At 45.1% G+C, this 144,179-nt stretch overlaps 2 protein-coding genes and 1 pseudogene across 3 annotated transcripts; 1 reads left to right on the top strand and 2 right to left on the bottom strand.

Annotated features, from left to right (window-relative positions):
- Positions 1 to 37,792: 37,792 nt before the first annotated feature.
- Positions 37,793 to 59,990, bottom strand: LOC122927548 (ras-related and estrogen-regulated growth inhibitor-like protein). The gene is made up of 4 exons (XM_044279483.1): positions 59,783 to 59,990; positions 54,184 to 54,237; positions 43,401 to 43,477; positions 37,793 to 40,777 (listed from the first exon to the last, which is right to left on the bottom strand). The coding sequence occupies exons 1-4, from the start codon at positions 59,928 to 59,930 to the stop codon at positions 40,349 to 40,351; spliced, it is 708 nt and encodes a 235-aa protein (XP_044135418.1). The 5' UTR covers positions 59,931 to 59,990; the 3' UTR covers positions 37,793 to 40,348.
- Positions 59,991 to 76,172: 16,182 nt separating this feature from the next.
- Positions 76,173 to 76,930, bottom strand: LOC122925696 (annotated as a pseudogene).
- Positions 76,931 to 93,078: 16,148 nt separating this feature from the next.
- Positions 93,079 to 142,887, top strand: KIF7 (kinesin family member 7). Of its 2 annotated transcripts, none has more exons than XM_044279482.1 (19): positions 93,079 to 93,179; positions 97,331 to 97,666; positions 98,546 to 98,746; positions 108,400 to 108,817; positions 111,594 to 112,134; positions 115,930 to 116,067; positions 117,226 to 117,444; positions 120,287 to 120,465; positions 122,811 to 122,923; positions 125,102 to 125,254; positions 133,651 to 133,853; positions 134,288 to 134,485; positions 134,793 to 134,918; positions 135,187 to 135,363; positions 136,894 to 137,109; positions 137,957 to 138,163; positions 140,095 to 140,293; positions 141,565 to 141,720; positions 141,806 to 142,887. In XM_044279482.1, the coding sequence occupies exons 1-19, from the start codon at positions 93,128 to 93,130 to the stop codon at positions 142,195 to 142,197; spliced, it is 4,224 nt and encodes a 1,407-aa protein (XP_044135417.1). In that variant the 5' UTR covers positions 93,079 to 93,127; the 3' UTR covers positions 142,198 to 142,887. The 2 variants fall into 2 exon arrangements, with proteins under 2 accessions (XP_044135417.1, XP_044135416.1); XM_044279481.1 differs by having other exon boundaries at positions 120,257 to 120,465.
- The last annotated feature ends 1,292 nt before the right edge of the window (positions 142,888 to 144,179 follow it).

The following is a 144,179-nucleotide window of genomic DNA, read 5'->3' as shown; positions in this document are numbered from 1 at the left end:
TATATACATAACAAAAAAGTGTGAAACAACTGAAAATATGTCATATTCTAGGTTCTTCAAAGTAGCCACCTTTTGCTTTGATTACTGCTTTGCACACTCTTGGCATTCTCTTGATGAGCTTCAAGAGGTAGTCACCTGAAATGGTCTTCCAACAGTCTTGAAGGAGTTCCCAGAGATGCTTAGCACTTGTTGGCCCTTTTGCCTTCACTCTGCGGTCCAGCTCACCCCAAACCATCTTGATTGGGTTCAGGTCCGGTAACTGTGGAGGCCAGGAGCAGCACCCCATCACTCTCCTTCATGGTCAAATAGCCCTTACACAGCCTGGAGGTGTGTTTGGGGTCATTGTCCTGTTGAAAAATAAATGATGGTCCAACTAAACGCAAACCGGATGGAATAGCATGCCGCTGCAAGATGCTGTGGTAGCCATGCTGGTTCAGTATGCCTTCAATTTTGGATAAATCCCCAACAGTGTCACCAGCAAAGCACCCCCACACCATCACACCTCCTCCTCCATGCTTCACGGTGGGAACCAGGCATGTAGAGTCCATCCGGTTGGAACCAAAGATCTCAAATTTGGACTCATCAGACCAAAGCACAGATTTCCACTGGTCTAATGTCCATTCCTTGTGTTCTTTAGCCCAAACAAGTCTCTTCTGCTTGTTGCCTGTCCTTAGCAGTGGTTTCCTAGCAGATATTCTACAATGCAGGCCTGATTCACACAGTCTCCTCTTAACAGTTGTTCTAGAGATGTAAAAAGAAAAAAGGGATCCGCTCACCTATGTTTCCCTCAGGGCAGGTGCTCCAAACCGTAAATTTGAGTCACCCCTCAAAAGGTTTCAGATAGATATGTATAAAAGATGGATTGGTCACTCTTATATGGAAGTATAGGATGTTTTATTCAATAAACATGTTAAAATAGATAAAGGGATATTAAAAATACACATAAAAAATACACATAAAACAAATGTTCTGAGTATGTCTATTCTCTATTCCACTATCATATATAGATTTAATGGAAAGAACTGCAGTTTTGAAGTAAAATGGTTTGGTAGAAAAGTACTGCAGCTTTAAGATGGGTGTTATTGGTGTCAGATGTCTCCAACTGTCTCCACCCAGACTGGTGCAGTCTTGGATGTGAAGGGTAGATTGGTTAGAATGACAAACAGGCACCAGCAACATCCATCTGAGTCTCAAATTAAAAATAATATAACATCCAATATAATATAAAAGTGCAATTCAACCATATAATAAATCAGTCTCTGGATGATAAGTCTTTTTTCATATTTGATAAAAAATATATCCGAGATCTGTATTTAAGAAGAATTCCAACTTTTTTTTAAAATAAATGGTGGATTGAGTCAGCTTTCTTCCACTGTACCTCCCAGTGTTTCGGTGTATGGCTGTCACAACCAGACAGCTGAGAAGCTCTGACAGAAGCCTTTCAGAACCTCCTCCTTGAGTTTTCTTTGTTTTGAATTTCAGTACCTCATCTCGTTAGCCTCTCTCAGCTGTCATGTAGTTGGACTGATTGCATCCCTTTAAATTCCTCCCCATAATGCATTACTGTGCGGCTTATACAACTTCCTGGAGTGTGTGTGCATGCTGATCCTATTTTCCAGCCTTCTACAAGATAAGTGCTGTACATTTATTTGTGATTTTCTGTTTGCTGGATCCCAGGTGACCCTGACTCCCTCCGTGTCTAGTGTAGGGAGCCGGTGGTCGTGTCCCCTCACTATTGTAGGGTGTTCAGGTGGTATATAGTCGAGGTACGTTTATATGCGATCATCCACCATTGGGATTTTCGCATAGGCTGAGCAGACAGGGAGAGTGCCAGGTCTTATGCAGGGGTCTCCCTTTTGTTCCTTAGTTTTGGATTCAGTGAGTCATATATTCATTTTGCATTGTCTTGTTTCCTGTACACCTTCCGTGACAATGGCTTAATTGCAACAAAATAAACTTTCACTAAAGTAGCCAGTACAGTTTGTTTCTGTCACAGCGTCTGTATCAAGACAAAAGCACTTCCACTGCCAAAAGCTAATATTATGTTGCATCCGACTACTATGGTATGGTGCTATATAGCCGTGATGCAGGATAGTGCTTTAGAGCTCAGCAATAGTCCATTTAATTGGCATTTAAGAGTTTCTTTCTGATCGTTGAACCCACTATGTGAACCCACTATGTTGAACCCACTTTACTTGCGCCGTCGGGTGAATCAGGACTTGGTTTCGAGCCCTTTGCTCCGTTGAGTCAGCCGGCGTCCCGGCTATGGAGCCGCTCGCGTCCCACGTGTCTCCCGCAGATGGTTTGAATTCAATATGAGGATCGCGGACCTCTCTCTGTCAGCGCAGGTAGATGACGTATTATGGCGCTTTCAATGCTAAGTTCCAAAGGTTCCTTTTTCTTGTAGTGCACTTGGTAAAAGAAGTGGGGTATTCGTCCAAGGGTATGACGCCAGACGCGTGTCGCGGAAAACACTTCCCCTTCCTCAGTGGCATACCCCCATTTTGTGAATCGATGAAATTTATACTGGTACTGGTCATTGTCAAAATCTGGACTGGATCCTGAGTTTATCTCTTTCCAGATCAATATATTTGCGCCCCTAATTTTGATGCGTTTTCACTCGGGATACAATTTCTTTCAGTTTATAATTTTCAATTCAATGATATTGGATGTTATATTTACTATTCTCATTTCTTTATATATTTAAAATATGCACTTTAAAATCATAAATAAATATTCTTATAGGTACTCAAGGCTGTTTTCCCAGGCTTTTTATGGAAGGATTATTTGCCCTTTATTTAGGCTTTTATTACATACTCTTTTTACTTAAAAAACGCACTTTACCCAAAAAAAAACGCATATGCGGTTTTGGTGCGTTTTTTCAAATTCAATGCGTTTTTTCTCCCATTTTCTATATATTAGAGATGAGATTAATCAGGGGTCTTATATATGTGGAATCTTCTTTTATGCGGTATATATATCTTTTGTCTTGATACACCGATTCATACACCAAAACACTGGGAGGTACAGTGGAAGAAAGTTGACTCAATCCACCATTTATTTTAAAATAAGTTGGAATTCTTCTTAAATACAGATCTCGGATATATTTTTATCAAATATGAAAAAAGACTTATCATCCAGAGACTGATTTATTATATGGTTGAAATGCACTTTTATATTATATTGGATGTTATATTATTTTTAATTTGAGACTCAGATGGATGTTGCTGGTGCCTGTTTGTCATTCTAACCAATCTACCCTTCACATTCAAGACTGCACCAGTCTGGGTGGAGACAGTTGGAAACATCTGACGCCAATAACACCCATCTTAAAGCTGCAGTACTTTTCTACCAAACCATTTTACTTCAAAACTGCAGTTCTTTCCATTAAATCTATATATGATAGTGGAATAGAGAATAGACATACTCAGAACATTTGTTTTATGTGTATTTTTTATGTGTATTTTTAATATCCCTTTATCTATTTTAACATGTTCTAGAGATGTGTCTGCTGCTAGAACTCTGGGTGGCATTGACCTGGTCTCGAATCAGCTGTGTATCCACCTGACTTCTCCACAACGCAACTGATGGCCCCAACCCCATTTATAAGGCAAGAAATCCCACTTATTAAACCTGACAGGGCACACCTGTGAAGTGAAAACCATTTCAGGTGACTTCCTCTTGAAGCTCATCAAGAGAATGCCAAGAGTGTGCAAAGCAGTAATCAAAGCAAAAGGTGGCTACTTTGAAGAACCTTGAATATGACATATTTTCAGTTGTTTCACACTTTTTTGTTATGTATATAATTCCATATGTGTTAATTCATAGTTTTGATGCCTTCAGTGTGAATCTACAATTTTCATAGTCATGAAATTAAAGAAAACTCTTTGAATGAGAAGGTGTGTCCAAACTTTTGGTCTGTACTGTATATATACACAGTGGATATAAAAAGTCTACACACCCCTGTTAAAATGTCAGGTTTCTGTGATGTAAATAATGAGACAAAGATAAATAATTTCAGAACTTTTTCCACCTTTAATGTGACCTATAAACTGTACAACTCAATTGCGTCTTGCCACTCAACCCCATAGCCCAGACATATGAAGAATACAGGAGATTGTTGTCACATGTACCATACAGCCAGTACTTGCCAGATATTCCTGCAGCTCCTTTAATGTTGCTGTAGGCCTCTTGGTAGCCTCCCAGACCGTTTTTCTTCTCGTCTTTTCATCAATTTTGAAGGGGGCGTCAATGACAAAGGGGTGATCACGCATATAGACTTCCTGATCACTTCCCTGTCATTGATCACCCCCCTGTCATTGATCACCCCCCTGTAAGGCTCCATTCAGACGTCCGTATGATTTTTATGGATACATGGATCGGATCCGCAAAACACATACGGACGTCTGAATGGAGCCTTACAGGGGGGTGATCAGTTCAGCAATATTCTTGGGATGTCTGGTGTGAATCGCTTTCTTGAGGTCATGCCACAGCATCTCAATCGGTTTGAGGTCAGGACTCTGACTGGGCCACTTCAGAAGGCGTATTTCTTTCTGTTTAAGCCATTCTGTTGTTGATTTACTTCTATACTTCTATGCTTTGGGTCGTTGTCCTGTTGCAACACCCATCTTTTGTTGAGCTTCAGGGGGTGGACAGATGGTTTTAAGTTCTCCTGCAAAATGTCATTTTTCCTTTGATTATAGCAATCCGTCCAGGCCCTGACACAGCAAAGCAGCCCCAAACCATGATGCCCCCACCACCATACTTCACAGTTGGGATGAGGTTTTGATGTTGGTGTGCTGTGCCTCTTTTTCTCCACACATAGTGTTGTGTGTTTCTTCCAAACAAGTCAACTATGGTTTCATCTGTCCACAGAATATTTTGCCAGTACTGCTGTGGAACATCCAGGTGCTCTTGTGCAAACTGTAAATGTGCAGCAATGTTTTTTGGGGACAGCAGTGGCTTCCTCTGTGGTATCCTCCCATGAAATCCATCCTTGTTTAGTGTTTTACGTATCGCAGATTCGCTTACAGGGATGTTAGCATATGCCAGAGACTTTTGTAAGTCTTTAGCTGACACTCTAGGATTCTTCTTCCTCATTGAGCAGTCTGCGCTGTGCTCTTGCAGTCATCTTTACAGAACCGCCACTCCTAGGGAGAGTAACAGCAGTGCTGAACTTTCTCCATTTATAGACAATTTGTCTTACCATGGACTGATGAACAGCAAGGCTTTTGGAGATACTTTTATAACCCTTTCCAGTTTTATGCAAGTCAAAAATTCTTAATCGTAGGTCTTCTAGAGAGCTCTTTTGTGCGAGGCATCATTCACATCAGGCAATGCTTCTTGTGAAAAGCAAACCAAGAACTGGTGTGTGTTTTTTATAGGGAAGGGCAGCTACAACCAACACCTCCAATCTCATCTCATTGATGGCTGACACCTCACTCCAATTAGCTCTTAGAGATGTCATTAGTCTAGGGGTTCACATACTTTTTCCACCTGCACTGTGAATGTTTACAAGGTGTGTTCAATAAAAAACATGGTAACATTTAATTATTTGTGTGTTATTAGTTTAAGCAGACTGTTGATTGTCTATTGTTGTGATTTAGATGAAGATCAGATCACATTTTATGACCAATTTGTGCAGAAATCCATATCATTCCAAAGGGTTCACATACTTTTTCTGTATCTTGCTCTCAGTTTTTTGCATCACAGAAACCTGATATTTTAACAGGGGTGTGTAGACTTTTTATATCCACTGTATATTACCCTCATGATAAATCCCCCCAGGTCTCTAACCGAGCACTTTAAAATCCAATTTATCAATGCATTTACACCAGTTCAGACTGAACCCCACACTTATGGAGCCCTGGCAGCACTACAGAGGCTTTGGGAGTAATGTATTATAAGGATAATATTTGAAGTCACCTTTTTTTGAGTGTCTGTTCTTTTTTTTAAGTAATTTATTTTGTGACAAATTTACCAACTGTTAGACGCCGTTTGTTAAAGGTGCCATCAGTTTCTACTTCACCAGTGGACTGGAGTACATTTGCAACTTCTTTTGTGTCGCTAGTGATAAATCTGGCTAAAATATAACTCCACCCTCAAAACATCTGTGCGCCCCCATATAGATACAACATTCCGAATATGGCACAAACCACAAATAATGTTGAAAACACAAAAAAAAATTGGTTGCAAATTTGTCTGTACTCCATCTACAAAACAGCCCAAAACTCTCAACTCTCTATATTGCAATGGTGAAATTACTGTGAAGGTGACTAACACAGTGGGCAGTGGAGTAGCTATATGGGTCACAGTGGTCATAATTGCGACCATGCTCCTAAGCGAGGGAATCCCATAGGACCCCCCTTGCCAGTGGCACGCTGACAATTATCGCTCTCCTCAGGGCGGTGATACAGTTAGATGCTCCGGCGAGGCATTGGAGCAATGTCTCCCTACCCCGCCTTTCCCTCTCATGGGTTTCAGGCCTAGTGCCTGTAGCCTATTATAGGTCAGCACCGGTGGCACGGTGACGTAATCATTATTGTCCCGTCTGACCCGGGAAGGGTAGCGCTCAGGAAACAGGCTGAAAGAGGCCTGCATTGCATCTCTGACAGCTGCTTGGAGGTAAGTATTTGAGTTTATTGTTTTTTATTTGGCAGCATGCTGTTAGGCCACCATGGAGGATAGAGCACTATGGAGGCATCTACGGGGGCATGAAATAGGGGCATTTTGTACTGGAACACATAATGGGGCATGTTCTTGTACTGGCAAGCATTATGGAGGGCACTATGCGGACATTGGCTCTACTGGGGGCACTAAGAGGGGGCATTTTTTGTACTGGCACCAGGGGCATTGCTAGGGTCTCAAAAGGTCTGGGGCCCCCCTCCCCACACAGTCGTGCCTCGTCTCTGCAGAGTGTGACACACAGACATATTAGCTTCCTCACTTTTCTATCATCATCCCCCAACCTGGAGCCCCACGGTGTTATCCTGCTGCTCACTGTGATCCCCAATACCCCTAAGTACTATCCTTAAGAAATATGAGTGCCCCCCATAGTAATAGTGCTCCTCCAAGTCCCACCAATAGTAATTCCTTTCCAGAATGCCTCCATTAGTAATTCTGCCCCCTACAGTGCCCCCAACAGTGATAATGCTCCCCAAGAGTGCCCCTATTAGCAGAAGAGCTCTCCAGTATTAATAATGCCCTCACAGGGCCCCCAGTAGAAATAAGCCCCCCCCCCCCCCCCCCTATTGTTCCCCAGTGGTACTAAAGCTATCTACTGAACCCTCAGTAGTAATAAGGCCTCAATAGTGCTTTTAGTAAAAATAAGGAGGATCTATAAGTCTCTCCTATAGAGCCCCTAGTAGTAATAGGAACACCTATAATGTCCTCTGGATTTGCAGTGCCCCCTGTAGTTATATTCCTCCCTCCACCATACAGTCCCATGTAAATAACATCACACCTTCTCTCCTGCCCTCTCCAAAATACAGTCCCATGTAAATAACATCACACCATCTCCCCAGCTCCCTCCAATTTACAGTCCCATGTAAATAACATCCCTCTCTGGCACTGGTAGTATTTCTGAAAACACTACCTTGGAGGTCCTGGACTTGAGCTTCTCTCCTAGTTCCCTAAAATCATATTTAAGGACCTTCTATCTCCCTCTGACTTTGTCATTGGTGCCAATGTGTACCATGACCCGAGCCCCACTCAGCAATCTGTCAATTCGATCTGCAATATGACGAACCCAATCACCCGGAAGACAACACACTGTTCGGAATTCACGGTCTCTGCGACAGATGACCCTGTCTGTCCGACTAATAATAGAGTCCCCTACCACCAGCATCTGTCCTTTTCCCATCCTTTCTGCAGCGGTCATTTTTCTGGTTCCTAGGAGAAACGCCCTGCTGCAGTATTGCTGGCCCTGGGCTTTCAGGCATATTTACTAGGGCATTCCAGCTCAGGACTAGCCTCCCTGGAACTTTTCCCTCTAGCCCTTCTTCCTACATTGACCCAACTGCTGACCTGATAGTCCTGATCTTGCCCTCCTCCTCCCACCTCCATTTCACTGACCCCAGTCAGTGCCTGCACAGTGAGGTCTAAGCCTCTCTCTAGGTTTGAAATGCCCCTAAGTGTTTCAAGTTGCTTATTTAGATCCAAGATCTGGGCTTCCAAATATGCAACATGCTTGCATCTAGTGCAAATGTATTCACCCTCGAATGGCTCTTCAAGGCACGCATACATTGTACAGGACACACACTTGGTAGTATTATCCATGGAGCACATGTTTAAATGTGAATAAACAGTAAAGAAGGAAGGAAAACAGTAAATACGAGTTAAGATTTAGACCCTGTCTGCTGCAGTTGGAGAACTTGCTAGAATCAAGCCAACAATATACAAGGAAAATGTATCAAACCTTAGTTTCTTGCTCCTGGGAGACGTCTCTTCCCAGGCGAGTGATTTATGTCCCAATCTACAACTCTTATCAATTTGGCTTTATGCATATGCTGTAAATATATTTGCCATTGGAATTAATTCCCACCACTGACATGTTCCATACATGTACTATAGTATGTGCATGCTGCTTAATTACAGTACTCAGAACTGCCAATACTTGGCCTGTTTGTCCAGTTTCACAAAATACAAGGTTGTCGAAATAGGCTCCAATATAGCAGCTGCATTATTGAGTATTTGCCTCTCTAACTGGATTTCGGCCTTTCTTGAATATACAGGATATTGGAACATATCCAATATCCTGTATCTGATATCTTCTTGTTGTATTACAGATGAATTTGAAAAAATCCTATTAGTTAAAGGCTTGTTGTAATCAGGACAGGTTCACACCAGGCAGTTTGGTGCAGTTTTTGATTTATAGTCAAAACACACAGTGGATATATTTATCCGGAGAAGGTGACTATGTCATTGCGCCATCGGCAACGAGACACAGGCAATTTGGGCCTGCAAAATAGGTGGTATGGAGCACAAGTGAGTACTTTGTTTTTGTTTTTTAATTTTCCAATTATAAATACAGGGGGTGCTGCTGCGGGACATTATAATACAGGGGACACTACTAGGGGTAGTACAGAAGGAGGAATTATAAATACAGGGAGCATTGCTGCGGGACATTATAATACAGGGGGCACTACTGGGGATAGTACAGAGGGGGGCATTATAAATACATGGAGCGTTGCTGAGAGACATTATAATAATATAGGGGGCACTACTGGGGGTAGTTCAAAAGGGGGCATTATAAACACAGGGAGCATTGCTGGGGGACATTATAATAATACAGAGGGCACTACTGGGGGGCATAGTACAGAGGAAGGCATTATAAACACAGAGTGCACTGCTGGGGGACATTAAACATATTAGGGGCACTTCAGGGGGCAATTATAAATATTGGGGGCACTACATGGGGCATTTAACATACTAGGGACACTACTGGGGGCATTATAAATACTGGGTGCACTAGAGGGCATTATTTTTGGGCGAGAATTATTATAATTGGTGGGACTTTTGGGAGAACTTTGGGGATCTGTATGGCACTGTTATTTATATTTTAGTATAGCATTTGGGGGTATTGGAGAACACATCAGGCTAAGTATTGTAGGTGGCAGCAGGATAACACTGTTGGGGTAGCAAGAGAGAAAGGACGATGGAAAAGTGAAGAAACTAAGATGTCTGTGTGGCAAACTCTGCAGAGATGAGACATGGCTGAAATAACTCGTCGTGTTGTCTGGTCCGAATGGAGATGTGAAAAGGGAATGGAGATGTGAAAAGGGAGGAGACTTCACTTGATGTAACAGGTATGTAGTGCTGTATGTAATGACCCATTCAAATATGCCTTTAACAGTGGGGCTGAGGGATTGGATTGAAAATTTGGCACTCGGGTGGGGGTGTCTTTTCAGTTATCACCTTAGGCAGCAGAAAAGCTAGAATTGGCCCCGGCAACAACTTTCAACTGTATCTGTGCCCTAAGGATGCAGAGACAGTTGTGGACAAATGGCAGGGAATAGCGATTCCTGGCTTGCTGTCCTGATTAAGGCCCTCAGACATAACTTTGCTTGGGGCCCCAGAAACGCAAAGTCCGCCCTGTATACATCCACTCCACTATTCATTGGTTTGAAAAGAAAACAAACAAGCCTTAGGAGGTTGGGTCGTTCAGATCTGCACAGTGCCCTCACTGCATTTAAGTGGGGATTTTCTAGGCCCTTAACCACCTCCCGTCCGCACGTTGACTATAAACGTCCAGGAGGTGGTTCTCTATTTCTGAATGGCCGTTCCAGAACGTCTGTTCAGAAACTGCAGCTGCACGCTAATCGTGCAGCTGCTGATCGGGTTGCCCACTGTCAGTGACAGCAGGGCAACCCTTAGAGAAGTCAGGGACAGTGCCCAGGTGTCCCTGCCTTCTAGATCGCTGCATACATGCGCTTCCTGTTCTGACCCGGCGGTCATGTGATCGCTGGGACCGGAGAGTGCAGGAGCTGTGTGAGGTCTTTCAGAGACCTCGATCAGCCCTGCACTGAGGCTGTACAGCGCTGTATTGCGCTGTACAGCCTCTCTGGAGGGTGTATTTCTCCTGTAACTGGGGCTACTATGTCAGCCCCAGTCACAGGAGAAATCAACAGTGAAAAAAAAAAAAGAAAAAGTGAAGTAAATGTCCCCCAGAGGTCTTGTATGACCTTATGGGGGACGAAAAGTGTAAAAAAATAATTAAAAAAAAAGGGTTAAAAAAATAAAAAGGTTTCACATGTAAATATAAAAAAAAATCCCCAAGTAAGGAATAAAATAAATAATTTTAAAAATAGAAAAAATAAAATAAAAGACATATTTGGTATTGCCGCGTCCGTGCCAGTCGGCTCTATAAATATATCACATAATCGACCCAGTCTGATAAACTCCATTAAAAAAAGAAAAAAATAACTGTCAAAAAAAGCCATTTTTGTCACCTTACATCACAAAAAGTGCAACATCAAGTGATCAAAAAGGCGTATGTCCCACAAAATGCTACCAATAAAACCGTCACCTCATCCCGCAAAAAATGAGCCCCTACATAAGAAAATCTCTCAAAAAATAAAAAAAACTATAGCTCTTAGAACATGGAGACACTAAAACATCATTTTTTTGGTTTAAAAAAAGTATACATATTAGGTATCGCCACGTCCGTAACAATCTGCTCTATAAAAATGTCACTTGACCGAACCCCTCAGGTGAACGCTGTAAAAATAAATAAATAAAAACTGTGCTAAAACAACCAATTTTTTTGGTCACCTTGCCCCATAAAGTGTTATAATGAATGATCAAAAAATCATATGTACCCAAAAATAGTACCAATAAAACTGGCACCTTATCCCCTAGTTTCCAAAATGAGATCACTTCTTGGGAGTTTCTACTGTAAGGGTGCATCAGGGTGGCTTCAAATGGGACATGGCATCTAAAAACCATGTGGAGTTCCTTTCCTTCTGCGCCCTGCCGTGTGCTAATACAGCAGTTTATGACCACATGTGGGGTGTTTCTGTAAACCGCAGAATCTGGGTAATAAATATTGAGTTTTGTTTGGTTGTTAACCATCGATGTGTTAAAGAAAAAATTGGATTAAAATGGAAATCTGCCAAAAAAGTGAAATTTCAAAATTTGATCTCCATTTTCCTTTAATTCTTCTGAACGCCTAAAGGGTTAACAAAGTTTGTAAAATATGTTTTAAGTAACTTGAGGGGTGTAGTTTCTACAATGGGGTCATTTATGGGGGCATCCACTATGTAAGCCCCACAAAGTGACTTCAGACCTGAACTGGTCCTTAAAAAGTGGGTTTTGGCAATTTTCTTAAAAATTTGAAGAATTACTTCTAAACTTCTAAGCCTTCTAACGTCCTAAAAAAATAAAGTTACATTTCCAAAATGATGCCAACATAAAGTAGACATATGGAGAATGTTAAGTAATAAATATTTTATGAGGTATCACTTTCTGTTTTAAAAGCAGAGAAATTGAAATTTAGAAAATTGCAAATTTTTCTAGATTTTTGGTAAATTTGGGATTTTTTCATAAATAAAGGTGAAATATATTGACTCAAATTTATGACTATCATGAAGTACAATGTGTCACGAGAAAAAAATCTCTGAATGACTTGGATAAGTAAAGGCGTTCCAAAGTTATTACCACATAAAGTGAGATATGTCAGTTTTGCTAAATTAGGCCTGGTCGGGAAGGGGGCAAATGGCCCAGATGGCAAGTGGTTAAATGTTACTGTATCAAATATGGTATAAATGAAAGAGAGAAAGGTTTATACTGAAAATGCGTATGATTTGTATCACTGTAGCATGTCAGTTTCTCTCCAATGGCAGTAGCTCTGCGAACTTTCTAAACATGGCATCATGGCTACTCTGCGCAGAAATGACGTGCCTACAGGAAAATACAGGCTTAATTGCATGTCATCTTTTCAGAATTTGTCACAGATGCTGCCATTTTATGTAATTCCAAGAAAAAACTAATAAGGTCATTTATCAAACTGGTGTAAAGTAGAATAGGCTGAGTTGCCCATAGCAACCAATCAGATTCCACCTTGCATTTTTGACAGCTCCTTTGGAAAATGAAAGGAGGAATCTGATTGGTTGCTACGGGCAACTAAGCCAGTTCAAATTTGATAATGGACCCCAAAAGTTAGGGTGGCCACTGGCTTCATCCAAGAAAACCGGACCTCACCGGCCACAACGCCCCCAAACCAATAAACCAATAAACCACGCCCACCGCCGTGAAGCCACGTCCCCATTGCCAACTGGGGAAAAAATGGGGGAGGAGAGGGAAAAAGGTTCTGAATGGAAGGTGAGCTGGGGGCAGCCGGGGTTCTTCTCTCTCCCTCAGTCAGCCACTGGGAGCCATGTCTGCGGCTCTAGTGACTGACTGGGGGTGAGAGAAGCCTCCCAGTGTCCGTTCAGGCCCTGCGCAGGAAGGAGGACAGGGAACCAGAAAACCGGATGTCTGGCCAGTGCTATGCCAGATGCACAAGCAGAAAAAAAAAGAAAACTCATAAAGCCGGACGTCGACGGTGATGGCTGCTTGAAGGAGCTGCTCCCGCCTGCACCGCAACTTTCTGGCCAGCAACACATCTCTCTGGGATCATATGGGGAAGAAAGTGGCTCCGAAAAAGACCCCTAACCCTCCCCGATCCCCCTCACCTACTAGGACCCTTGAGCAGTGCTGGGATTGCACTCCGGGTCCGGCGCTTCCACCTCGCAGCACCAAGGCACAGAGGGCCTCCCGCCATTCCTCCGCCCCCTCCGCTGGATTCCCGCGCCCTGACCAGGGAAAAGGACTCAGCGCTATTTACCCCTGCTGGATTTCTTCCAGGAACCGGGCCGTCGTCCAGAGTGTCTGCACGCGGATCCTCTGACCTTTCGGCCTGCTGCTGCTGGAAGAAGGGATCCCGCCATGATGGCTCCTGGATCCACTTCTCAGGGAGCGACTGCAATTAAAGGTACTGTGGCCACTAGGGCACGGGATATTATCCCAGGGGACCCTGCATTCAGCCTTTCTGGAACCCCCTCCCCACATGACCCCTGGCAAAATAAGCAGCCCCCAGCCCCTCCATTGCTGGACCAGGGGGACAGCAGCTCTCCTCTCCCTTTTGACATCTGGGCCAGATCCCCAAGCCCTCCATCACTTGCCGTTATGGACCCCCCCCCACCCCTGCCTGAACCTCCACAGCCCTGGGTGAGCTATTTTAGCCGCTTTCCTACAAAAGAGGACTTTCGGGTTCTTATTTCTGAAGTTACAGAAGCCTGCAGAGCTGAAATTGCGGCAGTTCGCACAGATATTAAACATGTGGTGGACCGGGTTGACTCCCTAGAAAATGCCCATGACGATACCAGGCAATATATTTCCATACTTCATGAATCCATTTCTGCCCAAACGGCTGTGCTCAGGGGCATGGGGCGGCATTTAGAGGACTTGGATAACCGAGGGCGCCGGAATAATATCCGAGTACGGGGTCTTCCAGAGGCTACCGGTGACGAAGATCTCTTTGCTACGCTGGAAGCCATCTTTAACATGATCCTGGGGCAACCATCTTCGCACAAGATCAAGCTGGACAGAGCTCATAGAGCACTGAAGCCTAAGGGATCTGCTGCGCATCCTAGGGACGTAATTTGTTGTGTCCACGATTTTGCCTTTAAAGAATCCATCATGGCTAAGGCGAGTTCTCTACGCAACTTTGACTTTGATGGCGCAGCAGTTCAATTATTTCCTGACCTATCCTGGTTCACACTCCAGAAAAGGAGACATCTCCAGCCTCTCCTCACATTACTCAGGGACCGCCAGATCGCCTATCGCTGGGGATTCCCTTTTGCCCTGACGGTCCGTCATCAACAGAGACTCTCCGTTCCTTTTCGGATCTTTGCCCTTTCTGCGAATCACTTGGAATTCCTATCCCTGACATGTCGGATTGGGAGTTTGAGTCTCCAGCGCTTCCACCGCCTCGCATTTGGTCTCCTGTAACCAGGAAAAGAAGACCTGGTCCAAGTGCGTTCTCTTCCCCACCGTCTCCTCCGTTATCATGACATTGCCCATCTGCTTGATCGCCAAGTGCTGAGGGGATTTGGTTGTCCAGAACTTGCCCTTAACCCGTTTCGCCCTCAGGATTGATGGTTCCTGAAGGGTCCCCATATTGATCACTTATTACCTCTGTTTAGCCAGCCATTGTTTTCTTGTTGCTACATCACGGTGCAGGCTCTCTGAAGGCTCCACCTAGTTGTAACCTGTTTTCATTTCTCTCAAATAATTGTAGTTGGCACCCCGGTCAGCCTTAACCTGTTGGTCTCCGACACTTACACCCCCCGAAGGGGCTTCTTATTAGCCTCTAGCAGGGATTACATCCCTGGGAAAAGCTGTTTATTGCTATCTGTCTGTCTGTCTTTGTGTTGTCCCGTCCTGTCTTTTTCCCCTCCCCCTTGTGTTCTCTCTCCTGCTGTAGGTTCCTGAACTTCTTTGCCTGTGGAGATCATGTACCTCGGCTCTGCCTTTGACCCGTTGTCCGATTAGTGCGAACCTGCTGACATATACGGTCCTCCTCGGTGAGCTGTACCCTACATACATTGTGTATCATCTCATACTCACACGATGCGGTGCATAACCTTTAATGTCAAGGGGCTTAACTCCAACGCCAAGAGGAAACTCTTGCTTTTGGAATTGAAATCCCTTAAAGCGGACATTGTGTTCTTACAGGGAACACACTTTGATGGCAGCTCCTCCTTCCGTTTTGCTTCTCACCTTTATCCTACCGCTTACTCGGCTACTCATAGCCGTCAGAGGGTGGGTGTTGCCATCTTGGTGTCTGCATAGTGTCCCCTCAGGATTGAATCTTCAATATTAGATCCACAGGGCCGTTACATTATTCTCCGTGGCCGTTTGGCGGATAGACCTATCACCTTATGTAACATTTATGCACCAAACACGTCCCAGATTCGCTTTCTCGGCAGAATCTTTCGCAAGGTGTTTGGTGAGGGTGCGGACTCTTCAGAGCCCCTGGTCCTCCTGGGTGGAGATTTTAATGCATTGTTCTCTGAATCGATGGATCATCTGGCCCTTCCAGGTAGACCAATACACTCGACACAGCAGTGCTTAGCCAGAGATTTTCGTAAACTTGTGCGGAAATACTCCCTGTATGACCTCTGGCGCCTCACTTATCCCACTGATAGGTCCTTCTACTTTTACTCTGCCCGACATGGTTCACACACCCGTATTGATTACATCTTTGGTACCATTTCGACCCTCAGATTATTGGAAGGAGCGGACATTGGCCAAATCACCTGGTCAGACCATGCTCCTGTACTAGTTGACATTAGTAGTGGGTCGGGCCATGTACGCCATTGCCACTGGAGACTTAATGACTCCCTCCTGAAACAACCTACCATTAGGGAGGAACTCTGCGAACATCTAAAAACTTATTTTGACCCAAATGAGGGATCAGTAGGCGATGTCCGTCCTTTGTGGGAAGCGCATAAAGCGGTCATGAGGGGTCATTGTATTGGCTCAAAATTAAAAAAAGACTCGACTGCCTTAGTCAAGACCCTTACGTCCCGCCTTCAAACACTAGAAGATAAGATGGCTGCTCATCCCTCACGCTGCACACTGAGATGAATTGTAGATACTAGGACCCAATTGAAGAGTCTAGCCTTAGGTTGTGTCAGCAAGTTATTACTTTACACACAACAGCGCTTTTATGCTTGGGGGAACAAACCCCACACTTTGCTGGCCAGACAACTTAGGAACCACAGCTCCCAAACGGGGCCGAGTGCTATTAGGGGATCTGACAGAACAATCCACTGTGACCCCCGGGTGATAGCGGAGCGATTCTCAGCCTATTACTCTATCCTGTATAACTTAACATTCGACCTTCCCGCAGATGAAGGTCTGAGAGATAGTACACTCCGATCTTATTTGGCATCCTGTCGCCTTCCTACCCTATCGACTTCCGCCCTTGCCGCCCTTAATAGTCTGATCACGCTGGAGGAGATTGGGGAGGTGGTGGAACATCTACCTGAGGGTAAATCCCCAGGGCCTGATGGCTTTTCGTACAAATATTATAAGACCTTTAAGACTGAACTAACCCCTCACTTAGTTACCCTATTCAATCATTTCCTAGCTGGCAATGCAGTGCCTGCCCCAATGTCTCACTCGTATCTCACGATGATTCCCAAGCCTGGGAAGGATCCGCACGAATGCCCTAACTATAGGCCCATTGCCCTACTTAACTCAGACCTTAAGATTTTCACCAAAACCCTAGCTACCCGACTAAACGTCTTTCTCCCCTCCCTGTTTTATAAAGACCAGGTGGGATTTCTCCCGGGCTATCAGGGGGCCGACAATACACAAAGAAACATTGACCTGATAGATGTCATATCTCGCTCGGACGAGGAGGCATTACTTCTTAGTTTAGATGCAGAAAAGGCGTTCGACCGTTTAGGTTGGCCTTTCCTCTTTGCTACCCTCCAGGCTTACGGCCTTTCTGGCCCATGCTCAATCTCGACCCATAAACATTGCTAATGGAACGAGGCAGGGTTGCTCTCCCCTACTTTTTGCCATGTGTATCGAACCCCTGGCAGCCAAGATCAGGGCTTGCCCGGATAATAGAGGTGTTATGGTCAAGGATAGGGAGTTTAAGTTATCGCTATATGCTGATGATATCCTCCTTACCAAGCTTCACATTTCCCTACCAAACCTCCACTCCATCCTACGGGAGTTTGCTCATCTCTCGGGGTATAAGGTCAACACTCATAAACTGAGGCCCTCCCTCTTAATCTTTCTCAGATGGCCCTGGTGAACTTACCTTTCCATTAGAAGACGCATTCACTGTGATATTTGGGGGTTGACCTCACTCCCCGATATGGAGAGCTTTACAAAGCTAATTTCCCACGTATATATGCAGAGATTAGGGGTCTTCTAGATAGGTGGCACCCTCTCCCACTCTCTCTCATGGGGCGTATTGCTGCGACTAAAATGACGATCTTGCCCAAGCTTCTGTACCTTTTTGAGACCTTACTGATTAAAGTCCCCCTTAAAGACCTGAGATCCACTCAATCCCACCTCCTTAGAGTCCTATGAGCGTGAAGGCGGCACAGAATCCCGAGGTCAGTACTCTTATCTAGTAGGCACCAAGGCGGTCTAGGGGTTCTGGATCTGTCTAAATATTACTGGGCGGCCCGGCTACGCTCGGTCACAGCCTGGGCTTCCTTGCACCCTTATTCTGTCTGGATGCAGGTAGAAAGACTCTGGCTGGCTCCTGTACACCCTAACTCCATGCTATGGTCCGGACCTGACAGGACTCAGCCAGCCAAGGATCTCCTAGGGCCCATGGCGTGTACCAGACGCATCTGGCAGCAGTGCAGTAGCAAATTCCCTCTGGAGTCCACTCACTCCGCCATGACCTCCTTCTTATATCATCCCACGCTCCCTGCTAGCCTTATCACGTCCACAACGAGACCATGGGGGGGGCGTTTCGGTTCTCTGATATTGTGGACCCCTGAACTAGGGTCCTTATGCCATTTACTACCCTGCAGGCCAAATATGATCTCCCTCCCTCCTCCAACTTCTTTTATATCCAGATTAGGCACTTTACCCAGTCCATCTTTTCAGGGGTCACAGCTTCCCTCCCGACTCCCTTTGAACGCCTTTGCAGGGAAGGGGTACATGCGAAAGGAGATTAAGGCCTCATGCACACGACCATTGTTGTGTCCCGTGTCCATTGTTCTGTTTTCCGTGATTTTCTGCGGACCCATTGACTTTCAATAGGTCCGTGTAAAACTCGGCTAATTCACCGTTTGTCATCCGCGTCCGTGATCCGTGTTTCCAGTCCATGAAAAAAAATAAGACCTGTCCTATTTTTTTCACGGACAACAGTTCACAGACCCATTCAAGTCAATGGGTCAGTGAAAAAACACGGAGGCACACAAGATTGTCATCCGCGTCTGCACGTCCGCATCAATTTTTTTTCCTATCATTTGCATGGCAAACTTGACTTAGATTTTTTTTACTTTCCTTCATGTCTGGAGATCCTCTAAAAATAAAGGAAGACACACGGAAACAAAAACGGACACGGAACAACGGAACCCCTTTCGTGTGCATGAGGCCTTACTCCATATTGCTGACTCCCTTCCCTGATCGGGTCCAAAGGCATTCCTACATGGTGCGGTGGGAGGAATTTCTCGGGAGGGCCTTGCCGGACTCTCTGGCACCTTATATGGAGGAGGGCAGCGAAATCATCTATGTCGGTACTTCATCAGGAGAACCAATATAAAATCTTAATGCACTGGTATCCCACTCCTGACCTCCTCCATAGAATGAATCCAGTAGTCCCGGGGTACATTGCCTCACATTTTTTGGGACTGTCCCAAGATATGCCCCTACTGGACTGAAGTAGGCGCCCTCCTGAGTGATGTCTTTGGAATTGAAATCCAACCGGAACCTGTGTCCTTCCTGCTCAATGTGGTCCCCATACAAGTAAAAAAAACATGCACTCAAGCTGCTGCTACTGATACTTACAGCAGCTCGTTGTCTAGTCTCCCGAGCCAGGGTGATGGAGGTCCGAACAATGGAGTACTCCACTGCTATGTTTCAGGACAAAATGGCACTCTTCAATGACATATTGGATAATTATTGGGCCACTAGGCAACCTTGATGATCTCTCGTGAAAGGAATTTCTCCCCCCCACCCCATGACTTTGTCCATGTCATTTGTCATGTCTGTTGGGTATCTGTTGGGTTGGGTATTATTGGTTGAGAAGCTCTGGGCCTTCGGATCCTTAAGTCTCTCCCGCTTCTACCTGATGTCTCTGTTTAGCATACATTGCACAGCAGTCCTTCCTCAGGCTGGTTACAGATAGACGCAGTCTCAGTCAATTTAATGCTTTATTTTTGTTAGGTTTTCTATTCTTCATCACTGACTATTATCAAGTGGTACATATGCCCATCCAATATGTATGTGATATATTTTGTGTACTATCCTTACTTTGTACTTCTGTGCATTATTCTACTGTAAAAGTGTATTCACGTCTGTTTTACACCATAATAAACATACAATTATAAAAAAAAATAATGAAAACTCAAATTCATCAGAAATCTGGAGCATTGTGCTTTACGTTACCTGGGAGTGATTGTCACCCTTGTACTGGGAAGCTAGGTGGGGCAGGGTGCCCTCTGAGATATGTGTACACCCCTGAGCAAAACTAAGTGTATGAGGATTGAGAAGAATAGCTGAAAGAGCATTTGTGCAGCAGTTATTGAAGGTGTATGGCCACCTTTAGTCATAAGAAGCTTGCTGACTGTTTCCAGTGGCATCAACAGATCAGAGAAAGTTACTCAACTTTTTGTGTTGATTATTTCTGTATGTAAAGTATAATATTCAGGGCCGGATTGGCCATACACCCTACAGCGAAATTTCACAGTGGGCCGCCTGAGTCCTCCTCACAGCCAGCGAGCGGAAGATTTTGGGGATGTATTTTGTGATGGACTCTGTCGGGGTGCTTTAATATACCACAATATGGTAGTGCTAGCTCTGCCTACTTGTGTTGGCCCTGCCTTCCATCAATTATGACCGCGCTACAAAACGGGGCCACTTTTAGTATTTTTTTCCAGGGCCACTTAAGTTTTCTGGCCCTGCCAATATTCTACAGTTTTCAAACCAGCACCTGGATCTGAATACATTTGCATGTAATTCAACATTTAGTATAGCCACTGCGTTATTTAATAAGATGCATCTGTGTAGCCGTTTGTTATTTTCCTTATTTTTCCATCCACCTCACTGAGGTGGTCGCGCCCGCTCAGTTTAAATCTTCACATCTATCCATCAACTATAGCATAACCCCTTTAAGTACATTTTTGTGACCCACATGAGCTCAGTCAGTGTCGGCTGGTGACTGTAATGTCATAACTCCATAATAAATGTGCTGCCTGTACTTTCTGAAAACTCTCAGGCTTAGTCCTTATATTTTGAATGTGGGGGGGAAAAAAAAAAAACATTTTTGAATCACAGTGTGTGAAGGGAGAAATCCTTGATAAAATCTGGTAAAAACAGATCCTGAAGCAACACTGGAAACAGTATGTCCTTCCAAGACGTGTTCCTGCTCTTGGGCTGATTCCTAGGAGATGTTTCTTAACCTTTACTGACTGCTCATCCATCACGGAGCTGCAGATTAAAAACAGTCCTGTCTACTGTACTTAACCTGCGGTCTCCCACTGCAAATAAATACACTGGAAATCAGGCGCTGAGCCATAGCAATCCACAGGGCTCATTCACACCTTGTCTGGTCACAAGTGGTTTTTATTGCAGAGGCCAGTGGTACATGAGAGAAGCACACAAGGGTCAAATATTAAGTAATATTCAATGTCACTTTTTAATGTTACAGTTCACTATGAAATCAGTTCCAGGAATATTTTATTTTTTTCATCTGCTCTCTGACTGCTAAATATACATTGCCAATGATGATGGTGTTACCTTTAGCATCTCATCAGAATCCAGCTGCCAAGTTAAAGAGGACCTTTCCCCTCTTCCTGACAGGCCTTTTTATTAACTACTTTCATCCCCCATGTAATAACAATGAGGAAAAAAAGCATCTATTCTTACGGCTTTATTATTCCTGCTAGAAATGTACAAATAAATTGCCAGCAGTCTGCAGCAAAGATACTGCTGGGTGTTACCAGTAGAAGGTTTGTCTGACTCTGTCCAATCAGTGCTGCTGGTGTCAGACTGTGCAGGGACACACCCCAACTGGTAATAGCCATCTGTAGCTTTACTGCAAGCTGCTGACAAGTCGTTCATAAACTTCTAGAAGAATTAATGAAGGAATGGCACAACATAGAGCCATAAGAATAGATGTTCCAGAACTGTTATTACATTGGGAATGCTAGTAGTTACTACAGCAGATGTCAGGAGAGGGGACAGGTCCTCTTTAAGAATATGGCTACAAAGTGGTTGCAAGCTATGGTAAAATCAATGCAACCTGCAACTTAGGACCTTGTTTCCCATAGGGCACTATTGAGGTTGTGTCGCAGTGAAGCTGTGTGTTTTACCACAATGTGGCTGTGGTTAGTTATGTTAATTTTAAATCTTTTTGAAAAGCCGCAAAAAATGAACAAAAAAATGTGCAATCTTACTCAAGGGATGGGGTGGCATAAACATAGTGTCACTAACTTACCTGTCCGGGCTCCAGTGGCGAGATCTCCAGCTTTGGTGCGACCGCTTCAGGAGAGACGCACTGCTAAGCCACGCACCCTGGTAACGTGACAGCATCCCTAGCAATAGGATGCAATGCTCTTTTTCTCTCCACAGTGGGCGTGTGCTGGAGGATAACTAGTAGTGCTGGATTATTCAGCGGTTCTGTTCCTGTGTGCTGTGTCTGACTAATAGAGTGCCGAGTCGCGGCGTTGTATTTAAATCCCTTGCTCGCAATTCACCCCCGCCAATTGTAGGTTTACTCCCTTGCTGTGCTCCTGGTTCTGTCTGTGAGTGTTTTGGATTGTTCAGTACACTGACCTCGGCTTGCCTCTGACCTTTCTTTGCCTTGTGATTTTGTACCATGATACCCGTCTGGTTCTGACTTTGGCTTGGCTATTTTGACTACCGTCTGTCCTCTGATTTTGTATTGTATTGTATTGTCCTCGCGTTTTTTACCTATTTCCATATGACCCTTTTCTGTGTGGTTGCGTCTCTGTGTCCGTCTGTCTTGCACTTAGCACAACAGGTAACGTCGACTAGTTGCGGACTTGTCGCTTAGGGCTTGCACTGAAACTAGGCAAGGAAAGCAGGTTGGGTTCCAGTCAGGGCTCACTGTGTTCATGTTTTCTGCCTACTGTGCGGACACTTACTGAGATTAAAAAGGGAAAATGTATCCGGTCAGTGTTTCTTGAGTCTGCATTGGGGTAATTTGCAACACATTTATGAAATGTTGCATGGTGTTTGATTAATTTGGTGCATATTTTTGTGACTTTTTAATAAGTCTCAGTTAATAAATCTGGAGTGAAACTAATTAACTTGGCCAACCATGCCCAGTTTCCCACCCACATTTCAAAACTGGAGTGAATGGTGTTGAAATGCCAAGCGGCATATCGATATACCTGCATTATCCCCTGAAGACGCTGGTTACCCAGCAAAACATGTCGGGATGCAGAGTGTATGAGTGTTAGTTTTCAGACAGTGGTAGTGAGGGAGCTCCTTACCAGTAGCGAATGCATAGCTATATAGGTAATAAGGAACTATAGCCATTAGTAAAAAATAAGCTAGAAATAACAGTGGCAATAAATAGCAGCTGTGTAACAGCAGTGATAATAATGAACAATGTGAATGTATAGCTATGCAGGCGAGAATAGATTTACTGTCACAAGCAAACACAGGCCATAAATAACTGTGGCTAAAAACAGTAGTCAGGTACTATAAAGTGACAGGTGTGAATAATAAGACAGAGCAGCCCGCACCACATTTTAAATCGTCTATGTAGTGTCTATGTATAGATAGTGGTAGGTGACAAAAACCTTTTAAAAGTAAATAAAAGTAAAGTTTAGTTAATAAAAACAGTACATGATCCAAAGACGTACTTAGGTCCAGTTGGACCATCAATTAGCTTGCTAAAATAGTAAACGTTGACATGTACTGTGAGGTCAGTTGATACATAGTTGGTAATGTAGCTCTATGTGTCTCCATGGTAACAGACAGCAAACAGTGTAGTCAGATCCTGCAGCCCTAGTCTCTACTGATTATTGCCTACTTCTTCTTTTTTTAACTCGTTTTATTAAAGGATATCAAAACAAGTATGGCACACACATGACATCACAGAGGCCCACGCAGGGGCTAATCAGAAATGCAGAAACAATGCAGTATAAAGGCTAAAATAACATGACATGTACCTGGAATGACATATATGGGTTATACATGACTGTTGCTCAGTTGATGCAATTGTACGACAGATCGATACAGCCTCAGTACATACTCAAACAGACTGTTAATATTGAATGCTGCGCTATTCACCAGGCAACACCTTTACGTGACAAAAGAACCCCTAAGGATCTCCAGCCGCCAGGCGCGAAGTGTGCAGAGTAAGTGGAGATGAACACCAGTCCCCCCAAACCTTATCAAATTTTTGCGGGCATCCCCTATGTTTGTAAACTATCTTCTCCATGGAGACCGCATTATTTACTAGCGAGAGCCATTGTCCCTTTGAGGGGGGTGAAAAACAACGATTATTACAACAATCATTAAGAAGAACCGCCACAGACAAACAAGATTTACAAATACCTCTACGGATAATGTCTCACGTTGAGATAAAAAATGGTTTGATCTTACCACATCTAGTGGATGCCTCGGCCTGTGGGGGGTGGTTCAGGTATTCGATGGTTACCCAAATCTGTGTGACCTGGGTGCTGATGTCTGAGGCAGTGAGAGTACTCCTGTATTACCCTATATTGTGTCTTTCCTACCTCAAAGTGGGCTGGGAGCTAGATACACACCTGCCTAGCACACATGGAGCACCCGCCCCGACAGGGGCGACCCCATACCGAACCTTACCCTCAGTAGGGGCCTAATCCTATTAATACCCTAATTGCGCAGCCCTACACGCGGTCTAAACGAGCAAGAAAATTATAGTTGCTTCATATGACTGCAGTGCTGCTATAATATAATATAATATAATATACCACCTGCACTGTAGGGTTTATCCATGCGCACACCTAGCGAAGGGCAGGTATAGGTTATCTTTAATAGAAATATTAGCATAGCACTTTTAGTGAAAACATAAAAACAATTCATTTTGGCTTTTGTCAGCGCGATTATACCGGGATTGAGGCTTGAGCTTGATCATTCTGTCAGATTAATATCCTATTTTCATTTATACTTGCGATTGAGCATTACTAAAATAGTAGGCAAGCTATCAAATGCAGCATATGGGCTTTGCAGAAGCGAGCTGGGCAGTTGCCCAGCAACTGGTGACGCTCAGACGCAGGCCCTGACCTCACTTCCGGTGAGCCCGCACCATGTGATGCCAGCTTCCGGTCCGGTGGAACGCACGCGAGCGGCGTGCGTTCCACACACTATTCCAGATACTATGGCTGTTGCGGACAGGTGAGACAGGTAATCGGGGGGCGTACTTGTACCGGGAGGTGGGGTATTTAAGTGGTGGATAGCAACCAACAATTGCTCACCCAGATGACCATTTTGGGTGAGACAGACAGCTTTCATGGGACACTTCCCATGTTATGGCGTGGATATGACCCATTGAATATCCAGAGTGGAAGTACGAGGCTAAACAATACCTTCTTCTTTCAGTAAGTAATCTGAGTTTTTAATATACTTATTTAGAGTTACCACTCAGAGTATTTAGTGATCTATAATTAGTATATATTTGTAATTTGTTTCCAGTTACCCTTGAAAACATCGTTGAAGTCCCCTGATGAGGTCTGGACATTGAGACCGAAACATTGCGTGTAGGGCTGTGCAATTAGGGTATTAATAGGATTAGGCCCCTACTGAGGGTAAGGTTCGGTATGGGGTCGCCCCTGTCGGGGCGGGTGCTCCATGTGTGCTAGGCAGGTGTGTATCTAGCTCCCAGCCCACTTTGAGGTAGGAAAGACACAATATAGGGTAATACAGGAGTACTCTCACTGCCTCAGACATCAGCACCCAGGTCACACAGATTTGGGTAACCATCGAATACCTGAACCACCCCCCACAGGCCGAGGCATCCACTAGATGTGGTAATATCAAACCATTTTTTATCTCAACGTGAGACATTATCCGTAGAGGTATTTGTAAATCTTGTTTGTCTGTGGTTCTTCTTAATGATTGTTGTAATAATCGTTGTTTTTCACCCATTCGTAATTTTAAAGGACTTAGTAAACGTTATATTTTAATAATTCTCATTCACATAAATAATTCCGTAATATTTGGGTGTGATTATATACCGCCACACACTATGTTGTGCGCTGGTATAACCAATCTTTATCCCTTTGAGGGGAAATAACCTCCCATCCATTGCAGGGCAATGGCCTTCCTAGCCAGAAACAGTGTTTTTTCTAAGATGATTCTGTGGTAATGCGACCAAGACTCCTCATCCACTATACCTAAGATGCACATCTTGGGACACAGTAACAACGTCGGAGGGACCAGGGCCCTGAGAACTTCCAGTACCGATACCCAATTGGACAATCCCAGATCATGTGCCAAAAATTAGCACCCTCCGTACTGATTATTGCCTACTTCTGACATGCATTTGGTAGGTTAAGACGCAGGGGAATTTTAGGAGAAATTGGTTACTATATGAGATGCGGCAGACCATGCTCAGACAGGACAAGCCTCCAACTCTTATGTGAATAAACTATCTGCTGCTGCGCTTTTTGTTGTTTTTTTGCTACATCTTTAGAAGCTGTTAACTATCCACGGTCACGACAATTCTGCGCTTTCAACTAACGTGAGTCTTACTTTCAAAACATCCCAGTCAACTAGGATTGTATTTACAAAACTTGTGGGGCAATAATGAATTCTAAGAACATGTCAGATGGCTGTAGAATGCAGTCATACAAAAGCATTCTTTTCACAGTTTGGTTCTGCAGTAATGAAGCTGAAAGTAAACAAGGCCCTTTGCCTGCACTTGTACGTGGGCTCATTTATTTTGCACGTGATGCTCGCCTTTTTACAGCTGTAAGTAATTCAAGCAGAAAGCAGTCCATGTTATGTTGTATGATATACAAACCTGGTACTGGTGCTTACTATCCTACGTTCATGCATATGTATAGTAACAGTTCTTTATTCCATCATCTATTAGTCTTGAAATTTAAGGAATTTTTTCCAGCAAAGAAAAGTAAGATAATCTGGGAAGATAATATACTGTAAGCAGAAGACTGAGCAGAAATAATGAGATTCATAAAGTCAAATATTGTTTATGTACACTATTATAGTTCAAGAATCCAGAATATTTGGTAAATTGAGAGTTAATGCCATGTTATGGAGGTATTCTTGCCTTGAAGTATTGCAACCAAGTTAAAATATGGTGACGGAAGCACCTGCAGTGACCGGGTTGCGGTGGCCCTAATGCTACACTGGGTCCCTCGGACACCCCCAAGGTATCACCATGTGCTTCTGCTCTCTGAAAGGGATGGTAAGGCATGGTGCACCCAAATGGGAAATAAGTCCAGAGAGTCGGGGTCTGCAGTAAACCAGTGCGCTTCTTTACTGGAAGAATTCAGGTGCAAAACAGTACAGGCAAAGCAAAGGACTGGCTTCTCGAGTCTCCTACCAGGCAGAAGAAGGGTTTGGTGCTGAGGAAATACCCAAGATAGCTGTCCTTTTCTCTCTCAGAAGACTAGCACCCTGTCCAAAGGCTGGAGGCCCGGGGTCTATGGCAGAGTATCCCCATCTCAGAGTCTTCTTTCTGGTCACTCAAGTAGTCGGTCAGAGTCTCCTCTTCTAAGCACTGTTCCCTAATGGCATAATACTAGGGTCTCTGACTGCTCTCTGGCTAAACTAGAACCTTCTCACCTACACTTTCCATCTCTCATAGATTTGCATTAGCGCTTCAATGATAATCAATGGCAATGACAGCAGTTTTTCCAGACAAAAACATGTTTGCAGACTAGGGCTGCAGCTAGTGACTATATTTGTAATCAAGTATTCTATCGATTAATTCAATGATTAGTCGAGTACTCTAATAACAAAAACTAATTAAAATAATGTTTTTCTTTATAAAAACTCATCAGCTCCTCCCATGCCCCCTCAGTGCCAGCTTCCCCCCCCCCCCCCGTGCCATCAGCTGACCCCCAATGCTACCAGATTCCCCCAAGTGCCATCAACTTGCCTCCTGGTGCCACCATCTCCCCCTCCTAGCCATGTCCCCAGCGCCAGTGAAATAAAATACCTGCCTCTCCTGTAGGGGTGCCGCTCCACAGCTCCTCCTCTTCTCCGTGCGCTGCACTGTCGTCCTTACGTCACACAGTATCAGGAGGAAAGTGCAGCGCGGTACGGGCCGGCGGGTGACCACAGAACAGTGAGTAATAGCAAGCGCTTCACTTCGGCTCTGTGGTCACATGACACAAACAGATCCTCGATGCAAAAAATTTGGATCCAATATAAAAAAATATTTCTTTATTGATCACTTAAAATCTATAAAGTGTATGTAAATAGCTACGCATGTCGGACAAATACGTGTCGCCCTTCATCATGGCATATCATAATCTGCACACAATATAAATCAAAGGAAAAAGCATAGGTGGATTCAATAAATTGGAAAAGGAGAAAAATTTAACCCTATGTTATATGAAACAATGAATTGGAGATCAGATATTGCCTATTTTTACTAGGTATTATCTGAGTTAAATTTATATCCATTGTCATATTGTTTGTGGCTTTGCAAACATATATGTTATCTTTGCTGAATAGTTAAATATGTTTTTCTTTCTTTTTCATATAAGGGTTAAATTGGGTTCTTTTGAATATGCTTATGAAATTAGATTTGGGGGAAGTGTGTCCTCTTTTCCAATTTATTGAATCCACCTTTTTCCTTTAAATATGTTGTGGGCATATTATGTAAAATGCCATGATGACGGACGCCATGCGTTTGTCCAAAACACGTAGGATTTTCTTCAATGAAGAAGTATTTTTTATATTGGATTCCACTTTCAAATGCTATCTCTGCAGCCGGAACAGTTTTTCTTCCGAGCACCGCCCGAATTCCCTGTTTGTGACGACTAAGGTGTTGGTGTGGTGAGCTGACGAGCATTTCATTTTTCCTTTTTGTACCTACAACATAGTACAGACATGTTGTGACATATAGGTCATTCACATGCTTTTATTTTGGGAATTTTATATATAAAGCTTGTCATGGAGAAAAATGACTTCGCCATCTTTTCACCATCCCACTCAGTCCTCCCACCAGACCTATCAATCACAGCTAATGGCTCCACATTTTCCCAATTGTCACAAGTCCGCTGCCTTGGGATAACATTCGATTTTGCGCTGTCCTTCATACTATCCAGACAGTTACAACCTCCTGCCTCCTATTTAACACTCTTGTGCCCCTCTAAGGCCTCTTTCACACGGGCAAGAATTCCACGCGGGTGCAATGCGTGACGTGAACGCATTGCACCCGCACTGAATCCTGACCCATTCACTTCAATGGGGCTGTGCAGATGAGCGGTGATTTTAACGCATCACTTGTGCGTTGCGTGAAAATCGCAGCATGTTCTATATTCTGCGTTTTTCCCGCAAAGCAGGCCCCATAGAAATGAATGGGGCTGCGTGAAAATCGCATAGCATCCGCAAGCAAGTGCGGATGCAATGCGATTTTCAAACATAGTTATAAAGGAAAATAATAGAATTCTTAATACAGGATGCTTAGTAAAATGTTGGTTGAGGGGTTAAAAAATAAAAACAATTAATTATCCACTTGATAGCGCAGCCGGCATAGTCTTCTTTCTTCTTCTTTAAGGACCTTTGACGATGTAATCTATCTTCATTCAGCAGGACCTGCGCTGACGTCACAGCGCTTACCACATGGTGAGCGCAATTACGTCATCAAAGGTCCTTTTGCAGGTCCTGAAAGAAGACTATGCCGGCTGTGCAACAAGTGGATGACATTTTTGTAAGCATTCTGTATTAAGAATGCTATAATTTTACCATATAACCATGTTATAAGGGAAAGTAATAAAATCTACAGAACACCTAACCCAGACCCGAACTTCAGTAAAGAAGTCCGGGTTCGGGTCTGGGTCCCATATTCAGTTTTTATCACGCGCGTGCAAAGCGCATTGCACCCGCACAATAAAAACTGAACGCAACGCAATCGCAGTCAAAACTTACTGAAATTGTGTGCGCACTTATACGGGTTTCCCGCAATGCACACACGAAGCATCCAGAGCAAATCCGGGACGCCAGTGTGAAAGAGGCCTAATCCATCCTCAGCTCTGCTACCCAGTTAGTCCAACTCTTCAGTCTTCCAGTCCCTCCCCATTGCCCAGCAAATTCTGTTCAAGATACTAGCAACAACATACAAAGGCCGTCCACAAACTTTCCCCATCATACATGGCTGACCTAATCTCCCAATACATCCCTTCCTTTCCTTATGTCTGCTCCTCCCAAAATAGTCTTTCAGATTTTTTATGTGCATCTTCCATTTTCTGGAAGTCACTACCCCACCACATCAGACTCTCCCCCAACGTCCAAACCTAAAACCCACCCCTTTAGGAAAACCTACCACCTACAATGAGCATACTTCCACCCCACAGCTACATGAGCAGATTTTATCCTCACCTACTATGTCCTACAAGGGAATTGCAGATTGTAAGCCCTTGCTGACAGGGTCCTTACCCCCAGGGGCGGATTGGCCATAGACCTCACAGGGAACTTTCCTGGTGGGCCGATGCCCAAGGGGCCGTTCAAGCAGTCCTCTGTCGCTGGCCTGTTACACATAAGCCTTCTGTCAATTCGGTCCCCTACAACATGGGGCCACTTCTGAGGTTTTTTTTTGTTTTGTTTTTTCAGGGTGACTAAGTTCCTAGTCCTGTCACCCCCTCTGTACCAGTCTGTTAAGTTCATGCTCATTGTACTGGTTTTGTTTTATATTATGTATGGAACCTCCCTATGCATATGTACAGCGTTTTGGAATAAATGGTATATCTATAATCATACATCAACATAAAATAAATAGATAATTACTAACATATATGACACCCAGATTTATTTTATAACTAAACTTCTTTAAAGCAGTTCCCCAATATTCCATACTTACCTAAATGTTCCCCTAAAAAAAAAAAAAAACTCATATTAAGGCTAAAAACACATCTAGCAGATTTGTTATGAAATTTCTTCAACTAAAAATCCTATCCATACATCTGCTCTTTGACATTTCTCCAAACTCTGTTTGGATGAATGGGATAGTCATGGAAATTTCCACAACAGAACTACCACATGTGAATATACTCTGTAGAAACATGATGGTTTCCCTTCAGCGTCGGGCTAAGCCAATTCCTGACAATTTGTTCATTTCAGCAATATATCTAGCTGGAGGGGGACAGGCACCTGCCAGATTTCTCTAATTTGTCAAGCAGATCCTCAAAGACTTTTAAACTTCTCCCATGGCCAAGGGCGACATTTCCAGTAAATAAACTATATGACATGTGATATACACGTTCAGCCAAAGTTATGCCTCGTGGACACAGTTCTGTGCAGGACTACGTGTCCCATTGTAGAATGCAACATCAGGTGCTGCACAGACTTCTTAGGATCCATTCACATGGTGGGTTTTACCACAGAATTTTGGTGTGGACAGCTGTGCCAAAATTCCACCAAAAACCCACCGGTGGCCGTGTCCTTTCTGCCTTCCATACATCTCAATGGGAGGAAGTGTTTTGCGAATCGCAGAGTGGTGGTTTATAGCCATGACCGCGCCAAGAACAAACATGTCACTTCTTGCCGCGGCTTTAGGCCGCTGCTCCACAATCCTCAGTGATGCTTCCCATTGAGATGTATTGGAGCATAATAGACATGGCGGCCAGCGGATTTCTGGTACAGCTGTTTACACCAAAATTCCGTATTAAAAATTGCCATGTCAAAGGGGCTCTTATGGTGCCTGAATACAATGTGGATTATGCATGTTTTTTTCCTTACGGATTTGGTACCTCCTCCCAGCTTACTGAGCACAATGCCATCCACTGGATAACGGCTGTGCTTGGTAGTGCAGCTCAGCCCCATTTACTTGAATAGAACGGAGCCGTGTCTGGGCCATGTGACTGATGGGTGTAAATGCCACTGGCGTTTCAATTGAGCTGCATTTTTGTGTTTATTGAGTTTTATTATTTTTTTTTAATCCCAGCATTGTAGCAAATGGGTCTGAAACAAATGCATTTCACACATGTATAAAGAAAATAGGCAATTACACTTAGGCCGAATGCACAAGGCCGTGGAACACAGACGTGAGCGGTCCGTGGTATCCCAGCCTGGCATCCTGCTGAGAGCTGGAGCGCACTGAGTCATTGGTTTCTATGACGCCGTGCGCTTCATGCCGCCGCTGCACTACAGTAATACACTCGTATGATCTATATGAGTGTATTACTGTAGTGCAGCGGCATCAAGCGCACGACGTCATAGCAACCAATGACTCAGTGCGCTCCTGCTCTCAGCAGGATGCCAGGCAGGGATACCACAGACCGCTCACGTCCGTGTTCCACGGTCGTGAGCATTCGGCCTTTCCGGTAACTGGGTTTCCTGTTAGTCTCCACAACAGCACAGCTGAGATTACCCCCACCCTACTTGAACATGAAAAACACACACACACCCATCATCCACCTTCAGTAAATTTCCAAGAACCTCCAAGAAAGATGACATGCAAACTATAATATTTAAATCCAAGCAACATAGGGTGGGAATTATGGGTGCTGTCGTGGAGACTTCCAGGAAATCCAAATACTAGGGAGTGTAATTGCCTATTTCCCCAGCTGTCTCTATGACTGCACACCTGAGAACTACCAACAAATTAACTATAGGGAGGGACCTAAACGCTAATTCAGCGTCTACCTTTTACAACAAAAGATCCCTTCTACCAGGAGATGGACATCACCAAGCGAGTGCTTTTCACTTAGCAGAAAAGACTTACCTAAGGAAAAAAATTAACGTGAGGACTATTTTTATTTTATATTTTGAAAATGTGAAAGGGTAACTCACTTCTTCTACCCAGTAAACTCAGGGGTGGAAAGGCCAAAAGGTCTGAGGCAGAAAAGCCAAAGCTCAAAAGGCAACAAGTCAAAGTGCAGAGGTCAAAGCTCAGAGGCTGTAAGCCAAAACTCAGACAGCTCAAGCTAAATGCTATTTGGCAGCCAAATATTTTCTGCAAAGTCTACCTGCATGTAGAACATGGGAGACAACCATGGGGTGTGATCCCATATTAGATCAAATTGGACTCCTAGACATAGGGAAAACCATTAGCCAGAGAGGAATGACAATTATAGTAGAATTAAATGCTAATCTCAAGCATAGTACAACAAGCCTGGATTAGATGCAGTACATGGTCCATTCATATCAAACCAGCTAAGGCGATTCAAAGCTGTGTTTTGCAGCACTTACCCCACACTCACTTTAAAACCAATGCTCAAACAAAGTACGTCTTGAGCCTGACTGCATTAACAACCCCTTGAGCACCATTCCATCTGCCCTCCTCACCGGGGAACCAGAGGGAATGCATCATAGCATCTCTTCAGTCCCATTCTACTTCCCTGCATTAAATCTATGTGGGACGTCGATGGAGGGAACTCTTCTTGGGGCGACAGCTCCTTAATCAGGGTGAGGAGACTTATAGGCCATACATGCTCCTCTGGAATTCTGGCAAGAAAGGGATGTAAATGAGCTCCTAACAAGCTCTGCCTCTAATGCCACCAGATGTAAGGCAGCTATCCTATAAGTCAATGTTCGACCCTCTAAATAAGCCTTGAAACACGACTGATATTAAATAAGCCAGCACCTCATCTGCAGACAGCCGTTTCAAGGTGATTGCCCCTCATCAGTGCAGAGCAGAGAGTACTGACTTAACTGGCATTAGAGGCAGAGCTTAAGAGCTCATTTGCAGATTGATATGTAGTTTTATGGAAAAAGATTCAATTTGTATTTTATACATTTAAACCTCTGTTCCATCTGAACTTAAAGGGATATTCCCATCTGATACCTCGATGGCATATCACTAGGACAGGGATGGTGAACCTTTTAGAGACCGAGTGCCCAAATTGCAACCCAAAACCTACATATTTATAGCAGCCACCCGGCAATTTAACCTGAATACTACAGCCCAGTATAGTATATCTTCCATGTACTTTATCGTTTAGCTATAACGGCCTGCCTACATTCAGTGCGCTGCCTGTGCTGTTCATAGTGCGCCCTGCGCTGATTAATGACAGGAAAAATCTAAAGGCATATTGGTACACCATAGACTTTCTCCAGGGGTGCGGGTGCCCACAGAGAGGGCTCTGAGTGCTGCCTCTGGCACCTGTGCCATAGGCTCGCCACCACTGCACTAGGATGTGTTAATGTCAGATAGATGTGGGTTCCATCTCTGGGACCCGCTCCTATCTCCAGAAAGAAGCCCCTAAACTGAAGGCAGAGCAGACGCACATGCGTGGCCACTTTCTATTCGCCACTATGTCCTGAAGATAGCGGAGCGCCAGCTCAGCCATTTCCATCCCTAACCGACCGATTTCGACTGGACATCCATCTACACATGTTGAATTTCATTATTGTGTGGGGGGGGGGGGGGGGCGAGATAGCTGGCAGCCACATGAGCATACTGCATACAGGTCTCTCACATATGGTTGACCTTAAATAACCCCATATAGACCTACATTTCAGCTCTGGATGACATTTCCAACTCTTGTCTACTTGCAATGGCAGAGAGTTCAGTAAGCAAAGTTATCAATCTGTAGGAATGCCCTGAGGAATAAGACAGAAGACTGCAGATAAGGTATCCTTTCTGAAGTGGGAGATTACCAAGCACTCAACCAAGGTGGAATTGTTAGATTAAAATAAGTTGATCCTGTAGAAGTATATTTGACACATCTAATGGACCCAGTGATCTGACCCCCACAAATCCAAGAACGGTTGTGTTTGTTTGAAATGGACATCTGCCAGATGAGAAATATTACCAGAGTTAAAGCTAATCAGAAAGAGATACCAATTGGCATATGACCATAATTATCCAGATGAGACCACCCATTTAATATTTTAGTAAATACAATTTGTAGTGGCTCTCCTCTCCCTCCTTTTCAAACTTGATATGGGTGCTCTGTAATATGTGACTCACCCAGTCACAAAAATTATTGTAGATAAAGAGAAGGAATAAAACAGGCACTCACCACCTGGGACCAATAAATATATAAAAGACGACTATTTTATTAGATAAGAAAAGTAAAAACTGATAAAATACCTATAATCAATCATTGATGAATACCTAGAACAAATCAGGTGGTGTTAGAGGCGTATCTCTCACAATTAGTGCATACTTATAATAAATATGAATAAATAGCGCATAAATAAATTGATATATTAATTAAAGTAAATATTGTTTTAAGATGGTAAAAATGTAGATGTAAAAAAGGAAAAAATGTGAAAAGTAAAATTGGTGTAAAAAGGGTCTCTGAATTTCATTGATGATTGTAGCAGTTGTATAATGAATAGGTATATTTGGAACCAATATCGCAAATATAGGCTTCCAGTGCAAGTTGCGTAGTCACTCAAGGTGGATAAAACAAATGAAAAGTTAGTATGGGTCTGGAACACAAGACAATTGTAGATGTTGTATCCCATATTTTCTTTCAGGGTTGATGATAGGAATTAGGGTACTTTCACACTAGCGCTTTTCTTTTCCGGCATAGAGTTCCGTCACAGGGGCTCTATACCAGAAAATAACTGATCAGTTTTATCCCCATGCATTCTGAATGGAGAGTAATCCGTTCAGTTTGCATCAGGATGTCTTCAGTTCAGTCGTTTTGACTGATCAGGCAAAAGGGAAAACCGCAGCATGCTACGGTTTTCTCTCCGGCGAAAAAAACTGAAGACTTGCCTGAACGCCGGATCCGGCATTTAGAATACCGGATCAGTCGTTCCGGCATGCGCAGATCGGTAAAAATGAGAAAAAATGTACAAGACGGATCCGTCGGTCCGCATGACAAGCAGAGAGACGGATCCATCCTTGCAATGCATTTGTGAGACGGATCCGGATCAGTCTCACAAATGCTTTCAGTCAGCGGCAGATCGGCGGATCCGGCGGCCAGTTCCGACGACGGAACTGCCCGCCGGATCACACTGCCGCAAGTGTGAAAGTAGCCTTAGTAAAACGTTATAACTTATTTCAACCTGATGGAAGTTACACTTTGAGGGTAAAAAATAGTAGGTATCGAACGTCTCTACTCACAGGAGACTTATGGTTACGGCTGGAGTCGGGGGGCGTCCCACCTGCTACACAGCCACTCACCCGTCCTGATGTATCTACGTCGGCTCTGTGTCCCTCCATCTGATGGTTTCGTGTAGCTGGCCTCGTTACACTGACTGCGTCTCACATGATTTCGGGTCGCTCACGTGATAACACTGCGTGTCACGTGTTACTCCTTATTCAGGAGATTCCGATTTTGTTATATTTGCAATGGAGTATTCTAATTGGTTTACTGTTTCAGAGTCTCCGACTGAGAATAGATGAGCTCATATTAATCGCGGGATGTCGATTTTAGTTGCAACAGAGTGACGATTCGAGTTATATACGGATTCCACAATCTTTGACTTTAAAGATAAATATAATGGGCACGTAGTATTATCCAAAAGATGGTCCCATCCAATACCATTGCCAGACGAGTTTTGAGGTGTACTACCTCTTTCTCAGTGGCCTTGAATAGGACTCGAATCTTTCCTGCTTTTATATGCCCATGTTCTGGATATGCCATAAAATGTGGGATGGATGAATAAGATAATTGTTTACAGAGTAGTGGTTAATATCTTATATTCCCATTGATAATATTCCTTTACCTTATATTAAGAAGTAAAAAGCTGTTAAAAATAGAAAACCATAAAAAGACACTATAAATAATGATAAAATATCGCATGGGTTTGTGTTCCGTTTTTGATGAGTTTTTTTAAGTAATGCTTTATTTTGTATTGTTTGCTACACACAGAAAAAAAAAAAGTTCTGGATAGAAAAGTAATTGAGGTCCTAATCTTTGTTTAATCTCATTTTCCTTATTTCTTTACTCTTTTACAATAGAAGGCATTACTAAGTTGATAACTATATTCGTAATTTTCTTGAGATTTCTAATTGTCAGTTATGGTGGAATTTTCATATATACATTTCTTATGTAATATTCGTATGTAGTAAAACGGTCGTGGGTCTTACTCTGAGGGGAAATCGTGGTGCCAAGGGAAAAAAAATAAAAAATATCGGCCAGACACACGATGTCCCATCAGTGAAAGGCCCACAACCCATAGTCACAGAAAACCAAAGATCTCAAAATCTGAATTGAGGCCTCCAGGTATTAAAGTCTCAAAGTCATAGATTAGTCTAGATTCCCGTCTAGAAATTTTGGAAATCTGATTTCCACCTCTCCATTGTACTTCCACTTTCTCAAAAGCTGCAAATATCAATCCACTTGGGTCTTTATTATGGTGTTTGAAATAGTAGTCATATATTTATTGGTCCCTGGTGGTCAGTGCCTGTTTTATTCCTTCCATTTAATATTTTGTAGATCTACTTATGAGCATTCACCATTACTCATTTCCTGCTATGAAGTCCATATGTCCAGGGCACATGAACAGGGGTTCACGAGACAACCTCTTTGCAACCTTAGACCAGGCATACGACCTTTCTACATTTCATCTTTTTCTATCCAAGCACAGAAGATGTTGAAGTATCTGACTAGTTACGTAGTAATTACTTACATTATAAGCTGCTACATGCGGAGTCCTGTTGATTCATTGTCACGGGTTTATGTATTTTTTAATATTCACTGCCGATTGTAAAGAATTGTACAGGGTGGGCCATTTATATGGATACACCTTAATAAAAATGGGAATGGTTGGTGATATACTAATGTGCCAAACAGGAAGTTAATATGTGAGGGGGGAAACTTTAAGATGGGTGGTGACCATGGTGGCCATTTTAATGTCAGCCATTTTGAATCCAACTTTTGTTTTTTCAATAGGAAGAGGGTCATGTGACACCAAACTTATTGGGAATTTCACAAGAAAAACAATGTGCTTGGTTTTAACGTAACTTTATTTATTCATCAGTCATTTACAAGTTTGACCACTTCTAAAATATGCTGTGAAGATACGAGATGTGCAGCACCTGAAACTACGGATACTGGAAGCCTGTGCTAGCATTTCTCCTGCGGTGTTGCTATCAGTGTGTGAAGAGTGGGAGAAGAGGGTTGCATTGACAATCCAACTCAATGGGCAGCACATTGAACACATTTTATAAGTGGTCAGAAACTTGTAAATAACTCCTCAAAGAATAAAGTTACGATAAAACCAAGTACACCATTGTTTCTTGTGAAATTCCCAATAAGTTTGATGTGTCACATGACCCTCTTCCTATTGAAAAAACAAAAGTTGGTTTCAAAATGGCCGCCATGGTCACCACCCATCTTGAAAAGTTTCCCCCCCCTCACATATACTAATGTGCCACAAACAGGAAGTTAATATCACCAACCATTCCCATTTTATTAAGGTGTATCCATATAAATGGCCCACCCTGTAGATTATAAATCAATAAAGATATTACAAGAAACAGATACGACATGCATACATGTCTTAATATTTTATTTGTATATAGACTATTATACACAGCATTTTATATATTTGACTTTGCAATGTACATATACATTTCGTGACCTGCCCACACATACAATAAAAGGACACAGCTCTATACAAATATACAGATTACATATGTACATACAATATATTACACTTCTAGAAACTAGTGGGTATATTACAGGACGGATTGTCAGATATCGCAACACAAGACAAAGTCACTTGTTCCAGAGAGGTTATTAATGGATCTCTATGGACATTACACTTAAAGCTGCAGTACATTGGTTTGATTATAGCAATTTACGATTTGTGATCTTTGTGCTTGTTTAATTTGCACCAGGTACATTTTTTGCTTCTCTTCACACCACACAATATTACCATAACGGGCATCAGTGCACATTAATGGACGGGGGCAGACACCATTAGACAGAAAACCATATAGGTAAAGCTGCACTTATATTATACAACACTGCACAGACTTTTAGGCATAGTTATGACAGCACCTACTACAGGGGATGAAATATAACTATTATAACAGTACAAATGCAGACATAAGTTACTCACTTTGGCTACTGCTCCTGGATTAATATGGTCACAGGAATAAAATACGTCTTGCTCACCTCCTACTCAAATCCCCAAAGCTATTGGGCTATTAATGCAAACAAGGTTCCTTTTAGAATACTTCAATACAATCCAATAGCAAAATTATATCCCTTAAAGCCCTCTGTCAGCAGATTTGTACCCATGAAACTGGCTGATCTGTTACATGTGCACTTGGCAGCTGAAGACATCTGTGTTTGTTAATGCCAATGAGCCTCTAGCAGCAATTGGGGCATTGCCATTACTCCTAGAGGCTCTGCTCTCTCTGCACTTGTCGCACCCTCTACACTTCGACAGGGCCAAGCATGATGATGTTTTCATTGCCAGGCCCTGTCAAAGTGCAGAGGGCATAGCAGTATGAGAGAAAGAAGAGCTTCTAGGAGTAACGGCAACGCCCCTGTTGCTCCTAGAGGCTCGTTTGCATATATTAAAATATAATTTTTCTCTGCAATGCTGGCACATATGAACATGGGATCAACAGGTCTGCCAGTTTCATAGGTACAAATGCCCTTTAATCAAATTTAATCCTATCCTTACTACACCCTAAAGGCCTCTTTATTAGCAAGTTTTGTATTAGCAAGTTTACCCAAAATGCCAATGTGCCCTACTCTCCCCAACAGATTATGTGAGGTTGGATGAGGTTCTCAATCCTTATGTTCTTCCAGGAGATAGGCCGCTGACAGGTGTCTGGCAGCAGCTTTCTCTGCTTTCCCCTCGTGTAGCAGCAACCCAAGGACAATTCCAATCACGCAAATAATCCTAACATAATGGTTCTATAAATCTGATTTCCAGAAAATAAAAGAAGTTGTCAAATACAAGCGACTGCCATAAAAGCGCACTGCTCGAACCATGATAGGAACCTGTCTACCTGGTTGCTCATGAGGACGAGCATCCTCCTCATTCTGTCTGGTGAGCGAGTGTCTGCACGGTCACACCGTCCTCAGCATGCGCACCGCGCCCCAATGTACAAACAGCGCCTCACCCCTGCTGGGTTGCGACTTTGCACTCTTCCTGTAAACATGGACAGTACAGAGTATATTTTACAGGAGTGGCCAACATTGTCGGTGAACAGTAGAACACACGGAGCCTAGAGGACATGTAGGTTCCATTCACAGATTGCCCACTTTCCACAGAGGAGGGAGAACGAGGCACAGAGGAACCAGAGGGAAAAGACTAGTTGCCCATACACATTAGGCTAGTGATCCTCCTGTCAAAACGCCTTGTCCAAGTGGCTGAACTGGTTCAGCATGGAGCCCCTCAGCTTTGTATTCACAGGTTCACTTTCTGGATTCACAGCAAGGAATACAGACATCTGTTTATTGTGATTTCTGCAATTAGCCATGAGGTGCTTCTGTACAGTCACAGCATGGTATGTCTGCTCCACACATTCCTTACCCTCATAAAAAGTGCATTCCTCCCCGTGCACACAAGGGACATTGCTGTGACAACAGAGCTCAGAAATAAGGCACAAATAGTAAAACGTGTGGAATCATTTTAACAAGCAGGATCCGATTGCTCATATTCATGTACCTTTCACTGTGTATGTAGATCGACATGATGGAGCCAAGATACATGACTTAAAGCAAAACGGCGGTGCAGACAGCAGCAAGAGCCAACAGGCCTGATAAGAGATAATAGGAAGATGAAAGCCGAGGACGCTTTTGATCTTTCTAATTTGTGGTAAATCTCAGACTGATATTTCCACCACTTCACATCAAGCTATTCTGACTTCTCCATTCTTACCACTGTTGTATGTTAGTGACAACTTCAGAAGCTGTAAAGTAAACCATTAACCCACACGTGAAAGAACAATGAGCAACAGTACAGAGAAAGACCTCCTAGACAGCCTGTACACTGCACAGTAAGAAGCTCCACAGTCAAGACAGAAATGAAGTAGGCGCAAGCACTCCAGATGTCCTGTGTCCCTGTCAGCAAAATATCTCTGGTATTACAGAGAGTCCGTTCTTCTCCTGGCAAACACTGCTGACATACTCTTTACAATGCCTCGTATTCCCGTCCCCTTCTTCGTAACCAGTTTGGATTCCTTAATTTTGTCTACTAATCCATGAAATACCATGAGGACACCATGATAGGCCTCTGCTGCTGAAACCTCATAGAAGTCACAGTCCATAGAAAGAGCCAAGAGCCTTCCTTCTTCACTAGACACTGTTCGTAGATGATGAAGATCACGTTTGTTACCCACAATGACAATGGGTAGTTTCTCCGGCCCTAAACAGTCTTTGGAAGCTTTGATGAGTTGGATTGTCTGGCAGATAATGTTAAAACTTGTTCTGTCACAAATGCTGTAGACAAGGACAAAACCATCTGCCCATTGAATACGTTTCTCTTCCTCAGCACAGCTTTCTTCTGTAGGCTCCTATGGCAAAGTAAGGAAATGTCATTAGTAACACCATAGACATAATTGACGTCACAGAACTGCTTACTGTAGGAAAGACGAGGAACCTAAATGCTAAAGAAAGCATTGTTGAGTATGGAAAAAATAAATAAATCACAATTACATTTTGAACAAGCCCAGTTCATGTAGAAGGTCCTTCAATTATCAATCTTAATGCTGCTTTCCCCAAAGATCACCCGATCCACCCAACGTCTTATCACTTTGAAATCAATAGGCATGATTTCTGTTCTGCAAAACAGCAGACACTTTCTAGCAGCCCTTTGCCCTCACTGGAGTGAGACCCTTCAATGACCTCAATGTGTTAATAGTGAGACTACACTTAAAAGGTCACCTGGATTTTTCCACAAACCCATGGTGACTGAATACAGTATTCACCTTAACATGTCTTAATTTACAGGGCAGTTCTTGAATGGCATATTACAACTTGTGGCCATGTTCCTATTGCAGAGGCTCCATCATCCTCCATCACAAGTTGTCACACAACAGTTAGAATAGCTTTGTGTGTAGTGCTATGCTTCGCCATTTTTAATAAAAACACTGCGGCAGAGCCCGCTATAAGTCAATAGGGTTTGTTGGTCACCGCCAGATCTGATGTTGCATCACGTTTTACATTTATAATAGAAAATTCAACCTAGATGTAAACAGAGCATTAGGCTCCATTGGCTGCAATGTTTCAAAGAGGTTGTCCTATCGGTGGGGGTCTGACTCCCAGCAACCCCAACGATCAGCTCTTTGAAGAGACTGCGGCGCTCTGAGCGTAAATGACACTTCCTAAGCTAGTGATGCCATGTTCCTAGGTCACATATCCTAGGCGAAGCTCTGTCTCATTCAAGTGAAAGGAGCTGAGCGGCAATGCCATGGCTGAAAGCACAAAGGCAAAAAAATATATATATATACACAATGCAACAGCACTCTCAAACCAAATAAAGTACAATCATACCAAAATAATAAGTATTCTGGTGCAAATGCTACACTAATAAATTTAAGATGCTTGGCAAATCATTTTGTACAAAATTTGGGCCCGTCTGCCAAACATCAAGGCGATCTCAGTAAGATGGGAAACACTAAATACCACATTAACTGGTACCATACTGGCCTCCATTATATTCAGGGAATTCAGGTTCCACATGCATGCTGAGCCCACACTATATAATACCTCTTTGGTGCCGGCCTCCATTTCCTGAATATAGGTCATCAGTATTAAACACTCAGACAGCCTCTTTAATCAGGTTTTTCTTTTTGATCCATTAAAAATAGAAATCAAACCTGATGGTCCTTTTATGCATGATGAACCAAGGCAATTATTGGGACATCAGAGGAAGAGAGAGCTCCATATACATTTAGCAATCATCTCCTTTCTATAAGGACCAGCAATTACTACAGGGAATTTGGCTCTGTCCGAAATGCACAATCATCCGATAAGTAAATGTTTGCTTGTTTATTCAGTGATCTCTGGCACTTTTATATGGTGCAGTTATTGGGAACAAGCGTTTCTACAAATGCTCATCCCTGATAATTGACCCAATGATCAGTCTGTGAAGAAGGACCTCGAGTGTGAGCAGAGCTTAATCCATATGGCATTTTTACTTTCCCCTCCGAGCAGGTTAACCTAGTACATTCCTCAATCATGGATCAAACTGGAAAATGTGAAAACCATTTGTGAAATTGCATGAAGATAAGACAACTGTCAGTAGTCCGGCAGGTGGTAGTAATCTCCTTATCTCACTTGACATTCTATACATGATCAAACACAGCAGGCTTACATCTCTACATGCTAGTCTCTTCAGATGGCTGACCTGTCTTTACAGCGTCAATGTTATTGTGGACCTGAGGAGAAAGGCAATGGAAAGTCACTGGTATTTTCTCTGCGCCTTTCAGTCATGTATTAAATGAATTTAAAAGTAACTTATTAAACAAGCCACGTGAAGCTTTGTATTACCATTTTATGGTCAGACAAGATTAATGTGTCTGGTCAATGACAAAGTTTAGCTTTTGTTAATTCTATCCATGCCTGTGCTTTGAAGGGAATCTGTCAGATCCAATTTTGTCTGGGGAGCAATCCTTAGGAGAAATAAAATAGCTGCCATCCTATTAGTACACACAAAATCTGTCCTAATCCCACAGTAGAACAAGTTACTTTATAACACTGAGGTAAAGAGCTGCCTCAGCCTCCTCTCCTACTTGGCAGGGATTATGATCCTGAATACAGCTGCTAAGATCTCCAGCTGAATCTTTGTAGGAATGAGGAGACAAAGTACAGAGAGGAGGATGGGGGATGTGAGCGAAAGCCGTCAATCTGTTAGCTTGCACACGGCCACAGCACCTGCACTCACCATTGTGAGGACTACTTTCTCATGAGTGTGGCAGCTAATAAAATGTTAGTATCCAGAACTAAAGGACACACACACCTACAAGTCAACATGTCTGTCAGCACCATATGCTGCCCACAGAGGCGATAGCATAAAGGTGGTGACAGATTTCCTTTAATGAATCTGGTTTCACGCCAAGATCTTAGCGTCCACACTATGCAAACAAAGGGTACGGTGTTTAGAGAAAATCATAGTGAGAAATGTGAAAAACTCACCTTTGAATATGGAAAATCCCAAATATTAAAGACTACTTCCTTTCCATCCACCAAAACATTATGGCTATATATGGATTCTGCAATGAAAACACAAGCACCGTCATAGCATGCTGACTCTCCAGGATTAATACCGCGGGCTGCAGGACTGCCGGTTAGCGTGTTATCAGTATCCACTAAGACACATCTGCTTCTTTTCACCTTAATAGTCTGCCTTTATTTCATTACATCTATATGTAGGATTCTGCGGAGAACAGCAGACAAATGATGTTATCCCACAGTTTCTAAGCTAATTAGGCGGCTTCTTTATTTTACATGAATGACAGCCTCTAAAAATAGTTTCATTATGACATTTGGATCAAACCGGAGGATAACAAGTACAAGGCACTTTGTAGTAATTACATTAGTGATGTTTCCCAGGCATTAGGCGTGCAGAAAACGGAAAAAGGTGGCCTACAGCAGCTTCTACCGCTATACTATGCACTGCATAAGCAGTATATTATATACTACATACTATTCAAACTGTAAAACACTTATACATTGCATGCAATATTTATTGTACTATATATATTTCTTATAATCTGTTTATATCATTCCCTTTGAATCCAGAGGGGGGGGGGGGGGAAGCCGTCTAGTTTGAGAGCTGCACTTATACAAGCAGCCAAACGTGAGTTTGAGTTCAAGTGTGTTTGTATTAAAGGGTTTCTGTCACCTGAAAAATGGATATTAACCACTTCACATCCAGGCCATTTGCCCCCTTCCTGAACAGGCCTAATTTTGCAAATCTGACATCACATTTCTATTTCTCCGGTTTTAAAACAGAAAGGGATACCTCAAAATATTTATTACTTAACATTCCTTATATGTCTACTTTGGCATAAATTTCGATTTTTTTTTTTTTTTTTTTTTTTAATATTAGGACATTAGAAGGCTTAGAATTTTAAAAGCAATTCTTAAAATTTTAAGAAAATTGCCAAAACCCATTTTAAGGACCAGTTCAGGTCTGAAGTCACTTTGTGGGGCTTACATAATGGAAACCCCCCATAAATGACCCCATTGTAGAAACTACACCTTAAAAAATTCACTTTTTTTGGCAGATTTTCTATTTTAATCCATTTATTTCTTACACAGAGGGTTAGCATCCAAACAAAACTCAATATTTATTACCCTGATTCTGCGGTTTACAGAACTACCCCACATGAGGTCAAACTGATGTAAGGGTGCACGGCAGGCAGCAGAAGAAAAAAGGAGCGCCGTATGTTTTTTGGAAGGCAGATTTTAGCACAGTTTTCATTTATTTATTTTTACAGAGTTTACCTGAGGGGTTAGGTCATGTGACATTTTTATAGAGCAGATCGTTACGGACGTGTCGATAATCAATATGTATACTTTCTTATTTAAGTTTTACACAATAGCATTTTTGAGAAATTAGGTTTTATGTGTCCATATTCTGAGAGCTATAGTTTTTTTTTATTTTTTGAGCGATTTTATATGTAGGGGCTCATTTTTTGCGGAATGAAATAACTGTTTTATTGGTACCATTTTGTGGGACATGCACCTTTTTGATCACTTGGTGTTGCACTTTGTGATTTAAGGTGAAAAAAAAAAGGCTTTTTTTGACAGTTAATTTTTATGGCGTTTATCGGACTGGGTGGCTCATGTGATATTTATAGAGCCAACCGCCACAGACGCGGCAATACCAAATATGTCAATTTTATTAAATTTTTTCTATTTTTAAATTCCTTATTTTGTTTTTTTATAACATGTGAAACTTTCTTTTACTTTATTTTACACTTTTCGTCCCCCATAATGTCATACAAGACCTCTGGGGGACATTTAACTTCACTTTTTTTTCCACTATTTTCTACTGCACTGTATGCACAGCGCTCAGTGAGCACTGTGCATACAGCGATCTAGAAGGCAGGGACACCTGGGAACCGTCCCTGCCTTCTCTAAAGGTTGCCCTGCTGTCACTGACAATTAGCGTGCAGCTGCGATCTCTGAATGGACGTTCCAGAACGTCCATGCACAGATTAACCGACCGCCCAAGGACGTTTAAGTCAATGGGTGGTCGGGAAGTGGTTAAGCTGGCTGACATTAGCAATGTGCTAATGTCAGCTGAACATAACTATATTAGTGCCATCTCACTGCCTGCTGTCGTTAGAGAAAAAACTAACTTTTATAATGTGCTATTAAGGCTTCGTTCACATCACCGTTCAGCCTTTCCGTTCAGGAAACGACAGATAAGCAGATAACTGACAAACTGAGTCAAACGGAGCCTGAGGACCCCATAGACAAGTGATGGCGAACCTTTTACAGACCGAGTGCCCAAACTGCAACATAAACCCACTTATTTATCGCAAAGTGCCAACACAGCAATTTACCTTGAATACTACAGTTCAATATAGAATATCTTCCATGTACTTTATCATTTATCTACAATAGCCTGCCTACATTCAGTGCGCTGCCTGTGCTGTTCATAGTGTGTCCTGCGTTGATGACTGACAGGAGAAGTCTAAGGCATATTGGTAGACCATAGACTTTCCAGGGTGTGGGTGCCCACAGAGAGGGCTCTGAGTGACACCTCTGGCACCTGTGCCATAGGTTCGCCATCACTGCCATAGACTATAATCTGTTGTGCATGCAGGACTTGTCTCTGCTTACAAATCATCTTCTGAGCGGAAACATAACGGACCCCCACTATAGTCTATAGGGTCCTCAGGCTCCGTTTGACTCAGTTTGGCGTCAGTTATGTGCTTATCCGTCCTTTCCGTTCTCCTGCCCCTAAACTGAGCAGGAGAAAGGAAAGGCTGAACGGTGATGTGAACGAAGGCTTAGCGTCTAGGAGCAGGGGGGCGTTAACCCTGCTCAGAGGATCCGTTCTACCTCTGGCTACGCCCTTCTACACTAGATCGACAGGGGCAGGCAGCGTTGGTCTCCTACCTCCGGCCTGTCTGCAGTGTAAATCTCACACCTGAGCAGTCCCGTTCAGTATACTGCTCAGGCGTAGTAAGTGAAGGGCGCTCGCCGGCTGCCAGCTTGCTCACTGCACCAAATAATGAACGGCGCGAGATCTCCCCAGCGCACAGGGCCGGCAGGAGGAGGTGAAGGCTGACTGGCCCCGTCAATCTAGTGTAGCAGGGCCTGGCCATAGGTGGGAGAACAGACACTAGGAGCAATGCCCTCCCTGCACCTAGAGGCCAATTAGCATATTATACAAGTTATTTTTTTTCAATAAAGGCTTTAGGCAGTGAGATGGCACTAATATAGTTATGTTCAGCTGACATTAGCACATCGCTAATGTCAGCCAGCTTAATACCCATTTTTCAGGTGACAGAAACCCTTTAAGTGTGTGACTTTAGATTCAGGGACTTTGAGGGGAGGGGACTACAGCAAGTTAGATTCTTATCACTGTATTGTATTTTGTCAGTTTTCTTGCAAAATCCCAACTTAGTATGGGTTCCATTATTGACAGTGCATCTTGTCTAATGTATGCAGTCCTGGAACAGCCAATTGAGGGTGCATGTGTTGGACTCGCACATGGAGTATGTAAACAGGCAAGCTTCAACACTGAGAAGCGTTGACAATTTGGAAAAGTGAAGTAGCTAGCTGGGTAACAGTTAGAAAGCGTGTTAGAGGGAAGAGTGCCAGGGAAGCTAGATGAGGGGGGGGGGGATTTCAGTTCAGGGAGAGCACTGCTGCAGCCAGACACTTCCTCTGCCAGTCAGGGGAATATCAGCTCCAGTAAGCAGGGGACCAGGAGAGCAGGGCAGGGCAGACAGGTGCTGGTAGTGGGAGACTAAAATAGAGGTACAGATAGGGCAATATGTCACAAAGACAGGATCGTCGAAAGGTGTGTTATCGTCCTGGCGCTCGAGTTAGACACATCGAGGATCGGGTTGACAGATTACTGGGAGGGGCTGGAGAAGATCCAGCAGTCATGGTCGATATCGGAACCAATGACAAAGTTAGAGGTAGGTAGAGTGTCCTTAAAAACGATTTTAAGGATTTAGGTCAAAAGCTTAGGGCAAAGACCTCAAAGGTAGTATTTTCCTGTACCCACGAGCCACACAAGAAAAGCAGCGGGAGATTAGGAAGGTTAGCAAGTGGCTTAAGAACTGGTGTAGGAAGGAGGGGTTTGGGTTCCTGGAGAACTGGGCCGACCTGTCGGCTACCAGCTCTATCGCAGGGATGGGCTGCACCTCAATAGGAAAGGGGCAGCTGTGTTGGGAGAGAAGATGACTAGAAGGTTGGAGGAGTGTTTAAACTAGGGACTAGTGGGGAGGATAATTACATTACAGGATGGGAAGATAGAGACCAGGGGCAAGGTACTGGAACTGGGGGAGGAATGGAAAGGGGGACTAGAACAGTTCAGAAGGAAAGGTGTAGGGTCAACAAATATACATAAACCTCTTAAATGTAAGTATACTAATGTCAGAAGCCTAACTAATAAAACTGGGGAACTGGAATTAGTGATGTGTGAGGAGGACTATGACATAGTGGGAATAACAAACATGGCTGCATGATAGCTATGACTGGGCAGTTAATGTACAGGGTTACAGTCTGTTTAGAGAGGTTCGCCAAAACCGGAGAGGGGGAGGGGTCTGCCTTTATGTAAAGTCCTGTCTAAAGCCCACACTCCGAGAAGATACAAGTGAGGGACATGAACATGTGGAGTCACTGTGGGTAGAGATACATGGAGGCAAAAATAATAAATTACTAATAGTTTATTATAAGCCACCTAATATACCAGAGTCCACAGAAAATCTACTACTAAACGAGATAGACGAGGCGGCAAATCATTATGAGGTGATTATGGGGGACTTAAACTTCCCAGATATAGACTGGGAAACTAAAACCTGTATATCTCAAATGAAACAGGTTCTTAGCAATAAAGACAATTACCTTTCCCAACTGGTTCAGGACCCGACTAGAGGGACGGCCATACTGGACAGTATTAACCAATAGACCCGACAGAACAACAGATGTGCAGGTTGGGGGACACCTGGGAAATAGTGACCATAAAGGAATAACCTTACAATTGTCACTCAAGAGTGTTTCTTCAGGGAGGAACAAAAATACCAAACTTCAAAAAAGCTAAATTTAGCTAAGAGAGCAGGCCATAAGCCTAACCAGGACAAAGTCCTCAAAAATAAAAATACATCCACAAAATGGGATATTTTTAAAAGCATCCTAAAATCTTATTATGAGAGGTACATACCTTATGGAAATAAAAGGTTAAGGAACAAGAAAAAAAAAAAAACTAACGAAAGTAATAAATAACAAAAAGTAAGCATTTAAAATCACAAAAAATGGGAAGGTAGCGAAGAAGCACTGAAAAACTAAGGGGGGGGGGGGGGGGAGAAGAAAAAAAATTTTAAAAAGGTAAAAAACAAAAAAGCAGCCAAACTAGAGACAAAGAAATTGCCAAAGAGCAAAACGAACCCTAAAATGTTCTTAAATTATATAAATGGTAAAAAGTATCAATCTGAAAGGTGTCTGCCCTTTACAAAGTAATGAGGGGAGTTGCAGAGAGCGATGAGAAGAAAGCAAAGCTATTAAATTTTTATTTTTCTCCACTGTATTCACTAAAGAAAAACTGTCAGATGAAATGCAGAATTTAAAAGTAAATCCTCCATTAATAGTGCCCCATCTCACCCAGGAAGAAGTACAGCGGAGTCTTAAAAAGATTAAAACAAACAAATAACCAGGCATACACCCCTATATCCTAAGAATGAAGTAATGTCATAGCCAGACCCTTATTTCTGATATTTAAGCACTCTATACTGACCGAGTGTTCCACAGGATTTGGCGCATAGCAAATGTAGTGCCAATATTCAAAGAGGGTCCAAAAACAGAACCCAGAAACTATAGGCCGGTAAGTTTAACATCTGTCGTGGGTAAACAGTTTAAAGGTTTTCTAAGAGATGCCATCTTGGAGTACCTCAAGGAAAATAAGCAAATAACGCCATATCAGCATGGCTTCATGAGGGATCGGTCATGTCATAATAATTTAATCAGTTTTGTGAGGAGGCAAGTTCTAGACTTGACAGCGGCGAATCAATGGAAGTCATATCTGGACTTTTCCAAAGCATTTGACACTACCACATAAAAGGTTAGTATATAAAATGAGAATGCTCGGACTGGGAGAAAATGTCTGTATGTGGGTAAGTAACTGGCTCATTGATCGAAACCAGATGGTGGTTATTAATGATACACACTCAGATTGGGTCACTGTCACTAGCGGAGTACCTCAGGGGTCAGTATTGGGCCCTATTCTCTTCAATATGTTTATGAATGAACTTGTAGAAGGTTTGGACAGTAAATTTTTGCAGAGGACACTAAACTGTGTAAAGTAATTGACACAGAAGAGGACAGTATACTAGCTACAGATGGATCTGGATAGATTGGAGGCTTGGGCAGAGACGTGGCAGATGAGGTTTAACACTGACAAATGTAAGGTTATGCACAAGGAAAAATGCAAGTCACTAAATGGTAAAACACCCGGTAACACTGACATGGAAAAGGACCTAGGAATTTTAGTGAACAGCAAACTAAGCTGTAGAAACCAGTGTCAGGCAGCGGCTGCCAAGGCTAACGAGATAATGGGTTGCATCAAAAGGGGCATAGATGCCCGTGATGAGAGCATAGTCCTACCGCTTTACAAAAATCACTAGTCAGACCACACATTGAGTACTGTGTACAGTTCTATGCTCCTGTTAATAAGGCAGACAGAGCTGGAGAGGGTTCAGAAGGAGGGCAACTAAAGTAATTATCAAAATTATCAAAATTAGGGTTATTCACTAAAGAGACGACTGAGGGGAGATCTAATAACCATGTATTAGTAATGATAGAGCATGCTCAGCAAAACACCAGTTCAGCTCGAGCATCGCGGTGTTCGGCTGAATACCACATGTGCTCGAGCGCCATGCTAGAGTTTCCTCCCTCTGCATTTGTTGGCTGCTTTGGAGCCTAGCCCACGTGTTCAACTTAGTGGTTCAGCAGTTTCTCAAAGCGTACCCCAATTCGCCTGAGCTAATGGTGAAGGTGCACAGGGTGTGTGCCCATTTCCAAAAGTCATCTACAGCTGCCGCTGGTCTGGCAATGCTGCAGCAGCGCTTGCAATTGCCAGCTCACGACTGTTGTGCGATGTGAGCACGCACTGGAACTCCACGTTCCACATGTTGGCCAGGCTTTGTGAGCAGCATAGGGCAGTAGTGGAATACCAGCTGCAACATGGTCGTCGCCTTTCCAGTCAGCTTCAGCTCTTCACAAGCGACGAGTGGGCATGGGTGTCTGACCTCTGATGTTTTACGCAACTTGAGGAATCAACACAGATGGTGAGCGGCGATAACACTATTATCAGCGTAACCATCCCACTTCTGTGTCTACTTAAAACGCTTGATGCTCACAATGAAGGCGGGCACTTTGCAAGTGTGGAAGAGGTGGAAGTGTGGGGGGGGGGGGGGGGGGGGGGGGAGACTGTACACAGGGTGATAGCCAGACCACCCTCCATTTGTCTTCTCAGCGCAAATTGGCTGATGAGGAGGAGCAGGAGACGGTTGCCTCTGCTACAGAGGGTAGTACCCACAGCAGGTTTATTCCATCTGTTCAGTGTGAATGGGCAGAAGATTAAGAGGATGAGGATATTGAGTCATCCTCCTGATGAGGACAGCGAAATCTTGTCTGTTGGGACTCTGGCACACATGGCTGACTTAGTTATGCTGCCTTTCCCATGACCCGCTAGTTATATGCATTTTTGTCAACACGATTATTGGTTGTTCACCCTTCTCGACCTCCGCTACAAAGAACTGATCATCTCTCATTCCTGTGGTGGAGAGGACTAGCAAAATGGTGCAATAAAAGAAGGTCCTTGTGGAAAAATTGTGCCAAAAATTTCCAGCTGAGAACGCTGGCAGCAGAGTACATGGTTCCTTGGGCAACCGAGGAGGGGAGACTAGGGTAACACACAGCCGTTCCAACAGAGGCAAGGCAACACTCTCCAAGGCCTGGGACAGTTTCATGACACCCCGCCAGCAACCTCACCCTGATGCGCGGCCTAGTATCACAAGAGAAAAGTTTTGGAAGATTGTGAAGGAGTACGTAGCAGACCGTGTCTGCGTCCTCAATGATCCCTCTGTGCCTTACAACTATTTGGTGTCCAAGCTGGACACGTGGCATGAACTGGCGTTCTATCCCTTGGAGGTGCCGGCCTGCCCTGCCACCAACGTTTTTTCAGAACGGGTATTTAGTGCTGCTGGGGGCATAACAACTGATAGGCGCATCCAACTGTCAACTGAAAATGCTGACAGGTTGACTTATTAAAATGAACAAGGCCTGGATTGCCCCTGACATCTCTACAACACCAGAGGAAACCGGCTGAAAAAAAGAAGAAAAAAAAAGGCACTTTAAATGTGGCTTTTATGGTGTATTGAATACACTGTATTCCCATGCACCCCTTCCACCGCAAAGAGGGTATATGGTTCAATCTTCTTTTTCTAGTCCTCCTCCATCATATCAACATGGTTATTAGGCTGCCTTCGCTCCTAATGTTTTAGAGGGTCAGCTCAGCAGCGGGCCCTCGCCCCTAATTTTTTCCATGGTCAGATCAGCAGCAGGCCCTTGCTCCAAATGCAGGTCACCAGCAGGCCATCGATCATAAATTTTCAAGAGTGTGTATGATGCCCTCTATGTGTAATAAAGGGTGTATTGGAGTGCCGGTTCCTTGTAATTTTGGGCAGCACTTGCACTTTACATACAAGTAAATATACAGGATAAAGTATGTTTCCTAACAATTTTTCCCCTAAAATCGATTTTATCTTTGGTTTTGTGCATATTATTGTCAGTCTGTAAAAGTGGCGTACTACTTGGACAACATCGTTCCCAGCAGTGACTTGGGAGTTCAAGATGCATCCATACATCCTCCCCATGCTGTTCCCAAATCATTTCAGTGGCGTTTCATCAATTTGACCTTTTCATGTGAACCAGACACCCTCCCCTCTTCAGAGCAGGGGGTGCCTGGTTTAATGCTCGGGTTCTCCCATTGACTTCCATTGTGCTCAGGTGCTCGGTAGAGCAACAGAGCATCCCGATGTGTTCTACTCGAGCACTTTGGTGTTCGAGCAACACTACCATGTAGGTCAGTACACAGATCTCTCCCATCATCTATTTGTCCCCAGGACTGCGATAAGGGGACATTCTCTGCGTCTTGAGGAAAGAAAGTTTGTACACAAACATAGAAGAGGATTCTTTACGGTAAGAGCAGTGAGACTATGGAACTCTCTGCCTGAGGAGGTGGTGATGGTGAGTACACTAAAAGTATTTCTGGAGTGTAATATTACAGGTTATAGCTACTAGAGGTGGGTCGTTGATCCAAGGCGTTATTCTGATTGCCCGATTGGAGTAGGGAATTTTTTTTCCCCCTTAAGTGGAGAAAATTGGCTTCTACCTCAGTTATTTTTTTTTGCCTTCCTCTGGATCAACTTGCAGGATAACAGACTGAACTGGATGGACAGATGTCTTTTCGGCCTTATAAACTATGTTACTATGTTAACCCTTCTCCTGCTGCCAACCCATTTCTGTCTATGGCATTATCATCAAATAGCCTTTACCAACTGTGTGAGGTATAGGGGAATACATTCACAGTACAGCGATTTAATATATAGCACCAATATATTACACATTAGGATTCATGCGTTTTACTATAGGTCTTAAAATCCCCCTTTAACCTGAATGCTCAGCAATAAAATGCACACACCTCAGGCGATGCAAGGCTTTCAGATTCTGTCTAAAACACCACAGTAAATCACTTGACCTTTTCATCATAGACATTTATGGGTTTTCGATTTTTTTTTTCATTAGTGTATAGCATAAGAGAGTGTATAAGGAGCAAATCCAACCACCAGATGCAGAGGTCTGTTGATCAGACATTTCAAACTACAGATTGATTTGCCAATTATTCACTCTAATGGGGCCTCCTGGGACTTAGATACTGATGACCTATCCTCAGCTGCTTTGGGCAGTTGACAGCGCAGGATACTATACAGTGGATAGAAGGCTCCAGTGTTGGCATACTGCAGCTCAGCTTCAATTCACTTGTATGGGAGCTGAGCCGCAGTACCCGGGCACTGCCACTACACGATAGGCAGAGCCTTCTACTTCCAACCTCATCCACTGTAAGGGTACATGCACACGTTCAGGATTCATGTGTGGAGAATCCGCACTGAAATCTGCAGGTGTTCGCAGGCAAATCTGTGCGGTCAATCCGCATTAATTGGTGCGGATTTGCGTGCGGATTTTCCGCATGCGGTTTTCACTAAGTGAATAAAGAAAATCCGGTCAGGAAAAAAAAATTAATTATTGACATGTCGCAGATTTTAAAATCCGCACCGCAGGTCAAAATCCGCGCGGAAAAAATCTGCATCGTGTGCATTGAGAATTTCAAATTCTCATAGAATACAATGCACTTGACCTACGGTGCGGATTTTCCGCACGCAAATCTGCGCGCAAAATCCGCACGCAATCCTGATCGTGTGCAGGGGGCCTAAAGCTACCCAAAACAGCCAATCAGAGGTGATGCCAGCTGTCGGAAGCCCACCATTTTGATATTGCTGATCTATCCTGAGGACAGGCCACTAAAATACAAGTCCTGGAAAACCCCTTCAATTTAGGAAAAGTATATCCCCAAGCATAAAAATTAATGGAGGCAGATCACTAAAACTGGTGAACAAATTTGCAATAATGCCCACAGATGTGTCACATTAGACAATATAAAATACACACTTACCAAGTTCACCATATTCTCCAATGAAACGTCTGGTTAGAAATCGAACAGTCAGCGCTGTAAAGAAAAGAAAAAAAAATCCCAAAAAGGTGACCATTAGCAGGAATCAAGTGTGAGCCGAACATAGACATCATGACTTCTCATAGAAGTATTAGCACTTGTCATGTTTATGCCATCATTCCGCTGGATTCACAGGTATTTTGTGCCATATTTTAGCACTTTTTATAAACCTAATGGCATTTTTTACTAATCAGTGCCGTTTTTATTTCTCTGGTGTTTTCTTAAAATGCAGCATGGTGAAGCTACTTTTTTTCAGGCCCTATACAGAGCCAGTTCTGGCCACCTGGAAGTGCAGAAAACTAGGACCAGCCGCATTCACTAGAATTAAGTTGCTCTGCAGTTCCCCTGGGAAGAAGGGGCTTCAACAATAATTCAAAGCTGTGGCCCCTTCATTCTCTGAATCAGTGGAGGTCCCAGAGTTCAAACAGTTCCAACCGATTATAAAGTGGTGGCATATTCCGTTGATACGTCACCACTTAGGCCTCATGCACACGACCAAACGGAGCAACGGATACGGACAGCACACAGAGTGCTGTCAGCATCTTTTGCGGCCCCATTGAAGTGAATGGGGCCACATCCAAGCCGCCAAAACTGCGGCTCGGATGCGGACCTAAACAGTTGTGTGCATGAGGCCTTAATGTGGGAATACCCTTTTAACCATCTCCCGTCCACCCATAAACTAAAAACAGCCGGGAGGTGGTTGTATATTTCTGAATGGACGTTCCTGAACGTCCATTCAGAAACTGCAGGGCAGCAGGGCAACCCTTAGGCTGGGTTCACACTTGAGCGTTGCGCAAACGCGCGTTTTACACGCGCATTTTTATGCGCGTTTTTGTAATAGTAAACGCGCGTTTGACGCGCGTTTGTGTGATTCACTACAGTGTCCTATGGCCACAAACGCCCCAAAAGTCGCTCATGTACTTTTTGGAGCGTCGGGCGTTTTACAGCGCGATCGTACTCGCTGTAAAACGCCCAAGTGTGAACCATTCCCATAGGGAATCATTGGTTTCTCCTTGTTGAGCGTTTTACAGCGCGTAGGAACGCGCTGTAAAACGCTCAGGTGTGAACCCAGCCTTAGAGAAGGCAGGGACAGCGCCCAGGTGTCCCTGCCTTCTAGATCGCTGTATACACAGCGCTCACTGAGCGCTGTGCAAACAGAGCAGGAAGCGATATGCGCTTCCTGTTCCGGCGGTCATGTGATCGTCGGGACCGGAGAGTGCAGGAGCTGTGTGAGGTCTTTCAGAGACCTCGATCAGCACTGCTCTGAGGCTGTACAGCCTCTCTGGGGGGTGCATTTCTCCTGTAACTGGGGCTACTATGTGAGCCCCAGTTACAGGAGAAATCATTAGTAAAAAATTAAAAAAAAAGTGAAGTAAATGTCCCCAGAGGTCTTGTATGACCTTATGGGGGACAAAAAGTGAAAAAAAAAAAAAAAAAATCCCCAAGGAAAAATAAAAAAAATAAAAGTTAAAAATAAAATAAGACATATTTGGTATTGCCGCATCCGTCACGGTCGGCTCTATAAATATATCACATGATCGACCCAGTCCGATAAACACCATAAAAAAAATATATATATAACTGTCAAAAAAAGCCATTTGTCACCTTACATCACAAAAAGTGATCAAAAAGGCATATGTCCCACAAAATGGTACCAATAAAACAGTCACCTCACCCTGCAAAAAATGAGCCCCTACATAAGAAATTCTCTCAAAAAATAAAAACTATAGCTCTCAGAACATGGACACATTAAAACATAATTTTTTTGTTTCAAGAATGCTAGTATTGTGTAAAACTTGGTGCTAAAAAAACCACATTTTTGGGTCACCTTGCCCCATAAAGGGTTATAATAAATGATCAAAAAAAAATCATATGTACCCAAAAATACTCCAAAATGGGATCACTTCTTGGGAGTTTCTACTGTAAGGGTGCATCAGGGGGGCTTCAAATGGGACATGGCATCTAAAAACCATGTGGAGTTCCTTTTCTTCTGCGCCCTGCCGTGTGCCCATACAGCAGTTTATGACCACATGTGAGGTGTTTCTGTAAAACACAGAATCTGGGTAATAAATATTGAGTTTTGTTTGGCTGTTAACCATTGATGTGTTAAGGAAAAAAATTGGATTAAAATGGAAAATCTGCCCAAAAAGTGAAATTTAAAAATTTGATCTCCATTTTCCTTTAATTCTTCTGGAACGCCTAAAGGCGTAACTAAGTTTGTAAAATCGGTTTTAAGTAACTTGAGGGGAGTAGTTTCTTCAATGGTGTCATTTATGGGGGTATCCACTATGTAGGTCCCACAAAGTGACTTCAGACCTGAACTGGTCCTTAAAAAGTGGGGTTTGGCAATTTTCTTAAAAATTTGAAGAATTGCTTCTAAACTTCTAAAAAAATAAAGTGACATTTCCAAAACGATGCCAAGATAAAGTAAGACATTTGGGGAATGTTAAGTAATAAATATTTTATGGAGGTATCACTTTCTGTTTTAAAAGCAGAGAAATTGAAATTTAGAAAATTGCGAAGGCTTCAAAATTTTTTGTAAGTTTGGGATTTTTTCATAAATAAAAGGGGAAATATATTGACTCAAATTTATGACCATCATGAAGTACAATGTGTCACGAGAAAACAATCTCTGAATGACTTGGATAAGTAAAGGCGTTCCAAAGTTATTGCCACATAAAATTAGGCCTGTCAGGAAGGGGGCATATGGCCAAGATGGGAAGTGGTTAAAGAGGAGCAAATGTTTAGCTTGACTCACATTTGTCAGTTTAGAATAGGGATGCCCAACCTGTAGCCCTCCGGCTGTTGCAAAACTACAACTTCCAGCATGCCCTCATAGCTGTAGGATGTCCAGGCATGGTGGAAGTTTGCCCACAGGTTGGGCATCTGTGGTTTAGAAGAATGGTACCAACTGCACAACAATTAGGATTTATTTTTCCTTACTGTAGTCTGTAGCTGGTGAATCACAAACCGTTTTGTGAAATGGCAAAACGCAAATGTGACAAAAAAATTAATTAAAATCAGCAAATATGCTATATATCATGCGATTATCAAAGATAGATGTTTTTAGGACAACGTGGGGTCTATAGGCAGGAACGAAGGGAATGTAAAATCCTTTGACACTGCACAGAGATTTTTTACCTCATCACGAGGCCTCATGCATATGACCTTATCCATTTTGTGATCCGCAAACCAAGGATCCACAGAATACACATACCGGCCGTGTGTATTTCAGTTTTCTCACGCCCAATAGAAATGGCTACTCTTGTCCACAAAACAAATAAGACACGGACACAGACAGCACACTGATGACATGTGTCGCCTGTTTTTTTTTTTTTTAGCACCATAGAACTGAATGGGATGTCGTATCACAAATACAGTCATGTGCATGTGACCTAAGCAAAAGGACCAGTCAGAAGTTTGCCAGAATATTTTCAAATTTTAGAAACAAATCAATGGAAGAGTCGGGGGGGGGGGGGGGGGGTTGAATGCTATTTAGACTCTTCATACTGCAGTCAAGAGGACATCATCAACAGATGGCTCTGGTTCACATGGGTACTGTCATATAGTTAGTCGATCACCACTGGTATTTGCAAATGTGGCAGATTTTGCATCGGATTTCAACCTTCACATTAAAGACTGATAGTAATTCTCGCTAGCGATTATCTCACGGTGTAAATGTACCACCAATTACCTGATGAAGGAGCGAAACTCTCATTCATCGGATAATCAGATTGTTTGTGCGTACACAAAAGTCATTGTTTGCCGCCAGCAGATTGTTCTGGGCAAACAATCTGCAGTTGGCAAACAACGTGCCATTATGAGGAAGAGCAATGGCATTAGCGATCGCTCCTTTCCATACTCTGGAGGAGATCTCTGCATGGAAATGTAATGGTCTCCTCAACCAGCGAGAAGCAGATTGTAGGGAAGGAACATTTCCCTCCAGATAATCTGCCGCTCTGTCGTCCCCTGTAAAGGGACCTTTAGACACACTCAGTGTTTTGGTCAGCGATTTTCATTAGTGACTGAGCCAAATCCAGGAGTGGAGGCTACACAGCGATAAGGTATAAGGGAAAGATTTGTACCTGTTCTGGGTTTTGGCTCAAAATCCCTGAAGAAAATCACTGACCAAAGATCATTGTGGATCCGCAAAACACAGATACCAGCCATGTGCGTTTTATGGAACAAAAGACTAGTCCGATCCTTGTCTGTAATAAGAGTAAGAATAGGACATGTTCTACGAGGCCTTAGGGTATGACCACACAGGGTAGCCATGCTTGCGATGTGGCCGAGTACCACACAAGCTGCAGTGAACTACAATGAACTAATTAGGACTACACTGCTTAGTCAGTCTTCATTGTTAAAGGGGGATTCTGGTTACAGGAAGTTATTCCCTATCCACAGGATAGGGGATTACTATTAGTTCAGTGGAGGACCTACCGCTGGGACCCCCACCGATCACAACAACAGGGGCCTTGTACCCCCTGCAATGAACAGAACAGCTGGTCGGGCATGCAGGTCCGGTCCACTCATTTATATGGAGATTCTGGAGACAGCCGAGCGCTGCACTCAACTATGTATATCCGAAACTCCCATAGAAATAAATGGCCCCCACTGATCTAATAGTTATCCCCTATCCTGTGGATAAGGGATAACTTAATGTAACCAGAACACCCCTTTAGGCCACCTGCACACGGGAGTGGGTGAATGCACACAAGATCCACATGAATTTCCGTGCAGATTTAGGGGAGTTTCTGCAGCATATCCACATCAAAATCAACAATGTTTAATAGTGGATTTTGGCGAGGATCAGATGCGGTTTTGCCGCAGATCTCACGCTTTCCATTGAGCAGGGTGAAGTCTGCAGCTAAAACCACAAACCTAATTGACATGCTACAGATTTTGAAATCCCAAAAAAATAAATTAAAAATCTGCAAAGTGTACATGAGATTTGTGTTATTGCATACACTTTGCTGGTACGCGGTGGTTTTTCTGCACGGGAAGCCACGTGGAAAAACCACACATATTCCTCAACATGTGCGGGTGGTTTTGTGGGTAATGCGTGACCATTAACAATGCAGTCTTAATTCGTTATTTGGAGCCCTGTGCAGTCGCATCACGATGGCGTCGTGGGGTTGCACCAGAAAAGGAGTGAAATCCGCAAAATACATTTTAAAATCCACTCTGACGATTTCTGCTGTACGCGGATGACATTTTATTAAAATCACATCTTCTTTGCTATTACAGCATTATGCGCTGTGTGCATGTAGCCTAAAAATCTGATGTCCAAATGACAGGAAACTAAACTTTAGTAATTAAGGATTGCGATTATAATAAAGCCTATGACAATGTGATTAGATTTGTGGGAGCATGTATGTAGTAACACAGCAGACTTCTGCTCATCCCTATGAAATCACACCTGACGTTCTCCGCCTATAGGGGAAGCACAACTCCCAACAGATCACACAGGTCTGCGACTAACAGAGCATGCTTGGCGTTGTGGTGCCACCACAGTTTGCAAAGCACTGTTAAAGCCACTCACCTGATTTTCCAACCCCGTCTGCACCAAGGACTAAGATATTTGCTTCCATTTTCAGCGCAGTGGGTCCAGTCATGTCTTCTGGGGACACAGGTGGCTGATGTTCCGGGCTCAGGCTGACAGATCTCCGAAGCGGGATTTTTAGAACCATTTGCAGAGGAGTTCCACAGTGGACACCCGGCGGCGGCAGCACCTGCCCTCCCTCAGCGAGCGCTCAGCCTCTGTGAGCCCCGGCGCCGAGTGCTGCACAGGCATTTCAATGGAACATACCATTCAGCACCAGACATGGGGGGCAACATTGGCGGAAAAAGCGACATATGATGCACTTTGGACGCTTTATAGGAATAAGCTTAGGCCAGTCACTTTCTCTAAATATGATAAATATGTGAAAACAATACATGGAGGTTTATAGGAGAATAGGAATCTTGCAGTATTTTGGTACAGCCCGGGGCTAAGTATTCTGGCTGCAGGTTTCTCACTAGAGGACACAACTGGAGCAGTGCAGTGATGTAGTAGTGTGCACAGTCCTCACAGCCACTGGCTGCCAGTTCTCTAGGAGTTTGTCATCTGCACAAGTTGCTGCACTTTACCACTCAGGTCCAAAATGTTAGGGCCAAGAGAGCCTTCTCCCTGTTACCCTAGACCAGGCTCTGACTGGCCCACAGGGGTACAGGGGAATCCCCCGGTGGGCCCCTGAGCAAGGTGGGCCCATAGTTTCCCATTCCCTGCACAAGTGGTACATAACACAGTAGACTTACTGTACTACATACATATATTCAATGTACGGCACCTCAACCAGCCTATGTTCATATAAAAAATGTGTTAGATTATTTATTATACTTGAATGTATCCGTATGGTGGGCCCCCAAAATACATTTTACTGGTGGGCCCTAGGTACCCCAGTCCGACACTGCCCTAGACACTCCAGGACATCCTCTTTCTTCAAAGCAGAGGGACAATTATGTATGTATGGGCTCCCAGGAGGTTTAGGTCACAGTATATAGAGCAGGGGTGCACAACGTTCTCTGGTTGGGGGCCACATTGCCAGACTGAACCAATGACAAGGGCCGAAAATAACATGAGGGGTATTGACAACTGAAATACTGTATTTATGGCATATTGAACACACAGTATACACCATTAATGTCTAGTTACACTTCCAGGACTCCCATCTAATGGGAGAAATACATGTGAGCAGCCACAAGATATTATTATTATTATTATTTATTATTTAAGCGCCATTCATTCCATAGCGCTGTACATATGATAAGGGGTGCACATACATAATACAGACAATTGCACTAATCATAAACAAAATGAGTTACAAACTGGTACAGAAGGAGAGAGGGCCCTGCCCGTGAGGGCTTACAATCTACATGGTATGGGAGAAGGACACAGTAGGTGCGGGTTAAGTTGGTCATGGCGGTATAGAGGCAGCAGCAGGCATGGGATCCAGCCGGTTCTCTCCGGTTCTGCCGAACCGTTTGTTAAAATTACAGGCGGTTCGCAGGACCGGTGAGAAGCAGGGATCCCGACCCGGTCCTGCAGCTGCGCCTGCACCAGTGGCGTAGCTATAGGGGTGGGGGCGGAGCGGAAGCCGAGAGGAGAGGCCCTGTGTGACGGGCACTGTGCAGGGCAGCTGGGCAGGCGAAGTGAGGAGGGGCCGGGGGAGCGGATTCAGTTGAGGTGCGACGCAGGACTTAGTCACGTACCTCACTGTGTCTTCCTGCGGCGGATCTCGCGAGATGACGCGATGACGCGGCGCGGGAAGGCACAGTGAGCGAGGCATTGGTGACCGCCTGTACCAGGATGCCACAAGCTGTGAAGGAGAGAGAGGTAAGTAATAATTATTTCTCCTAAGCAGGTGCCTACTCCACCTTCCCCTCATCCTGACCCAATGTTTAGATTCTTTTAGCCAAACAAGAGTTATGGATGAGGTTGATGACAATATTTAAGGTGGCCACACACAGGGAAACGCATCTATTTTGCCCACAGAGTAAGAGCAGCTTTTTTAAGCGGTACTCCACTATGTAATGGCCCCCTCTTTATTATTAATATAATGGCCCCCTCTTTATTATTAATGTAATGGCTCCCTCTTTGTTATTAATGTAATGGCCCCCTCTTTGTTATTAAAGTGGGGGCCATTATATTAATAATAAAGTGGGGGCCATTATATTAATAATAAAGTGGGGGCCATTATATTAATAATAAAGAGGGGGCCATTATATTAATAATAAAGTGGGGGCCATTACATTAAAAATAAAGAGTGGGCCATTATAATAATAATAAAGAGGGGGCCATTACAGTAATAACAAAGAGGGGGCCATTATATTAATAATAAAGAGGGGCCATTATATTAATAATAAAGAGGGGCCATTATATTAATAATAAAGAGGGGACCATTATACTAATAATAAAGTGGGGGCCATTAAATTAATAACAAAGAGGGGGCCATTATATTAATAATAAAATGGGGGCCATTATAATATACAGGGGGAATAATATTTACAAAGGGGAGTGTCTTGAGAGTGAGCAGAGGCGCGAAGCTGCCAGCCCAGAACAGAGAAGGAGAGAGGAGTCCTCTCACTGTCTGCAGAGTGCCCTAGTTGCTGACAGTCCACACCCCACACACAGCCATGAAAGATTGAAGAGCCGGCCCCTAGCCTAACAGAAAGGAGTCTGAACAGGTCAGGACAGCCTGGTTGGTTGAGTGTGATTTGTGTGACACTGACAAGTTGGCATTAACCACCGACCAGGGGCTGAAATTGAAATGTGACAACATAACAAAAATGGAGGGGGCCATGTGGGGAGAAGCAATGTGAGAACATGGAGGGGGCCATGTGGGGAGAAGCAATGTGAGAACATGGAGGGGCCATGAATCTGTGGGGAGAAGCAATGTGAGAACATGGAGGGGCCATGAATCTGTGGGGAGAAGCAATGTGAGAACATGGAGGGGGCCATGAATCTGTGGGGAGAAGCAATGTGAGAACATGGAGCGGTGTATGTAAATATGTGTCGTGACTCGTGACGCGCTGCGTATCCACCGCTGAGTAGGGAACCTGTTGTTAAAAATTTGAATCCCACCCCTGGGCAGCAGGGTCACTGGTTGTAGGCTTGTCTGAAGAGGTGGGTTTTCAGGTTTCTTTTGAAGGATTCCACTGTAGGTGAGAGTCTGATATGTTGGGGTAGCGAGTTCCAGAGTATGGGGGATGCACGGGAGAAATCCTGGAGTCGATTGTGGGAAGAGGCAATAAGAGGAGAGGATATAGACATACATGTCAGACAGTTGGGGGCCACACAGAATGATATCAATGACCACATGTGGCCCTCGGGCCGCAGGTTGTGCCCCCCGATATAGAGCTACAGGGGCAGGCACGGACTCATTTCATCCATAAGTATTAGATCTATGTCGGCCAAACCCACCAATCTCAGCCACTTAGCTGACCTCCTAATGTGTATAGGGGCTCCAGACTCTCCCCCAACGACTGAAGAGAGCCTCCATATGTATTGGAGAATCAGGAGAGAGAGCTGTAGACAGAACAGTCGTTCTCGTGTATGACCGACTTTAGGCTCGGTTCACATATATCATTTGTGCATAGCCACTTGTTTATACCCGAGCCAAACACAACTGATTTGGGTATCCAGCTCTCTGTACAGAACACAATGACCCCAAATGGGGCACAGCCCCTAAGGAGAGAGGCTACCTCAGATCGCCACGCCTATGTGAACACACTTTAAATGGTTTTCCTACCATAAGAACGTATCCACAATACACAGGATCTGATTGTGGGGGTTACTATAACAGAGACTCTCACCAATCAGAATTAGGGGGGGTTCGCATCAGCATTATAGATTCCATTTTACCTTTCCGTTATAACATGGTTATAACGGAATCCATAAGACGGAAGTCAAAACGTAAGCCTTTAAGAGGCATTCCGTTTTGATCCGTCATAATAGAAGTCATTGGCAATCATAACGGATCCGTCTGGTTCCCGTTATGCCAGATGGAAAACAAAGTCCTGTCGACAGGACTCTTTTGTCCGTTCTGCATAACGGAAACAGGACGGATCCGTTATGATTCCTATAGACTTCTATTATGACGGAAAGCCTTTTAAATGCTTCCGTTTTGCATTCCGTCATATTACAAGACTATGGGCAGCATAACGGATCCTTCCTTGTTTCCGTTATGCAGGACTGGAAACCAGGACGGATCGGTTCTTGTAATATGACGGATCAAAACGGAATGCCTCTTAACGGCTTCTGTTTTGACTTTCGTCTTATGGATTCTGTTATTTTCCATTATAACCATCCATAACGCTGATGTGAACCCACCCTTATTCGGTGCAGAGTCCCTGGAATGAATGGAGGGGTGATCGCGCGTATGTGTTGGTGCTCCATGCGACTGTGTGAGACTGCCGGAGACACCGAGCACTGTTCTCAGGTCCACTTCAGCAGTCCCACACAGTTGAAAGGTACATCAGAACCCAGGATTCCGTCCCCTTATCCTTGTGATCAGTGGGGGTCCCAGTGGTCTCACCTTTATCGATCAGATACTTAACCGTTTTTCTGTGGATAGGGAATACGTTCTTATGGTGGGAAAGACCATTTAAGGACTCAAAATTCAATCCCTCTTCTGTTGAAAATAGCAGCCATGCTAAATGACTATAGTTTATTCACTATACTGCATGTATTTTAGGCTAAAAATACTTCTTTTTTTTTTATAAGGACTTTTGTACTGTTGTCATTCTGCATTTGATGATCTCTGATTTGATCATAATTGAGATTAGATCAGCATTCAGGAGCTCAGATGAGATCAAACCTTCAGATAGTCTGACACAGTTTGCCTTGTATGGCATTCTGCAGCCTGCAGAACGAAAATGGTCAGATTTCTTAAACTGAAAAAAAAAAAGGATTTTAGGCCCCAAATACAGACGTGGACAAAATTGTTGGTACCCTTTGGTCAATGAAAGAAAAAGTCACAATGGTCACAGAAATAACTTTAATCTGACAAAAGTAATAATAAATTAAAATTCTATAAATGTTAACCAATGAAAGTCAGACATTGTTTTTCAACCATGCTTCAACAGAATTATGTAAAAAAATAAACTCATGAAACAGGCATGGACAAAAATGATGGTACCCCTAACTTAATATTTTGTTGCGCAACCTTTTGAGGCAATCACTGCAATCAAACGCTTCCTGTAACTGTCAATGAGACATCTGCACCTCTCAGCAGGTATTTTGGCCCACTCCTCATGAGCAAACTGCTCCAGTTGTGTCCGGTTTGAAGGGTGCCTTTTCCAGACTGCATGTTTCAGCTCCTTCCAAAGATGCTCAATAGGATTGAGGTCAGGGCTCATAGAAGGCCACTTTAGAATAGTCCAATTTTTTCCTCTTAGCCATTCTTGGGTGTTTTTAGCGGTGTGTTTTGGGTCATTGTCCTGTTGCAAGACCCATGACCTGCGACTGAGACCAAGCTTTCTGACACTGGCTAGTACATTTCTCTCTAGAATTCCTTGATAGTCTTGAGATTTCATTGTACCCTGCACAGATTCAAGACACCCTGTGCCAGACGCAGCAAAGCAGCCCCAGAACATAACAGAGCCTCCTCCATGTTTCACAGTAGGGACAGTGTTCTTTTCTTGATATGCTTCATTTTTTCGTCTGTGAACATACAGCTGATGTGCCTTGGCAAAAACTTCGATTTTTGTCTCATCTGTCCACAGGACATTCTCCCAGAAGCTTTGTGGCTTGTCAACATGTAGTTTGGCATATTCCAGTCTTGCTTTTTTATGATTCGTTTTCAACAATGGTGTCCTCCTTGGTCGTCTCCCATGTAGTCCACTTTGGCTCAAACAACGACGGATGGTGCGATCTGACACTGATGTTCCTTGAGCATGAAGTTCACCTTGAATCTCTTTAGAAGTCTTTCTAGGCTCTTTTGTTACCATTCGGATTATCCGTCTCTTAGATTTGTCATCAATTTTCCGCCTGCGGCCACGTCCAGGGAGGTTGGCTACAGTCCCATGGATCTTAAACTTATGAATAATATGTGCAACTGTACTCACAGGAACATCTAGTTGCTTGGAGATGGTCTTATAGCCTTTACCTTTAACATGCTTGTCTATAATTTTCTTTCTGATCTCTTGAGACAGCTCTTTCCTTTGCTTCCTCTGGTCCATGTCGAGTGTGGTACACACCATATCACCAAACAACACAGTGATTACCTGGAGCCATATATATAGGCCCAATGGCTGATTACAAGGTTGTAGACACCTGTGATGCTAATTAGTGGACACACCTTGAATTAACATGTCCCTTTGGTCACATTATGTTCTGTGTTTTCTAGGGGTACCATCATTTTTGTCCATGCCTGTTTCATGAGTTTATTTTTTTACATAATTCTGTTGAAGCATGGTTGAAAAACAATGTCTGACTTTCATTGGTTAACATTTATAGAATTTTAATTTATTATTACTTTTGTCAGATTAAAGTTATTTCTGTGACCATTGTGACTTTTTCTTTCATTGACCAAAGGGTACCAACAATTTTGTCCACGTCTGTACATGCAATAAAATGAGAAAAATATCCAGAGGTATCCACAGCCTTTACATTTTGCATAATCTAGCAAAGAAATTTAATATTTAATCATTACCCCTTAACTTGTGATGAGCGGCAGGGGCAATATTCGAATTCACGATATTTCGCGAATATTTTGTAGAATATTCGTGAATTCGAGAATTCAAGATTATATTCTTGATTGCGAAACTCGGCAATGTATTATTATGGGTCACTTATGCTACATTTTTCAAGCCGGTATAAGTTTCCTGAGACTGGAGAAAGCGGTTGACACGGCAGAACATTAGAATGGCTTTATATGCAGATAGAGAGCTCCAATATATTTGCGCTTCCAAATTCTCGGCAATTAATGATACGCATATTTTATTTTGCAATACGTGCAACTTGTATAGTAAGGAGTAGGCAACTTTTCTATTGGTTGCTAGGGATGTTGCTGTGACAAAGCCTTCTCATTGGCCCACAAGCTAGAAGAAGGGAGGGATGATCACCTGATGTGTACTGTGTTAAAAACAAAACAAAACCAACTAAAAACGAGTATTCATCATTACGAATATAAAGCACTGTATTCTAAATATTCGCGATTTCTCGAAGTGCCTATATTTGCGCTAAAAATTAGCTTTTTGAATATTTGTGCTCAACACTACCCTTAAGGCCGAATGCACACGGCCGTGAGCGGTCCGTGGTAACACGGGCTGGATTCCTGCTGAGAGCATGAGCGCACCGCGTCATTGGTTGCTATGACGCCGTGCGCTTCCTGCTGCCGCCGCAGTACAGTACTACACTGGTATGATCTATACCAGTGTACTACTGTACTGCGGCGGCAGCAGGAAGCGCACAGCGTCATAGCAACCAATGACGCCGTGCGCTCCTGCTCTCAGCAGGAATCCAGCCCGTGTTACCGCGGACCGCTCACGGGCTGTGAAACATGGCCGTGTGCATTCGGCCTAACCCTGTGACCTTGCCACATGCACCTGCACCCTACATCCGGTCCATATCCCTGATAATCTTCCAATGACATCATCAGCGGTGAAATTACCAAGGCATTTACGATGATATCCACAGATACAGCACAAAAGGACACACCAGATTTTTAGCGCAGACCATCCTTGCTCACAGGTGCAGTCACAGTAGGGCCCAGCTTATATGGTTGGCACCCACCACTCCCACGTTTGTGACGAGCAGGGGCATAACAAGTAACCATAGGGCCCCACAGCAAAACAGTGTAACAGAACGATATCATGTTACAAAAAGTATGTACACAATGATGTAACAGTACAGGTAAATAGGGCACAAAAAGGGCACCAAACTTCAAATGTACACTATGACATCACAGCGCTTAAAAAAAATAATGATGTGCCACGCAGATATCATGCACAGTTGCACTTGTAATGCCACATTACAGGAATACTGTAAAATATAGTGCCGTAGAAGTGGTATAATGCACACAGCAGCGATAACTATGGGGCTCCTTAGAAAAGCTGGGGCCATAGTCAATCTTCCACAAGTTCCTTCCTTCACTAACTACACTTTACTTGTGTGGAGATGGGCCCCTTAGTTGTTGGCCCCTCCCCCATGGCAGATGCTATGCCTGCTTTCTTGGTAGGTACATCCATTGTGTTGAGTTAGGCTGTGTTCGCATGCGCAGCAAGATGATCTGGCTGCATGGTACCGGCACAAATGCCAGCTATTAGCAAGACCAAAAACCATTGCATGCAACAGTTTTTGTCCAGATGAAACCCGGCATTTATGCCAGAAAGCGCCCAGATCACCGCCAGATCCCATTATAGTCAATAAGAATCCAGCGCTGATCTGTAGAATCTGGCAATGCCAGATCCAATGAACTCCTGTGGGCTGTTCTCTGCTAGAAATGTTCACCAGAGATGTGAACAAGGTCTTAAAAAGCAAGAGAGTCGGCATCCAAATTTGAACTTGAAGTGTTATTTATCCCATCATTTCCGCAATCAAACACCACGTTTAAACCATCACAAGAATCGATGATGTCACCGGTGTTCCTGTGTGGAGTCACTGTGTGGCAGCTATGGGTAGTGGCACTTCATTAAAGGGTTTCTACCACTTTGTTTTCACATAATTAGCTTTCAGACACTAGCGATCCGCTAGTGTCTGCTCTGCCAAACAATCCTAAAATAATAGCTTTTGGGGCAGCCGTTTCGCAAAAAAAAGAACTTATATGGATATGCTAATGACCCTCTAGGTGCTATGGGGGGTCATTAGCACCTAGAGGATCGGTCTACCTTCACAAAATGCAGCTGCCCAGCGCGTCCCTCCAGCCCGCCCATCTCCTCCGGAATGCGATCAAGCGGACGAATTCTCGCGCATGCGCCGTGCGCGTCTGTATTCGGCGCATGCGCAGTGTATGTCTGACCGCTTCCCTGCTCAGACATCTCTACTGCGCCTGTTCCTCGGAGCACTATGACGTCATCGGCGCAGGCACAGTGGAGATGTCTGAGCAGGGAAGCGGTCGGACATTCACTGCGCATGCGCCGAATACAGACGTGCACGGCGCATGCGCGAGAATTCGTCCGCTTGATCGCATTCCGGAGGAGATCGGCGGGCTGGAGGGACGTGCTGGGCGGCGGCATTTTGTGAAGGTAGACCGATCCTCTAGGTCAGGCATCTTCAAACTGCGGCCCTCCAGCTGTTGTAAAACTACAATACCCACAATGCCCTGCTGTAGGCTGATACCTGTAGGCTGTTCGGGCATGCTGGGAGTTGTAGTTTTGCAACAGCTGGAGGGCCGCAGTTTGAGGATGCCTGCTCTAGGTGCTAATGACGCCCCCATAGCACCTAGAGGGTCATTAGCATATCAATATAAGTTCTTTTTTTAGCGAAACGGCTGCCCCAAAAGCTATTATATTAGGATTGTTTGGTAGAGCAGACACTAGCGGATCGCTAGTGTCTGACAGCTAAATATGTGAAAACGAAGTGGTAGAAACCCTTTAATAGGGCTGATACAACTTCCGATGTCCCCACTTGTAATTTCACCTCCTGTTCTGGAACATTCATGCAGTAATGGCTTGGGCTTCTCGCAGACGAGTGATACAGAAAAACTGATGATGTTCTCTTAGTTTTGCATCAGTTTTCTGCAGATTTGTTCAATTCTTGCTTTTTTCAAATCAGATGTTATCAGTTTTCACGCATTTTCACGTGCGTGAAAAAAAAAACCTGAAGAATTAGAATGTGCAAACAACCATCAGCGAAAAAAAGATAGTCCCTTCAGTGTGCTTCATGGGTCTCCCATGCTCCCAGTTGGAACTCCCCATATTCAGCACTCATTTTATAGAGCTGGCACTCCTTGTGATGTCACTGTCATGTCCTCACCTGTGACATCATCATCCATTCTCACACACTGACATTGCTCATTATGACATCATCACTTCTATGACCTATAACAACCAAGAAATAGTGATAATTAGTGTTGAGCAAAGCAAGCTTTGGATGCTTCATGCGAAGTCGCTTTGTTCAAAACTTCGGAATAATACTGTACAGAGATCCGTCTCCGTACGGTATTAGAATGTATGGGCTCCGATGAGCCGAAGTAAGTTATTCTCGAAGTAGCGCGTGACTTCATTTAATAACTTTGTTAGTTGAAAGTGGAAATCCACTTTAAAAATTGAAACTGAACTCGACTAGTATCTCGGAACTGAAGCCGAGTTCAGTTTTAAGCTTTAAAGTGGTTTTCCGCTTTAAAAATCAACTACCGAAGTTATTCAACAAAGTCACGCGTGACTTCGTGAATAACTTACTTCGGCTCATAGGAGACAGAGACGGATCGCCGTACAGTATTATTCCGAAGTTGTGAGCGAAGCGACTTCGGATAACGCCTCCGAAGCGCGGTTAGCTCAACATTAGTGATAATAATCTTTTAGTAATTTACCCAGATATATTTACCTGTGATAGAATTAGTCATTGTGGGTATTTAGGTGTAAATAGTGTTCTATTCAGGGGCGTACTACCAGGAACAGGAGCCTGAGGGGCCCAGAGACCTTTTTGCCGTATAAGAAGACTTCGGTATTATAGAAAGTGCATGCTGGTCAAGGTCACCTCTGGCTTTAGTGAAGGGGTAGGACACAAATTTGGGATGGAGGGGGCAGGGGTGCTTCCCTGCCCCTGTCCACAAAGCATTGAGGGAAGAGGGGCCCAAGCTGAACTCTTGCACCAGGGCCCATGAGCCTTTAGCTACACCCCTGGTTCTCTTTATTACTGGTTTGCATCCAATTTTATGCACTTTTGAAAGTGTCTATACAAAATGAGCTTGGCTAAAAAAAACAAATGATAAAAAAAGTTGTACCTTTAGGCTACATGCACACGACAGTTATTTTTTGCGGTCCACAAATAGCGGATCTGTGTTCCTGTTTTTTTTACATCCACATCCGTTCCGTTTGTCCGCAAATTTTGTAGGTTGTGTTTCCATGTGTCTTCAGTTTTTTTTTGCGGTCTGCAAAAAAATACTGAAGGCTGTAATTCTTTAAATGTAATATATACAGGTTTCCCAGCAACCATCCGCAAAAAAAAAAAACAGATGTGAATGACATACGGATGGCTTTCTTTGGTCTTCAATGGGTACTTTTTTTGCGGACGGGAAACACGGACAGCGGACGCGGAAAAAAAATGGTTGACTACACCGCAATTTTAACGGCTCCATAAAAATGCATGGGTAACCATCCGATCAGCCTTACTCCACCCAGACCCTGCTGAAGAAAAAGTTCTGGAATTTCAGCCCATGTGAAAGTCAATGGCGATTATGTAGTTGTGACCGATTTATTAAAGAAGGCAAATGCAGTCATAAATTTGTTGCAATTTAGGTAAAAAATTATCTGAGCTTTAATATAAATAAAAAAAAGCTTCAATGTAGATATTGGCTAAAATGACACCAGATTCACAGTTTTGCAGAAGGATGCAGTGGCCACCAACGTCCCTGGCCGGATGGTCCAAAGAAATGGCAAGTTGTGCTTCCCGTGACAGCAGCACATTCTTCCTGTGCACTACATTTCTTAATTGTGCCCTAAAAATTGCCCTTGCCGATTGAAGCCAATTTCTCTTCTGGCTTGATCGTCATACAGAATTTTAGGGACATATTTTCGGTAAAGAATTATGAAAGAGTAGAGCCATAATAGGAATAATTGCCCTGAGTCTTGGATTTTATATCCCGTATCTATTACTTGGTTTCATCAGTGCTCTCATTGTATCCTAGAATATACTGTAACTCATTATAGTCTAGCATACTTATCATTCTTTAGTCGCTTAAATAAGCAAAATGTAATTGGATGGTCAAGCACGGGTCCTTAAATGCTTATGGATACAAGATAATTGGAGGTTCAGAAGAGTCTTAGGGTAGATACTAACGATACACATAGCAGACATGAAAGTAAAAGCAGATGTTTAACCTCAGCTCCAGAATATCGCAGTTAGTTACCTGAATTTCAAGGGCTGTAGCGATCTGATTATGTGATTCTTTAAAACTATTTTTTATGTATATTAGGCTAATTTCACACTCACGTTTGGTGCGGATCCGTCATGGATCTGCACAGACGGACCCGTTCAGATGATACAACCGTCTGCATCCGTTCAGAATAGATCCGTTTGTATTATCTGTAACATAGCCAAGACGGATCCGTCTGGAACACCATTGAAAGTCAATGGAGGACGGATCCGTTTTCTATTGTGCAAGATTGTGTCATTGAAAACGGATCCGTCCCCATTGACTTACATTGTGTGTCAGAACGGATACATTTGGCTCCATTTCGTCATACGAACACCTCCAAAGCGGAATGGAGACGGAACGGAGGCAAACTGATGCATTCTGAGCGGATTCTTTTCCATTCAGAATGCATTAGGGCAAAACTGATCCGTTTTGGACCGCTTGTGAGATTCCATTCACACGTCCACAATTTCGTTCCGCATTTTTGCGAAACATAATTGCAGACCCATTCATTTCTATAGGGCAGCAGGATGTGCTGCCCGGATCCGGAATTGCGGATCCGCACTTCCGGGTCCGCAATTCTGATCCCGAAAAAATAGAACATGTCCTATTCTTGTCCGCAATTGCAGACGAGAATAGGCATTTTCTATTAATTGCCGGCGATGTGCGTTCCGCAAAATGCACAACGCACATCGCCGATGTCCATGTTTTGCGGATCCGTGGATCCGCAAAACACACACATGGTCGTGTGAATGGACCCTCAAACGGTAAGCCAAAATGCCAGTGTGAAAGTAGCCTTATTAATGAATAGATGAGTGTAAGAAATAAAAAGCTTCTAAAGGGTTTATCCACAGAACCAGGACAAGGGGCGAGTGAGGGTAGGCACCCGCATAGGACACCACCTTGCTACCCACGATGGGGGTGCAATCATGGATCCATTTGCGGCCGTGAAGCCTATGAGGGAGTAGAGTGGCGCAAGAGGTCGCGCGAGAGGGGATGTCATGTGGAGCATCTGTGCCGGAAAGCAGTAACACAGGCCACAGATCGGAGGAGGTCTGTGGCCTACAGCACAGACAGTGGCTGGGATGTTTCTTTTTAAACTAAGCAGTGGCCTACTGGCACTAATGGGGGGGGGGGGGCATTATGTACTGACACTAAGGGGGAGGATTATATACAGGCACTAAGGGGGAGAGCATTATGTACTGGCACTAAGGGGGGCATTATATACTGGCACTAAGGGGGGCATTATATACTGGCACTGGGGGGTAGCATTATATACTGTCACTGGGGGGGTAGCATTATATACTGGCACTAATGGGGGCAGAATTATATACTAGCACTATAAAGGGGGATCATTATATACTGGCACTGGGGGGGGGGCATTATATACTGACACGGAGGGGGGCAGCATTATATACTGGCACTACAGGGGGTATATATATATATATATATAGGCACTACAGGAGAGTTAAAACTACAAGGGGGCAATAGAGCTACAGGGGGCACTGCAGGAGGGGAATTATAAATATAGGGGGCATTATGGTTATATTAATACTACTAGGCATACTGTAGGGGCATTATTATTATTGAGCATATTATGGATGGCATTGCTACTAACTACTCTTGGGTAGTATCATCACTATTGGGGGGAGCACTATTACTATGGGGGGGAATTATCTGTATGGCACTGTTATTTCTGACAGTGTAGTGTTTTTTGGGCACGAGGAAGCACAGCGGGCGTAGTATCTGGAGTAGCAGCAGGATGACAGTGAATTGTATAAATTTGGGGGCTGATTTGCAAAATCTGTAACAGTCCCCCATGTGCCATATAGCAATACTGGGGTCCTCTTACTCTTATGTGGCAGAGGGGGCTGAACAAAAATGACCAGCGATGTCTGACTATGATTATTTGGACCAAATGGAGAAGAAAAGGGAAGTGAAGAACTGAAATCCTTTTAAATGTTTTTTAATCATTTTATTAGTAAGTAGGGTCACTTTAAATTGATTGGGGGAAGGGGGCGCAATTTGCCTGCTCTACCTAGGAATCCGAACTACCTGCCCCCGACCCTGGCTATCCAAGATTTAAAGGGAACCTGTCATGATGAACTGAACTGAAGCTGAGATAGCATGTATATAGTTTCTATGGGAAAAGATTCAGTATAACCTGGGTTTCATTCATTTTTATTCCTGCTCATTCTAGGTTTTGAAATCAAGGGGGCTATCTCTGTATACACAGTCATAGAGGGAAGGCTGTCAATCAGTCATAGGACCGACTCCTTGATGTCAAGGCCCAGAATGAGCAGGGATATAAATGGAAAAATTACAAGTTTTACTGAATCTTTTCCCACAAAACTATATATAAATCTGCTCTGCTCCTCCTGCTCTATAACATGCTGCAGGCAGATTAATTAGCATTTTCATTGTGACAGGTTCCCTTTAGGCTACTTTCACACTTGCGTTCGGAGTGGATCCGTCTGGTGTCTGGACAGACGGATCCGCTCCTATAATGCAAACGATGGTATCCGTTCAGAACGGATCCGTCTGCATAACAGTTTTTTTCAGATCTGATTTTTCACTTTGTGAAAACTCAGATCCGACAGTATATTCTAACACAGAAGCGTTCCCATGGTGATGGGGACGCTTCAAGTTAGAATATACTAAGAACTGTGTATATGACTGCCCCCTGCTGCCTGGCAGCACCCGATCTCTTACAGGGGGCTGTGATCCGCACAATTAACCCCTCAGGTGCGGCACCTGAGGGGTTAATTGTGCGGATCACAGCCACCAGATCGGGTGCTGCCAGGCAGCAGGGGCCAGACCCCCCTCCCTCCCCAGTTTTAAATTCATTGGTGGCCAGTGCAGCCCCCCTCCCTCCCTCCCCAGTATTATATTCATTGGTGGCCAGTGCGGAGCCCCCTCCCTCCCCAGTATTATATTCATTGGTGGCCAGTGCGGCCTCCCCAACCCCCCCCCCCCTAATTAAAATCACACCCCCCCCCCCATCATTGGTGGCAGCGGAGAGTTCCGATCGGAGTCCCAGTTTAATCGCTGGGGCTCTGATCGGTAACTATGGCAATGAATAGAATACTGGGGAGGGAGGGAGGGGGGCCGCACTGGCCACCAATGAATATAATACTGTTGACGGAGGGAGGGGGGCCGCACTGGCCACCAATGAATATAATACTGGGGAGGGAGGGAGGGGGGCCGCACTGGCCACCAATGAATATAATACTAGGGAGGGAGGGGGGCCGCACTGGCCACCAATGAATATAATACTGGGGAGGGAGGGAGGGGGGCCGCACTGGCCACCAATGAATATAATACTGGGGAGGGAGGGAGGGGGCCGCACTGGCCACCAATGAATATAATACTGGGGAGGGAGGGAGGGGGGCCGCACTGGCCACCAATAAATATAATACTGGGAGGGAGGGGGGGCCGCACTGGCCACCAATTAATTTAATACTGGGGAGGGAGGGATGGGGGCTGCACTGGCCACCAATGAATTTAAAACTGGGGAGGGAGGGGGGTCTGGCCCCTGCTGCCTGGCAGCACCCGATCTGGTGGCTGTGATCCGCACAATTAACCCCTCAAGTGCCGCACCTGAGGGGTTAATTGTGCGGATCACAGCCCCCTGTAAGAGATCGGGTGCTGCCAGGCAGCAGGAGGCAGTCATATACACAGTTCTTAGTATATTCTAACTTGAAGTGTCCCCATCACTATGGGAACACCTCTGTGTTAGAATATACTGTGGGATCTGAGTTTCACGATCTAACTCCCTGCAGCTGCAAGCTGCGTTCGGGTGTCCGCCTGCTGAGCGGAACGGAGGCCAAACGGTGCCAAACTGACGCATTCTGAGCGGATCTGCATCCACTCAGAATGCATTAGGGCAGTATGGATCCGTTCGGGGCCGCTTGTGAGAGCCTTCAAACGGAACTCACAAGCGGAACCCCGAACGCATGTGTGAAAGTAGCCTCAAAAAGACACGTGGCCCAGTCACATGCAGCATGATAGGTAACCGTTGCGGCCGGTGATTGGCTGCAGCAGTCATGTGGTGCCCGTCAACAGGATGTTAATGCCAGAGCATCACAATAGAGCCAGAACCCAGTGGCGGGACCAGGTATGTGTGAACCCCACCGCGGCCACTCTCTGAGGTCTTTTTAAGCATTGGATAACCCCTTTAACTTATCTGTTCATTCTTCTTTACTTTTAGTTAATACTTGTATTCCATATGAAATAACACTGCCAGATCGCCTTTTCATTGTGTTGTCCCACCATTATTCCTTCTGGAAATGTATGTTACCATTTCCCATTTCTTCTTCTTTCTTTTTCCTGTGAGGTTACAGGTTGCTCACACTCCAGTCTGTATGCTTCAGGCTAAATCTTGTTAAAAGCCAAAGTGACCTCCTTCTGCGTGTCTGTGCAGACTTTGTCATCCTCCACCAGTCTGGATGTGCAGCTTCTTTTCAGGAACCCACATGCACCAGTTTGGAGGATCCCCACAGCAGCCTGTGCATCCGAATGCTGCGCATGCATTCTTCAGGTTTTGCTATGTCTCATCATCCCATGGTTTCACATCCAACAAGGTGTAGGATTTGGCAATCGGTTCACGTTTTTTAGATTTCTTCTTAATGTACTGAGGCAATCTCTCCTCTCTCATTCTTGCGAACTCTGCATTTTTCTTTTCATCCCTACCGAACAGGTCAGCATCATCCCTTTCTGCCTTTGGCTATGGCAGCCAGGTGCTGGTGTCAGGGTCAGAAGCTTGCCTACAACTGGAGGCTATGGGGCTGGTGCTTGTGAGGTAGCAGTCTCCTACTGCATACTGGTCATACTTTCCAATTTGGAGAAGACCGTCTGAAGGTTCTGCATATTCTGGTTCTCATGCTCTAGACTGGCAACCCAAGATAGGAGCTTGCTGTTCTCTCTATTGGGGAAAGTGGTTGCACTTCTGGCCTGCGATATTTGGATAGTCTGGCAGTGTCCCTGAGGATTGTGTCTGCTCTGTCTTCCTGTGATTGGTTCTGGAAGTTGAGTGCAGATTTTAGGCTCAGGTGCTCATAGTACTGCTTCTCACCATCATCGTACTTGTATTTATCAAACCAAATCTTCTTGCTGCTCAGGAATGAAGCCATGTCTGCTGCTGTGCCAGGACCAGGGGTGTAGCTACAGTGGAAGCAACTATTTTGGGGCCCAAACCTAATCTGTTAAGGTCCCTTTACACAGGGCGACCGACCAGGAGATTGTTGGGAAGGAAGCGTTCTTTCCCGACCATTGCCTGCTCTATAACAGAGGAGAACGCCGTATTTACATGCAGTGATCTCCATTGTATGGGAGCAGTGATCACTACTGTCAATGTTCTTCCCCATACTGACTAGTTGTTTGCCGGCAGCAGATCGTGATTACACAGCACAATCTACTTCCAGTAAATTATCATTTTTATGTGCGCACAAACTATCGAATTACGGTACCCAATGAATGAGCGTTTCGTTCGTTCATCAGGTAATCAGCCTACACGGCATCCATGGCAGCCAGTACGCCCAAGAGATACTAAAGCGAGCAACACAGTAACCCATGTCACAGTGAACTACACTGTGACAATATGTCTATCTTTATTTTTTTTTACATAATAAAGCATTTTTTTAAACCATGTTTCCATTTCTGAAAGCCATATATGTAGGGGCTCCTTTTTCCCAGGAAGAGTTGACATATGACATTTGATCGTTCAAGATTACACTTTTTGGGACCAACGGGACCAACAAAATGGCATTATTTTTTTTTTTTTTTATGGCATTCACCTGAGGGGATAGGTCATGTCATTTTTATAGAGCAGGTCGTTACAGAAGCAGCGATACCTAATATGTCTATTTATTTCTATTAAAGGGATTGTCTCATCTCAGACAATGGGGGCATATTGCTAGCATATGCCCCCATTGTCTTATAGGTGCGGGTCACACAGCTGGGACCAACACCTATATTGAGAACGGAGCCCTAAAAGTGGTGGGCTTTTATTTTCTATGGGGCCGCCACAAATAGCCGTATGCTGGCTCGGCTATTTCCGTCGGGCCCATAAAAGTGAATGGGAGCGGTGGCCGGTCATGAGCAGTGTGCTCCCATTCACTTCTATGGGGAGAGCTCTTGGTGGTAACCGGACAGTAGTCCTCTAGCCACCACCTTGCGGGACTCCGTTACTAATATAGGTGGGACCTACATGGACAAGCCATATGCGCCCACTGTCTGAGATAAGACAATCCCTTTAAGTTTTACACAGTGAAAAATATCTTTTTGTGTTACCATTTTCTGAAAGCCATGTTTTATTAATTTTTTTAGGCGATTGTCCTATGTAGGAGCTTGTTTTTTGCAGGATGAGGTGACAGTTTGATTGGTACCATTTCAGAGTACATACGATTTTTAGATTGCTTAGACTTTGTTTTGGCACTGTTTTTATTTAGTATTTTTTTATGGCATTCACCTGAGGGGGTAGATCATGTGATATTTTTATAGAGCGTCGTTACAGACGCAGCGATACCTAATATATGTCTGTTTTTCTTTTTCTTTCTGTTATTTATAATTTTATGTGACTTTATTATGGGAAAGCTGTTTTTTTTTGTTTTTTTTTGTTTTTTTTTTACTTAAAACCTAGGTATCCTACAGGTTAATACTAAAAGAAAAAAAACAACTAAAGCACAAAATGAAACAAAAAATACTGTGTTTTTATACATTTACGTGTACGGAGCTGTATGAGGGGACGTTGTGTACTATACTGATACTGTATGTTGGAGTGTGTATGAATTTTTTTGCAATGTTTATTCACATTTCTGTAGCATACAATCGAAATTGTGATATAAAATTACAGCATGTTGCAGGAAAACTACAACTCCCAGCAGGTCCTGAAGGTTTGCATCTCACCGGGCGTGCTAGGAGTTGTAATTTCCAGAGGGGAATGCAGTAAAATGTGAAATTATATTTTTATTAAACTATAGATTTACCTATATTATATTCAGTGCAGTTTCTAGGTAAAATTTCTCTCAGGACGAGTGTAAAAAAAAACTCCCCCCCCATCAAAACTGCTCGATGAAATCATATCAGAAGAGTACTTGCAACCGTCTCACCATATATATATATATATATATTTTTTTTTTTTTTAATGCTTAACACAGGATTTATTGAGAGCAAAAGAAAATCATAAATTACTGCTTAAACTGCTAAAAGTCGCAGGCAGAGTGGTACAGGAGAACTGCAGTATAAAGGAAAGTAATACCCTTAGGCCTATTGCACACGACCGTATGGCTTTTTCAGTGTTTTGCAGTCCGTTTTTCATGGATCCGTTGTTCCGTTTTTTGTTTCCGTTGTGTTTCCGTTTCTGTTCCGTTTTTCCGTTCCGTTTTTCCGTATGGCATATTTAGTATACAGTAATTACATAGATAAAATTGGGCTGGGCATAACATTTTCAATAGATGGTTCAGGAAAAAACGGAACGGAAACGGAAGACATACGGATGCATTTCCGTATGTGTTCCGTTTTTTTTGCGGATCCATTGACTTGAATGGAGCCACGGACTGTGATTTGCGGGCAATAATAGGACATGTTCTATGTTAAAACGGAACGGAAAAACGGAAATACGGAAACGGAATGCATACGGAGTACATTCCGTTTTTTTTGCGGAACCATTGAAATGAATGGTTCCGTATACGGACCGTATACGGAACGCAAAAAACGGCCAGTAAACTGGAAAAAAAAACGGCCGTGTGCAATAGGCCTTAGAAGAGTAGTCATGAAATACAATCATCAATAATGTGCAAAACCAAAAAACTGTCATGTTAGCATTTAATAACTAACTAAAACGCAATCACAGCAGGTCTCAACTAACACACGCAAGTAAATGTACAAAAACCAAGTAACATATAAAACCAGATTCAAAGCATAGATGGCAAGGCGGATTACTGTATACTGCACATAAAATGTATGGAGGTTACGCCATGCCGGACAATATAACCTCTGTGCCATGCTGTACAATAAACAGTATAACCCCTACACAGTGTAGAGGTATACTGTATATTGTGGGGCACAGTGTAGAGGTATATTGTATATTGTGTGGCACAGTGTAGAGGTATATTGTATATTGTGTGGCACAGTGTAGAGGTATACTGTATATTGTGGGGCACAGTGTAGGCTATATGTGTATAACATAAACATATTTCACATGAAAACTTACAATTACTTTGCTTGGCCCTTGGGGATCCCGGACACCACTTCAACACTTTGGCCGGGGGCTCGGTGGAGCTGATGTTGTGATTTATCCTAATGAGAAAGATTTCATAATAAGGATTTGGAGAAGGGGCAGAGGGATAGCAGAGCAGGGAGAGGCTGGTGCTGCTACTAGGAGGTCATACCATGGGGGAGTAATAAAGCCCACCGTAATGCCCCCCAGTAGAAATAATTCTCCTTATAATGTGCAAAGCATAAACCCTTGTAATGCCCCCAGTTGAGCTAATGTTCCCATAATGTGACAAATACCCCTTCTCACTGCCCCCGTAGATGACCCCATAGTGCTCCTCTCCCCCCTTCCCCATAGTACCCACCATAATGTATCCCAGTATAAAATGCCCCTATACAGAGCCCCCCATATAAAATACCCCTTCCTTTTAGCCTCAGTAGATGCCCCTATAGTGCCACCCAATAATGTGCCAGTAATAAGTGCCCCGACAGATGCCCCCCAATCATGTGCCAGTAAGATGTGCCCCCATAGATGCCCTGCCCCAATCATGTGCCAGTAATGAGAGCCCCCATAGATGCCCCCCAATCATGTGCCAGTAATAAGAGCCCCCTATCATGTGCCAGTAGCCCCCCTATCAAGTGCCAGTAGCCCCCCCCCCCCTTATGTGCCAGAGGAACAGGGAGGCGACACACCTCTCCCTGCCCTGCCGCAGCACAGACATTTGTATCGCCGTCCTGAGGACAGCGATACAGATGAGATGACTATGGAGATGAGCGCTGCGCTTTCACAATGGAAGCGCAGCGCTCATCTCCTGCTGTGCCTGCCGGCGCCCCCCTTCTGAAAGAGCCCCGGGCGGCCGCCCGGTCCAAGAAACGGTCCTGATTATATTATACTGTCTTGGGGGACTATCCGCAGCCTGTGATGTCTACCACTGAGTCACAGGCAGCTTCTGTTTCATGGGGGACACAGCAGCACCACCAGCACGTCTGCACACTCAGGAGCACAGTAAAAGCCCGCCGCCGCACTCTGCAGACTCTAGAATATGGGCGGAAGGCAGGGCTCTGTGAGGACGCAGCGTGCTTGCACTGCAGGGAGTGAGAAGGAAGGGCAGGCACCGCACCACAAGTATCAAGAGGCGGGTCCTACTGCCCACTGAAAGATGGCAGCACCAGCCGCCAGCATCACTGCAGGGCAAGTTAAGCGGCAAGCTGATCAAGATCATCTCGCCACCTTCTGTATGTCTGTGTAGCTCTGCTCTTCCTCTTGCAGCAGAGCTTGCCAGCAGAAAGCTGGGGCTGCCTGCCACTGCTGATTAATATGTAGACCAGAGGTCGCACTACATTTTTTCCAGAAGAGTAAAAATACTTCTCTTAACAGTTTTGAGGAGTTTTTTTTGCCGAGGAGGAGTACAAATTTTGCAGTAATTCATATATCTAATGCATAGGCCCACATAATGTTATGAGGCGGATATTTCTGCAGGGAAACCATTGCTTCACTTGTTGCAGTAGTGTGCCTCTCATGCAAAAAACATGCCGCAAATCTGCACCTGTTTTATCACAAATCGCCATTGTTTTGACATGTGGTTATTGGCAACTCAGTTTTACAGGTGACATGTTAAAAAGAGATTTCACCTAAAAATCCAAGCGTCTATTACTGCATCTTAAAATATTGCTGCTATTTTTTGTGCCTGCAGCACACTAGCGCTGGTCCCCTGCACAAAGTACTCGCAATCTGTGCTAGAGGAGAGAGGCAAGACATGGCTGCTGGAGGTTGCTTGTGCTAATGAGGTATAAGACCCACAGATGAAAATAACATATCTGTGGGGGGTTTTTGTTTAAAGGGAGTCTGTCATCAAAGTTTCACCTTTTTAACCCTTCCCATAGCTTTCTAGCAGCCTTACAGTTAAAAAAAAAGTTACCTTCATGAGCAATCCTGGACTTATAAAACCGGCAAAAAACATCTTAGTAGCATATGCAAATGAGGGCTCGCAAGTGCCCAGGGGCAGCGTTACCCTCGTAGGTGCCCAGCTAGCTCAGCCTTAGGCCTCATGCACACGACCGTTGTGTGCATCCGTGGCCGTTGTGCCGTTTTCCGTTTTTTTTCGCGGACCCATTGACTCTCAATGGGTCCGTGGAAAAATCGGAAAATGCACCATTTTGCAGCCGAGGCCGTGATCCGTGTATCCTGTCCGTCAAAAAAATATGACCTGTCCTATTTTTTTGACGGACAACGGTTCACGGACCCATTCAAGTCAATGGGTCCGTGAAAGAACACGGATGCACACAAGATTGGCATCCGTGTCCGTGATCCGTGGCCGTAGGTTGCTTTCATACAGACGGATCCGAAGATCCGTCTGCATAAAAGCTTTTTCTGATCTAAGTTTTCACTTCGTGAAAACTCATTTCCGACAGTATATTCTAACACAGAAGCGTTCCCATGGTAATGGGGACGCTTCTAGTTAGAATACACTGCAAACTTTGTACAAGACTGCCCCCTGCTGCCTGGCACCACCCGATCTCTTACAGGGGGTTATGATAGCACAATTAACCCCTTCAGGTGCGGCACCTAAAGGGGTTAATTGTACTATCATATCCCCCTGTAAGAGATCAGGGCTGCCAGGCAGCAGGGGGCAGACCCCCCCCCTCCCCAGTTTGAATATCGTTGGTGGCACAGTGTGCGCCCACCATCGCCCCCCCCTCCCTCCCTCTATTGTAATAAATCGTTGGTGGCACAGTGTGCGCCCACCATCGCCCCCCCCTTCCTCCCTCTATAGTTAAAAATCGTTGGTGGCACAGTGTGCGCCCACCATCGGCCCCCCCCTCTCTCTATAGTAGTAACAACCATTGGTGGCAGTGTGCGGCCTCCCATTTCCCCCCCCCCTCCCCATCATTGGTGGCAGCGGAGTTCCGATCGGAGTCCCAGTTTAATCGCTGGGGCTCCGATCGGTAACCATGGCAACCAGGAAGCTACTGCAGCCCTGGTTGCCATGGTTACTTAGCAATAGTACAACAGTAGAAGATTCATACTTACCTGCTTGCTGCTGCGATGTCTGTGACCGGCCGGGAGCTCCTCCTACTGGTAAGTGACAGTTCTTTAGCAATGCGCCGCACAGACCTTTCACTTACCTGGCGGTGGAGCTCCCGGCCGGTCACAGACATCGCAGCAGCAGGCAGGTAAGTATGAATCTTCTACAATTGTACTATTGCTAAGTAACCATGGCAACCAGGGATGCAGTAGCTTCCTGGTTGCCATGGATACCGATCGGAGCCCCAGCGATTAAACTGGGACTCCGATCGGAACTCCGCTGCCACCAATGATGGGGGGGGGGGGGGGAATGGGAGGCCACCAACGATATTCAAACTGGGGAGGGGGGGGGGGGTCTGCCCCCTGCTGCCTGGCAGCCCTGATCTCTTACAGGGGGATATGATAGTACAATTAACCCCTTCAGGTGCCGCACCTGAGGAGTTAATTGTGCTGATCACGGCCCCCTGTAAGAGATCGGGTTCTGCCAGGCAGCAGGGGGCAGTCATGTACACAGTTTTTCAGTATATTCTAACCTGAAGCGTCCCCATCACCATGGGAACGCCTCTGTGTTAGAATATACTGTCGGAAATGAGTTTCACGATGTAGCTCATATCCGACAGTATATTCTAACGTAGAGGCGTTCCCATGGTGATGGGGACGCTTCAAGTTATGTTCGGGTATCCGCCTGGCCGTGCGGAGGCAAGCGGATCCGTCCAGACTTATAATGTAAGTCAATGGGGACGGATCCGTTTGAAGATGACACACTGTGGCTCAATTTTCAAACGGATCCGTCCCCTATTGACTTTCAATGTAAAGTCTGGACGGATCCGTCTGAGGCTACTTTCACACTTAGAAATGTTTTAACAATATAATGCAGACGGATCCGCTCTGAACGGAGCCACCGTCTGCAGTATGAACACAAGCGTGAAAGTAAAGGGACTCCTGACTTTACATTGAAAGTCAATGGGGACGGATCCGTTTGCAATTGCACCATATTGTGTCAACGTCAAACGGATCCGTCCCCATTGACTTGCATTGTAATTCAGGACGGATCCGTTTGGCTCCGCACGGCCAGGTCGGACGCCAAAACGACTTTTTTTTCATGTCCGTGGATCCTCCAAAAATCAAGGAAGACCCACGGACGAAAAAACGGTCACGGATCACGGACCCCGTTTTTGCGGACCGTGAAAAAAAACTGTTGTGTGCATGAGGCCTTATTGTCGCTTCACCCCGCACATCCTTTCCCTCTGACCGCCCATCTACTTACTACTATGGGAAGGGTTAAAAAGGTGAAACTTTGATGACAGACTCCCTTTAATAAGTTACTGCATTTACTTATGTTTGTGGTCATTACATTTTTACCTTTATATACTGTTTGAATGAAGAGCAAATGCTGATATTTCTACAGATGTAGAAATCGGATGCGGACCGAACATATGGTCGCGTGCATCAGTCCTAAGGCAGGTTCTGTGTTTTGATCCCAATCTGGACCTCTGTTTGCAAAGGTGCCTGTACACGGTACAGCTCATCCGCATGCTGATTGCTGGCTTGCCATAGAGATGGGGGGCAGCGGTGGGATGTTTACATGCAGAAATGAGGGGGCATCAGGACCCTGCCGGTTTTCACCTTCAGGATACAGCCTAATTTTGCAAATCTGACAAGTGTCACTTGATGTGGCAAAAACATTCAAATGCTTTTATTTATCCAAGCGATTTTGAGAGAGTTGTATTGTGACACTTCACATTGGGAAATTTGGGTCGATATGTTTTACCTTTATTTAGGACATAGGCAACAGGAAATAAATCAATAAAAAAAATAAAAGTTGTGATGTGTGATTATTATAGTTGGTTTGAATGTATTGAAGGTGCTAGCTCCCCCATGTGTCCATTTTATGAATAGACTTTATGTTCACTTCTGATTGTTTTGTAGGGTTTATTAATCACTTGCGGTCAGGCCAGGATTTGTATCCGTAATACATTCTCTGCCCTGATGATCTTAGCGCTCGAGACTGTGGACTGAAGCATCCGTGTTGATGAACTAAGGCTTCAGTGATCTACTCAGGAGGACCTGTCAGAGATCTAGTTGCATGCCTGTCTCTACCATAGTGAATTTACATATTTATTTTACCTTACAATGAAGCTCCAGTAACAGGCAGACTGGGCAGTGGCGTAACGTCACTTACTCACATGACGCACCTGCTCCGCCTGCTTCATTCATAAAGTGGGCGGAGCAGGCGCGTCACGTGAGTGAGTGACGTTATGCCGCCGCCCGCTCTGCCTGTTAGGCCTCATGCACGCGACCGCTGTTGTGTTCCGTTCCGCAAAATGGGGTTCCGTTATTCTGTGATTCTCATTCTGTTTTTGTTTCCGTGTGTCTGCCTTTATTTTTGGAGGCCCAAAAAAAAGTCTAAGGCCTAGTTCACACGAACGTATGGCTTTTATAGTTTTTTGCGGTCCGTTTTTCACGGATCCGTTGTTTCGTTTTTGAGTTCCGTTGCGTTTCTGTTCCGTTTTTCCGTTCCGTTTTTCTGTATGCCATGTACAGTAAAAATTGGGCTGGGCATAACATTTTCAATAGATGGCTCAGAAAAAACAGAACAGTTTTTTTTGCGGACCCATTGACTTGAATGGAGCCACGGAACGTGATTTGCAGGCAGTAATAGGACATGTTCTATCTTTCAACGGAACGGAAAAACGGAAATAAGGAAACGGAATGCATACAGAGTACATTCCGTTTTTTTTGCGGAACCATTGAAATAAATGGTTCCGTATACGGACCACAAAAAAACGGCCCGTACACTCGCAAAAAAAACGTTTGCGTTAACTAGGCCTAAGTCAAGTTTGCCATGCAAATGATAGGAAAAAAACAGACGCGGACGCGGATGACAATCTTGTGTGCCTCTGCGTTTTTTAGCGGTCCCATTGACTTGAATGGGTCCGCGAACCGTTTTCCGCGAAAATAATAGGACAGGTTATATTTTCTTGACGGACTGAAACCACTAATCAAGGACGCGGATGGCAAACGGTGCATTAGCCGAGTTTTCAACGGACCCATTGAAAGTCAATGGGTTCACTGAAAATCACGAAAAACGGCACAACGGACACGGAATAAAACAACGGTCGTGTGCATGAGGCCTTACCGGAACTTCATTGCAAGGTAATAAAGATGCGCTGAGTAAAAGTTACTGCCAGAATAGTCTGCTGTGAGAAGTGGGGCCGGGGCCGTTATGGGGAGGGGGATCTGTGCACTGCTATGTGGAGGGGGATCTGTGGATGGCATTGCTATGTGGAGGGGGATCTGTGGATGGCACTACTATGTGGAGGAGGATCTGTGCACTGCTATGGGGAGGGGGATCTGTGCACTGCTATGGGGAGGGGGATCTGTGCACTGCTATGGGGAGGTGGATCTGTGCACTGTTATGGGGAGGGGGATCTGTGCACTGTTATGGGGAGGGGGATCTGTGCACTGTTATGGGGAGGGGGATCTGTGCACTGTTATGGGGAGGGGGATCTGTGCACTGTTATGGGGAGGGGGATCTGTGGATGGCACTGCTATGTGGAGGGGGATCTGTGCACTGCTATGGGGAGGGGAATCTGTGCACTGTTATGGGGAGGGGGATCTGTGCACTGTTATGGGGAGGGGGATCTGTGGATGACACATATAGCATAAGATGCATCTATAGATCCCCCCATAACATTGCCATCCACAGATCTTCCTCCCCATAACAGTGCACAGATCCCCCTCCCTATAACAGCGTCATCCACAGATCCCCCATAACAGTGCCATCCACAATTTGTTTTAATATGGCCTTTGAACATAATTTTTCAAGTAAAATCATATAAACCCCTTTTTTGTTATTTTGGTGTTTTTCCCGATTAATCGGTGAAATTATCGACAACTAATCGATTATTCAAATAATTGTTAGCTACAGCCCTAGTCAGGAGTTTTCACTAACCCATAACATTCAATAGGAGTTTTTGGTCTACATCATGGACCAAAGAAGTGCATGTCTCCACTGTTGTACACTGATCCACGGTCACTGCAAAAATAAGAACATGTTAATGAACACAATAAAATGAATGGATCAGTATGGTGTCCGTGGAGAACACAAAAAATGCACGTTTCTTATTTTTCACTGTTTTGCTGGGCTTCGCAGGAAGGGGTGTGGTGTACAATGCAGAAATATGTACCGCAATTGCACCAATATTTTGCCACAAAGTAACCTGACCAATAGGTGGCATAAAAGTGAACAAGATGGAGGAGATATATCCTCGGCTTTATGCTAGAAAATTGGCTTTAAAATGGTTGGAAAAGTTTTGGGCATTTTTGCCACTTTCCTGAAAAGTGGGTAGGGGTTTAATGAGAGGGGGAGTAGCCTCCTGCATCCCCACAAATGTACTATAATTGAAATGACTTTTTAAAGCCAGAAATCTGCTGTGCAGGACATTATAAACCGCTCCCACCCCACTGACTTCAGAACGTTCTATCATGATGGCTGAAGACACATAAAACGTAGCATCCTGTCTGAGCCCTGTTAATACATTTGGTGCATCTTCACACTGTCCACTGAGTGTGCACCATCTAAATGTTACATAGGGGTAATGCATCTGGCCTAATGTTTCTGCCAGGTGAACCCTACAATCATAGTGACACACTGTGGCGTACCTTCAAATGTGGCAGACCACGCAACTGCTACTGGGTCAGGGCTGAACCCCTTCATTCTCTGATATGAAAACACTGCATTTTCCATCAGCCACCACTAGGTGGAGCTCAGTGCAATCAGGTGATTACAGTAACTGTATGAACTCCTGTGCACTGAGCTCCCCCTAGTGGTGGCTTTAGGCTGCCAGCTTTGTAGTAGAAGGGAAGCTGGAGATTTTTAAGTGTATTTATACCAGCTGTCTGACATTGAGAAATATGATGTTCAGAATGAGGGCAATATTTATGAAGCATCTGTTCCACGTCTTCTTACACAAAAGTCAGATAAAGTGGATGAGGCCAGGTGTGTCTTATTTATGTATTTAATATTAATTACAGGTTCTTCAGTTTAATAATAATAATGTGTCACTTTATGTGGTAATAACTTTAAAACGCTTTTACTTATCCAGGCCATTCTGAGAATGTTTTCTCATCTCATATTGTACTTCATGACAGTGGTAAAATTGATTCAAAAAATGTAATCTTCATTTATGAAAAAAATACCAAATTTACAAAAAAAATGAAAAATTAGCAAATTTCCAAATTTCAATTTCTCTACTTTCATAGTAGATAGTAATAACTCCAAAAATAGTTACTATTTTACATTCCCCATATGTCTACTTCATGGTTTGGATCATTTTGTGAATGCCATTTTATTTTTTGGGGACGTTAGAAGGCTTAGAAGTTTGGAAGCAAATCTTGAAATTCTTCCGAAAATTTCCAAAACCCACTTTTTGAGGACCAGTTTAGGTCTGAAGTCACTTTGTGAGGCTTACATATAGGAAACCACCCATTTTACAAACTACACCCCTCAAGGTATTCAAAACTGATTTTACAAACTTTGTTAACCCTTTAGGTGTTCCACAAGAATTAACGTAAAATGGAGATTACATTTCTGAATTTCACTTTATTGGCAGATATTCCACTTTAATAAAAAAAATATTCCACTAACAAAGCAAGGGTTAACAGCCAAACAAAACTCAATATTTATTGCCCTGATTCTGTAGTTTACAGAAACACCCCATATGTAGTTGTAAACTGCTGTATGGACACACGGCATTGTGCAGAAGGAAAGGAACGCCATATGGTTTTTGGAAAGCAGATTTCACTGGGATAATTTAAGGCTGCCATGTCACATTTGAAGACCCCCTGATGCATCCCTAGAGTAGAAACTCCAAAAAAGTGAACCCATTTTAGAAACTACAGGCCTCAAGGTATACAAAACTGATTTTACAAACTTTGTTAACCCTTTAGGTGTTCCACAAGAAATAATGTAAAATGGAGATGACATTTCAGAATTTCACTTTTTTGGCAGATTTTCTATTTTAATAATTTTTTTCCCACTAACAAAGCAAGGGTTAACAACCAAACAAAACTCAATATTTATTGCCCTGTTTCTGTAGTTTACATAAACACCCCATATGTAGTTGTAAACTGCTGTACTGGCACACGGCAGGGCGTAGAATGAAAGAAACGCCACATGGTTTTTGGAAGGCAGATTTCACTAGGATAATTTTAAACTGCCATGTCACATTTGAAGCCCCCCTAGAGTAGAAACTCCAAAGAAATAACTTAATTTTGGAAACTACGGGATAAGGTGGCAGTTTTGTTGGTACTATTTTAGGGTAAATATGATTTTTTGTTGCTCTATATTACACTTTTTGTGAAGCAAGATTACAAATAATTATTTGTTATTTACAATGTTCATCTGACAGATTAGATCATGTGGTATTTTTTTAGAGCAGGTTGTTACGGACACGGTGATACCTAATATGTATACTTTTTTTATTTATTTATGTTTTACATAATAACAGCATTTTTGAATTTAATAAAATCATGTTTCAGTATCTCTATATTCTTAGAGCCCTAATTTTTTCGCCGATTGTCTTAGGTAGGGTCTCATATTTTGCGGGATGAGATGACGGCTTGATTAGTACTATTTTGGGGTGCGTATGACTTTTTGATCGCTTGGTATTACCCTTTTTTGATGTAAGGTGACAAAAGATTGCTTTTTTGACCCTTTTTTTTTTTTTTTACGGTTTTCACCTGAGGGGTTAGGTCATGTGATATTTTTATAAAGCAGGTCGTTAGGGACGTGTAAATACCTAATATGTATCCTTTTTTTATTTATGTAAGTTTTACACAATGATATAATTTTTGAAACAAAGAAAATAATGTTTTATTGTCTCCATAGTCTGAGAGCCATAGTTTTTTTTAGTTTTTGGGCTATTGTCTTAGGTAGAGTCTCATTTATGCACTATATCAAATATGCACTATTTTGGGGTGCATATGACTTTTTGATCACTTGCTACTACACTTTTTGTGATGTAAGGTGACCAAAAATGGCTTTTTTGACACCGTTTTTATTTCATGTAGGGTTAGGTCATGTGATATTTTTATAGAGCAGGTCGTAACGGATGTGGCAATACCTAATATGTATACTTTTTTTATTTATTTAACTTTTACGCAATAATATCTTTTTTGAAACAAACAAAAAAATCATGTTTTAGTGTCTCCATAGTCTGAGAGCCATATTTTTTATTTTTTAAGCGATTGTCTTAGGTAGGGTATCATTTTTGTGGGATGAGATGACGGTTTGATTGGAACTATTTTGGGTGCGTATGACTGATCGCTTGCTATTACACTTTTTGTGATGTAAAGTGACAGAATTGCTTTTTTTACGGTGTTCACCTGAGGGGTTAGGTCATGTGGTATTTTTATAGAACAGGTTGTTATGAACGTGGCGATACCTAATATGTCTATTTTTTTTTTTTACATTTAACACAATAAAAGTATGTTTGAAACAAAAAAAATCATGTTTTAGTGTCTCCATAGTCTGAGAGCCATAGGTTTTAAATTTTTTGGGCGATTTTAGGGGCTCATTTTTTGAGGGATGAGGTGACGGTTAGATTGGTACTATTTTGGAGGGAATACGCCTTTTTGATCGCTTGGTGTTCCACTTTTAGTGATGTATGGTGACAAAAAAGTTTTTTTTTTAGCACAGTTGTTATTTTATTTTTTTGACGGTGTTCACCTGAAGGGGGTAGGTCATGTGATATTTTTATAGAGCCGGTTCGATACGGCATGGCGATACCTAATATGCATACTTTTACTTTATTTTGGGAAAAAGATGAAACTGGAGAAAAAAAATTGTACATTTTTTATTTATTTTTTTCACTTTATTTTTTTGTCCCACTCTGGGACTTCAACTTTTGGGGGTCTGAGCCCCTTTACAATGCATTACAATACTTCTGTATTGTCATGCATTGGCTGTAAGTGTATTACACACTGTAATACACTTAGTCCTCTTTCATACGGGCGAGATTTCCACGTGGGTGCAATGCATGAGGTGAACGCATTGCACCCGCACTGAATCCGGACCCATTCATTTCTATGGGGCTGTGCACATGAGCGGTGATTTTAACACATCACTTGTGCGTTGCGAGAAAATTGCAGCATGCTCTATATTGTGTGTGTTTTTCATGCAACACAGGCCCCAAAGAAGTGAATGGGGCTGTGTGAAAATCGCAAGCATCCGCAAGCAAGTGCAGATGCGGTACGATTTTCACGCATGGTTGCTAGGTGAAAATCGGGATGGGTACCCGATCTTTATTATTTTCCCTTATAACATGGTTATAAGGGAAAATAATAGCATTCCTAATACAGAATGCTCAGTAAAATAGGGATGGAGGAGTTAAAAAAAAAATAATAATAATTAAACTCACCTCATCCACTTGTTCGCGCAGCCCGGCTCGTCTTCTTTCTTCTTCTTTGACCTAGGAGGAAAAGGACCTTTGGTGATGTCACTGGTCTCATCACATGGTCCATCCATGTTATAAGGGAAAATAATAAAATCTACACAACACCTAACCCAAACCTTCTGTGAAGGGGTTCGGGTATGGGTACCAAGCATGCTGATTTTTATTACACGCGTGCAAAACGTATTAAGACGCTTTGCACTCGCGTGGAAATATCGCACATTTTCCTGCAACGCACCCGCATCTTTTCCCGCATGTCACCCGCAACGCCTGTGTGAAAGAGGCCTTACAGCCTTCCTGCCTGTGAGATCCAGCGGGCTGGATCTCACAGGCTTTCCCGGAAGGCAGCCACGAAGCCTAAGGAAGGCATTGGGCTGCCTTCGAGTCCCCATCACAGCAACGCGGGGACCTGATGGCTGCTTCCTCCTTGCACGGACATTGCACGTGCCGTGGTCAGTGCTGACCGCAGCCGTGCAGGGGTTAACGCGCTGGCATCGTGATTTCACCAATGTCGGCGCACACAGCAGGGGTCCGGCTATCAGTGACTGCTGGACCCCTGCTGCGGATAGTTAAGTCACGTCCAGTTGCGCCGTACATGTATGGTGCTGGACGTTAAGGGATTAATCAGAAATCTGGTGTTCCATTTAGCATTTTTTTTCTAACTTTGTCCAAAACATAATTACTGACTCCGTCACAACTGCAGAAGCTGGGGATCAGGTGAGGGTAAGGTCCTTTATGTGGAGCCTCTGGAACTTTTTTTTCCCTTGTGCTTAAATATACATTTACATATTAGCTCATTTTAAGGTCCAAATTGCACCAAATAATGAAGTTATGGTCTAATGTACAGGTAGAAACCATGCACATAGTTTAGTAAGGAGGAATTTATGCATTAATTTACCAGGTCAAAAAGAGGGACATTTAAAGGGGTATTCCCATCACATACAATGGGGGCATATCACTGGGATATGCCCCCATTGTCCACCTCTGGGACCAGCACCTACAAGAAGAATGGAATGGGGAAAGCTGTGGCTGGAGGACCCATGCATGTGGCCGGGGTCCATCCACCACCAAGCGCAGCTCCCATACAAGTGAATGGGAGTGCACCGCGCATGTGTGGCCCCTGCTCTCATGCATTCCTATGGGGCAGACGGATATAGCCGAGCCAGCGCTTGGCTATTTTTGGCGTCCCCATAGAAATGAATGGAGGGCGGCTGCGCATGTGCAGTTCTCCCTCCATTCATTTCCCCACTCCGTTCTCGTTGTAGGTGGGACGCGCACCTATCAGACAATGGGGGCATATCCTAGCGATACATACCCATTGTATATGATGAAAAAAAAACTTTAAAGAGGGACAGATGGGTTTGGGTCAAAAAGAGGGACTGTCCGTCCAAAAGAGGGGCACATGGCAGGCATGTCTATGTTAAGGGCGAGTCCTTGGATGAACGAAGGGATGGATTCTACACTCAGATCTATGAGAATGGAAACGAGAACATCGCGGAACTACAGAAGCAGAGGGCCCGTGAGAGTCCGGTACTTGTTTCCGGCCGGACCTGTGACTCCTGTGCACGCCGCTAGGGGCCGCTGTTGCGCTGCTGCTGTGCAGGGATGCGATGGAGCGCTGGTCCTGATGTTCGATGCTGTTCAGGATCCCCCTGGACTGGGATTTCGGGGTTCTCTCTAGTGCAGGTTGGCAGGGCGGGTCCGGGTCTCTTTGTGCTAATATTGAGGAGGCGTTTGGGGTCCTCTCAGTGCAGTAGTCCCGGGCAGCATACTGAGGCTGAACTTCATAGCCAATCACAACTTGTGTACTAGTTCGCCGTGCATCCCATAGACAATGCCACTGATCAGCCTGTCACTGGCCAGCTTTTGTGAGACTACAATTCCCAGAATGCCTTGAGCTTTCATTGTCTTCTGGGAGTTGTAGTTACACAGCAGGGATTGCCTTCAGGATGTGTGTGGATGCAGTGCATCCTCCTAGTTGAGGAAAGGTAAGTGCTGGCATGTCATTAGTGCAGAGCACTGGGGGTACAGTAAGTGTGCGCCAGGGCTTCTGAGTGGCTCCTACATCTGCGCCAGGGCGTTCTCAGGGCGGCACAAATTCCGGGAGCCACGGCTCTTGGATACGGCAGGCAGCAATTTTTGTGGATTGTTGTTTTTTTTTTCTTTCTTGTTTTCTATGACGCTTAGGTACCCTAGGTGTCTGTGTCTAGTGGCGGCTCTCTGAACTTTTGCTGATTGTTGAGAGATTGGGAATAATTGATTATGTATGTGGAGGTCTGTAACTTCTAAAGTTTATGAATTGCACCCTTAGGGATCCGCAAAACACTGACACCAATCATGTGCACATGGCTGACACTATAATAGAAAATGCCTATTCTTGTCCGCTGTTGCGGACAAGAATGGGATAGGTTCTATTTTTTTGCGGAGACGCGGACCGAAAGTTTGTGGCTGCGGAACGGAAGTGTGGATGCGGACAGCACACTGTGTGCTTTCTGCATCTTTTCCAGCCCCATTGCAAATGAATGGGTCCACACCAGTTCCTCATAATTGCGGATCGGATCCAGACCATTCAAACGAACGTCTGAATGGAGCCTTATAGGGCGGTCCTATCCCTTTGTCTGTAAAATGGACTATAATAGGCCATGTTCTATCTTTTTGTGGGTGCCACAGAATGGACATATGGATGCGGACAGAACACAGTGTCCATAGAGATTATTACTACCAAGATGCATAACTTTACATTTATCCACATTAAACCTCATATGCCAAGTTGATGCCCCATCACTCAGTGTTCAAGTCAGCTTGTAGTTTATGCAGTCTATAAAAGATGTCCACATACTACAAGCTGACGAACACTGAGTGATTGGGCATTAACTTGGCAAATTACGTTTTAATGTGAATAAATGTAAAGTTATGCATCTTGGTAGTAATAATCTATGTGGTTCATATGTCCTAGGGGATGTACCACTGGGAGAGTCACTTATAGAGAAGGATTTGGGTGCCCTTGTAGATGGTAGATTAAATAACAAGGGCACCCAAATCCTTCTCTATAAGTGACTCTCCCAGTGGTACACGCGCGAAACGGCTGTCGCTTACTTGCTGCTGTATCTGCAACCTTTGCACCCCCCTCCTGCCATGGAATAAAGTTACCTGCCGGTGAGTGATCAACGGTGAGTGCCGCTCATTTTGATCTCTTTTTCCTTTTATCATATTATTGCTTACTAGTTTGTCTGGGCGCCGCTCCGTTCGACCGCTGTGCCCCCTGCAGTTTTCCCAGCTGGTATGCTAATGATTAGCATCGGTACAGGGAGGAGGAGACTGCCCTGTTTCTCAATATTACATCAGTGCACAATGCCCTACATAAACTGCTAGTTATTTCAGAATGTCTGGACCCATGGAAGGTCCTTTTTAACCTGTACAAGTATATAAATGGGCCATACAAAAAATACGATGAAAAACTGTTCCATGTAAAATGCCCTCAAAAGACAAGGGGGCACTGCCTCCGACTGGAGAAGAAAAAGTTCAGTCTCCAGAAGCGTCAAAGCTTCTTTACTGTAAGAACTGTGAATCTGTGGATTAGACTTCCTCAGGACGTGGTCACTGCAGGAACAGTGGACAGTTTTAAAAAGTGTTGAAATCTGAACCTCACTTCCTTCTGAGATTCACGTCCCCACGTATCCCTTGGTTGAACTTGATAGACTTATGGGGGTCCAATTGGTATGCTCAGACCACCTACCTCTCACTAGAGCAGGGGTCCCATGTCCACTGTTTGAATGGGTCATGTATAGGGATGAGCGAACCTCTGTTTTAAAGTTTGGTGTACAAGGTTCGGGTTATCTAAGAATTCCGTTATGGATTCCACTACCACGGCACGGACCATAACTTACTAAACAGAAGTTTGCTCAACGCTAGTCATGTACACAGCCACCATTCAAACTATATGGGACTGCCAGAGCATGTGTGTGTGTTTTATTTTTCTTTATGGGGGTTGTTCCATAATGAAAACTCATACCCTATCCACAGAATAGGTGATGTGTGTCTGATTGGTGGGGGTGTGACTGCTGCGACCCAAGCTCTCCGCTTGACCGGAGTGGCAGACACACATGCACACTGCTGCTCCAGATAGTGTCCTGCTGGTCTGCAATGCCGCTCCACTCCCGACGGGGGCTGTAGTGATCACATGTTCACATGACTGCTGCAGGCAATAACTGGCATCAATGTTCACATGCCGTTCATGTACACATGACTGTTAAAGGGGTTGTATCATCATGTACAATGAGGGCATATCGCTAGGTGGGACCCACACGTATATCGAGAACGGAGCCTCGCAAGTGAAGGAGGGCACATTGCGCAGCCGCCCACCATTCATTTTCTATGGGGCCGGCGAAAATAGCTGAGCGCTGGCTCCGCTATTTCCGTCGGCCCTATAGAAATAAATGTGCGGTACGCTCCCATTCACTTCTATGGGGAGTCGGCACGATTTTTCCGCGTGAGTGCAAAACATTGTAATGCGTTTTGCACGCGCGTGAGAAAAATGAGCATGTTTGGTACCCAAACCCGAACTTCTTCACAGAAGTTCAGTTTTGGGATTGGGGTTCTGTAGATTGTATTATTTTCCCTTATAACATGGTTATAAGGGAAAATAATAGCATTCTGAATACAGAACTCATAGTACAATAGCGCTGGAGGGGTTACATTTTTTTTAAACTCGCCTTAATCAACTTGCTTGCGCAGCCGACATCTCTTCTGTCTTCTTGTCTGCTGATTGCAGTCAAAGGACCTGTGGTGACGTCACTCCGGTCATCACATGGTCCGTCACATGATCTTTTACCATGGTGATGGATCATATGATGACCTGAGTGACATCACCACAGGTCCTTTGACCTGTGCATAGAAAAGAAGACAGAAGAGAAGCCGGGCAGGTGGATTAGGGTGAGTTAAAATATTATTTTTTAACCCCTCCAACGTTATTGTACTATGCATTCTGTATTCAGAATGCTATTATTTTCCCTTATAACCATGTTATAAGGGAAAATAATAAAATGATCGGGTCTCCATCCCGATCGTCTCCTAGCAACCCTGCGTGAAAATCGCACCGCATCCGCACTTGCTTGCGGAAGCTTGCGATTTTCACGCAGCCCCATACACCTCTCTGGGGCCTCCGTTGCATGGAAAACGCACAATATAGAACATGCTGCGATTTGCACGCAATGCACAAGTGATGCGTAAAAATCACCGCTCGTGTGCACAGCCCCATGGAAATGAATGGGTCCAGATTCAGTGCGGGTGCAATGCGCTCACATCACGCATTGCACCCGTGCGGAATACTCGCCCGTGTGAAAGGGGCCTAAGACAATAGGGACATATCCTAGCGATATGCCCCCATTGTCCTTGATGAGACAACCCCTTTAAGGCCACTGATTGGCTGCAGCAGTCACGTGACCAATGACTAGCACATGACCAGTGCAAGTCCACTGCACCCCAAAAGGGTGCCATTGCAAACTACAACTTGACCTACAAAATCAAGCCCTCATACAGTTACATTGACAACAAAATTCAATCAGAAAGGGGCAAAACAGGATTGTCTTACTTAGCACACACCTCTGTCTAGGCTAATGTGAAACCACTGCACAACCCCACTGAAGTGATTGGGCATTTATTGATTTCATTGGGTGCTGGTGGTCCGCCAGGATCAGAAGCTGCCCTCGATATGGCTCTAGCTAATAGATTGGGTGAGAACTTTAATATCATAAAGGTTCTGTGACTTCTTTATAGTATCTTTAGGATGTAGATTACTCTCACTAGTCTGTATCACATTTGGTTTTCCTTTTCCACAGATCGGGTGCTCATGGGTCCCAAACCTCAGCATGTTCGTGCAGAAGAGACTGCAGTGTATGTGGCAGTCAGGGTCCGGCCACTGCTGCCAAAGGAGGTTCTGCACGGTCAGCAGTCCTGCGTCCATATTGACCCTGATCAGAAGACACTGACGCTTGGCACCAATAGACATTTTCAGTTTCAGGATGTGCTGGATGAAGCCTGCAGCCAGGAGAGTGCTTACAATCGCTGTGTACAGCCATTGCTTGAATCGTTTTTTCAGGGCTTCCATGTTACTGTGGTTGCCTATGGGCAGACTGGGTCAGGGAAGACCTATTCCATTGGGGAAGCGAGTATATGTGAGTATGAAAAGCACTGGCGTATGGCCTCTTCCACACGAACGATACGGATTGGCTCTGGATGCGTTCAGTGAAACTCGCACCATTTTGCAAGCAAGTTCAGTCAGTTTTGTCTGCAATTGTGTTCAGTTTTCTTCTGCGCGGGTGCAATGCGCATCAGTTCTGTGTTGCGCGAAAAACTCAGCATGTTCTATATTCTGTGTTTTTTCACGCAGCCCGGGCCTCATAGAAGTGAATGGGGCTTCAGTGAAAAGCGCATTGCATCCGCAAGCAGGTGCAGATGCAATTCGTTTTTCACTGATGGTTGCTAAGAGATGTTGTTTGTAATCCTTCAGTTTTTTTATCACGCGTGTGAAAAAACTGAACGCAATCGCAGACAAAACTGACTGAACTTGCTTGCAGAATGGTGCGAGTTTCACTGAACGCATCCGGAGCCAATCCGTATCGTTCGTGTGAAAGAGGCCTAAGGGTTTTGTTCCTACTGGGCATATACATAATTGCTGGTGGAAATCCTGCACCGTTTTCAGCAGCAGCAAGGTGAATGAGACTTAAACCTCATTTACATTGTGTAAAAAATCCACGCAGAAATTGATATGCAGTTTGGGCTTTAAATCTGCAGTTCTCACACTTTGCAATGTACAGGATGAAATCCACAGCATAGCCATTTTATGTGGCTTTATTGCAGATTTATCGTAGTCCCCGGCAAAATCCTCTGTGGATTTTCTCCACTAAAATGCATCCCATGTGGACGCACCCAGAAAGACTACTTTAGCCTTGTATCACCTACGTGCTTTTTATTGTCGCTACTAACTATGTAATAAGAGTTTTCTGAATTGAGTTATAAAAATTGGGCTGTCACTTACCTACTGCCCATTTCAGCTTCTATCTCAGATGATGAGCAAGGCATTATTCCACGTGCCATGGCCGAAATCTTTAAACTGGTTGATGAAAATGATCTGATTGACTACACAATTCGAGTGTCTTACCTGGAGGTGTATAAAGAGGAGTTCCGAGACCTCCTGGAAGTGCAGACATCTAGTAAAGACATTCTTATAAGAGAGGATGATAAAGGCAATGTTGGTAAGTTGTGACACTCTGTGATGCACAAGATGCCTTTCTTCTGAATATCCAGCTCCCGCCAGCCTCACATCCTTTACCAGGTGTCCGATCGATGGAAGGAGATGTCAATTCCGCAGCCCTGGTCCGGGGAGGTGCTGTGGATGGGGCCAGGGTCGGACTGGCCCACCAGAGTACCGGAGGATGAACCCAAGCTCTGACAGTAATGGACCCCTAATAAGGGTCCATTCACACATCCGTATGTGTTTTGCGGATCCTCAAAACACGAACACCGGCAATGTGCGTTCTGCATTTTGCGGACCGCACATCGCTGGCACTATAATAGAAAATGCCTAATCTTGTCCGCAATTGCGGACAAGAATAGGACATGTTCTATTTTTTTCAGGAACGGAATTGCGGATCCGGACAGCGCATAGTTTGGCCCCATAGAAATAATTGGGTCCGCAATTCCATTTACGCAAAATGCGGAACAGAATTTCGGACATGTGAATGGACCCTAAAACAGGGCCCTTTAGGTCCTATATAAACAGAGGCTGGGCCATCAGAATCATTTCCTCTGGTGGGCCCAAGGGACTTCAGTCTAACACTGGATGGGGCCAGGACTATTCCTCTCCATGGCACATGTGGAGGTGAGGTGAAATCAGGAGTTTGTGCATGCGTCCGGGAAATGTATGGTTCTGGCCCTATCCACTGCACCTCCCCGTCCTGGGCTTCAGAAGTGATGTCATTGTCCGTTGACCAGACTGGAAACCTGGTAAAAGTTGTGCTATATTTCTGGTGCCACACTTCACTCCTTAATTCATTTCCAGTCGCCCTGATATTCATTTTGTTGGGGATTCTTCCCCTTGCAGACTGCCTTGCTTGTGCTTTTTTCTCTAAAGCCTATATGTGCTGCCCTCCTTGGATGCTTTCTGCTGTACTACCTACTCTCCCCTTCCCTCACTGCCATATCCATCACTGAAAGAAGGACTGTGGAGAGCAGAGAGAGCTGACACAGCCAGGAGCAGTTCTGTGGTGGATATATATCAGAATCAGAATCCTCACCAGCTAGATTAAGGAGTTTAGGCTTCGTTCACATCACTGTTCAGCCTTTCCATTCTCATGCTCCGTTTAGGAGCAGGAGAACGGAAAGGACAGATTCTGCACATAACTGAGCCGAACTGAGCCTAAGGACCCCATAGACTATAATGGGGTCCATTATGTTTCCGCTCAGAAGATGATTTTGAAACAGAGACAAAAGTCCTGCATGCACAACTTTTGTCTCCGCTCCAAAATCATCTTCTGAGCGGAAAGATAACGGACCCCATTATAGTCTATGTGGTCCTTAGGTTCCGTTTGGCTCAGTTATGTGCCTTCTCCGTCCTTTCCGTTCTCCTACCCCTAAACGGAGCAGGAGAACGGAAAGGCTGAACGGTGATGTGAACGAAGCCTAAGGCTGTATTGCACCTGCCAATTTTTCGGCAGATGATCGCTAACAAGTGTTCGTATGGACGTTTGTAGCGATTATCTTGCAGTAAAATACTGCCGCTGATTGCACAATGAACGAGCCTCGTTTATCGGGCAATTGTAATTTTCTCGCCCAGTTTCCTTGGGGGACACAGAAGACCTTGGGTATAGCTCATCTCCCTAGGAGGCGTGACACTAAGAAAAAACTGGTAAGCCCCTCCTCCACAGCTATACCCTCAGCCTGGAGAGAGAGGCTGCCAGTTTTAGCTTAGTGTCCAAGGAGGCAAGACACTCCCTGCTACTGCAGGGCTGTTTTCTCCTTGTTTAAATTTTGATTTTTACTTTTTTCTTTTCTTTTTGTTCCAGATCATCAGGGACAACAGAGACGCACTAGACCTCTCTGTTTCTCCCGGGGTTGAGCTGCGCCAGTGCCGGTCATCCGCACTGCTGCCTCCCCCACAGAAGACAAGGTGGATCAGGGCAGCCCAGCTCCCCTACATCCTGCCAGCGCAAGGGTCGCCCGCACGCCAAGTCCCTCTTCCAGCGTCCTGCCACTACGGTGCCAGTAGCTGAAGGGGCGACCCTGCTGGAATGGACCGAGGGTGAAGACGACTATGGTGAGAGAGTGGCTTCTCCAGCCCTACGTCCCCCACCCCCCACCCTGGTCTCCTGCGTGCCTGACCCCCCATACTGGGCCTCTGGACCCTTCGGTCACTGCTGGACCTAGGCTGGCCCCTGGGGTGCTGCGGGGCGACATTCTACTCCTGCTCCCTCTCCTCCCTTCTGGCCCTCATGGGACGTTTTAGCAGCAGAATGCTGAGAATAGGCATTCACTTATCAGCGTCCCTCCTGGGAACGCTGTGCTCGCATCCTCACGGGCACCCAGTCTCAGGGTCCCCCCATCCCCTCACCGATGCGCTGCTCTGGACCGGGGGCTTTTTCCTGACGGCAGTGCTGCTTGGGTTTTTTACTTCCCGGCCTGCTCGGCCGCACCTCCGGCGCTTCTTCCCGGCCTGCTGGGCCGCACCTCCTAGCTGGGCCGCACTCCGGCACTCCTTCCCGGCCCCCGACTGTTCTGGCCTGCGGGGTAGACTCCCGCGGCCGGCATCTGGCTGAGCACGATGCTCCAACGATTCCGGCCGGCCGTCGGCGACTTCCGGTCGGCCGGGCGCCGCAAATTTTGGCCCAGGCTTCGGGCCTACTGGGCCGCATTCCGGCGCTCCACCCGGGCCCCTGACTTCCGGTCCGCGGGGTGGGCTTCCGCGGCCGGTTTGTCCGGGCAGTCCGCTCCGGTTTCCTGTGCGGCCCCGGTCAGCCGGGTGCCGCAGAAAATTTAGGCCCCGGCTTCACGGCCTGCTAGGCCGCAATCTTCCGGCCTCTGTTGAGGGGGCGGGAACTTCTCCGGGCGCGAATCCTTCCCGCCTGGAGGTTCCCCGCCCCCAGGGGATCACGGCGCCGCCTCCTCCTCCCTTCCAGGTTGGTTGGCTGTTAACCCTTCGGGTACCGGCGGCTCCCGATGGGCCTATATGGCTGGCGCCCCTCCCCCCTCTACTTCTATGCTGGGCACCTGTATGGTGGCACTTCTTTCTGCCTCAGTGAGGCTATTTTTTATTTAGAAATGCATAAAATGGTTAACTAATGGATATCTTGTGCGCTGCGCAGGACGCTGCAGCCTTATCTCGGTAGCGCCGCCTGTATGCGTGCTCCTTCCATGAGCGGCATTGTGTCGCACTCCCCGGCTGGTGCATGTTTCCCTTCTAAGTGGTTCTTGCCCTCTCCGGGATACAGCGCTGGCCAAGTGCATGCGCTCTCTTTTTTTCTGTAGGCAGAGTTCGTCACCCTCCAGCTATGGTGCCTGCCATGTGCAGACAACCCCTTCCTAGGCGGGATACTGCACTCTCTCGGGTTGCAGGCTTGCCTGGTGCATGACCCCCCGCTTAGGTGGAATACTGCACTCTCACCGAATACGGTGTTGGCCATGTGCACGAGAACTCTGCACTCATTGGATTCGCTGCAGGCCATGTGCACAACCCCCTTCCATAGGCGGAATGCTGCACTCATTGGATTCGTTGCCGGTCTTGTGCATGTCCTCCTTCCATAGGTGGAATCTGCACTCTCACCAGATACGGTGTTAGTCTGGTGCACGACCCCCTTCCATAGGGGAACGCTGCACTTTCACTGGATTCACTGCCGGCCATGTGCGTGATTCCTTTCCATAGGCGAAACGCTGCACTCACTGGATTTGATACCGGCCATGTGCATGACCCCCTTCCGTAGGCGGAATGCTGCACTCACTGGATTCGCTGACGGTCTTGTGCATGACCCCCTTCCATAGGCGGAATGCTGCACTCACTGGATTCGCTGACGGTCTTGTGCATGACCCCCTTCCATAGGCGGAATGCTGCACTCACTGGATTCGCTGCCGGTCTTGTGCATGACCCCCTTCCATAGGCGGAATGCTGCACTCACTGGATTGCTGCCGGTCTTGTGCATGACCCCCTTCCAGGGGGGGAGTGCTGCACTCACTGGATTCGCTGCCGGTCTTGTGCATGACCCCCTTCCTTAGGCGGAATACTGCACTTCATTGGTTATGGTGCTGGGCAGCCGGCCATGTGCATAACCCCCTTCCATAGGCGGTATGCTGCATTCTCATTGGATTCGCTGCCGGCCTTGGGCATGCCTTCGTCCCTCAAGCGCCATGCATACGCCCTCACTGACTGGTGTCGTTCTCTCGCTGGTAAGTTGCTGGCCGCGTGCATGACCCCCTTCCATGGTGGGATGCTTGCAACTCACTAAATCCACTGCCGGCCATATACATGTTCCCCCTTCCGTGGGCGGTGTACGGCACTCTTACTGGATTCGCTGCCGGCCATGGGCATGTCTCCTTTCCTCAGGCAACATACACACACTCTCACTGACTGTATTTGTTCTCTCGCCAGTGTGCTGCTGGCCAGGTGCCTGACCCCCATCCATGGCGGGGTGCTCGCATTCTCCCTGGTTGCATTACTGGCCATGGGCATGGCTCCCCCTTCTGGGCAGCATACTGCACTCTCACCAGATACGTTGCTGGCCTCTAAGATGGGTGGAATGCTTGCACTCCCATTGGATACGGTGCTGGCCTTGTGCGTGACCACCCCTCATTCCATGGGTGGACTTTTTGTGCGCTCACAGGACTCACAACTGTCCTTGTATATGCTGTGCTGGACTTGTACTTGTCCCCATTCATTGGCGGAGTAGTTGTACTCTCACAAAATTCGGTGTTTGGTGGATTATTGCACACTCACTTAATGCTAGGATTACCCTGTGCATGTCCACTTTTCACTAGGTGGACGTCCTGCTGGATGCGGTGTGGCCATGTGCATGGCCCTCTTCTGGGCGGAATATGGTATGTCTTACTTCTCTGAAGTAGGTGCTGGTCTTGGGCATCACCCCCTTGTGGGGCGGGCTTTGCACGCTTGCTGCCCGCAATGTTTGCCAAGTACATTGCCCTCTCTTCTGGGCGGACTGCTTGCGTTCCGTCGCATGCCATACTAGTCCTTTGTGTATGTCCCCCCTTCCGGTTGCACTTTGCACTTCCGTGGATTCTGTGGGACTCTGTGGCTGGCCCTCCTTGCTGTTTGACTATTTCGCAGTGGGCGGACGCTCTTGGGCACTCTGTGCGTTGTTGGGCCGTGTATGCCTTCTCCTTCCGTAGGTGGGTTGGCTTTCTCACTGCTTATGGGGCTGCTTGTACGTATGCCTCCATTCTTCCTGCGACTTGACGTTTTTCTCTTGGGATACGGTGATTGCCGCCGGCCTGGCATTCTTCTCTGAAGAGATCTTTCTGTTCACCTGGCCTGGACGGGCTCTATTGCTCTCTACTGCAGCGAGCTGGGTGGTATCCATTCTCTGTTCAGAGGGTATATTTGGTGTTTCCGTTGTGACGGTATCCACCATATTCGTTGGCCCTTCCGCCTGGGGAGTGTTTGTGGTTCCTAGATGTGTACCCATTAGTTAACCTGTGGCATTGCTTCCCAGCGCAAGCGGTCACATGGTCGAGAGTGCTGTCTCCAGCGTCCCTCGCAGTCTACGTTGGCTCTGGCGGGATTACGGTTCCCTCGCCTGTTGCCTTTCCTCCTCTTGGATGCGTTTTGGTTTGAGTCCTTCCTGTTGGCACCCTCCGTGCTTCAGTTTGTTTTGCTACCAGGTTCTAGCCGCTCTTTTCGAGCAGGTCGCCCAACTTCTCTTGGTTGCTCGATTACCCAGGTCTCAGGGACCTCCACTTTCGATTCGTTAGGGTATTCGCCTTCTGCGAATTGGTGAGCCGGACATCTCGGAGTAGCGGAGTTCTGCTTTTGAGCGGTCCTGTGGCTTCCCTGTTGCCCGCTCCTCCTTGCGGTTGGAGGCTGTCATCCGTCTTCTCGGCTATTTTTCTCTCGACGGCTCTGTTTTGGCTTCTCCGGGGTCAGTTTTACTCCGATGTGGCTTCTGCCCCGGCCAGGCTTCAGGGGCTGTTCCTTCACTGCCCTCCCCCCTGGGGAGACCATGGTTGTTCATATGGATGGTCCCGGTGTTCCTTATGACCTCGTACTGTCTCCATGGTTCACACTGGCTGTACTAGCTGTGTGCCTATTACCGGGTTTGCCGCATTCTGTCCTCCCGCTGGGTGCAGATTACTTTTACCATTCTGGGCGATGGTCCTACTTGGACTTTACCTTCTCGGTAACCTGGCGGGCCTACTTTCTTCTGTCAAGATTACCCTTCAGGCCCCCACTCCGGGACTGTAGAACACCACCTTCTTGTGGTGGCTACAACGACAAGGACTTTAGCCTGACTTGTCCTGGAGTCTGTTGGATACTGGCCGGGTCCCTTTCGGTTCCTTCCGTTTGTCCATCTGCTCCCCCACTCCGCGTGGATTCGGGACGGCGTTGCTCGGGGGCCGACAGGACCAGTTTTCCCGACCTTTTTGCCCGTGTCACTGATTTGCGCTTACTCGCATTGGGTTACCTCCCGTCTGCCCAGACGAGTCCATCGAGCACACTAGTGTTAGCTCCCGGCCGTGCTTCGTCCAGGTTCTGTTGTCTGACTTAGGGTCTTCCCTGGGGTTCTTTGGGAAGCTGGTCATTCACCCAATTCTGCCTTTCTCTTCCCATGATTCGGTCCTTCTCCAGTCTGGCCTGGACCTGCGACTGGGACTCTGTTACTTGAAGTGTCTGCGGTTTTTTGTTTGGACGTCTCCGACTCTTGTCGACGCTCGGTCTCTTGTTTCCAGGAGGTCCGCGCCAAGGTTAACGGCTCCTGGGTGCTTTCCTCCGCTTTAACCAAATGGCTATTGCTGTGGTTACTGCTCAAGGGCAGGGTTCTGTTTTTTTGGTGTCACCGTTCATTTCACCAGAGCGGTTGGTGCCTCCGGGGCCGGAGGCCTTGGGCTTCAGCCATGTCATTGTGCAGGGTGGCCACGGTCTTCCTTGCACTCTTTACCAGGTTCTCCTGAGTGCGTACTCTGGCTTCGGCGGCGGCTGCTGCCTTGGGCCGCCTGGTTTTTGCAGGCGGCATTTCCTTGCTGCCTTCGGGTGCTTCGCCTTGGTGCTGTGGTCCCTCCCCTCTTGGACTGCTTTTGAACGTCCCAAGGTCTTCTGTGTCCCCCAAGGAAACTGGGCGAGAAAACGAGATTTTTGTATTACTTACCAGTAAAATCTCTTTCTCGCTCTTTCCTTGGGGGACACAGCACCCACCCATTCTTTGGTTTTCTCTGCACGGTTTCCGAGTTGTTTTACCCGTTGGGTAGTTGGCTTGTTGGTTCCACTTTTGGACTTTGCCTTTTTTCACTACTTGGACACGCAACTGGCAGCCTCTCTCTCCAGGCTGAGGGTATAGCTGTGGAGGAGGGGCTTAACAGTTTTTTCTTAGTGTCACGCCTCCTAGGGAGATGAGCTATACCCAAGGTCTTCTGTGTCCCCCAAGGAAAGAGCGAGAAAGAGATTTTACTGGTAAGTAATACAAAAATCTCGTTTTTAAGTACGCTTAAAAATCATTGTTTTCCGGCGGTAGGTCATGCTGTCTAATTACTATCTGCTTCCGGCAAACCACTAGACAGCATGAGGGCGAGGGATGGCATAATGATCGCTCCTCCCCATGTTGCAGGAAACATCGCTGCATGTAATAACAGAAGTCTCCTCCGCTAGCTAGCAGGCGATTGCTTGCTCAAGCCTCCTGTGTAATACAGGCTTTACACACAATCTGCAGAAGCACAATGGTAGAAACCTTTATGAAGAATAGAAGGCAAATGAACAATAAAACTTTCAGTACAAGGGTGCCCATAGCCCCTAACTGGACATATAGGTTGTAGCAAGTAGTGACTAGACATTTAAAGGCATTGTCCTGGCTGCAGTTGTTGACCGACGTTTCCTCGCTATAGGTCGTCAAAATCAGATCGGTGGGGGTCGACTCTCAGCACACCTGCTAGTCAGCGGTTTGCAAGTGTTCCTTCCACTTCTTGTTACCTGTATGCTGTCTACTTTGCAGTGTGATTACAGCTGTTCTCCCCCATTCTAGTGAATTGGAGAGGAAGCCGTAATCGCAGTGCACTGCCACCACATCGACATGCAGGTAACATTTTATGAGGATGCAGCATGCACATGAGCACCTCGGCCTCTTCACCTGATTGGTTGAAGTGCACAGAGACAGATCCCCACTTACCTAATATTGATGACCTATCCTTTTAATGATCTTATTGGTTACTTATTCTTTTAATGATCTTATTATCTTCTTTTGTCATTTGGGAAGCTGTTTGGCACTTTTGCCACTCAGTGCCTGATATCAGACATGTTGGAAAATTTCTTATGATTTACCTGGTCATTGTCATCTTTTCACGTTTCTATCAGATATGCATGGGCAGTGTTTAATTACTTTTCTATTTCTTTACCATTGATGGTCCATTCTCAGGATAGGCCATCAATATCCGTCCATTGTGAGTTGGATGAAGCTTGTGTACCTGCTGCACTGCGCCCTTTCACTTTCAGTGGGAGCAGCTTTGCTTTAAAAAAAACTCAGTCTACTATACAACTCAGTCTACTATACAATGGACAGAGCTGAGTAGTTTCGGCGCTTACTTCTGACACCCGAGCCACTCTGAAACGGCTGTTCAGCAGGGATACAGGATGTCAGACCCTGTCCAATCAGATATTGAAGACTTATCTTGAGGATGGGCCATCAGTAGTAAAGGAGTGGACAACCTCTTTGATATTGTATTAAAAAAAGGATGGGAAACACTATTGTAAGCGGTCAACTCTGCAGCAATACAGCACTGGAGACCTGATGTTGAATTCCTACCTGGGTAACATATTTGTAGGCTTTCGTTATATTCAACGGGGTTTTATCACAATTGACGTTTACCTATCCACAGGAGAGCTATACTCAACTGTCCCTTCACTCCCATATACTTTGATTGGAGGAGCATTGTGCATAATCCTCGCTATAGTCATGCAGGAACAGGGGGCTAAGGACCTTCCTTCTAGCGATATGGAGGGCATCTAGCAATTACATATTTATCACCTGTCCTGTGGATAGAGGATAAAATTCAAGATCCTTTTAAAGTGGTCTTCATGCACTTTCTGTCCCACACGCTAAGGTTATTTAGGTATTTAGTTATCTAGTTTCTGGAAGTGAATAATCAGTGTGGAAATATATAAAGAAAATGTTGGCCAACACAACTTCTCAGTGGCTAGCCCTGCTGAATCAGGGGGCCTGGGTTTCCAATGTGACCAAAGGCAGGGAGTTTGTGTGTGCCTTCCATATACTGCTAGTCAAAAGTGGTTGTATAACTTTCATTGGGACTTTCACCTTTTTAAAGTTCCCTAAATTCAGTGGAGCAGCTCCCATCCTTTATGTTTCTGGTTCCCACTGGACTTTGAAGCAATGACGTTCTGTTCTCCTTCTTGTGACCACTGCAGCCAATCACTGGCCTCAGTTGGCATGTGTGCAAAAATGGCATGTGGCCACTGAGCCTCGGCATTCTGTTGTAAAAATGACCAATTAAAACAGCATGTGTCAGTGGTTTTCTACAAACTGCTGTGATCTACCAGCACTGGGATCCTTACTGGATGTGGATTTACTCCCGGCCCTTTCCCCATTACCATGTTATTATCAGTCATACAACAAGTGGTGTTCTAAATACAAGCGACATTTTCTAAGTATAGTTTCATCCCATATTTTGTGTTTCTTTTCTCTAGTGTTGTCTGGAGTGAAGGAGACAGAAGTGGAAGGACTTGATGAAGTGCTTAGTCTACTAGAAATGGGCAACACTGCTAAACATACAGGAGCTACTCAAGTCAATACTCAGTCTAGCCGCTCGCATACAATCTTCACTGTCACAATGGAACAGAGGAGAGTAGTTGGCCGAGTCACCAAAATGACCCTTGGTGAGGATGGCCCTGGTCTAGCAATTGGCCAGGTCCTGTCTTCCAAGTTCCACTTTGTAGACTTGGCTGGTTCTGAACGTATACTGAAAACAGGCAATACTGGAGAGAGGCTAAAGGAAAGTATTCAGATCAACTCCGGATTGCTAGCCCTGGGTAATGTAATCAGTGCTCTTGGGGACCCCAAGAGGAAGGGGAGCCATATCCCATACAGAGATTCCAAGATCACCAGGTAATAGCAAATGGCTTAATGGTTACAATGTGTGCATGTTTTTTTTTATAATGTTCCCTTTATGTATAGCTGGAAAACCTCTATCTTTTTTAGAAATCTTTTACCTTATAAAGCTTCATGGCTGGCGCTTAATCAGCTTATACTATAATTGGTTCCTTCCTATGAGCATTTTACCTTATAATCTTCCTGGAGAGACTACTTTATGGTGTTATTCCAGAACTCCAGCTATTCCTACTCTGTGCATCATGAATTTTTACTCTAACCTTTACTGTACGATAATACCCTGTTGCCCTCATCCTTGTGGGCATGCACTGGAGGGCGTGATGAGGAAGGTGATTAACCAGTGTTCGCTTCTGTCTTCAGCCACTTGCCAATCGGAGTGGGTGTATCATTCAACACATGGCTACCTATTGCTCTCCTTTTTGAAAGGGTCTTCCGGCCCTGGAACTGATAATTCCCAGGTCCTATTCTGTGCCCCTGAAAATGTTTCCCCCACTGTCTCTCAGAGGCTACTTTTGGTTAGCGTACCTCTTGGTGAGAGAACGTTATCTGCTAGAAATGCCCTTATGGTGCACTGAAAGACATTTTGTCCAGTCAACAGACTTTAAGAGGGGATGTCTCATTAGACTGAGAGAAACAGGACATTACATGCCCTGCCATTAACAGCCAGCCATTGTTGCCACCGTTTATATGGCAGTGTCAACTGCGGCTTGGAATCATGCCTTCTTTAGCGACGTATACAGGTTCTGTTTGGGATTTCACAATAGATGGGTTCCATAATGGAATCGTCATGGTGAGCGCTTCAATCCTGCCTTTCCTGTGAGGCTACACACTGCACCAACTGCTGGTGTGGTAATCTGGGGAGCCATGGCATGCGACTGTCACCCCTAGTAGTGGTATGAGGGACACTAACAGATCAGCGATGTGGCCACAGGATGTCCTGCACATGTGTTGCCTCTCATGGCAAGGTTTCCAGCTGGCATTTTTAGCAGGATAATGCTCACCCACAGACTGCAAGGGTTTCCCAGGAATGTCTCCACCAGATAGCAAAGCTTCCTTGGCCTTCCTGGTCATCAGATTTATCCTCAATTGAGCATTTATGGGCCAAGCTGGGATGTCAGTCTCAGCAACCTATGAGTGTTGGCAAATGTGCTACTGGATACCACACAAAAAAGCGCTTGCTATTACTTACCGCTCCGTGGTCACCCGCCAGCCCGTACCGCACTGCACTTTCAGCCCTGACACATCATCAGGACATAGTGCACGTATGCAGTGAAGAAGATGGTGGAGCGGAGCCACTCCATGTCCACAACCTCACTGCAAGAAACAGCAAAGTATGAGTGAGGACGCTGCCATGAGCACACTACAGAGATCTGGGTGACATGGTGTGTGCAAGGAGGATCCGGGCGGCTGGGGACTGCAGGCGATGCAGAACTTTGCGAACAAGTGGATGAGGTGAGTTTAATTATTATTTTTATTTTTTATTTTTAACCCCTCCATTCCTCATTTACTTAGCATTCTGTATTAAAGGGAGTCTTTCACGCCGATTCACCCTATTAACCTAATAACAGTGTTATGTCCACGGCATCCCCCCTATTAAAACTGTGCTTACCGTTAGTTCCTTGCTAGCATCGTTGTGCAGAAAAACAGACCCAGGCCTCTGGGTCATTTTCATACAAAGCCACTCCCCCTCCGCCGCGGTAAACTGTGATGCCCCGGCCCGACTGTGGTCATTCAATGCGCATGCTCCGATATCGCATTCATCGGCGGATGCGCGGGATTACGGACAGGAGGAGGGGGGTTAGAGCAGAGACTAAGGGCGGCGGAGGGGGAGTGGCTTCGTATGAAAAATGACCCAGAGGCCTGGGCACCGGCCATTGTAACACTGCCCCTGGGCACCTTCACAGCCTCATTTGCATACGGATTAAAAGTGTTTTTCTGCACAACGATGCTAGCAAGGAACTAACGGTAAGCACAGTTTTAATAGGGGGGATGCCGTGGACATAACACTGTTATTAGGTTAATAGGGTGAATCGGCATGAAGGACTCCCTTTAAGAATGCTATTATTTTCCCTTATAACCATGTTATAAGGCAGGCACGTCCAAACTGCGGCCCTCCAGCTGTTCCAAAACTACAACTCCCAGCATGCCTGGATAGCTTACAGCTATTAGAGCATGCTGGGAGTTGTAGTTTTGCAACAGCTGGAGGGCCGCAGTTTGGACATGCATGTTATAAGGGACATCTACACAACACCTAACCCAAACCCAAACTTTTGTGAAGAAGTCCGGGTTCGCGTCTGGGTACCAAACATGCCGAATTTTCTCACGTGCGTGGAGAACGCATTAAAACGGTTTGCACTTGCATGAAAAAAATTGCGCATTTTCCAGGCGACGCACCTGCGTCCTATCTGGCCCTCACACGCAACGCCTTTGTGAAAGAGGCCTAAGGGTTGTCTGTTGTCGTACTCCTATTTTTCTTCGGTCAAGGTTTCCCTACTTGTAGATATTAGGAGCTGTTCAGATTCTGGTAACAAATATCTAAAAAAAAATATACAGAAATGCAGCAGTGTGAACACTTGAACGTAGTCCTGGGTCAATTTTTGACAGCTCTGTATATGAATATGTATTAGTGTTCAGTCCCCACATTTACTACACGTTCCTGCTTTCATCTCTGTAATTGTTTAATTTCTGAATTTTTGTGTTATATATTTCTTGTTCATCTGTCGTGTCTACGTTGGAATTTGAAATGAATGGATGGCATGTAATTTCTCCATAGGATCTTGAAGGATTCCCTTGGAGGAAATGCCAAGACTGTTATGATTTGTTGCATAAGTCCTTCAGCATCAGACTTTGACGAGACTTTGAACACTCTAAACTATGCCAACCGCGCGCAGAATATTAAGAACAAAGCAACGGTCAACTGCAAGAAAGATGCCGAGCGTGTGGAAGACCTGCAGCATCAGATAAAGTCACTGCAACGTGCGCTCGAGCAGAGACACAGATCAGAAACGCGAATACTGAATAGATTTGACCCTTCCAAGTGTGCAGCCCGAAGGTCTACAGAAGATCATGTGTCCCGGCTAATGGCAGAGTGTGCACATTACAGGACTTGTACAGACACAGGTTACCTCCTTCTTATGGACCTTCTGTCAGAGAGAGGGCTGTCTCCCTCTCAGGCCCAGAGGGTGAGGGACTGGATGTGTTCTGTAGAAGAGGAAAGGAGTGAAGTGACATCAGCTTCAGGACTAGACAGTGGAATCGAGAGCTCTTCTGTGGAGGAACCCACAAAAGAAATCAGAAGACCAACCAAAGGCAAGGTAGGAGTCCAATTATAGTGTTGTCACTAGCATTCCTTTTCTAAGCAGTGTGCAACATGTTGACCAACCCAGCACAGCGACAGGTCTCCCTGAATATGCTTGTGTTCTCAAGGCGAGAGGGTAGTCGCTGTCAAACACCTGTGGCAGCGATTTATCACCCGTGAGAACAGATGATTGGACATGAGGATTCCTTTCCTCACCATTTGCTATTGATTTAGTTGGGTCACCCATATAGACATTAGATGGTCGGTCCTGCTAAAATTGGTGGGTTCAGCCTATGTTAAAGGGGTTGTCTCACTTCAGCAAATGGCATTGATCATGTAGACAAAGTTAATACAAGGCACTTACTAACATATTGTGATTTGTCCATATTGCTTCTTTTGCTGGCTAGATTAAATTTTCCATCATATTTACTTCTCGTTTCCAGTATTTATGACCACCGTGCAGTGGTGGCCGCGCTTGAGCACTATACAAAAAAGCGGCAGCCTCTTTGGTGCTCGGGACTGAGAACGCACATAGGCGCGCATGCGCAGCAGGTCCTTTTCTAGCCACCCTGAATCTTCGCTGCAGCGGTGGTCATAACCCCTGGAAGGAGCAGTGTATAATGTAATAGCAAAATGAATCCAGCCAGAAAGGAAGGCAATATGGACAATCACAATACATTAGTAAGTGCCTTGTATTAACTTTCTCTACATGATAAATGCCATTTGATGGAGTCAGACAACCCCTTTAATCTTATGTGTATAACCACCAATATCTGGCTGGCTGAGCATTTCTGACTGCACTGTATACCGCTATAAAACCTTGCCCTTTTTTTTTTACTTTGCAAGTGTTGGAAAAATGTTTGCGGCCTTCTTCACATATGGCAGTTGTGCCCAGTCAGTTGTTTTAGGCTAGGAGCCGAACACAAGTGATATTTGTGCACTTCAGACATAAAAATCTAGCATGCAGGTTTTTTTCCGTTATTTGACATCTGATGTGCTGGATGTATGTGAACGAACCCTCCTTCGTTTTCTGCATCACTCTGGAGGGGACGATCTCTTGTTTAAGATGTTAAAATAAGCCTTAGGAACATTTCTGTGTCTGCAGTAATGAGAATTCACAACAAGCACATTTTAAAATCCAGAAAGCTGAGCAGATCATTCTGCAGACGGGGTCCCAACCTGAACCTTCTAGAGCTAAATGTTAAATCGGCCATATTCCAACATAGCCTTATCCCCCTTGTAATTGTTAGTATGAAGACCTAGTGCAGAGACTTGGTGTCATGATGACTTGTAGTGAAGTTCTTTTCTCTGCTGTATTAGTATGGGAGCCAGAAGAATGTAAATGAAAGCTGCATGCAAGTCATTAGCATCTATAATGTTAGACATCTGTATTCCATTAGGAAAAGGCATATCTCTTTAAGCGGCTTCCAGCTTGGGCTGGGTACTGGGTCTAAAGTAATATAGTAACTGGAGGGCACTCAATTACCAGAGAACATCAAGGCAGGATGTCAGTAATCCCAATGTATTACCTAAAATAATACCTAAGATGGTGACAGAGCTAAAACCGTACTCGCATATATCTAAAAACATGCAACTAAAAAGATACACATAAAACAAAATTGACCGCACAGTAAAATGTCCACACAATCCGTGTAGGGCTGCAATGTCCGTATGCAACTCAGGTCAGGTGTATGACCGCATGTATTCAGATTCAATTAGTGTGCAAACTCAGCAGGCAGTATAGGTCAAATGTTCAACCAATATAGTCTTGTCCAAAACTTCATACAAGCCCCATAGGCCAAAGTACATTACCCCTCCTGCGTCCCCTTGATCTTGCTCCAGCCACTTGGACTCAGGTCTATAACGCGGCATCCCACGTGACCTGACTGCGTCCCACGTGATGCACGTAGCTGTTGTAATGCTGGTCAGTGCGCTGGATCCTAAGGTCCGGACCGTATGGTTGTATCCTTAAAGAGACCGGTCCTGTATGGAGACTTACTGGGAGTGCCCCATGTTATGGAGACTTATTGTCAATGCTCCATGGGAAAACAATATGCAAAGAGGTGTCTCTTGAGAAAGATCCATCTTGCTCGCTTTTTTTTAACAAGTCTTTGGACATGACGAGGGAAAATAGCCAGGCCAGATATCCATCTGTAGACTGCTTGTTTCGGGGTGCTTGCCCTACTCCCTCATTAGTACGGAGTAGGATTCTGGCTTGCTGGGACCCACTTCCAAGTGGTGGCAGAAGTGAGATGGTTCTTTTTTCTCAGAAGATAACACATTACAAATAAGCAGTTTAGTTAACCTCCTGATTCCTCTAATTTTGGAACATTTGTCTACCTTCCAGTTATATATGTAGCCTAGTCCTAAAAATGGTAATTCCTTAGTGAGAGAGGCAGGCTGGCTGACCTTATTTCTGAGATTTTGTGACCAGACCATGGGTTTAATGTGATCTGAAAACACTGGATCATGGATCCCTTTGATGCTGTGAGTTCAGGTCAGTTGAACCTGTGGTCGGGCCGAGACACATCGGCGGAATGTGGATGTATAGTGTGTCCAGAGTCCGGCCTACAGGAGAGGAGGTTGTAAGCAGAAGAAAGATTGCTCTAGGGGCAGGATTGTAAGAATAATGGAGAAATATGTAGAGTACTAGGTTGTCGTGGACTTTGTAGACACGTTTTAATACTTCTAACCATTTCTTTAGTAGATTGTAGTCACAATGGCATCTAAGAAATCAGATATGTTTGTAGCAGCACAACACAAAGCAAAAAGTCCTTTTTAGTGGTGGTGCCAGCAGTGTTGGGCGCCAGTCTGAGGCTCCCCCTACATCACATGAATTTTGTCAGAAAACCGCAGCACTCACTTGTCTTCAGCTCTTCACAATTTAATCACCAAACACAATGCGACGTTTCGACCAGTATGGTCTTTCTTTATGCTTGAGAAACGTCATATTGTGTTGGTGATTAAATTGTGAAGAACTGAAGACAAGCGAGTGCTGCGGTTTTCTGACAAAATTCATGTGATCTAACAAATCAGCTGATGGACTGTAGGAATGGACCTTGAGATGATCATTGAAGGGGTTATCCAACCTCTATAATGCCCAGGCCCCTCATATTGGTCATACTTGCCCCTCTCCCTGGCCCCCGTGTCACTTCTGATGCCCGCACGACAGCCGATAGTAGGCTGTGACGAGAACGAGCAACTCATTGCCTTGTTGTAAAGCCTTACTGTAAGGCCTCATGCACACGACCGTTGTTTTGGTCCGCATCCGAGCCGCCGTTTTGGTGGTTTGGATGCGGACCCATTCACTTCAATGGGGCAGCAAAAGATGCGGACAGCACTCAGTGTGCTGTCCGCATCCGTTGCTCAGTCCCGCTCAGTCCCGTTGCTCAGTTTGCGGACAAGAATAGGCATTTATATTAAAGGCTGTCGTGCCATTCCGCAAATTGCGGAACGCACACGGACGCCATCTGTGTTTTGTGGATCCGCGATTTGCGTACCGCAAAACGCACCACGGTCATGTGCATGAGGCCTAAGGCGTAGTTCACACTTCAGTGATTTCCATCCGTGATTGTGAGCCGAAAACAGTAGTGGAAGCTACAGAGAGATGAGATATAACTGTAAGATCTGCACCCGTTCTGTGTTTCTGACCTGCACTTGGTTTTGGCTCAGAATAACTGATGAAGATCACTGACGGAATAACTGAAGTGTGAACTAGGCCTAAAGTTCACAATAAATAGGGTTCACTAGAACTTGCAGTTGGTTTCAGACTTTCTCCTATGGAGTTAATTCCCATCTCGCCCTGTTGCAGGAAACGTTACGTTTTGAAAGTGACACCGAGAAGGACAAATGCATTGAAACGTTGAAGAATAAAATCCAGAGGTTGGAGGATGAGAATAGAGACTTCTTGGCTGCTTTGGAAGATGCCATGGAGCAGTACAAAATTCAGGTATCTAGTAGTAACTCATTGCTTGTGCTGCATTAAAGGGGCATTTGTGGCATGTATCGATTTTGGGGTCCTACTGGCACCAATCCTCCCATTCACAATGTCACTGTCACTAGAGAGTGTATTCTGAGCACTGTGTACCCCGGTTTCCTACCAGTATATGCTATTCATGTCTGTCAAGAGTAACCCATTTAAAGGGGTTGCCAGAGTTTGGGATAACCATTTGTGAAGGAAGTGTGCGATTAATCCATTACTTACCTGTTTATTCCCCTGCCTTTCCAGAGTCACCGCTCCATTCTGCCAGCCAGTCTCTGTTTATATGTTTGCAGCAGTAATGTGCCCACAGGACCTCTTTGGGCATCTGCTGTATACAGCACAATACTGCTAGAATCAGTCATGTGGGTATATGGCCATGTCACTTCTGCAGTCAAGTAAAGGGAGACCGGGCTGGAAGACAAGAATAGGAGCTGGAGAATAAACAGGTAAATAATGGTATTTTATCATATCCCCATCCCCTTGGACAACCCCTTTAGGGTACATCCAGAAGGCAAGACATTTGTGGTACAAAAACCTGCTACAAACCCGTGGCAAAATCATTGTGCAGATTTGGGGGGGGGGGGGGGGGAGATCCTCACATGCTGTAAATTTCAAATCCACATCGCAAGTCGGTTTAGACGGCTTTTTAGCAGTTTGTGGATTTCCTTAAAATCTGCTCCACTTTGCTGGTACTGTCAAACCCGTTCTCTTCCACCTTGTCTCTTTTGGAGGATTCGATATGATATTATACTGCACCAGTCACTCCAGGTACTGGGTTAAACATAGTAGAAAATATGAATTTATCCTATCCGCCAAGGGTTTGCCCAGCGGCATTACCTTAAATAGGACATCTATATTGAAATTATGAGCAGACAGTAGAAACACATATAACTTCTATTTTCAGCTTTGTTTTATCAAATGATAAAAATTATTTGTTTTAATGGCAGCCCATGTAACTGTAGGCTGACAGTGGTATCCGTCAGAGGTATACATTGGGGAATTCTCCCACTGATATGTAAATCCCTTCCCTACAGTAGGTCATCAGTCCGTTTCCTCTCCTGTGAGTTATATGAGTGGGTAAGTGTGGTGTTTTTTCACAGGGCTGACAGTAGTTTTGTTTTTTAGAGTGATAAACTGCAAGAAAGACAAGATGAAATTGCCCAGTTGCAGTCCCATCTGGAGCAGTTGAGGCCTGGTCTGTCCGTCACGGCTCTGCTGAAAGATGTACATTTACTACAGATGGGGGCAAGGCCGAGTACGGCTCCTTTGGTTGCAAAGCCTTCACTCACAACGGGTCCGCATAGATTTCTATACGGCAACTGTTTACAAGCCACGCAGAAGAAGGTATGCAAGAACATTTTCATTTCTTAACACACATTATATGGCAGTTACCTCTTGCAAGAGTCATCAGTTAGTCTTACATGTGCCGCGTTCATATTTTTTGTATGTTTTTAAAGGGGTATTTCCATTTCAAACATTGGTGGCATATCACTAGGATACGTCACCCGACATAGCCGCTATCTCCATAATGGGCCCCCAAAATCAAGGAGAGCACGCCGTGCAAGTGCAGCCACCCTTCATTAACCTCTATGGGAGTTGGAAAACGGCAGAGTGCCGGCTCAGCTATTTACTGTAGTCAAGGCCTTATTCACGTGTGTGATGACATCTAGATGGCCATTTCAGTACATTGGGACCATTCCTTAAATTTCTGTTTCTTATTTTTTATTTTATCAAAGACTTTAAAATATGCATAACAATGTTTCTGTTAAGAAAACCTTAGTCCTTGCCAAATGTCCATCTGTCTTGTAATAGTAAGCCGCCATTTTCATGCATTCTCCGTGCACTCTGCTCAGCGTCTTTTTCCTCAGGGCATATTATTACCAGGGAGCTCCAGCATCCATGACAAGATGGCCAGTGGTTCATCCGTGAAGGATCTGTGTTTGGTCCGTGTGTCCATTTTTCCCTTCAGTGTGTATCTGTATTCCACGGAAACTGCTCCACTGAAAATACATTTCCAGAGCATCTCCTACCAATGATCCATAAGAAACCTCTGACTGAACACTGATGCCATCAGTGGTGTGTCAGTGGTTTTCTCAGACCCATAGACTTCAATGGGTTTGTTTGGTCTGCACCATTGACCAAAATAGTGCGTGTCTCCGTGTATTCTCCACTGAATAAACACATTAAAATCAATGAATACATGTGCTGTCCGTGGAGAACACAGACATCTCATGTCCGTGATTTACTGATGTGTGAATAGGATTATTAGGATTATTAGACTTTTGATAAAAAGGGCCATGAAGCACAAGTTTGGGCAAAGTGCTGTGTTCTCTGAGCTATTTTGTCTGTTTTTAATATTTTTTTTTTTTTTCTGGCGCTACAGAAACATATTTGATAAATAAAGCTTTTTTCCATTCAGTCCCCGAATGCACATCAGTACATGGACTGATGTGTCGAGTGTTGTCACTATATTGGTATAGCGGTGGGAGCCACATCTTTCAGACATTAACTGCTTATTGTCTAAGATGTGAATACCCGGTTAATGATCAAGTAATTGCTGTCTACCTACCAGTAGGGGGAGCTCTGCAGAATTATCCATATGACTTTGCTCTGAGCTTTACTTAAAGGGGTTCTCCAAGAGTATAAAATGTCCCGTCATTTGCCCACATGGAATATACTTATCCCGGTGCTGCTCCTGGTCCCTGCACCACCACTTCTCCCTGCACACGGATGAAAACATCCGGGGAAGGTTGGAACAGCCAATGGCAGGCGGAGACGAGCCTCCCTAGCATCGCGGGTGACGCTACGAAGGCTTGTCCTTGTCCCCGCCTGCCATTGGCTGCTCAACCCATCCCCCCCCGACACCAGATGCTTTCATCTGTGTGCAGGGAGAAGCAGCAGTAGCAGTGCACGGACCAGGAGCGGCGCCGGGAGAGGGGGGGGGGGTAAGTATATTGCATGTGGGGTGCCCGTCACATGAGGGGACATTTTATACACCCCTTTAATGTAGGCATCAACCTCTGGCACTCCAGCTGTTCAGAAAATACAACTCCCAGAATGCTCTTTTTACTTCTATGGGAGTTAAAAGAACAGCCAAGCAAATGTGCATGCTGGGAGTTGTAGTCTCACACAGTGGCAGCTGCAGTCAGCTAGAATATATCATTATGAAGTGTGAATGGAATTTGAAATTCTGTATGATAGAAACTAAGCTCTGTCCAGTATAAAGTCATATGAAATGAATCAGCACCAACTCTACAACCCAAACACAACATGATGATAAATGTTGGATATTAATTTGGTCAGTGTAGACTCCGCTCATGGCAAACAGCTCTTTAGAAAATAAAGAGATTACCAGTATTCCAGGACCAGTACGGAAATCTGGCTAATGTCGGGTATTGCGGCGTAGCACTATTGAAGCGAATGGGGCTTAGCTGCAATACCACACACAACCTGTGGACAGATGTGGTGCTGTTTTAGGAAGAAAGTAACAATGTTGTTGTTTTTTTTTTTTTTTTTTTTTTTTGTTCTTTTAATTTTTCTACTACATGGGCACATTCTCAGATTGCATGTTAATAGTGGTTATACCCTGTTGAACTAGTCATCTTTTTTTCCTTAGCTTTTTCCATTTGGATAATCACTAGTGTTAAGCGAACTTGTGTTTTAAGTTCTGCGTCTAAAGTTCGGGTTATCTAAGAATCGCTATATGGATTCCTCTACTACGGACCATAACGGAATTTAGAATCCTTAATGCGATTCTTCAATAACCCGAACTTTAGACGCCGAACTTAAAACACAAGTTCGCTCAACTCTAATAATCACCTTTACCAGAACGGGATAAATGAAAGGGGTTGTTTGAACTTAGAAAAATATGTCAAATGATGTTGATCAATAATACAAGGCAAATCCGTTGGCCGAGAGTTGTACACTTTCTACAGGAAAGCAGCCATGTTTTTCTAATATCATATTACAATGATTAGCCATCATGAATCTTTTGCATGGTGACTTAGAAACATAGAAAACTTAGAATGTGTCGGCAGATAAGAACCATTTGGCCCATCAAGTCTGCCATATTTTTTTTCAAGCAGTGCCTCTCACACGTCTTATTCAACCTATCTACATGTATTCTAGTGCCTGGTATTCGTTATGTTTATTCCAGATTTCAGAAAGTGTTGCTTCTTTGTCTAAGGAGCTTACAAGGAACTTTCAATCTGGAACCCAGAAACTGGTGTCCAGCATGGAGGAGGCAGACACAGTGCTGTGCAGACACTTCAGTGAGGACTCCGATCCATCAGGAGAGTCAGAGGAAGAGTCAAAGGAGAATGAGGAGTTTGAGAGGGAAGCTAACCAGTCTCTCCCTCCAAACAGGTAAGCTTTTCCATTTCACGTTTCTCAAGTTATTTAGGGATATATGTAGAAAAGGTGTCTGTCAGCAGTTTTTTTGATGCAAAACTGCTGAAAGGCATAGGTGCTACAGACAGGAGGCATTACATGCCTCTGTCCCTGATTTTAATCCCTGTAGTGCTGCAAAAAAAAAGCTTTATATGCATTAACTCATGTCACCTGCCCCTGCATATGTCAGCAGTTTAGCATAGACAAAACTACTGATGGACTCCCTTTAAAGGGGTAATTTCATTGGATCCTCAAGAAGGCTGTAATGCAGCTCCATTCCATGGAATTCAGCTTTTGCATATATATTATGTGGTGATGTACAGTGATTGCTATTACTTACTTCAGTGCCTGTACTTAGTGGCCTTAAGGTGACCATACACAGCCTTAAGGACTGACAAAAGTGCCGTCGGTTTCCACCACCCTAAAATAGTATTCCTCTCAAAATACAACTGATTGGGACGATACATGGTTATTTTGAGAGGAATACCATTTTAGGGTGGTGGAAACCGACGGCACTTTTGTCAGTCCTAAGACAAGATTTATACAGGTTGAGCAGAGTGCCATCGGCTCCTACACCATTTATTATCCTAGAAGTTTTTATATCTGATTGTGTTTATGATTGTATTTTAATGAGACTGTACATCGACAGGCTGAATTTCTATTTCTATTTTTATTTCTTGTATTCCCAATAAATCATGGTCATATTCCATATATGAGTGCCAGTCCTTGATACTATATTAATTCAACTTAGCTTTGAGGGGTGTCTCAATTTTGGACTTGAGCACCTACCCTGAGGGGACAGTGGTGAGCGGATCCCTTTCTTTTTTTCAGTATTATGTTTCCGTGTCCGTTCATTTTTTTTAATTTATTTTTTTTGCAGATAGAATGCAGACCCGCCAAAAATGTAGACAGCACACAGTGTGCTATCCGCATCCGTATGTCCATTCCGTTTTGCTGACAAGGATAGGCATTGTTATAATAGATCCGCAAATAAAACTGATGCCATACGGACTTCATCATTTTTTTTTTTTTTTTTTTTTTTTGCTGGTCGCAAAACGCATACGGTCGTGTTAATGTAGCCTAAGAGTCAGGGCCCTGCTTGCAAGAGCTTACAATCTATGAGGAAGTGGGGATGACACAAAAGATAGTTGATTGTGATATGTGGTAAAGCCATTATCGTACTGAAAGCAGTGGAGGAGGCCGATCTGCTTCGGGTGTGTGGACTGTTAGAGGAAATTATTTGCCGGCACCACCGCCAATCAGCTGTCTGAAGAGAAAGCATTTTGTACTCTTTAAACAGCTGATCGGCTGGGCTGCCATTTGATTTTGATGACCTGTCCTCAGGATAGCAATCGTGGATAGGTCATGGCAGCATCTCTGGTTCCATCTTTATTGCTTGTACTAAAAAGAACGTGTACTCTTTTTAGTACCAGTAATAAAGATGGAACCGGAGATGCTGCCGCGACCGTGTTTTTGATTGCTGATCTGTGGACCGCTGATGATCTGCGGCCGTGGTTGGGCTGGTGAGGTCCGTGGGTGCTGCTCTTCAACTTTTTATCTTATACTTTTCTCAGGATAGGTCATCAATAGTGTTGAGCGAAGCAAGCTTCGGATGCTTCACCCAAAGTTGCTTCGCTCAAAACTTCTGAATAATACTGTACAGAGATTTGTCTCTGTACAGTATTAGAATGTATGGGCTCCAATGAGCCGAAGTAAGTTATTCACGAAGTTGCGCGTGACTTTGTTGAATAACTTTGGTAATAAAATTTTAAAGTGGAAACCATTTTAAACTTTAAACCGAACTCTGCTTCGGTTCCGACTAGTTTTTTATGACCTTAGCTGTAGTTTGGGTCCATTGTACTGCTGCAGAATAAATATGGAGACAAACTTCCTGCTGAGTTCACTGTTTAGGCTTGAGCGAATCGAGCTTCAGATTTATAGATCATAGATCCGAAGTCAATTCGTTCAAAAACTTCGATGTTAATGCTGTTTCTGTACAGCATTAAAAATGCATTGGCTCCGTGGAGCCAAACTTTGTCTTGCACAAAGTCACGAAGTGGGCTTTGGTACCGAGGTACCAGCCAGTACCAAAGCCCACTTCGGATTCCTATTTTAAAATGTTTTTAAATACGCAAATCGGAATACCGTAGTAATTCACCAAAGTATAGCGCGACTTTGGCCAAGACTAAGCACCACGGAGCCAATATATTTTAATGCTGTACGGAAATAGCATTAACACTGAAGTTTCGGTCAAGCCTACTGTTATTTGTTTTTTTTTTTTTGTTTTTTTTTTTGTTATTTATCTTTTGCTTTCACTGTAGGTGTAAAAGGCTGTCCAAAGGGGATGTAAAAAATGTAGCTCGGCGGTATCAAACACCTGTTCAAGACAGTGAGGATGAAGAGGATACCTTGCTAGACAGAAACTCCTCTGGATGTAAGTTGCATTATAGCATTTGCATTAATAACCCTGGGCAAATAAATTGACTATAGACCTACATTTGTCATCAGACACGCACAGGTCCATACGGAGCAGTTCTTCGTTCAGGGCGCTCTTCGATAGCATTGGCACAATACAAATTGTCAGCACTTGATGTACTGAACATAACTAGCTCTGTTCTGACTAACTGTAACATAAATATGGCACTGCATAGGATCTGATCCAGTGATAGGCTCAGCTTGAGAAAGACTCAGTCACCTTAAAGGGGTTGTCTCAACTCCAACTTTGATGGCACTACCTACCTGCGCTCATCTCGATACCAAGCTCACTGAAGTGAAGGGGAGTACAGTGCGCTCTCTATTCACTTCTGTGGGACTTTCTAAAACAGCAAAGCGAACTTGCTTGACCAATTTCACAAATCCCATGGAAATCAATGGAGAGGGCGCTCTCCTTCACTTCTGGGGGCCCGGATGCACACCTATCTTACTCTGATGGCATATCCTAGTGATAGACCAACACTTGTAAAGGATTGGTCAACCCCTTTAAAGTGGTAATCTGGTTGTTTGAAGTTAGGAGATAACTATTATATCGGTGAGGGTCCTGCCACTGGGACCCACAGCGATTATGAAAATGCCCCCCTACCCCCTGCAGCCCCTGAAATTAACAAAGCGGCCGGTTGCACATGGCCTCCATTTATTTCTATAGGAGTTCTGGAAATATCCGAGTACAGCATTCTGCTATCTCTGGAACTCCTATAAAAATAAATGGAGCAGCCGCACACATGCACGACTGGCCGCTCTGTTCATTTCAGGCAGCTGCAGTGGGTATGGGGCCCCCGTTCTTGTTATCAGTGAGGGTCCCAGTGGTAGGACCCCCGCCAATCTAATAGTTATTTGGTATTTACATAATGTAAGGCAATCTTTGTTTATGGTTGTTTTTTACTCGTGTTTGGCTAAAAATCATATTTTCAATTGGCCTTTATTAAAAATATTCAGCCGTTCTGTCACAAAGAGTTAACTGTTTTTCTAACTGTGTGACTGGTACTTTCACTTTGTGTATAAACCTTATCTCGAAACTACTGAGGTCATAAACACCTATTTAAGCCACATTCTTATCAGTAAGATGAGAACTAAGTTTTAATGTGTGCTTATAATGTCAGAGAGCAGAGATAAGAAGCCCATCAGCTCCCCAAATGACGGAAAAGACAGAAAATCCACAGGCAGCTGGTAGAGCATCGGTTATGTACATAAAAAAGGATTCCATATTTTTAATAAAGACCAATTGAAAAAAAGATTTTTAGCTCAAAATGTAGCTCAAGTACAATGCAATAATAAATAAAAAGCCCCAAATAGGGCTGAAGTAAACGATTATTTTAGAAATAGAGTATTCTATTGATTATTTTTTTTACGATTAATCGAGTAATCTAATAAGAAAAAAGGAATTAATAGACTGTTCAGCGTTATAAAAACTCATCAGATACCCTGCCATCAGTCCCCAACACCCTTTGTTCCCCCCTGTACGATCAGCCCAAGGGCATCATTTCCCAGTGCCATCAGCACCACTATTCCCCTGTGCCATTAGCTGCGTTCCCCCAGTGCCTTCAGCTCTCCCACACCCCAGTGCCACCAGCTTGCACCCCCAGTGCCACCATCTTCCCCTCCTAACCATGACACCAGCGACAGTACTTGCCTTTCCTGCAGGGACGCCTCTCCACAGTTCCTCCATCTTCTCTGCGCGCTGCACTGTCATCCTGACGTCACACAGCGTCTGGTCATAGTGCACCCTTACGTGCACTATAACCTGGCGATGTGTCTGGAAGATAGAGTGCGGTGCGGGCTGGTGGGTGACCACGGAGCGGTAAGTAATAGCAAGCGCTTCACTCCCGCTCCGTGGTCACATGACAAACGAATCCTCGATGCAAAAAATTTGCATGGAGGATTCTTTTTGTGTCGAATTACTCAATTCAATCAAGTAATCGTTTCAGCCCTAGTCCCCCAAAGGTGTACATAGCCATTAAGGGTGGGAAATGTTGCTTGCCTGTATGCTTTTCAGGGGAAACATAAAGGAGGAAATGGAAGTTGTCGGTGTAACTTTTCTTTTACAGTACTGTACTGATAGACATGATGTTACTTGCAAATTGAAGCGAATAGTTGTGTCAACCTCTGTGATTCACAGCTCAAGCTAAGATAGAACACTATGTACCAAGAGAGAGTTCTGGTCCAGGAAAGGACTCCAAGTGGAGACTGCGTCAAGCTGAGCAGAAGATCCGGGAGCTGGCTATCAACATCCGCATGAAAGAAGAGCTTATTAAAGAGCTGGTAAAAACTGGTGAGATTTGGACGGCTTTGATCTCAGTTGTTAAACACATTTTAAATGCACTCAGGCAGGAGCAGCACGTCCTTCTAATATTGAGCTGTCAATTCTGTATATTCTTAAATGCAAGATTGATTATGCATTTCATATTTAACTTGCAGATATCAGTCCAAAAACTAGTCACTCTATGGAATTGCACCTTATGGCTAGGTCTGCTAGGTTTCTGTGTAGCGCAAGCGGCTCAACTAATCCTCTGTTGCTATTGTTTGTCCTGATAGGTGCTCAATTTCTACACATTTGGAAAGGAATGAAATTTATATCCGTTAAAAAAAGATGCTTTTGCTCTTAGAAAGCACAGATTAATACTGCATTCAGTGCCAGGTTTTACATGGGGGAATGTATTGTTCCTGTCCTCCAGTCAGGGGGCTCAGGTTCTTCAATACTCCTTTAAAGAGCTTCTCCAGGATTTTTATATTGATGGCCCCTGCTTAAGATAAGCCATCAATGTCTGATCGGCAGGGTCCAACTCCCAGCATCCCTGGTGATCAGCTGTTCTGTAGTAGCTCCGGCACCAGAACTACACAGCTACGTCCATTGTGTTATGGATGAAGCTGGTTACTGCAGCATTCAAGTGAATGGGAGGAGGACTGCAGTAAACAGCTCTGATGCCAATTTCCAGAGCCGGAGCTACTGCATAACAGCTAAGTGGGGGTTCTGGGAGTTGGACCCCCGGCAGCTAGATGTGGATGATCTATCCTAAAGATAGACCAGGAATATAAAAATCCTGTATTAACCCTTTAAACAGCTTGTACAGTGATCTGTATTGATGACCTATCCTCAGGATATGTCATCAATATCTGCTCGGCGGGAGTCCAACACCTGGGACCCCCACTGATCAGCTGTTTGAAGAGGTGGTGACGCTCCATGTGAGCACCGCTTCCTGTTCATTACACTGCACATCATCTCAGAAGTGTAGTGTAATGACAAATACTCGCTCCATTCACTTGAATTCGCTCCACAGGAGACAGCTTGCAATGTAATGACCAGGATGTGGCCCTCACAGAGAGCGTCACCTCCTCTTCAAACAGCTAATCGGCGAGGTGCTGGGTATTGGACCCCCACCAGCCTGATATTGATGAACTATCCTTAGAATGGGTTATCAATATGTATGGCCTGCACTGTTCCATGGCCCTGCAAAAAAGATAGAACATGTCCTATTCTTGTCCGCAGTTGTGGACAAGAATAGGCATTTCTATCATAGGGCTGGCCGTTCCATTCCGCAAAATACGGCACACACACGTCTGGTATCTGTGTTTTGCGGACTGCAAAAACGGATACGGTTGTCTGAATGAGCCCTTTAATACTAAGAACCAACAAAGAGTGAGTTCGCACTTTCAGTATTTACATGTTGCAACATTACTTACTGCCATAGTTGTAAATTATTTAATGTGTGTATGTATGTATCAGAATGATAGAATTGATTGTCGGAGGTGGTACTTGATGAGTTTATAGATGGAGGAGGTGCTATATGAATAGACTCGGGCTGGGGTACAGAGGAGCACACCAATGGAATAAATTTGAGTTACGAATCAATTTATGCAGAACGTGTGCTATTACCTATTTAAATCATAAAGGGATTGTCCCATCTCAACTTTTATTGCATATTACAAGGATATGCCACAAGCGTCAGATAAGAGCGGGCCCCACCTTTGGGAACTGGTCCTATCTTCATAACAGGGCCCCTAAAGTGAAAAGGGAGCAGCTGCCTATGCACGGCCACACTTTTTTCACCACTGTTCGAGTTCTGAGAATAGCAGATTGCTCACTCGCTCGCTCAGAAATCCCTTGCCAAGTGAACTTAGAGGGTGCTGCGCATGTGTAACTGCTCACCCTGCACTTTTGGGGGGGCCCCATTCTGGAGGAGCAGGTCCCAGAGGCAGGACCCAGAACTGTCTGACACTTCTGTGATATCCTAGTTATTTGCTATAAAAGTTGAAATAAGACAACCCTTTCAGTACTGGAGCGTTTACTTAATTACCAAGAGTATTTTTTTTTGTTCTTCAATATAGTTGATAGCATGTTTTTGTGAGATGCGGCTTATTTCTCGCTCATATCATTGGGGGACACAGGACCATGGTTATAGCTTGCTGCTGCCACTAGGAGGCGACACTAGGCTGAAAGCTGTTTGCTCCTCCCCTGCAGGCTATACCCCCTCCAGCCTGGAGAGAGCATATCAGTTTTTAGCTTAGTGTCGTAGGAGGCAGACCTCCCCTGCTTTGCAGGGTGGCGTTATAATTTATTTTTTTTTCATTTTTTTCCAGAATCCGGTTGGGGATCCAGGGTCGCTTGCGTCCCTGCATCCCCGGGAGGCTGGCCGGTGTACCTTTTCACCGCCTTGCCACCCCAAGAAGGAAAAGCGGACCAGGGCAGCCTCGCTCCCCTGCTTCCCCCCAACTACAGGGCCACCCTCTCTTCAGCCCTCTTCTGCCCGGACCCCTGTCGCCTGGTGCCAGCGGTCATAGGGTGGCCCTGCTGGTGATGCATCTGAGGGTGAAGACCACAGATGAAGATAGGTAAGTGACTCCCCCTCTCAGTCAGCAGTCACTTCCCCCAGGCTCCCACTCTCGATGTGACAACATGCCCAGGCCCGTCCGATGAGCCGGACATCCCAGCACCAGGGCCCCCTTTTCCCGCCCGCCCGTCCGCCGGCACCTTGTCAGCCTCGGGCTTGACCGCCGTCCGCTCTGTCTCCCTCCGTTCCTCGCCGCTGCATCGCACACAGCACTGCTTTCAGTGCGGTCGCAGCCGGCGCTTGGATTTGCGCAGGGCAGATGATTCATTGGCGGGGCGCCGCGATCCTCGTTAGCCGCACGGCCGGTGTTGAGGGACTCTCTCTCCGCGGGCGGACATAGTAGTCGGGAACATTAGGCACGCTGGCCGCGGCTGCGGTCACGTGCACAAGGGTGGGCGGCGCTAAATTCCCTGCTTCAATTAGTCTGCCGCTCCCGGGCTTAAGGGGGCGGGGCTTATTATCCCGCCCTGCTGAAACTTCCTCTTCCTCCCGGCGCAGCGTGGTGGACACAGGACCGTGGCTCTCGCTCCGTTCTGGTAGGAGATAGATACCCCGTCCAGCAGGAGATCTGACCATGTCTGACCCGGCCACTGACCCCCCTCAGACAACCTGTAGGACTACTTACTATGCCTGTTCCGTGTGTTCAGCTAAATTCCCTCGGGGCCAGTCACTATCACTGTGCTCGGCTTGTCAGAAGCCTGCGCAGAGCAATCCCCCCAGACCACTGCAGCCCACAGAAGCCTTAGATCGTCCTGTTCAGGGGGAACCAGACTGGGCTAGGTCTCTGTCACGGGCAGTGGAGGACCTCTCTAAGATCTCCCATTCCACCCTTTCATTGTTGGGTCGGTTAGTGGAGAAATCGCCACCGGTGCAATCCGCGCAACCGCATTGCACGCAAACCAGAGGCAGACCTCCTAGTAAGCGCCCCAGAGCAGGCAACCGTTCCTCCTCTGACGCCTCAGCATCCCCCCCTGCTCCGGGATCCCAGTCACAGGCGTCCTCCCTGTTAGGCGACGCACTGTCTGAGGGCGAGCTTGGGGATTCGGATGCGGATATGGACCTGGAGCACTCTTCTCAGATTGCTTCCATGGTGGATAGCCTGATTTCGGCGATAAGGGACACATTCCGGGTTCAGGAGGACCTTCCCTCCACTAGCCAACAAGGGGTGTCGTTTCTGCGTGCGAAACAGGCCCCCAAGGCGTTCCCGTTACACGAAGATTTTTCTATTGTGGTTAACAAGGCTTGGGACCAGCCGGGTTTGCGTTTTGTTATCCCAAAACGGCTAGACCTTCTCTACCCCTTTCCACGCGAGACCGTGGAACTATGGTCCTCCCCGCCGAAGGTGGATCCGCCGGTGGCTCGCCTGGCGAAATCTACGACCATTCCGGTAGCGGATGGTTCTTCTCTCCAGGATCCGGTGGACCGTCGCGTAGAGTCATTCTCCAAGTCAATCTTTACGGCGTGCGGTTCGGCACTGCGTCCGATTTTCGCATCCGCCTGGGTAGCCAAGGCGGTTTCGGAGTGGTCCCTCCGGTTGAGCCAGGACATTTTGTCCAACCTCCCGCCTGCTGAACTCGAGTTGTCTGCGCTCCAAATTTCCCATGCAGGGAAATATATCTGTGAAGCGGCACTGGATGCTGGGTCGATGGTTGCCCGAGCCTCAGCTCTCGCCACTTCGGTCCGCCGGGAGTTATGGCTCAAGGCCTGGAAGGCTGATTCTTCCTCTAAGCGCTCTCTCTTAAAGCTTCCGTTTTCTGGGGCTTGGCTTTTTGGGCCGAAACTGGATGTGATAATCTCAGAAGCTACGGGTGGAAAAAGCACCCATCTGCCCCAACCCAAAGCGAAGCGGTCCTTTCAGTCCAGGTCTGCGTCTTCGCGTTTCCAGTCCTTTCGCCGTTTCTCGGGCACCCGTTCGGTTCCCACCTCCGCGGCGGGACCACCCAACCAGGATCGGCGGAAAGGCCCGTCCTTTAAGCCCCAGCAGGCCTGGCGTCCGCGTGCCCAGCAACCTCGCACAGCGCCAAGTAAGCAGCCTTCCGCATGAAGGTTTGCCCCCACCCGCTCAGGTGGGGGGGCGTCTTCTCCTGTTCCAGGACGTTTGGCACGCCCACATTCCGGACGCGTGGGCGCTCGAGGTAGTTTCTGCGGGCTACAAAATAGAATTCAGTTCCCTCCCCCCCAACCGTTTCTTCCTTTCCCAGCCTCCCAGGGATCCCGTCCAGGCCGCGGCTTTCTTGAACGCCGTCCAGTCCCTACTTCTGCGGGGGGTAATTTCTCCGGTGCCTCCGGAAGAGCGTTTCACAGGTTTTTATTCCAACCTGTTTGTGGTCCCCAAGAAGGAGGGCGATGTGAGACCGGTGCTGGATCTCAAACTTCTGAACCGCTATCTACGGGTTCAGAGGTTCAGAATGGAATCTCTTCGTTCCGTTGTGGCCTCATTGGTGCAGGGGGAGCACATGGCGTCTTTGGACGTGCAAGATGCGTATCTCCACATACCTATCGCTACCACGCACCAACGTTTCCTCCGATTTGCCATCCAGTCGGATCACTTCCAGTTCGTCGCTCTGCCATTCGGTCTGGCGACGGCCCCGCGGGTGTTCACGAAGGTTCTGGCACCCCTTCTGGGGATTCTGCGGTCCAGAGGCATTACCCTTCTCCCATACCTGGACGACATCTTGGTCAAAGCCCCGTCAGCGTCGCAATGCGCAGACAGCCTTCGGATTACGTTGAGCACGCTCGCTCGCTTTGGTTGGATTCTCAACCGAAGGAAGTCATGCCTGTCCCCGACCACTCGGATCAGGTTCCTGGGTTTGACTCTGGCTTCCGAGGCTGCCGTGGTGCGTCTCCCTCTGGACAAGAAATCGGGCATTCAGAATGCGGTGGTTCTGCTCACCCGGCGTCGCAAGGTATCGATTCACTACTGCATGCGAGTTCTGGGGATGATGGTGGCCTCATTCGAGGCGGTACCGTTCGCCCAGTTCCACACCAGGGAGTTCCAGCGGCTCGTCCTGTCCTCCTGGGACAAGTCCCGGGATTCACTGGACCTCAGGATCTCGCTGTCTCAACCTGTTCGCGAGGCTCTCGCCTGGTGGTTGGTTCCGGACCACCTGTCGTCAGGGAAGTCGTTCCTGCCGGTGTCATGGACGGTGATTACGACCGACGCCAGCCTCCGTGGTTGGGGAGGGGTCTTCGGTACTCGGATAGCCCAAGGAGTCTGGTCTCTGTCGGAGTCCAAACTGCCCATCAATATCCTGGAGCTCCGGGCCATCTACCTCTCCCTTTGCCATTGGACCACCGAGTTGCGGGGCCGTCCGGTCAGGATACAGTCGGACAACGCCACAGCGGTTGCCTACATCAATCACCAGGGGGGGACGCGCAGCGGAGCGGTGATGGACGAGGCCGCGAGGATTCTGCAGTGGGCGGAAGCCCACGTCCCAGTGGTATCGGCGATTTTCATCCCGGGCGTGGACAATTGGACGGCGGATTTCCTCAGCCGTAACGACGGTGGACTCGGGGGAGTGGGCTCTCCACCCGGAGGTGTTCGAGGACCTTTGTCTCCGGTGGGGTCGCCCGGAAGTGGACCTAATGGCATCTCGGTTGAACCACAAACTCCCGTGCTTCCTGTCTCGCGCAAGGGATCCGATGGCCTACGACGTAGACGCACTCATGGCGCCGTGGGACGACTTCAGTTTTCTGTACGTGTTCCCGCCGCTGCCGCTCCTACCGCGGATTCTTCGCAGAATCAGGATGGAGGGTGTTCAAACGCTCCTGATTGCCCCAGACTGGCCGCGCCGAGCTTGGTACTCGGAGCTCGTTCTGCTCCTGGGGGACGCGCCGTGGCCTCTTCCACTCAGGCCCGACCTGCTCTCTCAGGGCCCAGTCTTCCACCAGGGTTTACATACGCTGCGTTTGACGGCGTGGCTGTTGAAACCTTCCTGCTGAAGAAAAGGGGTTTCTCGGATGCCGTCGTTCGCACGATGATTCGGGCTCAGAAGCCCTCCTCCGCGAAAATCTACTATCGTACGTGGAAGTCGTTCCTGAAATTCTGTGAGGACAGGGACCTCCCCTCTAGGAGGTTTTCCCTCCCTACGGTGTTGGCCTTTCTTCAGGCGGGTTTGGAGCTGGGTCTGGCCCTGAGTTCGTTGAAAGGACAGGTTTCGGCCCTTTCCATATTTTTCCAGCGTACGCTGGCGGTGCTGGGCCCGGTCAAGACTTTCATGCAGGGTGTTGCGCACACCACGGTTCCGTATCGGCCACCGTTGCATTCCTGGGATCTGAATTTGGTGCTGGTGGCACTTCAGTCCGAGCCGTTTGAACCCTTGTGAGAAGTCTCCCTTCGCATGTTGTCATGGAAGGTCGCATTCCTAGTTGCCATTACGTCCATACGTCGGGTGTCAGAACTGGCGGCACTGTCGTGCAAGGAGCCCTTCTTGGTGTTCCATCAGGATAAGGTGGTGCTCCGGACGGTGCCGTCGTTTCTGCCGAAGGTGGTGTCGGCGTTCCATGTCAATGAGGACATTGTCCTCCCGTCGCTTTGTCCTAAGCCTTCCCATCCTAGGGAGGTGGCGCTTCATCGTTTGGATGTGGTGCGGGCCTTACGGATCTACCTGGCCGCGGTGGCCTCCTTTAGGCGAGCAGACTCCCTGTTCCTGGTTCCGGAGGGTCCTCGTAAAGGTTTGGCGGCATCCAAGGTGGCGATTGCACGGTGGATTAGATTGGCCATCCACGAGGCCTACCGCTCCAAGGGCAGGGTTCCTCCACCTGGTATCACGGCTCACTCGACCAGGGCGGTTGGGGCTTCTTGGGCACACTTTCACCACGCTTCGGCGTCTCAACTGTGTAAGGCAGCAACTTGGTCTTCGTTGCACACCTTCACCAAGTTTTACAAAGTGCATTCGTTCGCATCGGCGGATGCTGCTCTTGGCCGTAGGATCTTACAGGCCGCAGTGTAGTGTCTCACCTGTGGGATGTGGTGTCAGTGGTTTCCCACCCCGGGGACTGCTTTAGGACGTCCCATGGTCCTGTGTCCCCCAATGATATGAGCGAGAAAACGAGATTTTTGTGAACTCACCTTGTAAAATCTCTTTCTCGCTTTATTCATTGGGGGACACAGCACCCACCCATTGTTGTTGGTTTCTACTGAGACCAGTGGTCCAAGTTGCCGGTTGGGACTGGGGTCCGGTTCGGTTGTTTTGTTGGACTGTGGTCTTCCTGTTTTTGTTTTGTTTCGGTATGTTTCTCCTACTGCTGAAGCACAAACTGATATGCTCTCTCCAGGCTGGAGGGGGTATAGCCTGCAGGGGAGGAGCAAACAGCTTTCAGCCTAGTGTCGCCTCCTAGTGGCAGCAGCAAGCTATACCCATGGTCCTGTGTCCCCCAATGAATAAAGCGAGAAAGAGATTTTACAAGGTGAGTTCACAGAAATCTCGTTTTTTCAGAGGCTCCATTTTGAGGCACATATTGCAAATATCAAAAAAAAATTATGGGAGTAAGGACTGTCGGAAAAAAAAAAAAAAATGCAATTCCGCTATTCTTCTGTTTTAAATTATGCCTTCCACTGCGAAACAGAAATAACAAATTCCCTTTATTCTATGGGTTGGTACAATCACGGCAATATTAAATATGCATAGTTTTGTTATGTTTTACCACTTTTCCACTATAGAAAGACATTTTATGTAAAACAATTGTTCTTATTTTGTTGCATTTAAAAAGCCATCTTTTTCTTTTCATTTCTCCATTGATGTAGCCATATGTGGGCTGCTTTTTTTTTGCAGGATTAATCATATTCTTTTAATAAAACCAAACTAGATGTTTTGATTGACATTACGTTTGGTTACAGGTAGAGAAGCTCAAGCTATGAATAAGCAGTACTGTATGAAGATATCTGAGCTGGAGGCAGAGGCAGAACAGGCGCGGATGGAAGTTAGCGAGAACCAGCGCCAGCTGCAGGAGCTCGAAGGGAAAGAGACTCGAGATCCAGTTGAAAAATGCAAGGTGCAAGAGTGCCGCAAGAAGATAGCCGCTGCTGAGAGCAAAGTGCAGGTGCGGGTCATTGACATAATGCACAGATTGGGTTGTCAAAACCCTATTTAAATGTATTGGGAAAAAATGATCATGGAAATTGGAGCTAGTGGATTTTCGGATTGGCATTCCTACTCATTCTTGTGTAGAAAGGCCACATATTTTCACAGCAGACTTAATCTTTTGCAGTGCCTAGGGTGAAATCCATGGTGAAGCTTATGCAAAATCTGCATGTTAACACTTCCGGATATTGCAGCACAATAGCCATTGGATCCGCAATTTGATTACATTGCTGCCTCGAAGTTGCCCTAATTGAGAGTGACGGCCTGCCCTTTTGTGGTTGCCTCTGCTCTGAGAATGGGGGAGGGCCAGGACCCTGAGATGGGTACTTATGCACTGATACTTGGAATTAACCTGCCCGCTAAATGCACTTTCTATTCTTCTCATCCGCACAGGTTCTTAAAGAGAAGAAACAAGCAACAGAAAAATTGGCTTCACTCCCTGTCCAGAGCGTGAGACGTGTTCAAGAACTCGAGAAAAACATCTTGCAAATGAAACAGCAGCAAGGACAGCTACAAAAGAAGCTGAAAGAAGAGACCGATCAGAAGCGGCGTCTTGAGAGTGAGATGCAGAAAAGAAGACACAGGGTGAAGGTGACTGCGTTCGTTTGTACAGCGACATATATAGACACACTTTTAGTACAGTCATTTAGACAAGAACCTATATTAATAAAGGGTTTAAAAAGCATCCTTAATCTGCACGACATACTGAAGACATCTGCAGGGCAAACATGATGTACAGTTAATCACTACAGAACGCAAAGGTATCCTTTTGTCTTTTTTCTAAAAGGGTCCAGTTTCCTTGTTGTGGTAAGAAATGCTAAGTGGGCCTAGAATAGCCCAGCGGGTGGTTAGGTAGGAAGGAGTCCAATTAACAAAAGATTGCCCGCCTTGTCTTTAGGAGCTGGAGTTGAAGCATGAACAACAACAAAAGATACTGAGGATCAAAACGGAGGAAATTGCAGCTTTTCAAAGGAAGAGAAGAAGTGGGAGCAATGGATCAGTTATCAGTCTGGAGCAGCAGCAGGTAGGCTGAGCGGATTTCATGCTCTCTGCTAGAACAGAGCTGGCCTCATCCCAGGGGGCTAGGTAATTGTTCGCTACTCACTGTACTTATCTGTTGTGCATTCTTCTTCTTATTTTTATTTTTATTTTTTTTGTGAATCGGAGGCAAAATAATCTTTTTGTTTTTTACTTCAATACGTTAACCATTCTTAAAACGGCGCTGAGAAATCTTGCTTTTTAGCGTCCACATCTTCCTGGACATATGTCATCTCTGTCTTATGTGTTGATAGAAAATTGAAGAGCAGAAAAAATGGCTGGATGGTGAAATTGATAAGGTGCTTGAGCAGCGCCGTGCCTTGGATGAGTTAGAAGAGGAGCTCAAGAAAAAGGAAGGTATATTGATTAAAAGAGAAGCACTCCTACAGGAGAAGAATGATTTGGAGATCAAAAGGCTTCGATCCAGCCAGGTGAGACTTGGGATTATTAGGATCGGGACATTCGTCATCTTTGTTTGTTCATTGAACAGAACTGATATGTCGGCTTAATTCTTGACATTAACAAATTAACAAAGAAGTGAACTCTCGCTTATCAACTATGCTAATGAGTAACTGTCAACACTAAGAAATTGGATCGGTAAGAATGGGCTCTTAAGAACCTTTATAAATATAAAAGTGAAGTTCTTAAGAAGGAAGTAGATGCTACAGAGCACTTAATTATGGTCGATTATAAAAAAAAAATGTTTCTAATGTATGAGGAAGATGAGAAGACTCTTTTTTTATTTCTTTTTTTTCATTATCACAACTTATTACATAGCTGAAGGCCCCCATACACATTAGACTCAGCCAAACCCAGCTTTTTCTGTCGGACCAGCTGACAGTCTTATAGAAGCTCATGACCTAATCTGTCCAAGTAGAGATGGATCGAGTGCATTGAATTTCAGCACCTGATCTGTGTTTTTCTTGGGAGATAAGCCACCGCCAGAAGTCTCTGGCAACACCTTTCTCCTCTCTTTCTATTGCAGACATATACACACTTCTCCAAACGATGTGTATGAGGAGGTCTGAAGTTATAACTTTAGTCACCAGTTAATGTGTTTGGACACCTTAGGACTTCTCTCGAGATCCACTTGTGTACTACCAGATTTAATCAGTCAATGAAAAATGTTTTGTAATTCCATGTTTTAACTAATAACAATCTGCCGTTGGCAAACCACTATACAGCATAGGGATGACATAGCCATGCATGTAATAGCAGCGGTCTCCTCCGCTAGCAGGCAGGCGATTGCTGGGAGGGAACGCTTCCTTCCCGACAGTCGTCCGCCACAGTGGGCTCAGTCTTAAGCCACTGCCAGATATCACAGGCAGGGGCTTATCTCCTGTAGGATCAAAGATGCTGGCATGATAAAGTCCATCAGGATCCTTCTTTCCTCCAGCATTTGCTGTCCATAAGACAGGGTTCGGCCACCTTTTCTTCTGTGCATTGGATCCCACATGAAGTAACAGCTACCATATCCACTTATACACACTACTTATATATAATCATTCATCTTCTCTCTGATTTATTTATAGCAACATTCCTCCTTACTGTCATTACTTGTGTACAAGAATGACAGGGGAGAGATTCATCCCAATTATGTACACACAAGTCCTTGTTAAAAAAGCCTGTATTATAATAATTTGCTGTTGTACATTTCCCACCCTTGCATGAAAATGGCAGAAAATGATTTATTCATGTCAAACAAATAGTGTCAGGCTTATAATGCACTGTGTGTGTGTTTTTGTTTTTTTCTATCATATTATATAACTTGTGAATATTATTTTTTTTTGCCTCATTTGAAAAAGCTGTCTATTGACTGATTACGATGTCATGTGTTCTGCTTCTAATTAAATGACAATGTATCTCTGTTCAAACATAAGACAATTTTATTGGCACTGTGTGTGTTTCTGTAAAACAAATGTTGTTCTTTTTGATGGATTGGTCCTTTCTGCAACGTTTAGGCTTTGAGCAACGATATTGTCAGGGTGTCTAGCCGCATTGAAGATTTAGAGAAGGAGTTGTCAGAAAAAAATGGACAGCTTCGCCAAGGCAGCGCTTGTGACCAGCAACGTATACGAGATGAAATCAACAATCTGAGACACGAGAAGGAGCTGCTGTTAAAGCAGAGGGTGGACATAGATGATAAGCTGCGCCAAGGCAACCTACTTTCGTCTGAGGTGGTTTTCTTTAGTATTTGTTCTGTGGGGTTTGATGCCATTAATAACAAGTCTTCACACTATAGTCTAATCTGTTTTATGGGGTTACAATATAAGGATAGGCTATCCATATTATATTGGTAGGGGTCGGATTCTTGGAAACCGACGATCGGCTGTTGGAAGGGTCCACAGTGTTTGCTGTAGTCCTCACACCTGCAGACCCTACACTAGTAACAGATGTGCTGCATATTGTATTGAATGGCACTAGTGGCAAGTGTCTGACCCCACTGATCTGATATTGATGACCTATACTAAGGATTGACCCTCAGTACTGAACTCCTGGAAATCTCCTTTATGCACATGATCGTATGTATTTTGCAGTCCACAAAATGTGGATCTGCAAAATACGGATGACATTCATGTTGCATTCGCTTTATTTTATAGCAAAATATATCCAGCTCACCTGCTCCACTCCCTAGGCGTGCAAGGAACCCTGGTTCAGGGAAACGCTTTCACAAAAAAACCACATTCACTATGGATAAAATCTATTCTTTTTATTATAATCCTTTAAAATTCCATAAGCTGATCAGAAAGCTTTACGGTCTACACGTTTCAACAATCTGTCTTAGGGTACTTTCACACTAGCGTTTAAGTTTTCTGGTATTAAGTTCCGTCATAGGGGCTCAGTACCGGAAAAAAAACGCTTTCAGGTTTTTATAGTTAACGTGGTTTAGTAAAAAATATAAATAAATGGAACAATGATATTTCTTGTGTGATCTTGAACACCTGAGACGACGACTAAGATAATGACCGTTTTTATTCAGTGTCATGTTCTGTGTAGTCACTCCTTTCTCTTCTCCCTGTTTAGGAAGAGAGGATCCTGTTCCAGTTGGATGAGGCCATAGAAGCGCTCGATGCTGCAATTGAATACAAGAATGAATCCATTACTCGCAGACAGCGGGTTCTCCGTGCCTCCGCCAGCCTGCTCTCCCAGTGTGAGATGAACCTCATGGCAAAGCTTAGTTATCTGTCGTCTTCGGAAACTCGGGCTCTGCTCTGCAAATATTTTGACAAGGTATGCATCCATGTGTCTGGAAGAAATGTTTGAATGTGTTAACACAGAGCAAAAATATTGCAAATGGAACATAGATATTCAGATTCTAGAATCCAGGTGTCAGATATAGCCATTCAGACTGGAGCTATACAGTGAGGGCCTATCTTTAGGATAGACTATCATTATGTATTTGGTGAGGGCCTGGATAAAATGGATATGAGTAGATGGTCTTGAGAATCCTGTTGGGGAGGGGCAGAACCAAGGCATCTAACGTTTGTGCCTTCTCTTAAAGGGAATCTGTCACCAGAATCATCACCATTAAACTAAAACTATTGTCTTGTAGCACTTACTACCTCCTCTCCAGATGTGCTTTTCTTTGCAAATGAGCTAGTTAGGTGCCCAGAGGGGCGTTATTTTTGTTCAAAGGTGCCTAGGAACACGCCCATTGAGTGCCCAGGCCCGCCCTCCAGCAGAGCCCAAGCACACCTCTCCTCGTCTCATACTCTACACCCCCAGCCAGCGCCGTGGTCGTCCCCCCCCCCAATCGCTAACAGCAGAGAACCCGGCCGCCCACCCTTGCCTTCAGTGTCACTGACAAATCTCGCCGCGCTCTTCCAGCAGAGGATGAAACCGTCACTGGGCTCGGCGCATGGCCAGTGAAACATTTGAGGCTGATGCCCTCAGTTCCGAACACTGCCTGCACCTCCATTCTTCCGGTTCAACTGAGGGCATCAGCCTCAAATGTTTCACTGGCCATGCGCCGAGCCCAGTGACGGTTTCATCCTCTGCTGGAAGAGCGCGGCAAAATTTGTCAGTGACACTGAAGGCAAGGGTGGGCGGGCGGGGTTCTCTGCTGTTAGTGATATAGTGTTGGGGGGGGACAACAGCGCTGCTGGGGGTGTCGAGTATGAGCCGAGGAGAGGCGTGCTTGGGCTCTGCTGGAGGGCGGGCATGGGCACTCAATAGGGGTGTTCCTGGGCGCCTTTGAACAAAAATAATGCCCCTCTGGGCACCTAACTAGCTCATTTGCATAAGGAATAAAGAGGATTTTTGCAAGATAGAAACCAAGCAGCAAGGAAAGAAAAGCACATCTGGAAAGGAGGTAGTAAGTGCTGCAAGACAATAGTTTTAGTTTATTGGTGATGATTCTGGTGACGGATTCCCTTTAAATCTATAGCTGGCCATAGATTTTTTTTTTTTATCATTGATGTTCCAAATGATCTTACAATCTTTATGGTTTATTCATCAAAAATTTGTCTGACTTCTTTAAAAATGCTTGTTATATTATGGACATCTTAAACCAGTTTAAATCACTTGTTATAAGTTAAATTTAAGAGTCACGGCTAAGGCCAGTGATGGCAACCGCCGACACTCCAGCTGTGGTGAAACTACGAGTCCCAGAATGCTCCATTCATTTCTATGGCGTTCTGAGAACAGCCAAGCAAGTGTACATCTTGGGAGTAGTTTTACCACAGCTGGAGTGCCGGAGGTTAGCCATCACAGGCTTAGGCCAACAAAATGAGTGCAGTTTAAGCAAACTACTGGTATTCAAAATTAATGGGCCCATTCTTAAGACACCTTGAGGCAAATATACTAAGATTGGATATACAAAATCCAGTCCTACTATAAAGTCTGTTGGCACAGAATGCGCCATATCTATTAAGACGAACGGGCCTCTTAATAAATTTGGAGCATCTCCTGGCAGGCTATGCATAAGAAATTCCAATCTACACCATGAGATGACATAGATTTGAACTATAATTTACGCTGATTTATGCTATTGGTAAATCAGTAGCTCTGTCACTAAGTCCTGCCCACTATTCTCACCTTTTTTTTTTTTAAAGCAGCAAGAGAAGATAACAGAGAAGTCACAGATCATGCCACAAATATGGCATGTGCCACAATAGTGCCATAAAACATTAGATAAATGTCCCTTTTATTGTTTTCTGCAGGTAGTTACACTGCGTGAGGAGGAGCACAAATTACAGATTTCCTTCTCAGAGCTGGAAATGAAGTTGGAGGAGCAGCACCAGCTGGTATGCTGGCTTGAGGTTGCGTTGGAACGGCAACGCCTAGAAATGGATCGTCAGCTTACCTTGCAGCAAAAGGATCATGAACGCAACATACAACTCCTGCTGAAACAGTGTCAAGGTGCCAAGTTGTAGACACTGCTTAGTACAGAACCATAGCAAAACGTTACATGGAGTTATGTTCTGTAAACTTAAGGCCACTGTCATCATTGCAATTGTTTCCCCATGTACAATTGTGCAAACATTTGTCCCCATACTCCTCAACTATTTTTATTATGTGCTCTAATTCTGCAATCACATTGTCATAGCTTATGACTGGCATGGTGGCTCAGTGGTTGGCACTGGTGCCTTGCCAGGGGAGGACCGGGAACTTAAGCGATAGGGAACTTAGATTGTGAGCCCCATTGGGGACAACAAGTGATGATGATGTCTGTAAAGTGCTGCGGAATATGTCAGCACTATGTAAGGAAAATAAATGGGTAAACCCAATTTTCCAGCATGAAGACCATGCAGATCTTGAGGTCTCTTTACACAGGACTCTTATCGGGTTGATTATCGGAATTGAATATTTGTACAAACACTCATTCCCATTAGTTGCCCCCCGTAAGTAAATGCGTATTCAAAATAATCTTTATGTTGACACCAAAATTATAATTTGTGGGCATTAGATTGTGCTGTGTAAACACTGATCTTCTTCCCAGAATCAATTGATCTGTCTCAGGACAAGCGATTGCAGTACTGATCGCTGATCCCCATACAGTGGAAGTGACTGTGCATGTAAATGCAGTTATCAGGAAAGGACTGTTCCTTCACAATCATTGCCTGCTCAGACTGCGCATGGAAGGCTTCTTTCACACTAGTGCTAAAATCTTTTGGCTGTTCTGGCAGAGGAACAACCTGACGGAGTTCATTGCATCTGGCTATGCCAGATAATACCTTTCTCCTTTGGAGCCCATGGACTCTAATGGTACTAGGCCTTTTTGCTGCAAAAATAGGTTATTGTCTGGATCAGGGATGCTCAACCTGTGGCCCTCCAGCTGTTGCAAAACTACAATCCCACCATGCCCTGATGTAGGCTATAGGCTGTCTGGGCATGCTGAGAGTTATAGTTTTGCAACAGCTGGAGGGCCGCAGGTTGGGCATCCCTGGTCTAGATGAATCCTCGCACTAATGCTGGAAACGGGCTAGATCTCCACCGGGTTTCATTCTAGTCAAATGGGTTAGTCAGAAAGATTTTAGCGCCAAAACGTGCCATCTTCTTCACATGTACCCTTTATAGGAAGTATCTCAGGAATGTCAAATGGTTCAGTGATAAAGTGTGATATTGAGTTTTTCAATACTTTTCTTACCTAAGGTAAGATGATATATATGATTTTATTTTTGTCTTTTCAGACCAAATGGGTGAGGGGCTGGCTGGTAGCAAGAGACAGTATGAAGGTAGAATACAGATGCTTGAGAAGGAACTTGGCTGGTATATGTGGGCACATCAGGAGCTGAGTCAAAGACTAAATAAAATGGCTGTTAATCCTCAAGGAACCCATGGGAAAAGTAAGAGATTACTTGAAGCTTGACATGACACTTGATGTTAATAGTATGCAAACTCATCTTCTGCTGTTTTCTTCCGCGACTGTAGGTGATGGAAGAACTCTTCCCAGCAGCACAGATAGACGAGTCTCCTTAGTTGGTTCAACAGAAGAGCAAAGCAATGTTGCTGTAGACCTAAATATTCAGGCTCCTGACCGAAACCTGAGGCCAAGGGAAGATTTGATACATGTCCCTTTACCACCCACATGGAGACGTTCCTCACTGCCTTCTGAGGAACAGACTGCTCTAGAGGATCTTAGGCACCAAGAAACTGTCATTGAAACACTGAATCCCAGAGTGGTACAGCCAAGCGAAGCTGTTTGTCAGAGAACTCTTATGTTCCATCCAAAGGCTCGGAGAGATGTTCGTAGATGTAACATAAGTGTCATGCCTTTCATGTCTAATGTTGAGATGATTGATGTGCGGAAAAACCCACTTTAGCCCTGTACAAGTGTGAAGGTACTCACTGCAGTAGAGGGCTACAGACTGCATAAAACCACTGAGTATTTGTTGGGAGTGTTTAGGGTTAAGTAATATATAGTTATCCAGTGTTCAAAGTTGCAGATGCAGTTCATATATTGTGATTGATCATTATGGACTTCTCATCGCATGTATGGATTCCCGGTGGCTGCAGGGTACTGATACTTTGGATTTTTTTGCATTTGTATTCTCTTTACTTAGCACTTTCCTGACATTTGACGTATATTTACGACATGGAGCGTGGAGTTGGGTCGGCAGCTGAACTCGTTCCATACACTCAGTGCTGGCTGTGTTGTACAGCTGACACACGCCTACAGCGATGAGGATCAGAGATAACTCTGATCCCAGTTATTTAACCCATGGGATGCCACCTTGAGACCCGCATCTTAGCAGAGTGAGCTCCCTCTATACGCCACTGAACGGCTCCCCCCCCCCCCCAGCAGCGAAATCGCAGCATGCCAACCGGTTGTCATGGCAGACTGGGGCCTTTATGAAAGCTCCCAGGCCAGTTATGGTAATCCCCCTTCTGACAGGGATTCAGCTGGTTCTCTTTTTGCAAACCCTTATCCACAGGATAGAGGACAAGTGTCTGATCAGTGAGGGTCTGACCACCACTGGGACCCCAGACTGATCACAAGAATGTGTGTGTTGGGGGGGGGGGGGGGGTGCTTGTGTTTTCCAGTTTGAATGGAGCAGTGGTCACACTTGCACAGTGCCACTCCATTTAAAAGGGTTGTCTCACTTCAGCAAATGGTATTTATTATGTAGAGAAAGTTAATACGAGGCACTTACTAATGTATTGTGATTGTCAGTATTGCCTGCTTTGGCTTGATTCATTTTTCAATCATATTATACACTGCTCATATCTAGGGGTTATGGCCACCCTACAATCCAGCAGATGTGGCCATGCTTGTACACTATAGGGTAAAGCACTGGCCTCTTTGGTTGCTGGGACCATGGAAGTACACATAGGCACGCATGCACAGGAACTGCCAACCTGGCCACCTTGTATCTGCGCTGCAGCATGGCTGTAACCCCGAGACTGAGCATGTATAATGTGATGGAAAAATGAATCAAGCCAAAGGAGGCAATATGGACAATCACATTACTTTAGTACCGTATTTTTCGCTTTATAAGACGCACCTAGGTTATTGAGGAGGAAAAAAAAAACACTTTGAACTAAAAGGTGTTCTTTTGGTAGGTTTTGAACTAATGGTGGTCTGTGGATGACACTATTATGGGGGATCTGTGGATAACGCACTGTTATGGGGGGATCTGTGGATGACCCACTGGTATGGGGGGAGCTGTGGATGACGCACTGTTATGGGGGCATCTATGAATGACGCACTGTTATGGAGGATCTGTGGATGTTACTGCTATGGGGATATCTGTGGATGACACACTGTTATAGGGGGGATATGTGGATGACACATTGTTATAGGGGGGATATGTGGATGACACACTGTTATAGGGGGGGGGGATATATGTGGATGACACATAGGGTATATAGTATCTTATACTGGTCCCATCTGTGTCTTTTCATGTCCCTGTGACCCCCATTACACCGGGCCCGCTCACAGCAGTCTTTATATCTAAAGATTAGTCATGTAACCCTTAGGGTTGTTGCGGGTATCGAAATTTCGATACCCAATCGATACTTTTGTCCCGGTATCGATACGATACCGGGATTTCCGTTTTTTCGATACTGGGCTGCGCTTCTGCGCAGCCTAGTATCTCTGAACATGAGCGTGCTGCTATCGGCGTGCTCATGTTCTCTCTCAGCAGCACGGGGAGAAGGAAGCTGTCCTCCCTCCCCCGTGCTGCTGCCGCTGCTACCAATGAGAAGCGAGGGGCGGAGGAGGGGCGGCAATGAGAAGCGAGGGGCGGAGGAGGGGCGGCAATGAGAAGAGAGGGGCGGAGGAGAGGCGGGCGCACTGCGCCAC

This window comes from Bufo gargarizans, chromosome 2 (genome assembly GCF_014858855.1).
Source record: "Bufo gargarizans isolate SCDJY-AF-19 chromosome 2, ASM1485885v1, whole genome shotgun sequence".
Lineage (NCBI taxonomy): Eukaryota > Metazoa > Chordata > Amphibia > Anura > Bufonidae > Bufo > Bufo gargarizans.
Note: the sequence above shows the minus strand (reverse complement) of the source record. Positions and strands in the feature narration are given on the sequence as shown.

What these genes read in the sequence shown, in the direction of transcription:
- LOC122927548 (XM_044279483.1), bottom strand. Translation starts at nt 59,930, where the DNA reads ATGGTTCTAAAAATCCCGCTTCGGAGATCTGTCAGCCTGAGCCCGGAA. An exon ending in AGACGGGGTTGGAAAATCAG is followed by an intron (nt 54,238 to 59,782) that starts GTGAGTGGCTTT and finishes TTTTCTTTACAG; the next exon opens with CGCTGACTGTTCGATTTCTA. An exon ending in TGGAGAATATGGTGAACTTG is followed by an intron (nt 43,478 to 54,183) that starts GTAAGTGTGTAT and finishes TTTTCATTGCAG; the next exon opens with AATCCATATATAGCCATAAT.
- KIF7 (XM_044279481.1), top strand. Translation starts at nt 93,128, where the DNA reads ATGCTGTTCAGGATCCCCCTGGACTGGGATTTCGGGGTTCTCTCTAGT. An exon ending in GAAGACCAACCAAAGGCAAG is followed by an intron (nt 112,135 to 115,929) that starts GTAGGAGTCCAA and finishes GCCCTGTTGCAG; the next exon opens with GAAACGTTACGTTTTGAAAG. An exon ending in CTGCTGAGAGCAAAGTGCAG is followed by an intron (nt 133,854 to 134,287) that starts GTGCGGGTCATT and finishes TCATCCGCACAG; the next exon opens with GTTCTTAAAGAGAAGAAACA.